Source organism: Choloepus didactylus, chromosome 10, assembly GCF_015220235.1.
Source record: "Choloepus didactylus isolate mChoDid1 chromosome 10, mChoDid1.pri, whole genome shotgun sequence".
Lineage (NCBI taxonomy): Eukaryota > Metazoa > Chordata > Mammalia > Pilosa > Megalonychidae > Choloepus > Choloepus didactylus.
Window position 1 is genome coordinate 101602726 of NC_051316.1, and position 121896 is coordinate 101724621.

Here is a 121896-nt window from a genome sequence, read left to right on the forward strand (position 1 = left end):
AAGGTTCATCCACATTGTCGCATGTATCAGAACTTCATTCCTTTTTACAGCTGAATAATATTGCATTATATATATATACCACATTTCATTTATCCATTCATTGGGTGAGCAACATTTAAGTTGCTCCCACTTTTTGGCAATTATAAATATACCACTATGAACATCAGTGTGCAAATACATGTTTGAGTCCCTGCTTTCAATTCTTTTGGGTATATACCAAATAGTGGGATTGCCAAGTCATGTGGTAGTTCTATACTTAGCATTCTGAGGAACCACCAAACTGTCTTCCACAGTGGCTGCACCATTTTATATTGCCACCAGCAATGAATGAGTTTTCCACATCCTCTCCAACATTTTTTATTTTCCGTTTTGTTTTTTTTTTAATAGCAGCCATTCTAATGGGTATGAAACAAACATCCATTTTTTTAGCTTCTTTTTCAGGTTCCAGTTGGAGTATCCAGTGCTGTTCACTAACTGGCATACTATTTGACACTGTTACACATGGTAGCTGAAAAACATTCTGCAATATTACTCTTAAATTTGTGTGTGCATATGTCTAGATGTGATATGTAAAGCAAGCTATTGATAGTTTTACATGGACAGATGGATATAGAATTCTAGCATTGTGATTGGTTTTATTTTTTTATTAATTTTTTAAAAATTAAATTAAAACTTTCATCTTTGTATTAAAATTTTTATATTCATTAACTATAATTAGTATTTTACCTTTTAATTTTGATAGATGATTTTGTTTGTTTTAGAGGAAAAATAGGTAAGGTCTACAATGATTCAAGAAAGGTCCATTTGGCATTATTGCCAATAAGTCAAAAAATTTGAGAAATTTCAGTATAGCCTTCTGCTGAAATTAAGGTAAGAAAAAGAAAATTTATGGAAAAAAGCATAATAATTTATTAATTTAGCAATTTTTTACTCCTTTCATCCAAATATCACTGACACAGTCATTTGCAATAACTATTAAATTTGGTTGTCCAATATTTCACAGACTTTCAGTCAGCTAACCCATGGCTTTACATATATTTTTCAATTTGGTTGTAAAGATCTATATATATCAAGACAGAAGAAGAGATTCTGTTTAGTAGTTTGATTTATAATTTTTAAACATTTATATATTTAATATGTAAATATTTAGGTGTGTGGATCTCCATTTGTATTTGTCCGGGAACATATAAAATTGTTCCAAAAGGTTATTCAAGTCCGCAAGAAATACAACAAAAAATAAGTAAATGAACAAAAAAAAAAAAAAAACTTTTTAACTTCAGGGAAAACAAAGAATAAGAAAAGAAATATGATCATTACACACTACAATGTTCAGCTGTGAATAACATTTGCAAAGGTATAATATAAATAATGAATGCTTATTTAATCAAAAATTATAAATATGTTAAGAGGATAGGGAAAGGAAGCAGAAATTATGGGAGTGTGAGAGATAAATCCTCATTTATCGTAATGGGAGGTCACTAGATAGGGTCTAAAATTGACGAAATAAAAGATAACAGTATCCATATATTGTTTAGTGTATGAATATACATACACCCAGAAGAAAGAGATGAAGGAATTTAAGGTAGCTTTCTCTTGGGAGAGGGAGAGTACTGAAGTGGGAGGGATGAGGCAAGGAACTGTTATTTTTTATATAAGGTTTTAGAACCATTTGACTTTTAAAATCATATATATATATATATATATATATATATATATACACACACACTTAAATAAAACAAAATTTAAGTTTTAAAAATTAAAATGGAAGGGATCCACTGAAACATATCTGTCAACAAAGAGCTGGCTAGAAGCCCAGAGGTCTAATGTTAAATCTAGGACTCAGAACTGGTTACCAGTGCTGGCAAATTGAGCCCTCAGCAATAGCAGTGGTGAGCCTGGAAGCAGGCAAGTCCATGTTGTTGAAGTTCATGTAATACCTTCATCACTCACACCATGGCCACTTGTTTTACAAGACCTTTAAGCAATTAAGCAATCACTGGGCTGGCTGAGGAGCCAAGAGAACTGGCATCTGCAGAGAGAGTGATCTTGAACATCTTATTATCTCTGCAGTATTATCTTATTATCTCATTATCTCTGCAGTACAGAATTTCTGGTGAGCATTTCATGAAAGCAAGAGGGATTACAGGAAAGGAGTCAGGGAGAGCGATTGCATTGCTGTTTTGAATTAGTTAAGTTGGATTTTAAATTGGGTCCAGGTGGAGGTCAGGTACAACACAATGGGAAACCAAGGCCATAATGCATGAGGAAAGATAGTTTGTTACTCACAGGTCCCAGACAGGGTTGCCATGAGGGCTGGATGGGAAGCATGATCAGCTTGGGTGGCTCAACCAGTGAGTGGGGAGCACACAAGCAGAGCAAGAAGGACCCATGGGCTTCTGCCTTTATTATGATGCAGAGGTAGAAGTCAGTAGATTTTTCATGGGAGGCAAGGATGTAAAGCAAATGTGAAAAGATGAAGGAACTGAAAGTTCAAAGGTGGTGAGAATGGTTAGCTTATTATTTGGGACCAGCTGTAGGTTTGGGGTGAGGTGTGTGGGTGGTAACCGCAGATGTGAATCTGGGCTCTGGGGGAGTTTATTCCAGGGCTGGAAAGCTGCTTATTAAGTAAGCCAAAGGTCAGTGTTGAGGTAAATGGAAAAGCCAAAGTAAGATGGATGCAGAGGCAGCAAATAAAAATGTTTGATAGTTTGAATAGTTATTTTATCTATTTTGTTTGAATTTTTAACAATAAGAAATATACATATACTACTTGTGCAATTAAAAATAAGTTTTAATAAAATAATATAACCATGGTAGAACTTCCTCTGAGATTTGGTTATGACATTGACCCTGCTATTTGAGGACCATGCCCATTACTTGTTCATTTCTGTCATAGGGCTCTGCCAACCCCCACTGAGATTAGGATTCTTGTTTCAAATGTAGCCCTTCCAATCAGTATTCTCAAACTAGAAAGGGCAGCCAGTAAAGCACTTTTTAAAGATTCTGATACTTCCTTCACTAATCCACTCCTTGGGGCAAAAGTAAACTGACAGTCTTCTGGGCCATACTGGAGGACATATGAGGGGTACATGCAAAGATTGTATGATAGCTCTAATCTAACATTCCTATAAACTGTAACTTTTTATTCCTGCCTCTATATTAGTCCAAATTCTTTCTTTCAATGTCATTTGACATTAGCCAGTTCAGTACACTGTTAGAATCACATACTGACTGCCAAATCACTGGCAAGTACAATCATCAATAAATTCAGTCTAATCTAAAATTATATTTCCATCTTCTTGATTGAACAGCCTTAAATCCACTCCTACAAATATTCCCCAAATTTTTATGATATTTTATCATATTTTATTATATAAATCAGCAAATTCATATAATTCTTGTTACGTAACACTTACTCTTAAGTACTTTGATTCTACACTTTGCCTTCCCAGACATGTTGAGTTTAAATTCTGATAACCAGACAAACAATAATGAGAGAAGAGGCATAAAACTAGTTTTCTCTCTTAACAAGTCATGGTTTCCTCAAGCAAGGACTGCGCAACAAGAAGTACCAGAAGTTCTCAAACCAGAGGTGATTTCCTCCCTCATCCAATTTGGCACATGTGAAGACATTCGGGAAAATCTAGAGACACATTTCGTTGTCAAAATGATTGGGGGCAGGGGGCAGGAGCCTATCGGCATCTAGTAGAGGCCAGGGATGCTGCTAAACGTATTACAATGCACAGGCATCCTCTCCACCCCCAACCAACAAAAACTTATCCAATCCAAAATGTTAACAGAACCACAGTTGAGGACCCTATTTTAGGTGAATCTGGGAGTTTACAGTTCTCCAAGCCCTCTGATTTTTCCCATACAGCCTTATTCCATTTGTGAAGACTCCCATTCTTCCCTAATGTAGTTCAACCTAACATTCATATATAATACCTGGAAAAGTTCATGAATTCAAGTATTGGTATAATTCACCAAAACCACTGGATCAGTCCCTGGATTTGGTTTTCAGTTACCTCAGCTCTATGACTACAAGTTATGAGATTTTATGCAGCATTATGAGGCTTTGAGCTTCATTCCATTGCTTAAGGCAATAATTTTGTGATTTCAGTGTGCATCTGCTTGCTTTAAAGACACCCATTATGGCTTAATCACTTCTCTTTCTCTTTAAATTGGTCTATGGCAGGAGCCATAAGGTCCTCCAGAGCATTCTCTCCGTGAGTACATAGTCCCATACAAGTAAGCATATGAGATAACTTGATTAGCTATTTTATCATTTCATAGTAGGGACTGCCACTTTCTCATCACGGAGTATGAAAGTTTCTCTGCCCTTTGCCTGATCTCTGCATAGTAACCACTTCCATGAGGATTTGTTGCCTGCAGTACCCTCTCCGGAACCACTAGACTGTAAACTTCATTAGAAGAGGGACTGCATCTGTTTTGTTAATCACTCTATTTGAAGATTATAGTACTTATCTCATATTTTTCTTCATCTGTTTTTCTTCCTTGACTGATTCTCTCAAGGGCAGAAACATAACAAAAATACCTAGTAACCTAGTAACAAAGGTACAAGAAAGATATGTCTTTCAAACAGCTCACACAATAAAACTAACATCGTACTACCACTTTTAAAGAAGACACTGAGAAAAATGGAAAGCCTCTAAAGAACTTATGGCTCCTCATCTGTGTAAGAAAATAAAACTGAAAAAGCTGGAAAAGTTTAGGTTGCTGAGTACAAACTGAATTGATCTCCCAAGAGATAGCCAAACTCCCTTCACCACTACAAAAAAAAAAAAAAAAGTAAAAGGGATTGGCCATTTCTCATTAGAGCAAATAATTCAACGAGATTACCTTTCTCCTAGTTATAGACCAGGAGAAGAATGTAGGTAATGTTGGTAGAAAGAGTGCTTTGGTGGCTTGGATGGATTGCTACATGTGGTAATTAAGGTAATCAGCATCAAGTACTATAAAGTAAAAGAGAAGCAGAGAAATGAAAGGAAGCCAAGGTTAAACTGCACTAATTTTAAAACTGCCTAGGCCCCCCTCAAGATTTAGAAAACATTATGTTTTGCTTTTGTTTCTGCATTCAACCCTTGCTCTATTACCGTGGTTCACAATGGAATGTAGTCAGAATTGGCAAAAGGCAAAACAAACTCTGTTTGTAGAAATTTATGGACTATTTGTGAAAAATTGATTTCAATTTTCAAACAACTGCCTCACAAATAAATTTCTGAGGTTAAACCTGTTTACAAATTAAGGATTACATAAACAAGTCTGAGAGTAGGCTTCTTATCAATATGAAATCCTCTTAAAACCACACTGCTCTGCTCATTTTCCTCGTAGTCACAAGACTTTGGACAGCCAATGCTCTTACTGGTACTGTGAGGCAACAATTAACTTTCTGCCCCTTTGTAAGGTCTGTGAACCTTAGAAAATTCATGTGATGCTTTCATCACCTGAACAAATTGCCTGGCACAGAGCTAATAATGATCCAATCCTTGTACAACCAGCACAAAACCAATTCACTAGCTTCATTCAAGGGAAAAATAATCACCAACACAACCAAGACACTTTTATTAATTATTGTATTGTTACTCTATAAAATGTGGGATCTTTTTCATTATATAAAAAATGATAGCTCCACTATATTGAATTGCAATCGCTTTGTTGATAACTAAGCATAATTTAATTTTATTACCTTTTGAGGGAAACTTTTATAAAATCAACATTGCATTTTACATAAAACACACATTATAACATAGACTTCTTTCCATGACTTAGTGCAGGGGATAGTTTGCCTCCTTATTTGCCTTTCAGTCTATGTATACTGTTAAAAGAAAAACTTTTCATGCAATTTAGGATCTCACAGCTTTACTGAACAATTCATCAATCAGGCAACATTCCATTCAAAAAGTAGAAGGGCGCTCCACCCAAGGGGTGACAAGGGGGAGCTTATATAGGGTGACCACAGAAATAAGTGAGGAAATGTTCTGATCAGCTGACATAAAGTTTCCATTTTACATAGTAGGGGTCTTACAGAGTGGGGCGCAGATACGCATTGGTTACTATGGCATGCGCATTCTGATAAGCTATCTCTCCTGGACCAAAGGTGTTTTATTACCAGGTGTTGCTCATCTGTAGTTCTGTAGGGTACGACATCATTCCATTTTCTCAGAAGCTCCTGCAGGCCTACTGTTTTTGTCTTCTGGAAAATCCTTTCTCAGAAAGGGGTCCCTCCTGGCAATGCCCAATGCAGATGGCCATTTTATTTTATTTAACAATATTTTTTAGTTAATAAATAATAATAACAGAACTAAACACAGCAATAGCTCTCAACTTCTTTTCTTCCATTAGGGAAACAGTTTCCATTTCTCCAGCAAGAAACAAATGTTTAGAGGGAATATGGAGTAACAAGAAAGTCACTTTGTTTTTATATCTCAAAAAAACTAAAAGTGAAGGGGAAAAGGAATCATTTCTTTAAACCCTTACATTCAGTACAGATTAAAAGAACACTTATATTTAGAACATTTTAACTTTTCAGTGGAGGTTGATTCTATCAGGAATACACTTTTAATTTACCTTAGTTCAATCTTACTGTTGACCATAAAAAAAGTCATATAGTACTGAAGGGCATAAAAGAACATTTGAAGAAATGGAGAGATATATCGTATTTGTGGATTAAAAAACTAGCCCCTCAACCATCTGTACAATGCCAAATTCTGAGAGGTGAGCTTCCTTAAGACTGATGAACTATCCAGGGATCTCATGGTTCCCTCAACTAGCCAACTTCTATCTTTGGAACTTCTCTTTCAAACTGAGCCAACAGCCATCATCTCTCTAATCTTCAAACTGTATACATCACTTTATTCCATGAGTTTCCTTTGCTTAAAAAGAACACTTTCTTCACCATTTTCTGCTCTTAGTAGCACTTTTTCTCCAGATCACACCAGCCCAAGGGTAAAATAAGATCACAGTAAGTGTCAGAAATTAGTCTCTGACTCAGATTCTGCCTGTACCAACACTTCGAAAAACTCATTTCCCTACCGAATAGCTCTGGGTGCCCCAAGGGCCATCTCATGTGTGCTCTGCGGAATAATCCTCTTGGTTACCCTCTTGGTCGGCACCATTTTGCTCCTCTGTTGTTGATTTCCCCTGGGATTGCTAATGAACAAAACAGCAGCTATGCTACCATTCCCACTGATGGAACCATATCTATCGGGACCCACCAAAGTACACCAGGACTGACGGGAACTGCCAATGTCTGTGCCATGGGTCCTGTCCTTTGACACTTCCAAAGCCTTGCCACCAATGCTGCAGACACTTTCTGTTCTCAATGACATAGCCATTACAATATTTACACCATTTTCATTGCAGCCACCTGATTTATTATTCTGAATTTCAAGGCTAGGCTCTAGAACAAAATTCATAAATTTCTGCTATACTCAGATCATCTGCTGCTACAATGCTGCCAATTTTTGGTCCTTAAACCAAACACGAGATTCTAAAACTCTTCCCTAATTGAAAGAATTCAGCATTTATTCTGCCTTTTTAGAAAAAACTTACTTCATCTTCAGTTGATAAAGGAAAGCCCTTCTTCTTTGTAGAAGAATGCTAGATAAAAAATGTAAAAGGAATGATAGAATCAGAAAATCACTGTCTGGCAACCCCACCACCACCACAATGAAATAATTTATTCAGTCAAGGATCATCAATCATCAGATGTCAAAACAATTAGCAAATAAAGCACATACAGCAAAATATATTTATTAAATCTAACTGGTGGGTAAGCTCCTTCAACACTCAGTATGATTAAAATTTTCTCAACAAAAAGTTGGGAGAGGAAGTCTCCCTTAATTTAAGATGAGGTCTTTCCCAGGAGAATCCATGTTCCCTTACATAAATGAAACCCTGATGTCTGACCCACCTGTAATCTAGGCATGCCCAGATATACTTGACTTCTAAGGTGAACACAGCTTAAGCTTGACCTGAGAACCTGCTACACTTGAGTCATAATTTCTCTCCAGATGCCCCCACCTTTATGATCCATTCAGCTCTGCTTCCTCCCACCTGTCTTAAGAGTGATCCTTGAAAATAAATAAGCTTACAATTGCATATTCATAACAAGGTGCAAACCAGAATCACCTGCAGAGCGTTTTCAACATACACATGCCCAGAGCCTGGCCTTCAGATATTTTCATTAACTAGGTATTAGGTGAAACCTGGGTACATGATTCTTAAAATCTCCAGCTAGTTCTGATAACCCCTTTTTGAAAAGAGGAATGTTTCTATGAAATTATTTTTAGGCTTTTTTCAGAAGACTCTATATCCATAAGAAGAAGGGGAAACTTCAGAAATCAAAAAGATAAATATCAAATTTGGAAACTAAAAAAGTTCAGATTATTGGCATAGTCATCATTAATGCTGCTCACTGATGCCTAATTCTCTTCTTTCCCAAACCCAGAAAACTGCACTTCTTCCTGCCCAGTTGAAGTTAGATTTGGCTTTGTGACTTGCTTCAGTCAATGAAATATCAGAGGCTGCGGCATGTATCACTTCCAGGCAGAAGCCTTTAAGAGCCAGTGCACAAGCCACCGTATCTTTTTTCCTGTCTTGGTAATCGTGGAAGCATGTGTCAAGATGGAGCCTCCATCTGCCTAGGGTGGCTATGATAAATAAACTCTCCCTCTAAAGCCACATAGGACATGGAATGTGAAGTTTTGTGATAAGCTTATTGAGAGTGGAGTTGCCCAGTAATGCAGCATAACCTATTCTATTTTGACTGATAAATCAGTAAGTCTGTTTTTTCACAGTAAATGCAGTTTAAAGACAATTAGTTCTAGCTTCATCAATGACTGAAAATTAAGAGTGTTGAAAGGAGGGAAAGGAGGAGTACTTGGGGTAAGAGAGACCTAAGTTTAAATCCATGGTGTCACTTACTTGTTGTAATAATAAAAATAATACCCAATGGCTATATAATACATAATATTCAACTTTTAGTATCCCCTGACATTTATGAAATACTTACTATGTACCAGGCACTGTTTTGAGCACTTTTAGTGGATTTCATTTACTCCTCCATTTTACAGATGAGAAAAATAAAGTTTAAGAAGTGAAATAACTTGCCCAAAGTCATAGAAGTGGGAAATGGTGAAACAAGGATTCTAATACAAGCTCTTAACCACTACTGTATACTCCCTCTCTGTGTGATTTTGAGCAAATTACTTGACTTCTTTGAACTTCAATTTTCTCAACTTAGAATGTGGATGACAGCTACTATTCAGGGTTTTAGAAGGATTAAACTAATTATTTATGTAAAGTATTTAATATGATTACTGGCATATAATAGGCATTTAAGACATGGTAGCTATTATACTATAGTAACTAATATGACACTCATTTGCCTCTTCTATAAAAGATTAGTCAGTATGAAAAAAGGTAACATGAATGAATACTTGTCATAACCTATGGAAATTCAGTACTGTAAAAAGATAGGTAAAACAAAATACAATAATCAAATCCTGCATTACTATACTTGCATTACTTAATGGTCAATATTGAAATGATGCTTTTGTAAGCCCAGCAGTGTTTGGAGTTGCCCAATAAAGCAAGTCAGCCCCTTCATCATCCCTAGTTAAGGCGGCCAGGGGGAGTCATCTGAGAGGAGTCAAAGTTGGGGTGGGGTAGAGGGGTGGCAATCAGTAACCCACCCTCTAACTAACCCTCTTTCTTGAACCTTTCTCTATAGGCCCCAGCATAGTTGCCAGCCCCTGTGCACCCAAGGCCCAAGCCAACTCCCTGCTTGCCCAACAGACAGAAGATGGTCTTAACTCCCAGCTTTAGTTTCTCAGCAGAGTACAAAGCCTGGAAAGCAAGTGACAACATCCTCAGCACACATTCCAACTCAGGCACCAGGATGTTGAGTGCCCCTGAAATGGTTCCAACTGCTGCCTTCCCGAGATTGCACCCCGATGAGCCCTACCAGACCAAGGCTAGGAGCAAACCAAGTTCAGGGAGCCAGACCAGGGATCCTCTGACCATGATGCTCACCAGAACAGCAAGACCAAGACTGTATAAAAACATACAGTGTACAAACAAATAACACTCATAAAACACCCAATGATATAATAATTGCATCCAATAGCTGCACTAATTCCAAAACTATTATGCTCGAAGGCCCAAGAAAAAAGATTTCAAGGATTCTAAGAATATATTTTCTGCTCAGTTCATCATAAACAATATACTTGGAGTGGTTTGTTTCAACAACTATGTTACATATTAATTGATAAAAAACATAAGACAACACTACATTATTTTGACTATTTGTTTGGGTCTTTCATTTGTTTGTTTAACTTTCTCATTTCTTTTGCTTCCTTATAGTACATATGGTTAAGGAAACTTTTTTGTTTGGTAGAACCATCAGTGTTAAATTATAGATCTGTTGCGGGCTTTTTTAATCAAAATCATGTAAAAAGGTTGTCCGAGATAAATTCATTTAAGAACAAAACAGGTTGAGTTCCGGGATTGCTTTAGACAGCATGATCTTTTGATAAGTCCAATTTGTTCCTTCTACTTCTCATGATAAATTTTTTTTTAATTATTGAGAGATAATCACATACCATGCAGTCATACAAAACAAATCGTACATTTGATTGTTCACAGTACCATTACATAGTTGTGCATTTATCCCCAAAATCAATCCCTGACACCTTCATTACCACACACAAAAAAATAACAAGAATAATAATTAAAGTGGAAAAGGGCAATTAAAGTAAAAAAGAACACTGGGTACCTTTGTTTGTTTGTTTGTTTTTCTCCTTCCCCATTTTTCTACTCATCCATCTGTAAACTAGACAAAGGGGAGTGTGGTCCATATGGCTTTCCCAATCATATTGTCACCTCTAATAAGCTACATTTTTATACAATCGTCTTCAAGATTCACGGGTTCTGGGTTGTAGTTTGATAGTTTCAAGTATCCACCGCCAGCTACCTCAATTCATTAGAACCTAAACAGGGTTGTCTATATTGTGCTTAAGAGTGCCCACCAGAGTGGCTCCTTTTGGAATCTCTCTGTCACTGAAGCTTATTTCATTTCATTTCACTTCCCCCTTTTGGTCAAGAAGATGTTCTCCATCCTACAATGCCGGGTCTACATTCCTCCCCAGGAGTCATATTGCATGTTGCCAGGGAGATTCACTCCCCTGGGTGTCAGATCCAATGTAGAGGGGAGGGCAGTGATTTCACCTGCCAAGTTGGCTTAGCTAGACAGAGAAGGCCACATCTGAGCAACAAAGAGTCATTCAGGAGGAGGTTCTTAGGCACAATTATAGGGAGGCCTAGCCTCTCCTTTGCAGCAACAGTCTTCCCAAGGGCAAGTCCTGTGGTAGAAGGTCAACCCATCAAACCTCCAGTCCCCTATGTCTGTGAGCACATTAGCAACCATCGAGGTGGGGCAGCCCAATACCCCTGCATTCTCCACCAGCTCCTCAAGGGGGCTCTGCATATTATTTTTCCTTGTTTTTTTTTTCCTTTTAATTAACTCTTTTCTTAAATCAACTGTATAAAAAATAAAAAATTAATAAAAAATAAATTTTTAAAAAACATGCAATAAAAGAACATTTCAAATAGACCATGACAAGGGAGTAAGAAAAAGACAACTCACCTAAGATGACTACGTTACTTCCAACATGTTCCTACTCTACCCCAAGAAAGTAACCTAATATAGCAACATTTCTGTGAACTTGTTCCTACTATACCCATCAGAAATTAACAGACCATAGCCATTCCTGGGCATTTTCAGAACGTTAAATTTACCCACAATAGCTTATCTGTTCTATTGGATTATCGTTTCCCCTTCCTTAATTGCTCTCTATCACTAGGTCCCCTACATTCTACATTATAAACCATTTGTTTTACATTTTTCAACGTTCACATTAGTGGTAGCATATAATATCTCTCTTTTCATGCCTGGCTTCTTTACTCAGCATTGTCTTCAAGGTTCATATATTTCGTGACATCATTCCTTCTTACTGCTGCGTAGTATTCCATCGTGTGTATATACCACATTTTATTTACCCACTCATCTTTTGAAGGACATTTGGGTTGTTTCCATCTCTTGGCAATTGTGAATAAAGCTGCTATGGACATTGGTGTGCAGATATCTGCTCGTGTCACTGCTTTCAGATCTTCCAGGTATATACCGAGAAGTACAATTGCTGGATCAAAGGGTAAATCTATATCTAGTTTTCTAAGGAACTGCCAGACTGACTTCCAGAGTGGCTGAACCATTATACAGTCCCACCAACAATGAATAAGAGTTCCAATTTCTCCACATCCTCTCCAGCATTTGTAGTTTCCTCTTTGTTTAATGGCATCCATTCTAATTGGTGTGAGATGGTATCGCATTGTGATCTTAATTTGCACCTCTCTAATAGCTAGTGAAGCTGAATGTTTTTTCATGTGTTTCTTGGCCATTTGTATTTCCTCTTCAGGGAACTGTCTTTTCATATCTTTTGCCCATTTTATAACTGGGCTGTCTGTACTATCATCATTGAGTTGTAGGATTTCTTTATATATGCAAGATATCAGTCTTTTGTCAGATACATGGTTTCCAAAAATTTTTTCCCATTGAATTGGCTGCCTCTTTACCTTTTTACAAATTCCTTTGAGTTACAGAAAGTTCTAAGCTTGAGGAGTTCCCATTTATCTATTTTTTCTTTTGTTGCTTGTGCTTTGGGTATGAAGTCTAGGAAGTGGCCACCTAATACAAGGTCTTGAAGATGTTTCCGTGCATTATCTTCTAGGAGTTTTATGGTACTGTCTTTTAAATTGAGATCTTTGATCCACTTTGAGTTAATTTTTGTGTAGGGTGTGAGATAGGGGTCCTCTTTCATTCTTTTGGATATGGATATTCAACTCCCCCAGCCCCATTTGTTGAAAAGAATGTTATGACCCAGTTTAGTGACTTTGGAGGCCTTATCAAAGATCAGTCAACCATAGATCTGAGGGTCTATCTCTGAATTTTCAATTTGATTCCATTGATCAATATGTCTATCTTTGTGCCAGTACCATGCTGTTTTGACAACTGTGGCTTTATAATAAGCTTTAAAGTCAGGGAGTGTAAGTCCTCCCACTTCATTTTTCTTTTTTAGAGTGTCTTTAGCAATTCAAGGCATCTTCCCTTTCCAAATGAATTTGATAACTAGTTTTTCCAAGTCTGCAAAGTAGGTTGTTGGCATTTGGATTGGGATTGCATTGAATCTGTAGATGAGTTTGGGTAGAACTGACATCTTAATGACATTTAGCCTCCCTATCCATGAACATGGAATATTTTTCCATCTTTTAAGGTCCCCTTCTATTTCTTTTAGTAGAGTTGTGTAGTTCCTTTGTATAGGTCTTTTACATCTTTGGATAAGTTTATTCCTAGGTACTTGATTTTTTTAGTTGCTATTGAAAATGGTATCTTTTTTTTTGAGTGTCTCTTCAGTTTGTTCATTTCTAGCATATAGAAACATTACTGACTTATGTGCTTTAATCTTGTATCCCTCTACTTTGCTAAATTTATTAGCTCTAGTAGCTGTATTGTCGATTTCTCAGGGTTTTCTAGATATAAGATCATATCATCTGCAAACAATGACAATTTTACTTCTTCCTTTCCAATTTCTATGCCTTTTATTTCTTTGTCTTGCTGGATTGCCCTGGCTAGCACTTCCAGCACAATGTTGAATAACAGTGGTGATAGAGGGCATCCTTGTCTTGTTCCTGATCTTAGAGGGAAGGCTTTCAGTCTCTCACCATCAAGTACTATGCTGGCTGTGGGTTTTTCATATATGCTCTTTATCATATTGAGGAAGTTTCCTTCAATTCCTACCTTTTGAAGTGTTTTTAACAAAAAGGGATGTTGGCTTTTGTCGAATCTTTTTTCAGCATTTATTGAGGTGATCATTTGATTTTTCTCTTTTGGTTTGTTAATGTGTTGTAATAGATTGATTGATTTTCTTATGTTGAACCATCCTTGCATGCCTGGAATGAACCCACATGGTCATGGTGTATGATTTTTTTAATGTGTCTTTGGATTTGATTTGCAAGTATTTTGTTGAGAATTTTTGTGTCTATACTCATTAGGGAGATTGGCCTGCAGTTTTCCTTTTTTGTAGCATCTTTGCCTGGTTTTGGTATAAGATTGATGTTGACTTCATAAAATGAGTTAGTTAGTGTTCCATTTTTTTCAATGTTTTGAAAGACTTTAAGTAAGATTGGTGTCAGTTCTTTTTAGAAGTTTGGTAGAATTCCCCTGTGAAGCCATCTGGCCCTGGGCATTTATTTGTGGGAAGCTTTTTGATGACTGATTGGATCTCTTTGCTTGTGATTGGTTGGTTGAGGTCTTCTGTTTTTCTCTGGTCAGTCTAGGTTGTTCATGTGTTTCCAGGAAATTGTCCATTTCCTCTACATTATCCAGTTTGTTGGCATACAGTTGTTCATAGTATCCTCTTATAATTTTTTAAATTTCTTCGGTATCCATAGTAATGTCACCTTTCTCTTTCATTATTTTGTTTATATGGGTCTTCTCTCTTTTTGATTTTGTCAGTCTAGGTAGGGGCTTGTCAATCTTGTTGATCTTCTCAAAGAACCAACTTTTGGTGTATTTATCCTCTCTATTGTTTTTTTGTTCTCTATGTCATTTATTTCTGCTTTAATCTTTGTTACTTCTTTTCTTCTACTTGGTTTAGGATTGGTTTGATGCTCATTTTCCAGCTTCTTCAGTTGATCCATTAATTCTTTGATTTTGGCTGTTTCTTCCTTTTTAATGTATGCATTTAGTGCTATAAATTTCCCCCAGTACTGCTTTTGCTGCATCCGATAGGTTTTGGTATGTTGTGTTCTTATTTTCATTCATCTCTATATATTTAGCAATTTCTCTTGCTATTTCTTCTTTAACTCACTGATTGTTTAGAAGCGTGTTGTTTAACCTCCAGGTATTTGTGAATTTTCTAAGTCTCTGATGGTTATTGACTTCTAATTGTATTCCATTGCGGTCAGAGAATGTGCTTTGAATAATTTCAATTTTTTAAAATTTATTGAGGCTTGTTTTATGTCCCAGCATATGATCTATTCTGGAGAAAGTTCCATGAGCACTAGAGAAGAACGTGTATCCTGGTGATTTGGGATGTAATGTTCTATATATGTCTGTTAAATCCAATTCATTTATCAGATTGTTTGGGTTTTCAATTTCCTTTTTGGTCTTCTGTCTGGTTGATCTATCTATAGGAGAGAGTGGTGTGTTGAAGTCTCCCACAACTATTGTGGAAACATCAATTGCTTCCTTTAGTTTTGCCAGTGTTTGTTTCATGTATTTTGTGGCACCCTGATTGAGTGCATAAACATTTATGATTGTTATTTCTTCTTGTTGAATTGCCCCTTTTATTAGTATGTAGTGACCTTGTTTGTCTTTCATAACATCCTTGCATTTAAAGTCTATTTTATCTCAGATTAATATTGCTACACCTGCTTTCTTTTGGCTTTAGCTTATATGAAATATTTTTTTCCATCCTTTCACTTTCAATTTCTTTGTGTCCCTGTGTCTAAGAGGAGTCTCTTGTATGCAACATATTGATGGTTCTTTTTTTTTTTTTTTTGATCCATTCTGCAAATCTATATCTTTTAATTGGGGAGTTTAATCCATTTACATTCAATGTTATAACCGTGAAGGCATTTCTTGAATCAGCCAACTTATCCTTTGGTTTATGTTTGTCATATATATTTTTCCCTCTCTCTATTAATATCCTTTATTGTACCCATACTGAATCTCTTTAGTACTGAGCCTTTCTCCATGTCTCTCTCTCCTTTCTTTGTTTCTCTGTTGGTAGGGCTCCCTTCAGTATCTCCAGTAAGGCAGGTCTCTTGTTAGCAAATTCCCTCAGCATTTGTTTGTGAAAAATTTAAGCTCTCCCTCAAATTTGAAGGAGAGCTTTGCTGGATAAAGAATTCTTGGTTGGCAATTTTTCTTGCTCAGAATTTTAAATATTTCATGCCACTGCCTTCTTGCCTCTATGGTGGCTGCTGAGTAGTCACTACTTAGTCTTATGCTGTTTCCTTTGTATGTGGTGAATTGCTTTTCTCTTGCTGCTTTAAGAACTTGTTCCTTCTCTTCTGTATTTGACAGTGTGATCAGAATATGTCTTGGAGTGGGTTTATTTGGATTTATTTTATTTGGAGTTTGCTGGTCATTTATGATTTGTGTAATTATGGTGTTTAGAAGATTTGGGAAGTTTTCCCCAACAATTTTGTTGAATACTGTTCCTAGACCTTTACCCTTCTCTTTCCCTTCTTGAACACTAATCAGTCTTATATTTGGATGTTTTATATTATCTACCATATCCCTGAGGTCCATTTTGGTTTTTTCAATTTTTTTCCCCATTCTTTCTTTTATTCTTTCATTTTCTGTTCTGTCATCTTCCAGGTCAGTGATTCATTGTTCAACTTCCTCTAGTCTTGTACTATGAGTATTTAGAATCTTTTTAATTTGGTCAACAGTTTCTTTAATTTCCATAAGGTCATCTTTTTTTTTTTATCTACTCTTGCAATTTCTTTATGCTCTTCTAGGGTCTTCTTGATGTCCTTTATATCCTGTGCCATGCTCTTCTTCATGTCCTTTATATCCTGTGCCATGGTCTTGTTGTTCATCTTTAGTTCTTTGATTAATTGCTCCAAGTACTGTGTCTCCTCTGATCTTTTGATTTGGGTGCTTGGGCTTGGGTTATCCATATCGTCTGGTTTTTTTCATACACTTTAAAATTTTCTGTTGCTTTTGGCCTCTTGGCCTTTGCTTAACTTGATATGGTTCTTTTAGGATTTGTAGACCAATTAAAATCCTTATCTCTAATTTTTCAGATCTACAGCTTCATGGAGTACACTTTCTCTAACTAACTAGCAGGTGGCGTCCATGAGCAACCTATTCCCCTCAAGCCAGTTCTCCCCCACTTTGTCTTTGTGGTGAGTGGGGGGGTGAGTTTTGTGGGGTCCAATTGGTGTACCAAGCTTGCATGTGTAGTTGGCATTGCCCGCCCTGTGTATGGGGCGTGTGTCTGGGCAATCAGGGAAGGGGGCAGTTTCAATCAAATCTCCCTGGTGTTTCTGCAGATTTAAAGCTGCTGCAATAGTCTAATCCTTCAGTTCAGTCCTGCCACAGTTTGTCTCTGCTGCTGACCCATAAGTCATTGGTATTGGCATATGGCCCCTGAGACCTATGAGTGGGTCCCTTTTCCAGGCTGTGCAACCCCAGGTCCTCTGTTGAGGGATGACTGTGCTTTGTCACAGGTGAGCGCCGTCCCCCCAGGGAGGTTCTGGGCTGCAGAGCTGTGTAGGGAGGCTCCCAGTCTGCTGAAAGGATGGCTGAATGAGGCATGTTAATTCACACTGCTCCACTTTCCCAACTCTGGGACAACCAGCTGAGGGTGCAGGGAAGGCTAATGTCCATGCCTGATTTTGTGGAATGTGCGTGTGTTATTGGAAGCACTTCCCATTACACTGGGTTGTCTGGGGCAGCTCTGGGCTCTGGGGCTGGTGACGGGCAGGAGTGTTCCCTGTCCACCAGGATGATGGCTGTGAGAGGACGCCCCCCTTTTCTTGGGAAGTTGTGGTGTTTAGTGAATTTTCTCAGCCACTGGACTTGTTGCCTTGTGTCTCAGAGCTCTCTTAGTTCTGTTCTTGTCTTTACTTGCTCAAATTGCAAGTCTTTGAGGCTCTCTGTATTGGGCTCTTAGAGTAATTGTTTTAGAAAAAGAGAAAAAGATTAAAAAAAAAAAAAAGGAAAGGCCCTCCTTGCAGTTCTAATGGGTTATTGACATGCTAAGAGACAAGGCAATTAGGGCCATTAAGGAAGGGTCCAGGGGGCAGAGAAACCAATTTTTCTTCTGGATTTGCATATGAGCCTGACTCTGCCTGAGCTCTGCCCTTCCCCTTTCTATGTTCACCAGAACTCCAAAAAGCCTCTGCTTTTATTTTTGGGTTTTTTTTTTGCTGCTTTTTCTATCCCTATTTCCTCTCCGCTGGGTTGGCTGCTCCTGGATTCTCCGGTGTCTGGTCTCAGTCTATCTATGATTGGAGTTTGGATCAGTAGAATGAGTTTCTGATAAGGGCCACACCTGCAGTTCTCCCTCCTCATTCCCAGCGCTGATGGCCCCTCCTCCCAGGGCACTGAGCCTGGCAGGGAAGGGCGCAGGTCCCCTGGCTGTGAAAACTTACAGATTTCACTGAACTCAGCAGTTCCACATGTTCATGAGTATTGTGTGAAGTATGCCCAAAGTCAAATTGCTCTGCAGTGTCTGGTCCACGCAGTTCCTGCCTTTCTACCTACTGCCCTGGAGGAATAACTAAAATGTACACCTCATCACTCTGTCATATTGCCCCGCCTTCTCAATAAAATTTTTCAGTGGCTCCATAATTATCTTCTAGGTCTGGCATATAGCCTTTCTGGCAAAGTCATCTCTCACCAGTCTCACTCCCTGCATCTTACTATTTACATTGCCCTAAAATATCCTGTCATCCTATGGCTTTATTAGGGCTTTTCCATCTTCTAAAGCATCCTTACCCTTGTTTTCTAACTCATGTTTATCCTACTAAACTCAGCCTCCCCCAGAAGCTTTTCCTGCTGTCCCCAGGCAGTTATGCTGCCCCTTCAACTCGTACAATGGAAAAAACAAATGTATTCTTTAAAACTGCAAAGAGAAAAATCCAAACATTTAAACAGTTATTTTTGATTTTCAATTTTATTCAATATGTACAACAAAATAAACTATAAAATGCTGATCTGGTTATGGATTATATCCTTTATAAATTCAATATCTAAGTCTTTGACACAACATATCAATCATGATATAAACACTGAAAAATAAGGTGTCATTTTGACATAGATAAAGTATATATCAGAGTTTAAGGCAAACTTGAGTATCCATTTAAGTGTATGCTTAGATGTGTTGATATTTAAGGAATGCATTATGACAAGTTTATGTCTTTTGGTTTCTTTTCATTTATTACGAACAACTAAATGCTTAAGCTTTGGAGTCATAAAGTCTTGAAGCAAACAATATCTCCACCACTTCTAATCTGTGAGATCTTGGGCAAGATATTTAACCCTGTCTCAGTTTCCTCATGGAATAATAAACATTCACTGGTGGTGATGGTAAATAATGATAATTATATTATTGTAAGGAATAAATCAGCCATTTACAGTGCTTATGCAGCACATCATAGTGATAACCCAATAAGTTTTACTTATTACTTGAATTATTAAAGATAGTGTCATTATATAGGCCTCTCTTTCCTTCCACTTACAGTGAATAATAACCTAACTGTAAAATAGAATATCGCTTCCATCTCCAACATATTTCTCCTTTATTAGTTTTTATAACTTTGACAAAAGTAGTAGAATATGGTGGACACTAGATGGAGCAACATTCCAAGAGGAGTATTGTTGGAGCAACAGTCAAAGAAGGGTCCTTCCTAGCCAAGGACTTTCTTTTTAGCACTGATTAACATTGAACCCTGTCTAAAAGTTATCATAAGTACAGGTTACTTGAACACATTTTACAGGCAAACATAAATGGTTTTGAAAATCTCATGGATGTGGATATGAGAAAACATGTAAGGCATGTTTTGGATTTGGATACACCAGTCATGTGTGAAAAGGAATACTAGAATGTAATTTCCATGAGGGCAGAAATTTTTGTTATTTTGTTCATTGCAGTATCCCAAGCATGTGGAACAACGCCTGGCACACAGTACGTGTTTAAGAAGTATTTGCTGAATGAACTAATAAACAAAGCAGAATTAATAAGATCCTTCCTATAGATGACCTTATTAAATACACTAATGTTTCCATAATGCTTTTTATTTTCATAGACTTGAGAACCTGGACTCCCAGTGCTCTTACCAGGTGCTGTAGAGCAATTGGTCTGCTGACATAGCCCAAATGTATAATATTCTCTGGTAAAACTCTTGTGATGATTCAAATCTGGAATAATTTTCTGAAGAAGAGCTAAGAAAACAAAAATGTTACTGTAGTGCAGCAATGTGAATTAATAATCTACATAGAGAAACAGATTAAACTTGCTAGCCCCACCCTGGGGAAAATGCTGATACTGCTGTTTCCTCAAGGTATCTGGTTAGTTGATTTCACTAAAGGCACTGAGAACAGCCTGAATTGGCAATTTAAAGGAAAAATAAATAAGGACTGCCCTGTTGTTCTTATTAACGCATTTCTTGTGTGGATACAGAAAAAGACTAATTTAATTTCCTTCTGATTTATTCAATTATGGACTCATAGTGCATGTCTGGCTTCAAACTGATCTTCATGTCATAATAGCATCACTATCACCATCAATAATACTTAATTTGGTACTCAAATAACAGCAAAATACAACATAAAAGAAATATGGAATATATACTCTGATTTTAACTACATACAAATATCCATTAAAAAACAACCAGAAGAAAATTCATCAAAATAATAATAGTAGTTCCATTGAGGGCAATAAGATTATAAATAATTCTCTCACTTCAAATTATTTGTAATTTTATTTTCATTTTTAAAGTACAAAGTTCTCAAAAACCATAATTTCTGATCAATACCGAGAGAAAAAAATTAGTATTAGAAATTCCCTCCAAAGGGAGAGACATGCTAGTACTTATTTAAAAGTACATTTACTAAATCTATTTATAAAGAATATATATATATATATATATATATATATATATATATATATATATATATATATATGAAAGCCAGAATACATGAGTTTCATGGGCAAGTGAAATTCAGCATTTTTAAATCAGATTCTGGAAACTCTCACCCATTCTGAAAGTAATTTAAAAATCAAGTCAAAACATGTTCTCAGTTTTGGGCCTGGAATTAGCTTGCAAACTGATGCAATCTGAAACCAGAGCCAACAAGCATGTTTACCAAAGTCTTTGTCCCAAAGGAAAAGGGTTTCTTTTCTAACTCTCCAGAAGTGATGCTGTTCGATTGCCTTGAGACTTGAGCAAAGGCATTGAATTCATTTTGAAATGTCATTTTCCTTTCCAGCAAAAATGAAATCTAAATACTTTTTCACCGTATGCAATTTGTAATCAAGCCCTCTCTACTAAAATGGTCTAATTAGCTTCTTGTGCATTTGCACTTCTTTCCTGGGAACCACAGCATAAACAGGAAGTTCATGCCTCTGGGGCTTACGCGTTGAGGAATGGAAAAAATGAAGCTGTGGACTTTCTCAAGGATGATTTAGAGGCGAGGAATCACTAAATTACTGTATGCTCCCCCTTTATCTTCTCCAGAAAGCCAATAAGCAGAGTCAGCTCAAGCTGAACTCCATCCCCCCAGAAATATAAACAGTTCTTTACCTATATGTGACCAGAAGTCAACTTGAGAGCTTTTGCATCAGGCTTTTATCATACACTGATGACACACACTTGTCAGTCACTTTCTTAACAGATGTTATGATTGGTGTGCTCCAGTCTATGTTCCTGACACAGGCACGAGGTTCCAGAAGTAAAATAGAGAGAAGTATACCATTTGATATTACCTAAGCACCACAAGAGTTGGGTAATATACAAGCAAATTTTGAGCATGTTAAAAAAAAAAAAGTGCTCCTCAGGAAAGGGTCTCTTTGGTAACGGAATAGTTCTGTTTGCGGTGCAAACAGAATATCATAGAACTATGTATACACATCACACCACTGCCAATTTCCTGGTTTTGACACCCTACAATAGTTAAGATGTAACCACTGGGGAAACTGCGGGGAAGATTACAGGGGACCTCTTCCTACTATCTTTGCAACTTCCTGTCAAGATGTACTTATTTTAAAATAAAAGCTTTAAAGAAAATGCTCCTTCTGGTGCACATGGCTATACTTTGAACAATTTGCATTAGGACAAGTCTTGTAGAATAAAACGCAGGATAGTTTTCAAATATAAGATTTTCAGCTACAACCCAACAGGAAGCTTGAGGGTGGGAAAACCCTTGCATATGCTTTTCCCTCTGCCTGGGATTCCCTTTCTGATCTTCTCCCGCACCTCGTGCTCCCCTTCCCAAGGCTTGCTCCTTCTCATCTTTCACGTCACAACTCAAATGCCACCTTCTTACTGAGGCCTTCCCTTGTCCCCTAGTCTGTACCCTTCATAGAGTTCCTCACCATGGATAATTATTTTTGTTTGATAACTTGTTTTTTGCCTGCCTCCACGCTACATTATAAACTCCATGAGGTCAGGCACCTGTGTAACCTAGCTCGCTGTCTCCCCAAAAGTGAGAACAATGTCTAATAGATGGCAGGTGCTCAAAAGGAATTTTGAGTAAATGAACCTTGCTTGAATTCCAACTTCTTGGCGGTGGTCCTGTCAGTCCTCCCCTCACATCTATTAGTCCTTTCAGCTCAGTGCTGGCCTCAGGACCGTCAGCTTTCTCCCCTCAACTAGGAACCCATCCCGCCCAGAGAGGGCGCCATCTTCTTTTCTCTAATTCGTCTGCCTGGAAGAGGCACTTTGCTCTATGCCTCTCTTTATCCACAAGGATGCCTTTACCTCAGATCATCCCTTCCGCCCCCTCCACAATATCTTCAGTCCCAGGCCCCCACCCTTCTCTTCTTTTGCCATCCCTCAGCCGAGAGCCCCACCTTGGGGTGCTCCCTCCCCTCACGCCACGCCCTTCAATCGCGGAGAACGCGGGAAGCAACAGCAGAGAGGCGCTGCGGGAAGGGCCGGCAGGCCGAGGATAGGGGCGTGTCATCCTCAGTTCTGGACGTCGATTGGTCGGTCTCCGGGGAGGGGGCGGGACTGCAGAACAGGGAGGGGCTGCAGTCTTGGTCTCGGGTCCCGCGGCTTCTTAGACAGTTCCTGCAGCTCCTGCAGCTCCTGCAGCTCCAGCTTAGGCGACGGCGACGGCGAGAAGCGCGATTCCAACAGGACAGTATGGCTGAGAAGCGGCAGGGAGCAGACGCCCAAGCCCGGCGGCTCCCCGACACCTTCAAAGGTGAGCCCTCCCGGAGAGCCTGGGGGTGGTCCGGGCCCTCACAGGGATGAGGGTGAGGACTCCCGCTGCTCTGTAACCTGGAGAACGAGCCCCACCCTGGAGCCTGAGCTGCGAGGTCTGAGAAACCCGGGTTCAGGCCGCGTCTCCGCGGCTTCTCGGCCGTGCAACCGCTTCTCAAAGCCCGGGTTTTCTCAGTCATAAAATGAGAATAATGAATCCTGTTCCGCACTCTGGTTGTTAGAATGCGCAACGCACTGCCCAGTGTCCGGCACATGGTGGATGCTCCAGCGGCCAGAGGCGTTTACAGTTCTCTTAACCATAGCAGAGGCTCGGGTTATCCAGCGGTTGCCATATGCCAGGCACTGTGCCAGAGCTTTATGTTCATAACTTCTGTCATCCACACGAATGAGGAAATGCATAAGTAATTTGCAGCCAGTGAGAGGTAGAGCCGGGACTCAAAACTGCAACTCGCACCCCGCAGACTGGACCCCTGCTTCTCCACCCCTCACCCAATTCCTCTTTCTTTCCCGCCTTGTCCCCTTGGAGGACATCTCCACCCAGCCTTCGTCCACCCCCACCCCATCCCACCCCAGCTTGGGTATCCTGACCAAGTTCATATTATGAGGCAGGGGTTGACCCGTGAGGTTTTGCACATGGTAGGCATATTTGCGAGAGTAAGGAAGAAAGGAATTACCTCTTTGGCACTTTTCCCGTCTCCCTTTACAGTTCCACTTTCTTCCCCATTCTGCCCTCCCCCCTCCATTTTACTCCCTTTGACCTAGAGACCTCTCCTTCTGGGCTTTTGTCCCTTATAAGGAAGGACTCTTGGTTTCCCCACCCTCACCCCCACCCTAGGGCTTTCCCAGACTTGAAGGCAGGAACTGTGAGTGGCTCAATCTTGTACCCCTGTGAAGGAACTAGTATCCCTAAGAGGTCTATCACCCTGAGCCGTTGTTGGCTAACCCCTTGGGGGAGATGGAGTCCAGCAGAGAGAGGTGGTAGCCCTCTCAGGAGTACTAGTTCCCTCCCAGGGGCTCTTGGTGAGCCAATAACCTTCAGTCCCCAAGAGAATAATTTTGAATGCTGAAATTTCGTATAGGAAGGCATAGTGAAAGAGATTTAGGGGGCTGGGTGGGCTTTTCCAGCACCCCACAAAGAACACTACATTGAAGCCATCTATTCTGATTACTTGTAAGGCTAGACCTGTCCACCATTGAATATGAGCCCCATGGATCCTTGTCATTGGTGTCTTCCCAAAGGGCATCAAAAGATTTATAGGAATGTTTATCCCTCACTTTTTGCTACTGGGCAACTTGGAGAGTTATCTTCCCAAATTAGGAGTATAACAGTGGGGAGTTGAGAACAACAGCAAAAAAAATTTGAGCACTACATAGGCCAGGTTCTGGGCTAAATATTTTATATACATTATTTTATTGAATCCTCACAGCAGATGATGTGGTAAATACTGTTCTTATCCCCACTTTATAATTGAAGAAAATGATACTCAAAGAGTTGGGTCAAGTCACACAAGTAATGGAGCCATATTTTAAATATAGATATGATGACTCCAAAAGTTATTCAGTACCACCTCTTTGATAGTTAGTTGGCTTTTCCTAGGTGGGAAGGAAGCTGGTTGGGATTCTTTCCTTGAACCCTGACCTCCTGGTGGCAGGCTAAAATTTTATGAGGACAATGTTAGAGGTTTGGTAAGCTGCAGTAGGAAAATTTTTTTGAAAGAGTTCTTTGGAGATAAGCATAATCTTTGTACTTAATGTTTAAATTTTTCATGGCCACAGATCAGTTTTCACTTCTAAATTCTTTTTCTTGATTCTGTACTTAGCATTTTTTAGAAAAAAAATTTGAAACTATGCACACTCTTCCCAGAAAAATATACATACAAACAAAATTTTGCTTGGTCTATGTCACCGTTTCTTTATGTAAACTGTGGTGATCTGACACTGGTAGGAAGGCTATCATTAGAATTATTGGGTAGTGCTTATCATGTACCAAAGTGCTTATCATGGGTAGTGCTTATCATGTACCAAAGACAGCCTAAGTGTTTTACAAACATTATCTAATTGTAGTCCTCCAACAGCTCCAAAAGGAAATTTCATTATCCACCCATTTAACAGTTCAGGAAACTGAAGCTCAGAGTGGTGTAGTCACACATAGTGCATAAGATTCAGAACCAGGTTTCACATCTGAGCTATTTGATTTTCCAAAGCATTTTCCCTTTCCAGGAGCTACCTCCAAAATGCATACAGAAAATAGAACCTTGTCTAACAACAGTACTTCACAGAAGGTAAAAGACAGTAAACAAAGTAAGCCCAGAGGATCTCAGTTTAAATCAAGACCTTTTCAATAGGCCCCTCCAGAGTGCTGCTTCTGATGGAAGCATTGGAATATAAAAACCAAGACTCTGTCCCTTTATGTCTTTGATGAGAATTAGTCCTAGGAAGGTAAATATTACCTAGGGCAAGACTAATTTTTTCTTAAAGCCAGTGCACTGACTTTGTATTGAAATAATGCAGGTGGATTGCAAAGAAATGTATCATTATAATTAAAAGTCATGTCAACAGAATAAATCCCTTTGGGAGAATTTCTGAAAATAAGCAGAATCATGGGACTGATTTGTTTATTTCAGTTGTTACAGCTGATCAGATTAGGGAAAATTTTGTAACTTCTTCAATAATTAATCTGAGTCAAACCAGCAGTGGTCATAAATTAACTCAAACCTGAAGGCCAGACCTACAAGAGTTGGCAGAATTTTTTTTTTCTTTATGATTAAATAAGTTCCTAGTACCTCCTGATATCATAAATTTTACCTTGCAAAAGAGTAAAAGTGGCTGATTGCCTAGTCAGCTTTGAAGGAAAAAAAATTATAAAAATGTTGGTAAAGTGATAGAGATGGAATTCAAAGTCAGTTTTTTAAGGAGGCATGGAAAAACATTTTCCTGAAAACTGTTGTAATCGCAAAAATATGAACACCTCTCCATGTGTCTCCCTAACATCCAGTACATACATAAATCATAATATATATTACATAGTATAATTATCTATTGACGTGTCTGTTACACCCACCTTTATTAGACCCATGAGACCTTTTGAAAGCAGAAATTGTTTCCTTCCTTGCTGTAATAGCTCAGAATCATGTACCAAGTAGATTTTGTAAAAATGTTTGTTGAAAGAAAGAGGAAGCGGGAAAGGGAGATAAAGATCCCATGGAGTAAATCGCATTGTTAAATGTTTGGCTTATGTTGGTGGAACAGTTTTTCTATTTGCAGCTTATTTTATTAGCTTTGTTGTAACTCTGCATGTTGATTTCAGGGTGTGATCATCATGTTTCTCATTAATTGTTCTTATGACGGACAGACTGTTCGTGTTTAAATTATCAGTAAAGGGATTATAATGGTTAAGATAGTATGTTGTACCTAATAACAAAGATTTTTCCCTTTATTTTTTAAAGCTTGGAAGGAGAGAAGTTAGACATCACAGTCAGTAAGTGGAAGTCAATGTCACTTATCTATTACATAGTGAAACGAGAATGGAATTTAAAGTTAAAAGATTTGGGTTCCAATCTCAGCACCATCACCACCTGGGTGACTGTTTTAGTTTCCTAGCCTGCTCAAGCAAATATCATGAAATGGATCAGGTTAAACACTGGAAATTAAGTTGTTCATGGTTTGAGGCTTGGGAAAAGTCCAAATCAAGGTGTCATCAAGACAATCCTTTGTGAAAACTGGCGTTGTGGGGCTGGCTGCAGTGATTCTTGGTCCTTAGCTGGTTACATGACAAGGCACACGTGGGCATCACCCAGTCTCTCCATTTTCTTCCAGTTCCCATTGATGTTCATCCTTTTGCCTCCTGTGGATTTCTCTCTCTGTGTCACAATTTCATTACTCCAGTAGGATTAAGAGCCATCCTGATTGGGCTGGGCCACACCTTAACTGAATTAATTTCATCAAAAGGTCCTCCTTTCAATGGGTTCATATCCACAGGAATGGATTAAATTTAAGATGTTTTTTTTGGAGTACATACAGCATCAACCACAGTGACCTTGAACAAGTCTCTCAGCCTTCAGAGTCAGTTCCTCATCTCCCAGGGTTTTATGAGTATTGATGAGAAAATTTATGTTAATGTTCTTTTGAAACTTTAAATTGTAAATTAAGTTGTAATTTATTGGGAAGAAGGAAGAATAAAAAAACCTAACAATGACTAGGGCCTTTAAGCCAAAAGGCAATATTTGGGGTACTATTCAGAAAGTCTAGTAATTATATAGTACATTCAAATATAGGGGCAAACGTTGTACGAAAAATGTTTCAAGAAGGTTTAGAATTCTGACTTACTGCCTCAAACATGTCTTGTTTCTTCTCCAGAGATAGAGTCCCTAAGCAGATTGTTAGTCTTAATATTTTCTCCATGGTGCATGTAGGTCCCAGAAGGCAATTCACTGAATAAAAAGTTTATTCCTATATAATGTATCAATAATGATCTCAAAGTTGTAATAATAACAATGATTACCATTAATTGAACAACTCCTAAGTGCCAAGAACTTTATGTATTTTATCTCATTTAATCTTCATAACAATCCTGTAAGTACTATCCTTTCCTCCTATTTTACAGATGAGAAAGTTTAGTTGTAGAATTGGAATCCAACACCAAAACCCAAGCTCTTAGCCACCACATAGCTATTTGGCCTCAGTTGAAGAATTGAAACCCTTATAATCTAGCTTCCCTATGCTACCATTGCCCATTTTTAAAATGAAAGTGATGTTACCCTCCAAAGACATTTATAAGAAGAGCTTAATTTATAGATGTGTTTAAAATTCCAAGTGAAAGAACTGGGGGAAAAAAACCTGAAAAAGTAGGAGAGCTCTGTTGTAAAATATTTTAGGCCTAATCTAATTTTAATTAACCTAATGCCCATTATAAAATTGTTTTTCCCTCTGTCCAATTTTTCTGAACATGGAGTTTTTATCTTTCCAGACCCTTAGCATAGACCATGTTCAGTCCGTCCTCTGCCTTCCTGAATTCTCTAACTTCATAGTTGGAAAGGATCTGATTAAAAAAGAAGAAAAAACATTTGAGGAAAGCCATATGACATCTGCTTTGGGGGCAGAAGATGACTCTGAAATGTATTCTTGGATCATATCTGCTGGCATGTAGTTTCACTTTTGGCAGGATCATCCAACTCATTCAACAACTACTTACTTAACAAATGTTTATTGAGTACTTGTTATGTGCTAGGTGTATGCCAGATAAACTCATTTATTCCTCACATTACCCCTCCAAGATAGGTGGTGTTGTTAGCCCTATTTTTAGAAGGGTAAACACAGAGGCACAGAGAGGTTTAAGGTACTTGTCCAAGATCACACAGCTAGTAAGTGGCAACTCTGAACCCATTATGCTATACTGCTTTAACGAAACCAACCTGGTCACTGCCTCACAAAATTTACAGTTTCATGATGAAGGCAGACACTGAATAAGATAATTAAATATTTAAGTGATAAACGTTTAAAGAGGACAGAGTGGTTATAGGATCTTAGGAAAGCGGGGCCTACTTAAGACTGAGGGGTACAAAAATTACCAATGATACCCCCACCCTTTTTTTTTCTCCTTTATGGATAGAAATATTTGAATAGTGACAAATGAAAGAGAGTTACAGAAATATTTGAATAGTGACAAAGGAAAGAGAGTTACAGAAAATCCTCAAAAGTCTTGGGAAATCAAGTATTTGTGCTTATTTAGTTTCCTTATTCTTTTTGAGCTACATAAAGGACTTCTTTTATTTCAACTTTTATTGAAAAATTTTCTTAAAATGATTAGTCAATTTTCTTTCCTTAATATCTAGTGGCAAACACATTTTAAGTTTTGGGATTCAAATCACAGAATGTCTTATCGATACCGGTTCTTTTGGTCTAGTAATTCACAGCTATAGTTGGTTTATAACAGGAAGGAAAATTTACAATCTCCAGTCATTGCTCTTAACTTGATACCATCTGGCCTGTAGCCACTCTAGCCCAAAGAATTTCTTCCCTAGAGGTTTAAGGATAAGAGCATTCGTAGAACAAGAACAATAACCCATGCCTAATTAAAATAATCATTTGAAAGGGGGATTATAATAGGTGCTTGTTGGCTTTGAAAGCTTCTGCCTGAATGAACTGCAAGTTGTGATCTCCAATTAAACACCATCATTTTTTCAACATATGTTTATTGAGATTGCTTTTCTCTCTCTCATTTCTAGGTCTTTAATCTTCTCTCTTTGTAGAATGCTCTTTCGTTTGTGCTTCTCTCTCCTCTTTGTGCCTTTTCCCCCTGTATTTCTTTTATTTTTCTTTTCAATTCTGTTGAATTATAGTAATTCTGTTGTAGTAAAATTTTGATGAATTGAAAATGTATTTATAGTCGCATATTTTGTCTGCTCTTTTCCCAGTTTTTACCTTGAATTTTTATTTATTAGGTTTTATAAGACCTTGTTTCAAGCAAGCAAAGGAAAAAGGAATTGGGAAGCTGGGAAATGTATCCCTATCTTATTAGCTGGAAGAAAGATCAAATGTATTATTTAATTCTTGAAGGTCCTTCTCCTCAGATAGATAGATGCGTGATATATGACAGGAACAGGAATTATGCAGCCTGTGGGCCCCATGGACCAAATCTGAGCCACTGCCTGGTTTTGTATGGCCCACAAGCTAAAAATAGTTTTTACATTTTAAAAATGATTAAAAAGGAAGAAGAAGAAGATTTCTTGACACACGAAAATTATATGAAATTCGGATTTCAATGTCCACAAAGTTTTATTGGAACATAAGCCATGCTCATTTGTGCCTGCATTGTCTATGGCTGCTTTCATGCTACAGTGAGAGTTGAGTAGTTGCAACAGACTGTGGCCTACGAAGCCTAAAATGTTTACTTTCTGGTTCTTTACAGAAAAAGTTTGCCAAACCCTGACATAGAATCTCTCATTGTAAAATAGTAGTAAACAATAAGAACATATATCCTGAATTTATTTGATTTTAGGAAGAAAATGACCTGCTGTTACCCCTTAAAACGTGTTGTTAGAACCAGATAGCATTAGGTTTTTGAGTCTAAACTTTCAGCCATCCTCTTTATCCATCCAAACAACATTGGTCTTGGCAGTTTGCAACAAGATGAAGTGTTTCATCTGCATTCTGTGAAAGGGAAGGAAAAGATTGTCCCACTATGACCTTAGGTATTTCTTTTTGGGTGCAGTAATGCATATGACTCTGAATCAGATTTTCATATATTGCACAAGACATGTTCTAGCCTTTCCCTGAAGAGGGACTCCAGAATCTTTCGAATAATTACGTCTTGATGATGAATGGAATTTATTATTCCATGTGATTTCCAGTAATGCCAAGTTCGATAGACCTTAAAGTAAATCAGCTGATAAGGGATTAGTAACAACATATAGACAGTGCTCTGAACTTTATGCCAGTGTTATCTTAGTAAGAAAATTTTACTGCTTTTCTGGATGTTGACTCAACTAAAATTAACTTTTACTGCTTTTCTGGATGTTGACTCAACAACAAAAAATGCCCAACTTGTTTTTTTGTTTCATGATTTTGTTTTGTTTTGTTTTTTCCCCATATCTTTTGCTTTATTACTTTGGGTCTCCAGAAGGGATGTTTTATAATGTATATAAGGAGCTAGTATGTGGCTGACATAGAAGGCATTCAATAAATGATCACTATTAATAATATAATGAAAGATACCCCCCCAACCGAGGTAAATTTAAGAATTATGTAATTTCATCTTTCCAGCAAAGTTTTAGTTTATTTAATAAATATGGATGTGTGGAGACTTTGCTAAAAATATATTCAATGCAGCAAAGCTTATAATTGAGAAAATTGAACACAACCTAAATGTACATTATATGGGACAATGGCATGTTATACAACCATTAATAATGATGCAGAAGAATATTTATTGACATGAAAAGATGTTCACAATGTAGGGGAAAAAGCAGATCTAGTCATTATATATACATGATTATTTCATTTTTTGGGGGGAAAAAAGGATAGAGAAGGTCTAAGGGACATATAGCAAGGCAAAAAAATAATCACCATCCAGAGATAATTGAAGTACAGCCAATTTTTTTTCTCTTTGTTGGGCTTTATTTTCTGCTTTTTATAGTGACAATATTTTGCTTTTAAAACAAGATAAAAGCAACACAAATATTTTTTTTAAAATATGTTAGTTTCCTGGAGGTAAACCCAATTTAGATTATAAAAATCTACAGGCTTATATCCATTTTCAGAACCTGACTTTGGTTAATTAAAAATGTGTGCAATTTTCAGGAAAAAGTTTGGTATGACAAGAAAAAAATGTTCTAAACCATGACAAAGTAGTATTTACAACTATGTATCATGGGATCCCTAATCTTCAGGAGTTTTCCCAACCATCAAAATATCAACCAGTTGTTTCTCGGAATACCAATTGTCTGTTATTTGTCACTACCTCATAAAGCTGGTACAAAGTAGTAATTGGGAAAATTGAAGGAAATGAATTTCATGAAATGTGTGGGGGTGAGGCAGGAGTGGGAAGGAGGACTGGGAATTTCTTTTCCTTTTTTGCCAGTAGGTGACTAAGAGTTCATTGACAAGCTTGGTGGAGCCTAAGCCTTACCCCTCTAAGGAATGTGATTTAGTCAATTTATTGAGCTTCCCAGGTAGGGAAGAATTGCAAGGCTTTAGGATAAGATAGTTTCATTTTAAAGGTATTAGAAGAATATGAAAAGTTGTGCCATTTCCCCAGTGTGCCATTTCCCTCTGATTATTCCTAGCCAAGCATTTGATTTATGGAAACCCAATCCCTGTATTCAGCATATCCACTTAATTTCTTGTTCCTCTTGATTTGTAATCCTATATACTCATCTGGGGTTTTCCAAAAGACGATGTGACATTGGGAACTGAGCACAAAAAGACTGGGCTGGGGGACTGAGACAGATACTTGAACACCATCATTCATTGCAGCATTATTCATAACAGACAGAAGGTAGAAGCAACCCGAGTGCTAACCAGCAGATAAATGGATAAATAAAATGTCATATATCCATTACAAAGGAATACTACTATTCAGCCATAAAAAGGAATGAAGTTCTGATACATGCTACACCATGGATGAACCTTGAAAACATTATGCTAAGCGAAATAAGCCAGACACTAAAGGACAAATATTATATGATTCCTTTTGTATGAAATATCTAGTATAAGCAAATTAATAGAAACAAAAAGTAGATTAGAAGTTACCAGTGCCTGGGGGGAGAGGGAATTGGGAGTTACTGCTTAATGAGTAAAGAGTTTGTTTTGGGTGATAAAGTTTATTAATGGAAGATAGTGATGGTAGGACAACATTGTAAAAGTAATTAATACCTCTGAATTATATAGTTAAAAATGGTTAAAGTGGCAAATTTTATGTTATATATAGTCACAATTTAAAAATAATCTTTAAAAATGGGGCTGGACTCTCTCACTTGTCCTCATGTAGATCCTCTCATAAGTGAGGTCTTTGAAGGTCTTTAAATGTTCAGGCTTAGTCTGGCTGGAAGGAGGCATGAAAAGATGGACAAATTAAGTAGTTTAAACAACTTTTTTCAAAAAGGGTAAATGCTACAAATTTTCTCCTTTTTTATCGTGAAGATTTGAACACTTGATATTACTGTATTGAGTAAAATAGGAGGATTACAGAAAACTATAATCTAATATTGAGAACTATCTCAATCCTGCAAGACCAGTCTGTCTGTATTTTATGGATGAGGAAACTAAGGTTCCAAGAGGTAAGATCAGACAACTAAGAAGTTACAGAAATGAAAGTCAAACCCAGATATTCCCTAATCGCAAGGAAATTACAGGCTAATAAGGGAGATAAATGAACAAAAAATTAAAATATTAGACAGTGAATAAGGAGCATCCCTGCCTTCAGAGTCTAGTATGTTCAGAACGCAGAGCAGTATACTTTGCCTGGAATATGGGAGGCTGGGCAGTATTTTAGAAAGCACCAAATGCTATCAGGTAAGTATCTGTGGCCAGTCTATGTCTTGTTTGGAATCCACTTCACTCTGGAAACCTAGACTTAAGTCTGGCAGAACACCTTTGAGACTGTCTTTTGCTATAAATAAGTACAACTGGAATTAAGAGGGCTTCCTCTGTTAGAATATCATATTTCATTCTCAGAACTACCATGGTTTCCTAGTTTTAGATACTATCTTGAGAAAATAATCTGCACACCAAAACACTTTTAATGAGTATTTTTAAATTCGGAGGCAAAGGGTCAAAGAGCAAAATGATTTAGGACATGGGTTTTGGAGTAAGATAACCTATATCTGAATCCCCACTTCTCCACTGTGTGGCTTTGCTCATTTGTAAAGTGGAATTAAAAAATACCTCACAGGCTGTTGTGAAGAGTAAATGAGATACATGTCTAAAATACTTAACACAGTGACTAAGGTCCCAAAAATGGCTGCCGTTGTTATTATTGGTTATGATAGTGGCAAGACCTGATCTGATAGAGCCTTCTCCACGAGCAGCCCTGTGGCCCTCCTTTGAATATTCTTTCAGTAAATTGATCTGTGCCCAAAAAGCTATTTAGAAACCTCCAGGATTAACTTAGATAACTTTTATTTAAGTATGCATGTGGACATTTACCTCCCATTATGACACAAGGATGAGAAATTTACAAAGTCAAATATAACCAAAGTGTGTTTCTAGTTTTTCGTCCTGGGTTTTAGACCACTGAACCTGGACACCAACACATGTCTCTTTTCTCCCATGCTCCCTGCCTGAACGCTTTTCTTATTTCTTCACCTCCTATACATTCAAAGTCCTTTCTCACTGTCTTCTTTCCCCTTACTTCTGAGCAGTGACGCGTGCCTGGTGTACCTTGTCCCCTCTTGCCAAACTCCCTGCTTTTATGAAAACAGCTCCTGAAAATATTAACAGTCCTCCATAGTTGATAAGAAAAGTGTTAGTGTCCCTTGGCCTACTCAGTCCTTTTGTCCTCCAGATAAAGGAAAAAGAAACTAAAAAAGGAAGACACTGGATATAGGAAATAGGAAATGTAACACAGGAAATGAAGCGAATTCCCCAGGATGATAGTGAAAGGCAATCACAGACTGATAGCTGTGTGCACCAGATGAGAAAACAAGTCCATACAGGAGGAAGTTAAAAGGTTCTGAGAGACTCTTTTTTAGCAAGATGAAATTGATAGAACACTTGACCTTTTTAAGAGTACGTTTAGACAATTGATGAAGAATGCAAGGTTGAATCAGTGAAGTGCATTGAAAACTAAGCAAAGAGAAAAGACATTTATTCCAGAAAACCAAATAAAAAGTTGCAAAGGAAAAGAAAATTAATTATGTTTCACTACCTGGCTTAGCTTTGAATAGCATTTATTCATGATAACATAAAACTTAATATTGATCTAACCAAAATTATGAGCTAATAATATTGGAAGGATAGGTATATGCATGCAGTAGGGTAGGAGGAAGAAAGAGAACTAAATATTCTCCATAGTGGAAAGTAAATAGATAATGCTCAAAACTGAAAAATCATGAAATAACAAAACAAGCACATTATTTAGAAAAATGGAGGTAAATACCAAAATACTCAGCCAAAAGAGCAGTTGCTTTTGAGGAGAAGGAAATTGGAAGAGGTGAGTAGAGCTTATTTTTTGTAATGAATCTTGTAGAACTATTTGACTCTTCAAACTTTCAGGAAGGATAACTGCAAAAATCAAAACTAAAACAAAAAAGCTCAAATGTTGCAGCTACAGAGGCTAAAAGAGGTAAAAGAGCAACAGCTAGAAGGCAGAAAAACAGGTCACAAAATTTTATATATAGTTCAGTTCCCCTTTTGATTTTTAAAAAGCATGTTCTGTGTATTTACAAGGGAAAAATTTGGAAGAGTATTCCAAAATACTTACCTCTGGATTAAGAGTAATTGTCCCTCTTTTTTATACTTTTATGAATTTTTTGTTGTGGGGCATGTTATCACCTTTGTATTAGACAAAAGCTATTTCAGATTACAGAAAAGGGAAACAATTGGAAATGTAGGAGGAAAACTGTGTACTAAAATGTTCATTATAGCATCGTTCATAACAGTAAAAATATCAGAAAAAACATAATCAGGAAACATATGATAAATAATGGTTCATAGACCCAGTGAAATATCTCTTAGGCATCATTTTTTTAAAAAATAAAAAACCTTTAAAAGATTTTATACTCATATATCATATGGTTTTTACGTTTACTCATGCTGTACTTTTAGCTTAGAAAGTCCTTTTCCTTCCTTTCCCTTCCTTTTCTTTGATGTTTACTTTAATCACATCCTTCAAGAAGCCCCTCTGAAAGCCTTTTTGGACCAAAAGGGGGAAGAGAAATGAAACAAATAGAGTTTCAGTGGCAAAGAGATTTCAGATAGAGTCGAGAGGTCATTCTGAAGGTTATTCTTACGCATTATATAGAGATCCCTTTTTAGTTTTTAGTGTATTGTAATAGCTAGAAGGAAATACCGGAAACCGTTGAACTGTAATCCAGTAGCCTTGATTCTTGAAGATGATTATATAACTATATAACTTGTACTGTGTGACTGTGTAATCGTGAAAACTTTGCAACTGACACTCCCTTTATCCAATGTATAGAGACATAAGTAAGAAAACAAAGGCAAAAAATAAATAAATAATGCGGGGGTATAAAGGGGTGTGGAATGTTTTGGGTGTTCTGTTTTATTTTTATTCTTTTTTTTTTTGCATAATGAAAATGTTCAAAATTGATTGTGGTGATGAACGCACAACTATATGATAATGCTGTGAACCACTGATTGTACACTTTGGATAATTATCTGGTATATGAATATATCTCAATAAAATTGCATTAAAAATAAATAAATAAGTAAATAAATAGAGACCCCTCTGACAACTACTAACGTCACCTGCCCACCCCGGTCCACTTTCAACTCCATCCTAGCAATGTGAGTTACCCCATTCTGTGTTCTCAAAATATTCTGAGCAGATACTCTGTCTGCACTTACTGTACACTTAGAATTATAACTATCTGTTTTTTCTACCTTTCCCACTAAACTTTAACCTTCTTGAGAGCTAGCATTGGATCTTATCCATTTTTATCACTTCAGTGCAAAGCACAGGGCATTATAAGTATTCAGTGCTCAGTAAATGTTTGTTGGATAAAGTAATGAGTAACATAGAAAAATGCTTGTGTTACCATGTTAAGTAGATTAGGGAAAGTAATACCTGCACTTCCGGGTTATCATTAAGATTAATTGGAAAAATCCATATAAAGCAGCTAATTAACATAATGCCTAGCACAAAGGTGTTCATGGAAAGGATGAAGATGTTGATAATGGTAATGGCAATGATAAAAGCTATACATATGTTTTTTTCAACAGATAGCTCCAGTACAGGCCTTGGACCTTGTGGATGGATTTTGGTGGCTGTCTCATTTTTATTCACAGTTATAACTTTCCCCTTATCGATATGGATGTGCATAAAGGTAAAGAACATTTCATTCACATCTACCTACATAATCCTTCCCCATGGGTTAAAGTCAGGAGCACTATCTGAAATACTCTGGGATAAGGAATTTTTGTGAGATGGCCCTATAACGACAAGTTTTCTGGAGTCAGAATATCGAGGTTTGATTGCTGGCTCCATTGTTTATTTATGACCTTTGCTTTGTTTTCTCACCTGTAAAATCAAAGGAAATAACAGTACCTACTTCATAGGATTGGGAAGAGTAAATGAATTAATATGTCTAAACGTATTTATCACAATCCTTGGTACATAGTCAGAGCTCCACAGTGCTGATTATTTTTTTTTAATAAAGTTTTGACACTTTGATAAATGGCCATCATTTACATATTGCTAAAAAAGATAAAATATGCTTCAAGCATTTTCAGATAAATTTATTATAATTGAAGGAATCAAGAGAGAAACTATGAGGACTTCATTTTTTATCTGAATTAACAAGGCATGAGTAATTGAATATAAATTTTAATAGCTGAGGAGTGAGGTTATGAATTTTCAGTATACTTTTCTACACAAATTTTATACAATGAAATATCTATGCTTTTATAATCAGTAAAGATAAATAGTAAATAAATATCATACTTGTAGATGGGGTAATTAGACATGGATGTGTTATTTATAGGTATCTGGATTATTGGGGAAAAACAACATGAGGCATATAACCTATTAAGAGCAGGAATATTTTACATTTAAGAAGTTATGTCTTGGGAAATAATGGGGAGGTAAGGGGAATGGGATGTTTGGATGTTTGGGGTTTTCTTTTTCTTTTTTGTTTTTTTTTTTTTTTGGAGTAATGAAAATGTTCTAAAATTGATTGGGTGATGAATGCACAACTAAGAATGATCCTGTGAGCCATTGATCATATACTTTGGGTGGATTGTATGGTGTGTGAATATATTTCAATAAAATTACATTAAAAAACAAGTTATGCATGTAAATATTTGTATTCATATTAAACTATTTTTTTTTAATTCTAGATCATAAAAGAATATGAAAGAGCCATCATCTTTAGACTGGGTCGTATTTTACAAGGAGGAGCCAAAGGACCTGGTCAGTACTAGGATTCTGGATTGTTTGCTGGAGACTAGAATTCTTCCTCTTGTTGATGTGATTTCCCTCATGAGGGTCTCTTCCCCGTTGACTTGGGAAGGAGTGCGTACATACATGTAGCAGAGGTTGTATAACAATAGCAGGGGTGCTTCCCTCCCTGTCCCTCCCCGCCCTTTCCTTCCCTCCTCACCCTTCCCCTTCCTTTCCCTTCTGAGCTGATAAGATTATCTGAGGCCAAGAACAGCTATAGCAATGGAAGTTTGAGTAGGAAAATCACTGCCAAAGAAAGGCTTTCAGTCATTCATTTGACAAAATTTGATTAAGCTCCTACTGTGTTCCACACAGTAGGATTCATCTGAGATACAATCCCTATCCTCAAGGATCTATCTAGTGATGAGAGACCAATGACAAAACAGACAGTTACAGTCCCATGTGAAACTATTATTAACAAGTAATCACAGAAAGCTGTGGGAGCACCAAGAATAATCTGAACTTAGTAGGATGTGACAAGGCTTTCTGGAGGTGACATCTTGGCTGAGTCTTGAGGCATGAAAAGGTGTTAACCAGAAAGCCCGGCAAAAAGAGCAACATGTAAAAAGCAATGTAGAAGAGGTTTAAGGAACTACAAGTTGTTCAGTCCAACTACAGTGCAAGGTATGAGGAGAGGGGAAGTGGCCTGAAGAAGTAAGTTGGGGCAGATCATCTAGGACCTTGTATGACTTGTTCAGGGGTTTGAATTTTAGGGACGATTGTTCTGCCTACAGCTTAGAAGATGGATTGTAGGAGAAACTAAAAGAAATAGAAAGATGGCTTAGAAAGGGATTACATGGATTCAAGTAAAAAATTAAGGGTGACAGTTACAGTGAAGAGATAGTAAGGAAATGAAATCCCCAGGCCTTGGTGGGGACAGTTAGATGTGGGAAGTGAGCAGGAGGAGTCAAGAATAATATTCTTGGCTTCTGGCTCATGGCCATTCACTGAGATGAATTGGTGACTTTCAGTTGATTTGGTTGATCCGATTAGAACTGAATGGCAAAGTGAACTGAGTAGGTGCTGGTGTCTATCTGTAATCTTCAAATCTTATTATATGTTGCAGGTTTGTTTTTTATTCTGCCCTGCACTGACAACTTCATCAAAGTGGACATGAGAACTATTTCATTTGACATTCCTCCACAGGAGGTAGGATTGTCTTCTGCTATGAATAACTGAGATATCATATGTGAAAGTGTTTTACAGTGAAAGGCAGCATAGAATAGTGGGTAGAGCACAGGCTCTAGAGCCTGACTGCCTTCACCATTTTCTAGCTGTGTGACATTAAGCAAGTTCTCTAACTTTTCTATGCCTCAGTTTCCTCTTATATAAAATAGAGGTTTTACTAATAGGACCTGCTTTAATAGGGTTGTTGTAAGGATTAAATGAGATGTTATATGTAAAGTGCTTAGAACAGTGCCTGATAAATAGTAAGTGCTAGATATTACTACTATTATTGTTATAAAACATTAAGTGTAATGTTAGCATCATCACTCTTGTCATCATCATCGTTTTTCCTACCACATTTCTCCTGTATGGATTTCTGATAGAAAATCCTGTTTGGCACAGTATTCTTTCTTCTTTAAGGTTCTTGATTTTATTCTGGATAAATTGGTTAGAATACAAAGAATGAAAACTGCTTTCCTGGTATTTTAGATAAAGCATATCCTACTAATGTTTTATATTAGTAATTATTTTGTGCTTTTTCAAACTACTTCACAAATATTATCACAGTTGAAACTCGTAGCAGAATCCCTAGAAAGTAATATGGGTCAGTGAGACAGAGGAATTCCTCCAGACTACAGTGGCAGAACCAGGACTAAAACGCAGCTCTTCAGGATATCTGTCCATTGCCTTTTCCACAGCTTCATGCTAAATTCTAAATTAACCACATCATAGCTCTTGAAGAAGCATTCCCTATCCCAGTTCCCACATTTTAGGAGGCGTAAAAACTATTGCAGACAGAAAACCTAAAAACACGATGAAGGGAGGGACAGAAGAACACTGTCAGTGTTTCCTGGCCAAAGGCCAGGTTCCTCAGCAGAGTGGTAGAGCCTGACCCTGTTGCTTTCTCTTGCCACAAAATGCAGAAACCAGCTCAGGAACTTCTTTGCTGGTACTGGTACTGATCCAAGTGATTGGTGAGGTCAGACTTTATATTCCATACATACTTAGTGAAGCCAGAAATTATTATTTTCCACAGTAGAACAAGACTGAGAGCATTGCTATATTCTGTGCATGTTTTCCCAACTTTCAGGGAAGATTGACTCTTAGAAGGATCCCTTTTGGGTTAGCTGGGAATTCTTCTAGCACTTTCCTTTATAAACAATGCAAGCATCTGGTAGAGTTGCTTTTAGCTTCGGCTTTCCAGCTGCTCTCTCCTCTCCTGGCAAGCTGCTGAATGCCGAGCAGTTTGGAATTTGGCAAGCAGTCATTTTTCCTCTCCCTCGTGAACCTACTGTGAAGGGAGATAAACACTTCTGCCTACGATAAACAGTAGGCAGAGAGGCTGCAGCTTTAGAAAGTTCTGGCTGTGACAAAGTCACAGTGTCAGGCATTTGTTGGAGACTGATACACATTTTCCCATCACATCGTGGGAAATAATTAATTTTCACACAAGACGGTCATGTACTATACATTTATTTACAAATTCCCCACTTCTCTTCCAAGTTAGAAGTATTTTTAGATTATTTTTTTTTAAAAAAAGGATTGCCACTTTGATGCCTGGAAGGGCTGAACAGCTATGTACTAGGGTTGTTATTATTGCCTTCCATTTGTTCTACTCTTCCATTTAGCTCTTTATATTTTCAGAAGGGTTTTATTCACAAAACATTTTCTTATTTGATCTTCACAAAAATTTGGGTAAAATTTGGCAAGTGATAGCCCCATCTCACACATGAAGAATCTTGAGCCCAAACTGTAAAATTCAGAGAGGTACAGGCAGAGCCGAAACTATAGTTTGGTCTCCTGACTCTTATTCCAGTGCTCTTCGTCAACCAGTATATTCCTAGGATCACATTGCAATTCAATTCATCTCTCGTTTCTTGACCATCTGCTATGTATCAAGCACTTTGCCAGTCCTAAAGATACAAAGAAAAAGAGACAGTGTCACTGTACTGAAGAAATTCATAGTCTGGTAGAGAAGTGGATATGTAAATAATTAACATCACTGCAATAAGGCACAGTGGATGTGCAAAGGGAAGAGTGCTTAACTCTGCCAACTATTTCAGGTAAGTTTCACAGTAAAAGACACTTGAGCTGTGTCTTGAATGATTAGTAAGAATGTGTCAGTCTGATGTTGGGAGTAGTAGGGAGAGGAGGGGACATCCAGGCCAAGGGGATACTGATGTAAAAGCCTGGGGTCATGAAGTCCAGTGCATGGAGGGACCTACATGTGGTCTGGTATACACTGCATGCATGAGGGAGTGGGGAAAAATGAGGCCAGAAGGTAGTGCAGGGCCAGATGTCAAACAACTTGTATACCAAACTAAGGACTTCTCCTGAAGGCAGTAGGAACCTATCAAGGCATGCCCCCCCCCACCTCCACCGCACGCCTGGGACAGCAAGTCCCTTAGGCCATCACAAGATTGGGCCACACATAATGCTCACAGTATGTGCACATGGGTTACTCTGCTACCTCTGGAATTGGGATCCGGGATCTGCACTGGGAGCACGGGCTGGCTTCATGCCTAGCCAGTGAGAGGTGGAGAAGGGGCCAGCCACTTTTTTTTTTCCCTCTCTCTCTCTCTTTTTTTTAATGAAGTTTTATTGAGATATATTCACACACCATACAGACTATCGAAGCATTTAACCAAAGATTACTTACTTAGAAATGATATATTGAAAGATCACTATGGGCTAAGAGATCTCAAATAGAGTCGAGAGGCTATCCTGGAGGTCACTCTTATGCAAGCTCCAGCTAGGTAGTCCAAATGCCTACAATATGCCAAGCCCTAACTAACAGTAGTCCTGAAAATACTAAAGAATACCTAGGTCTCTATCTGAGACTCTATAAAAGTTTCACTCACTGAGATTACTTTTCAGAAACTGAAATCCCCCAGAGTGTTCCTATGACAGATAAGTCCCCAAACCCCGAGACAACAGCCTCTCCAGGAACATCAACCAGATGCATCCCCCTTCCCCATAATGTCAACACTCCTTTTTCAATATGAACAAGTTAGGGTGGTCACTGTTCAGATATCCCTGAAGATTGAGTCTGTGATCAAGCAAGATAGAGGGGTAGCAACTGATAATACAGGATTTAACAAAGGATTTCGAATACTGAATCTTTATATAAATAATTTTTTTGCTCTATAGCTACTTGTTAAATTATACTTTGAAAGTTGTCACCTTTCTGTATATATATTTCACAATAAGGAAATAATTGAAAGTGTGGAACTGTAACCTATAACATTCTTTGAAATGTCCTATATAACTACTTGATAAATTGCACTTTGAAAGTTATTACCTTTCGGTATATATGTTATACTTCACAATAAGGAAATAACTGAAATGGTGGAACTGTAACCCTTAACTTTCTTTGAAATTTGCTCTCCATCTACTTGTTAAATCATGCTTTTAATGTTACCACTTTTCTGTATATATATTTCAGTAAAAAATGTAAAAAAAAAAGATCACTGTGGCATAGATACAGAAGATGTGTTGAAAACAGTGAAATGGTGTCTTTTTTATTGTCTAAATTAGCTTATTACTGCTAACAAATTCAGTGTTTTGCTCAGTAAAGTTAACACTATAGTATTATTCAAGATGAAGAAATAATAATAATAAACTCTTATTCAGCACTTATCATAAGCTCTTGAATATATTAACTCATTAATTCTGTAACAATCTTCTGAGCTAGACGCCATTATTAATCTCCATTTTACAAATGATGAAACTGAATCCCAGAGAGGTTGAGTAAATAACTCTTTACTTCAAAACAAAGCAATGTCATGCTAAGCATTTTTTTTATGCCATAAATACTTTTTTACCTGACCTTGCCCTATAAAAACATTCCCCATGGACTTTTTCTTCCAGTAATACTGTGCTACTTGTAGTTTATCACACTTAGGCTCTCCCATGTCTCTGTGCCTTTACTCTGTACTTTGTTCTCTGCCTAGAATACTCTTCTGCTCTACCCTCAAAATTTTTATTCTTTCCTTCAAGGCTCAGTTCAGGTATCACCCCTGCAATCCCCAAGTGTCCACACCCTGTCACTTAAACCTCCCTTGACTCCCAAGCTCCTTAAAAGCAGGAACCAAATGTTTTCATAACTTTGTCCCTGGTACCTAGTACAAAGTGGCCTTAATTAATATTTATTGAATGATTGAGTGAACTGATGAGTAAATGAATATATTTTATTAAAATTTTAAAGATATAATTAACTTTCTGATGTTTATTAAAGAAAATCAACTAGTGTTTTAGAATGCTCTATGAAATAACATTCCTTACAGTTACATTAAAGAAACAGTTGATAGATGCTTCCTTCATCTTGTAGATCCTCACCAAGGATTCAGTGACAATTAGTGTGGATGGTGTAGTCTATTATCGTGTGCAGAATGCAACCCTGGCTGTGGCAAATATCACCAATGCTGACTCAGCAACTCGTCTTTTGGCTCAGACTACTCTGAGGAATGTTCTGGGCACCAAGAACCTTTCGCAGATCCTCTCTGACAGAGAAGAAATTGCACACAACATGCAGGTAAGGAGTGCACCAATGCCATTGCACACCAGAAATTGAAAAATGAAGCAAAGGGTCAATGGTTGTTTGAGAACCTCTTATTAATTCAAATTGAGAAATCTCTGGCCTTTTTTTTCTTTATAAAGAAAGATTTTCACAAAGTTGATGGAAGAGGATATTTTCACTCTTAATAGCTCATGGATTAATAACATTCGGACTCATGCATTGATTTTTTTATTCCCTCCTGTGTGTATTTTTTCCCCAGAATTAGTATTGACCTTTTTCTTTAGCCTAATAGGCTGTTAGTGCAGGTATTGTTAAAACTTTTTTATGTATGTGAATCCTATGAATTCCCTTGTGACTCATGTTTTCCAGTATTGCCTGAGAAACAGATGTTGAGTTAAATTTGCTTGTTCAAAAAAAAAAAAGTACAATAAATATAAACTATATTATTTGTCCTTATTTAATACCCACAACCACCTTATGAAATAGATAGTTTTGTTTCATTCTTGTCATTCTAAAAGGAGGAAGTTGAAGCAGAAAGAAGTTGAATAGTTGTGACAGAGACCACAACTAAACAATTACCATCTGGCCCTTTTAGAAAAAGTTTGCCAACTCCTGCATTAACTTGTTAGTATCAGAATAAGGATCAGCTCCCCAGTCTCCCAGACCCTACTTCAGCCTTCCTTCTGCCAAGGATAATTAATATCTCAGCAACTCCCCCAATACCTCATCTGCTCCAAATCCCAATGAATATAGCCACTGTAGGCATTGGAGCTGGGGCTAAGCAATTTTAGCTTACCTTCTCTCTTCCGAACAGTGTACTCTGGATGATGCTACTGATGACTGGGGAATAAAGGTGGAGCGTGTGGAAATTAAGGACGTGAAACTACCTGTACAGCTCCAGAGAGCTATGGCTGCAGAAGCAGAAGCATCCCGGGAGGCCCGAGCTAAGGCAATCATTTTTTGTTTTTTTAGTTTTTCTTACTGAGTTTTCTTTTTAATTACAAAAAGTAAAACATGCTCATTGTAAAAAATTGAAATAATTTGGAAGTATTTAGTAAAGGTGAAAGTAAAGATGAAGGCTCATCACCTCAAATCCTATCCTCCAGAGGCCACCACTCTTAACGGTTTGGTGTGTATACATCCAGACTATCATTTTTAGCTTATCTGGCTTTTATTTGACTAGACTGTTTTACAAAAGTAGGGTGCTACCATACATAATGTTCTGCACCTTGCTTTTTGTAAAACAGTATCTTGTGGCCATTATCAGTACATATAGAGACACTTTATTCATCTATATTAATATTAATAACCTATTAATGGCAAACTAACAGTTCCAACTTAAGAGCAAATGGGTAATCTCATCAGTTTGCTACCATTCATTTTTTTATCTGCTCTTTCATCTCTTTTTTCTCTGGTTCTTTTTCCTTCTTACTGTTCCCTTTTCCTCTTATTTTCTTTCTGCTTTCCTCTTTTTACTTCTCTTTCTTTGACATCTGCTTTTTCTCCCTGCTTTCTTTTCATCATCTTCCCTGCCTATGCCTTAACCCTATGAGTGATATGATTCTTAGGGTAGGTGCTGAGAGACTCTATTGAGATGACGATGCTTAAGGACACAAGGGTATCTCACCAAACCCAAGGACAGAAAGTACAGTCAGACCTCACCAGAATTGGAACCAGGAAGCTCAAGGGAGCTAGTCATTTCACTTCCTGGACCACAGCTCACTGTGGATAGCTCATGGTGGAAAATGTCTGACTCCCAGGCTTACATGTCTTCCCAGTTGAACACTGAAGGAAACAGACTGGCCCAATCCCAAATTCACAGAGGGGAGATTCTCTTTGGTCCAGCTTTGGTCAAAGAGCAAACCTTATAATAGTAAGCAGCCCCATGCCTATTGTTTTAGTTTCCTTGGCTGCTCAAGCAAATACTGTGCATTGGGTTGGCTTAAACAATGGGAATTTATTAGCTCACAGTTTTGAGGGTAAAAGAAAATCCAAATCAAGAGATCATCAAGGTGATGCTTTCTCCCGGAAGATTGGTGTTCTGGGGCTGGTTGCTGGCAATCCTTGGTCTTAGCTTCTTAGATGGCAAGGCACATGGTAGCGTTTCCTGGTCTCTCCCTTCTCTTCCAGTTCTGTTGATCTTTAGCTTCTGGCTGCTCCCTCTGTGGCTTTGTCTCCCTCTGTCTGAATTTCATTTTCTTATAAAGGACTCCAGTAATAGGATTAAGACCCATCCTGACTGAGGTGGGCCACACCTTAACTGAAGTAACTGCATCAAAAGGTCCTACTTAACAATGGTTCACACCTACAGGAATGGTTTAAGAACATGTTTTGGGGTACATATAGCTTCAAACCACCACACCTATGAATGGATGGAGGAAGAGGGGAAGTATTCCTAGCAGGTAGTTACTGTGGACTTCGCAGATCTACCAAAATACAAAGAAGCAAACCAATTTGTTGTTGCTGCTGCTGTTGTTGTTATTGTTAGAAAATAGCAGTAACTGGTCATAATTGGCTAACCACAGAATGGTAGGTTATGTTAGGATGTCCTTTAAGGCAGAGGTTGATCACAATAATTTCTTTGGACTAAATAGAATAGTAACTCATTTGACATGCTGCCAGAATTTTTAGGTTTTCCTAATGCGATAATTGATGTTTGTGATGATGACCTGGTAATACTGCAGAACCTTCAAGTGCCTTCTTTCAAAACCATCACATTTAGAAGGCTAATTTACATTTATAATGCTGTTACTAAGTATTCCCTGCTATGATTTAATTATTTTGAAAATTAGGGATTTTTTACCTAGAATATGTAATTCATGAAAAGCCCCATTTCCAAACCAGACTAAGTGCTTAAACTATGGAGAATATCATAGCCAGAAGGGTCCTTAGAGATTATCTTCCCAAGGTACCAAATACCTGGCCCAGATGCTGCCACTCCACTCTCTTATTCCCAAGCTAATAATTAACCACAGATCTGTTTTCTACTGAGCCTAGACTTGATTTGAGAACCCTTCTACAGCAATCTAGGCAGCAACCATCAACTGCTTGGAATTGGCCCTAAAAATAAAACTTGTTGGCCATCCCACTATTCAGATGAAAAATTGAAGCCCTTAAAAGCCCTTCAAGATCACAGAGTTGATCAGTGGCAGTGGAGATTAGAACTCCCCTCAGTTCCTCACTGCTTCCTCTGGGATTTCCTGGGATGGGCTGAGCCTCTTCCATGAGCATTCTCACCAGTTTGGAAAGAGAGTACCTATTTTCTCTATATAGCATTAAGAAATGATAAAAGCAGACTGTTAGAATTCTGGATTGTCATGTAGAATTAGTCTAGAAGCAGTCTTACTGACCTGGCCTGTGACTTTCTGTCTTTAAGGTTAGAGTTGACATATAAACTCACAAGAAGCCTAGCCCTTCTGTAAAATACAGTAATCCTGCAACAACTGTAAGCTTTATATTCAAGGTCTCAAAGAAAATAGGGCAGTCACTGTGTTTACAGCAGATAAATTGCAAAGAAAAAGAAAGGTAAGGCTGTAAAGTCTATAGATTAAGAGACTTCAGAGAAAACTCCTCAAGTTCATTAGCCATTGGGAAAATGCAAATTCATATCACAAGCAGTTGCCATGCCAAACATCCATCAGAATGGCTAAAATTTAAACAAACAATAAAAACAAACAGAAAATAACTAGACCTGGGTAAGGGGAGAACTGGAACTCATATTCTGCTGATGGAAGGATAAATTGGTGCAACCACTTTGGCAAATTATCTGCCCGTATCTATTAAAATGATTCTCAGTGGCTTGAAATGTAATGTCTTTTGGGCTCACATTCATCCTTGTTTCTTTTTCATATCTCTCAGAAAAATGCCTGACATATGCTTTCAGGCCTTTATTTCTAAGCCTAGTATTCTATTACTTGAGAGCGTGGGGTATGAAAATGCAAAAGATCACCTCTTGCTGTCAGGCCACATTGTCTGCCAGAAGGGAGAAGCAGTACCAATTTCACATTCATGAAAATGCCAGTTTTAAAATGCTGGTATGTAAATATAAATGGTGTTTATTGCCATGGCAAAAGCTCCATATACCATAAGTAGCTTGCTCTGCTCTCTAAGATCCTATCAACATATTACACTTGGACTATATTTAGACAAAGCCAGTGGTATTGTTTTCACATCTTTGGCAGCTCATCCAAAGCAGCTTTTCTGTTAACAAAACGTGTGCCCAGCCAGGTGGGTCTGGCTTTCCAGCTGAGAGATCATGTATTGATTGATAGTGGAAGATGAGTTATCTTTGCAATTGGTCCATGTCCAGAAAAAAAGGTACCTAACTGGACATCAGAGAGGACATGGAAAAAAATCAGAGCCTGTTGTTCTTGTGGCAGGTTTTTTAAAATACATTCTCTACTGAGCTTGCCTTGGAGTAGAGTTACATTGTTATCTTTGAGCATCTCTGGCACTTTCCCCTTCTCACAGACCTAGGTAGTCCATAACATTTTGCCTTGAAAAACTAATGTTTTTATCCTCTCACTAAGTGCCATATCTTTATCCCATAGCTCAGTTAATGGCACTACCCACATGACCTAAACCTAGAAACCTGGTTCTCAGCCTCTATTCCCCTCTTCTACTCCAAATTCTGTTGATTCTCCCTCCCGAATAGCTCCCAAATCCATTTCCTTCTCCATGCCCATCACCAGTGAATCACACCAATGGCCCTGAAGCCTTTCCAGACTAACTGCTCTCAATCTCTTCTCTTTGAGTCTATCTTCAGACATTTTCAGAGTGTTTTCTCAGGCTGTCTGAGGAGTTTCTTATCGGTGGCTTCCCATTGCCTACAGAATGGAGAGCAAACGCCCTGTCCTTGACAGCCCTTCAGACCCTGGCCCCTGTTCACCCCCCACCTTCATGGTTTTCTGGAATACACTGGCTTTTTTTATACCTCAGTACCTTTTCATGTGTCCTGCCTGAAATGTTATTCCTCATTTTTGCCCAAATAGCAAACTTTTCTTCCTTTGATAGTGAACTTAAATAACCTCTCCACTTCTCTCCCCACAAAAAATTGTTTGCTTTCCTCTTTATGTTAGCACTGCAGTGTGCACAAATCTTTGACATCATGTTTATCACACCAGAATGAAATTATTTGTTTCCATGTTTGTTTCCGCTACTTGACTAAGCGCTCCTTCAGGTGAGGGATTCCACCCTAGTCCTAGCACCTACATATGACTTGGCACCTAGAAGGCCCCAGAGTTTGCTGTATAAGTTAATGGAATTCCATTGGTCATAAGACCATTGCTTCTAACTCTGATAGTCTCAGGAGTATTATAAACCATTAATATTTCGGGATCCATGTGAGGACAACCTGGTAAAACTGCCCTCTTAATCTTGATGATTACACCTTTTCATTGCTGGGTCCACAAATCAGATCTTGACTTGTCACTTGCCATTCCTATAATAATAGTCTCCATTTATATACTTGACATTTAATATACCTTTTCTGTCTTCCTCACAATGGTCCTGCTAGGTAGTTGTAATCTCATTTTAAGAATAAGAAACTTTGAGGCTCAGAGATATTTAAAAACTTCTCTGAGAACACACAGCTAGTAAATGTTAGATTTGGGATTTGAGCTCAAGGCTTTCTAACTCCAAAGCCCCTGCACTCTCCACCACTCCAGTGATCTTCAACCTTTCTCCCCATTTTAACCTCTAAAATAATTTAGAAAAACTATCCCCCATCCCACATTTTAAATTGACATGTAAAAATTTTCATCTTGAATTTATATACTTACAAAGCATATAATTCCTGGCATGTTGCAAATATTGACATTTAAAATAAAACTATTGACATCATTCTTTTAAATGTATCCAGTGAAACTAAATTTTATTTAATCATCCATTTTAAACCATGTGAATAAGCACTTTTTTAACAGTCAGAAATTTATCATTCTTTTTCTCCTTGAAATTGTATTTCCATGCCACCCTTCCCATAGTCTGTTTTCCCAAGATAATATCATAAATATTATCATAAGTTATTTTGTTTTTTAACCTACTGAAACAAATTTAGCATATAAGTTAATTTTTTTTTTACTTCCTGTAATAAGGTTCTAAGTGTTTCTGAATTTCTTCTAAATAAGAAATGTTTTTACTAGAAATGCTTCTCTTAATGAGATGAATGAGGAATTAACTCATGTATTTTTGGATGGCTATTACTTATTGCTAGAATGAGACAATTCAGCATCCAATTCTATTCATGTTTTTCATTTTTATAGATATAGACTAAGAAACTTTGTTTACATAAATAAGATGGAAATGGAAGTTTTTAGTTAAAATAATGCCATCCAATTCTTAGCACTCTGAATTTATGTGCTAAAATATCATACATCCATCTTTCATCAAAAAGTATTTTTAATGATCTGTTAGCTTTCAGTTTGATAAAATCCTCTTTCTTTTCTTTGAAATCGGAGAATTAAAAATGCACCTGACTTACAAAAGGATTTGTATCTATTCATTAGTGTCATTCACTTTCTCAGCATCTACACAGTAATTTTAATTGTCCCTTTGTTTGGTACCCTGGAAAGTGGGAGAAGGGCAATAGTAAAAGAGGATGTCTTGACCTCATGCAAATCAGTTTTAGGAAAAAGTACATTTGAAAATTAGTACCTGGAGATCGGTTTCTTTAAAATTATTCTGGCATACTCCCTGGAAAGTTTTGTGTACCACCTGGGGTATACAGAGTTTGAGGGACCCCAGTTTAAAGATAAATGCACTATACCATGTTCTTTTCTTCAATTTGACATCTCCCTTCCACTTTTCCATAGGTCATTGCAGCTGAGGGAGAAATGAATGCATCCAGGGCTCTGAAAGAAGCCTCCATAGTCATCACCGAATCCCCTGCGGCCCTGCAGCTCCGGTACCTTCAGACACTGACCACCATTGCTGCTGAGAAAAACTCAACGATTGTCTTCCCTCTGCCCATAGACATGTTGCAAGGCATCATGGGGGCAAAACACTGAGCCACATAGGCCAAGGCAGAGAGATGAGCTCTCCCCTTCCAAGATGCAGTGGGGGACCAAATTAGCCCTTAATCCATAAGGAGAGAGTAGGACAGGGAAACATGAATATTCTCCCCCTTTTCCTTTTCCGTATGCTGAGTTTGGTATTCTTAGAATGTATAGTGATGGTTGTAAATGCAGGTGAAAGAATTGCTACCATGTAAATACTGAGAGAGAGTGATAGATTGGTGATTTATATAAAATAATCTCTTACTCTTTAAACATTTAAAAGTTTTATGGATGTGGTAGGTTCATTGCCTCTTCCTTGGGCTTTCATTGAGTCATTCAGCACCCTATATCAGCAGTCAGGCCAAAGGCAGGAGCATAGCCTATAACTACCCCCCAATACCTCTGGCTGGATAAATCTTTGCAGAAAGTGATCTCCTTAAGGGACAACCAGCTTCTCTGGGCCATATGTGCCTTACTACCAGAGAACCTTAACTGAATGAAATTTTTTTAACATCTTTACTTTCTGAGTTTCAAAATAATCCTAACTTGAGAGTAGGCATTTTCTTGCCTGCACCTGTCAGTGCTAGAGGAAATGGTCAAGACTAATGAAAAAGATTACCCTATCCCTTCAAAGACTTTTAAATCTGCTATTACAGAGGTTCTTTTTTATATAATGTGTGCGTGGCTTTTTAAAAACTTTTTTGAGCCTCCTTTATGAGTAAGTGATTCTTTTTTGTGTTCTGTCTTTCAAACCAGCTAAATACTTGTCCCAAGAGTGCTTTTTCTCACTTTGGCCTATTTTCATATATCAGGTTTTAAATAGCTTTGATTTTTTAATAAAACTTTCTCTAATTTCTATAAACAATTGTTTGTATACCAATTTGAATAGCTTAAGGACTAATATGCTTTTTTATTATTCAGAAAACTATTATTTTTACTGTCTGCATGCTAGTAACTGTTGAACACTGAAATATCTTGGCTATCAATCCCATTCATTAATATAAAGAATTCATAATATGTTGGACATGTAATGTCTAATTAGCTTGGGCAGATGCTATCAAGCTTAAGCTATCTATATAGCTTTTCCAAATCCTCACCTATTTTCCTAGTCATTCTTCTTTTATCATTTATATAGATGCTGAAAGAGGAAGTCGTCAATCTCTTTGGATTAGTTTCTTAATCTATATTAGGAAACACCTTCCATTTTGCAAATGCCTGTGAATCTGAGCAACCTGGCATTCTTCCTGCTGGTCTGAAAGGCTATTTGGTGACATTTGAAATACTTCCTTGTTGAGGCTCTAAGTTCACCTAGAGAAGTCTAAGAATAATGGCTTCCTTACTCAGAGCCATCCTTCACATTTGTCTTTAGCTGTATCACTCTCTGTCAATCCCAGCCTATAAGTGTCCTCTCTCCTATACCCCACTCCCAAGCTTATTTTAGAAAGTGTTGAACCACCACTCTCCATGTATCCAGATTCCTAGCTGAGTTTATTAGAGGCATATGGACGGAGCATTTTGACATAGAACTCAAGTTGTATTTATGTTTTGAATTCTAAAATGATGGATTTTCTGTTTTGTGGGGTACTTCACATTTGACCACTGAGGATCAGGAAACAACCTCATATCCTGGTTGAAAATCTCTTCTCAGACTTACATCAACAATGCTTTTGGTTCCTTGAGTTAACTAATCAACTTTGCTTTTTTGTCTTGTGAATTCATAGCCCAATAGGTGGGAAGGAATTGCTTGGGAGGGAGGAAGTACTGAAGGAGCTCTAGATAAGTGTTAGTGCAAGAGTTTTTTCCAGGTAACTTCCCTTTCCAATGATAAATATAATAAAGTGTGCACTTTTACTTATTTTCTTGGGGTGTGAGTCTGTTCCTGCCTGCATTTTGTGTGTGTGGGTTTCACTTTTTGGAAGTAGCACATCATATCCTCCAGGCCTGGGCTGCCTGCCTTGGCTCCTTCATGTGGCCAGAGGAAGGGGAGAGGTTGGAATAGCCTGACAACATCTTCCACATCCAAGCTCTCTCCAGTGCACCTTACTATGCATTTTTTCCTGGGGAGTTTGAGATCCGTGCATGCCCCTGAAGCCTTGGCTGGCTTCTCTGCCCTTTGCCTTCCTCCAAACAGGACAGTAACCCACCTTTTGCTGTCACTCAGCAAATCACACAGCCATACCCTCTGTCCTGTGCTCAAGCACTTGTACATGCATTCCATCATTTTATCCTTAAAACAGCCTGATGAGATAGATACTTTTAGTAGCCCTATTTTACAAATGAGGACACCAAGGCTCAAAGGTTAAAACTTGCCCAATGTCACGATTGGTAAGGAGCAGAACTGGGATTCAAACCCAGATCTGTCCTATGCCAAAGACTCCCAAGGTGTCTAAATGTATCTTTGTGTGTACACTACCTGCCCCACCTGCCCCAGTTCATACACCACCATGATCTCATTTTACATACAGGCCACAACTTTTCAACCCTATCAAAGTTTATTTGACTAGTGAAACTGTATTCATGCTCAAGTGGGTGTTAAAACAAACTAGTTTTGAGCCATCAGATCTAAGCCAAAGTTTAGTACAAATGAGGGAAAAATTGAGTGTTTATAACCACAAAATGTTATAACATATTGGCCTAGGTGGGAGGAAACCAGTGTTGCATGGATTGTTGAGCTTATATAACCCTTTAAAATATATTGTCTCTTGTGAGCCTCACAACACCAGGTGTTGCCAGTCCAAGGTCACTCAGTTAGTAAATAGTGAACTCAATACTCTTCCCACTCACCAGTGGTTTTCAAACTTTTTAGCAGCAGACCAACATGTTTTTTCAAAGGAAACTGTACACTGGTAAAAGATTTAAAATGTCTTTTTTTTTTCTTTTATGACTGCCTCTTTAATTTCATAGGACAAATGTCTATGATGAAATCTTTCCCAGGAAATTACAGCTGCAAGTTTAAAGACAAAACTCCTTATGCATACAGAAAGTTGATTGCCTTATGCAACAACTCCACAAAAATGCACATTTTACAAAAGGACTTACTGGTACATTAATATCCTGATATTTTGAACCTTGGTTTTAGTAGAAAACAAAATGTGTTACAAAATACTCATATCAAAAAGAATTTTTTATACAAAATTACCTTATATGAGAGTATGAAATAATTATCGTTGCATTAAAATGTGTTTTACAAGTATAAATTCTTAAGTTCAATTGTATAACATTTACTTTAATATAAAATTAATCAATAAGAACAATGAAGCTATTTTGTAAAAATCATATTAATCAGTCATTTGTATCTTTTTGTGTCATCTTAAATCAGGTTCCTTTTTTGTAGTCTTAAATCAGGCTTTGCATTCAATTAATTTCTCCATTTTGTTTCTAACTGGTTTTTATTAACACTTGAAAAGTGGAATTATTTGTAAAATCACTGAAGTATCTCAGAATTCTACAGATCACAGTTTGAAAATCACTGGTCATAAGTGATTTTTTTACTATACCATCAAACTTGTAATGTGACCTTAAGTAAGTCATCTTCCCTCATCTGTAAAATGAGAAGGCTGTACTCCACCTGTTCGGGTCTTAGATCTTTTGAGAATGTGTTGGAAGCTATAGAGCTTTGTCTTTGAAAATTGCACAGAGGTGTGCACACATAAATTTGTATACAACTTTAGGCAATTCACTGACCCCCCACCAAGCCTAGCCACCAATGACTCAAGAAATATTAGACTAGGTAGTCTCTAAGATCCTTTCTAACTTCGAAGCTATACAGTTACCTGAAGGGTTTTTACTTTGTGGGAACTAAGGGGAAGGCAAAGAGAACCACAATTTATTAAGTGCCAAGTACCAGCAAAGCACTTTACATACCTTCTTTCACTTCCAGAGGGAATCGCAATTAGTTGTGTTGACCATGCCATGGTAAAATCCCTGGTTTCTTGGGGGCTAAATAATGATGGTGTCTTTGATGCTGATATCAGGTCTATAGCAGCTGGGGTTCAAATCAGGTTGGGATTTGCCTGAAGGAGTGACACTTGCTAATAGAAAGAAGCCCCTTTCAATCCACATTGTAGCCAGAAGCTTGGTGAGAAAATAAATTAAACCACTGGAAAAACAGGTTTTAGATGGCTCTAGAAACTTGGAGGCTGGGAATCTTCCCTAAAAGATTCTGGAAAGAGTCATCTGGAAATTAAGCTCTCCGAAAATTATTAAATGCCACAAGACTGAAATACTATTACTGTTAATAATTATTATTTTCAGTATATGGCCCCAAAAGTCTCCAGCAAAATGGCTGCCTCTCCAGCATCCATTTGCCCCCTTCCTCCTCCTTAGGAACCATGGCTTTGTCTGGTATCTCCCCCTTAGACTCTCACCTCAGGCGAAGGTGACTGATTCAGGAATGATCAAGTGACTTTGTATGGGTGCTTGAGACCTGAGAGAGGTCTTCTATGGGCTTAGGAGCAGTTCTTCCCTCTTCTGGGAAAACTTCTAGAAACAATACTTTCTTTCCTTTTCCTCTGGGCATTGCCATGCTTGGGTGTGAGAGCCAGAACACCTACAGCTATTTCACTACTGTTAGCCCATTTGGCTTCATTGCCCATCTTTCAAACCAAACTACCTTACAACTACCAGATTGGGGAGGGCAGAGCCAAGGGAATATCAGGAAACCCAAAGTCATTGGGTTTAGTCAACCATAAAGTCCCTCTATTCTCTGCACTATCATTTGTGAAAGCACATAAATGTGCTTATGGTTTAACTTCATTTGCATTGGGTTTCCATTGCTTATAGCCCAAAGTATCCTGTCTGATACACAGTGCTGTGGGTCTTTACCTCCACAGATGGATAATAGCTTCTGCTGTGTACTAGGCTCTTAAAGTAGGGGAAAAAAAAAAAAAAAAAGCAAATCTTTTTTTTAAAACCATTTTTAAGTACCTACCATGAAACAGACATTGTGTTACAGCATTTTACAACACATTATCTCCCTCAAGCCTTATGAAAATTCTAAGTGGGTAGATACCACTCATATTCCCATTTTGCAGCTAAGGAAATTGCTGATAAGTGGTAGAGCTAGAATTTGAACCCAGATCTGACTCCAAAGTCCATCTTTTGACCACTATCTTATGCCCACCTCCTGCTAATTACTATTATTACAGTATTACCATTTTGCAGGTGGGGAAACTGAGGTTGAGAGAATTTTTTAAATTGCTATATCTCTAATGCCTTGCACACTGCCTGCCACAAAGTAAGTGCACAATAAACATCTGTTGAACTGAACTGAACTGCCCAAGATAGGACATGGGGCCCATGCCCAGGCCAGTCTCCTTCCAAGGGATGCCCCTTTGGCACCTGTCCTGGCATTCTACAATGACTTCATTCCAGGGGATGATGAAGTCCAAGGACTCACTAAAATCGTTAGGAAAAGAAAACATGTGGTGGAAGTGATACTGTTCCCGATGTGCTATTTTGCCTTTTTGAGAAAAATATGAAACCAGAGCAGTTCAGTTGCTCCATGCATTTCAGAGCTCTCTCTGAGGCCACAGCCACACCCTTAAATGCCAGTGTAAACCAAAATGAAGAATTCATGGGTCTACCTGCAATTTGACCTCCCGCAGGCTTCTAGGATGTGACTTGCTAAGGCCCTAGAGGCTACAGGTAGCAAATACTGCTTTTGTTCCAGGGCTTTGCATTTGTCGAGTTGATTGCTTTGTCCATGAAAGTAATCCTGTAGGTAAGGCAAGGCAAAGGATCAAGTGGAAACCCCTCAGCCTACCCCTCTCAGCCTTCCCAGACCCATCCCTCAGTGTTGCGGCTTAGCAATCCCCACCTTCTGCTCCAGCTCACTCGGCAGTTTGTTCCTAGAGAACACAATTCCCTTTCCTACTTCCCGGCCTTTGTTTGCTGCCCCCACTGCCTACGATGACGTTTTTCCCCACTGTTCACCTGGAAAATTCCTTCTCCACTACCCTTCATCACTTCCGCGACGAATCAGAATCTCTAGAGGTAGAGCCCCTAAGGAATCTGTACTTTTAAAAAGCTCCCTGGGCAATTCAGGTGATCAGCCAGCTTTGGAAACAACAGAGTAAACACACACAAATCCTTCAAACCACATAAACCCTTATGCTGGTTTCTGTTCTTCTACTCATATTCATGGGAACTTTCACTCCTTAACTTGAATGGGAACACAGAGCTGATGGCACAGAGGGGAAAACATGGCAAGAGAAAACTAGAAGTGGGGAGGGGAGGTGGTGGGATCTATCCCCCAGAAGGTTCTTTATACTGGTTTGGACCCTCTACGGAGAAAAGGTTTAGAAGAAGTTAATGGAAATGTCGAAGAGGGATTTCATGACATCCTGACAGTGGGCAGAGATTCAGGGCCCAGGTTACCTAGTGGGACACAGAAAAAGTCCCTCTTCCACACCCCAAAGGCTGCAAACATTGAGGTCATCCAGGGGAGCTCTTGTAATGGTAGCTGCTGCCACAGCAATTTCTCCCAACAGCTTTGGGGGAACAGGTATGAACTTGTGGGAACCAGAAGAAGAGAGGAAGGTCTAAGCAGATGTTACAGGGTGTGGTGGCTATGAGAATGCACCTTGCAGACCTTCTACTACAGGGAATGCAACCGATTAAGGGCCACAGTCGCTGGCTTTGAAATCTGTCTCACAAGCGCTCCAAGGCTACGCCTCCAGATGACTGACCGTCGTGGGCCAATAAGACACACCTGCTCCTGGGAGACGTGCAACTCCTGTTGGCCAACTTTGAGTTAGGCTCAAGAACTGTGTGGCAGTCTCAGCTGCTTCCGTCCAAACTTCTCTCCCTCTCTCCTTCACTTGTGGTCAGACTTGCATCTTGGTCTGATGATGCTCCCAGCTTTGCCCGGCTCTCTTCCTGTTTCCTTTCACACAGGCATTGCCACCAATAAAATCCTTGCACTTTTCATCTCACCTTGGCATCTGCTTCTCAGAGGCCAGGATAAATACATGGGTTGGACGTAGCTGATCTACCAGTTTTCACAGGCAGACAAGGCACCTTCCATGTATTCTCAAAATTACCAGGGGTGTCCTCTGACAAGCCTATTACGATTAGGGGGTTAGGGCTTAGAGAGCGAGGAAAAACTGGAGCCACACTTGGCTGATACACTTCAAAAGCTTTTATTGAAGTAAATTTCCAAAGCACAGATATTTGAAACAATTTGCAAGGACCCTCACTTTTTGCAGGGCTGTTTTTGGCTACTATTAAAAAAACAAACAAACAAACAAAAAACCACACACACGCACACACACACACATACCAGAGTTGCCCTGCTTGCTGCAGGGTCTCTTCGAGTGACGGACAGTTCTAAAAGGCACTGACCGGTGACACTGGTAGGGCCTGCCCTTCCTCAGGCTCCCAGCTCAGCCAAGACCCTGTCCAAGGGGTCCACAGACCAGTAGTTGTCATCCCAGCCGAGGAACCAGCCCACAAAAGAGGGAGGCTCAAAGCCTTGTTTCACGACAGTGATGGGGGTCCGCCTGTCCCGGTTGGCTGGGTCGGTCTCGATATACCGCTTAGCTGCAGGCACACAGGGAGGAAAAGGAAGCCCCAGGAATTTTTAGAGCCTCCCTCATCAGGAGGAGGTCTGTTCAGGACAGGAGTTACCACACATGGCATTTGGTCCTAATGTTCCTACAGCCACACCTTGCACTGGACACTCCATCCCTTACAGATGATGACACCCAAACCTCCTCCACCGCCCTGCCCAGGAAACAGTACACAGGAAGGGACAGGTTTAAACCTCCCGCTTCCCAAAGCTCTCAGTCTCTCTTTGGATATATCATTTTCTCTTGCTGTCCCCAATTAGAAGATATTAAAGAACTAGCTTTTAGGTTCCCTGCTCCCAAAACAGAGCTATTCTTCTACAAGAAACCAGCTCTCTAGCATCTGAACCCTGAGAACTTGAAGCTGCTTCCCATCTACTCCTTCCTTCCCCCGTTATTCCAAGGGGCTTCCTGAAGGAACTGATCTGTCTTTCGCTGCTGTAGGCAGAGCTTATGAGGGGCTGCCCAGAGAGGAGGAAATCCCCACCTCACTGACGCTAACTCCCAGACCCACACAGGAAGCTGCTCCCACCACACCATCTGCAGCACACCCAAGGCAGACTTGGGTTCTCACCAGAGGTCAAGGCTTCTGTCTTCTCCTCTTCTTGAGAATCCTTCCCAACCCAGACAAAGACCTGGAGGTGAGACATGAAATAAAAGGTGAATGAGACGTGCTGACCAAATTTGCTGCCTGAGGGAGAATGGTGGGGTTCCAGGTGATAGACTGGACAGAGCCCACAACCGACAGAGCCCAGGGGCTGTGAGTGGAGTGATTTGGATCAGAGGTTACAAACAGGTGAGCTATAAGCAGGTTTTGCTTGTCCATCCACTGCTGTGGGTTGGCCTGCAGTGCCTTTTAAAGTAAATTTAGTTATCAACCGATTACACAAAACTCTAGATTTTCAACTTCTCTTAAAAAACAATTGGAGGATCTGGCAGCCCCAGGCCTTCACCTTCACTTGGATGAAGTTGAGCAGTGACTGCCCCCATTTGGATGGGCAGTTCCACTTTGCTTCAGGCCCCACCATTCCTTAATGTCTCCCCATCCCAGCCTGCTTCGCTCATTAATACTGCCAGCCAGGTGCCATCGGGCACTGAGTTTGAGATCCCTCTCTAGAAGTTCACAAGTTATTCCTTTAAAGGTATTTATTTCTTCAAAAAAATGAATGGTCAAATACATGCTCACTCATTTATTTATCCAACAAATATGTATTGAGAGTCTACTATGTGCTAGTCTCTATGTGTCTTGGCCAACATGGGTCTGAAGCCTGGTCTAGAAACAAATGGAAACTATAGGCCAATTCCCTTATGAACATAGATGCAAAAACCCTCAGTAAAATACCAGAAAATTGAAGCCAACAGCATATTAACAGAATTATATACTATGACCAAGTGGGATTTTTCCCAGGAATGCAATGGTGGTTCAACATAAGAAAATCAATCATTGTAATACACATTAACAGAATGAAGAAAAAAACATCACATCATCTCCTCAATTGATGCAGAAAGGGCTTTTTGACAAAATCCAAAATCCTTTCATCATAAAACCACTCCAAATAATAGGAACAGAAGGAAACTTATTCAACATGATAAAGGGCATATATGAAAAACCCACAGCAAACCTTATACTTAAGTGTGAAATGCCGAATGCCTTCCCCCTGGGTTCACAGACAAGACAAAGGATGCCTGCTTTCACCACTGCTATCCAGCACGGTACCAGAAGTCCTTGCCAGAGCGATTAAGCAAGAAAAAGAAATAAAAGGCACCCAAATCAGAAAAGAGGAAGTAAAACTATCTCTATTCACTGATGACATGATCCTTTATATAGAAGATCTCAGAGAATCCACAAGAAAACTAGTAGAACTGATGAACAAATTCAGCAAAGTTGTAGGCTACAAGAAAAACATACAAAATCAGTTGTATTTCCACATACCACTAAAGAATATATCAAAATAGAAATTTTTAAAAATCCCATTCACAATAGCTCAAAAAAGAATAAAATACATAAGAATAACTTGAACTAAGGATGTGAAGGACTTGAACACTAAAAACTACAAAACATTGCCGAAAGAAATAAAAAAACCTAAATAAATGGCAAGACATGGTTTTCAGTGATGGTAGCACAATACTGTGAATGTAATTAATATTCCCAAATAGTATACTTGAGTGTGGTTAAAATGAGTCCTGAAGTGTACACCTAATTTGGTTCAAATGGGAAATATTTTTGCAATAAAAAGTTAAAAAAAAAAACCCAACTCGCCACCACTACCACCATTTTAAGCCTTATCACAAGTTTCATTACATAAGAAATTCTATTAAGCTGGTTTTTATGTATCTATTTTTACGTATATCTAAAATATTATTTTAAAGAGCACTTGTCATCAATAAAATGGTATTGAACATTAATACCAAACTTCATTGCTATTATTTATTTATAAATGTGTTCCCTACTAAACGGGAAGTCCCTCCAAGCCAGGTATTGTGCCCGTTTTGTCCATCATAGGATTCCTAACACTCAGCACTTTGCCTGGAAGATAGTGGTGCTTAGTAAATGTTTGCCCAGCAATGAACAAACAGATGAGCAATAAATTAATTAGCTGGTGGATCAATCAATGACAACAGCTGAATGGCTCAAGGGGCTAACATTTTGGGATTGACTATTCAACTGGGGATCCCAAGAAGCAGACCAGCGGGTAGAGAAGAGTCATATGCTTCCACAGCCATCTTTAACCCTGACAACTCCGGGAGAAGCCAAGTAGATAGGAAGGGGTTATTACTGACTGCCCTCCCCCATGAGAACATAAGCCCTGTGAGGGCAGGGCAATGTCTACTTCGTTCACTACTCTATCCCCAGCACCTGAAACAGTGCCTGGCATAAAGCAGGCAGTCAATTAATATTTGTTGAGTGAATGAAAGGCATTTTCCCCTACTAAGTGCTACACAAAAACCTTTCCTAGAAGATAAGGCAGAGAAAGCCCAGAGCTCTCTAAAACAGAAGGAAAGGCACTTCAAAACCTCCAGGTGTCACTGGGCAGTTTATGCCTGCATGAGACACTGCCAATTTCAACTTTCTTTACCAACAGTTTTAAAGTAAAAGTTCACACTCCCCTAAAGCCTGGGAGAGGATGATGAAGGCCATCAGATTTGCATTTGCAAGGTGCTTTTACCTGCAACTCGTCTTGTTGGATTATGCAAAGTAGGTACCCATTTTGCAGATGAGGAAATGGGAGCTCAGAAAGCGGAAGTGACGTGCAGTAAGTAGCTCAGGCACTTTTCCAGCAACACCCTGCACTGCCTCTTGTAAGCCCTTCTGGTAGCTGATCCCAGAGCTGGAAATCTAGCTCCTCCCATCCCCTCTGTCCTTCACCCACCTGGTCCCAGGTGTCCAGGAGCATAACGTCATCAGTGGCCAGATCTTCCTGCATGAGCTCGCCAGGAACCTCCTCGATCTGGAAAGGAAAAGGGGGTTAATGAAAGAGCATCAGGGAGAAATGTTCCCTCCCTTGGGTAGTATTACCCTCCTTCCCCCCCCACAAAGGTAAAGGCTGGGAGGCTCCTTCCTCCAAGCTGTGTGCTCAGAACTGTTTCCCCAGCCCATTTTGCAACCTGCCCACCGAGGGGAAAACAGAGGTATGACCTCCACAGGGGCTCACCACAAAACGTCCGATCTTGTTGGAGCAAGCAAAGAGACGAGGAGGGTGGGCGTCCATCTTCTTGTCCTTCAGCCGTGGGGACGTGCGGTAGGGAGCCTTTCCACCCAGGGCCTCCCAGAAGCTGTCTGTGAGGGGAAGCCACCGTGGTTGCCTGACTGACAACACGACCTCCCGAGCCCTTCTCATCAGACCCTGGGACAAACTCTGCCCAAGCCCAACCAAATCCCCACCCTCCATCTTAAATTCCCAAGGTGCCAAAGATGGAAAGGGCCTGGGAGAATTTGAAGGTGATGAAACGGAGGCCCAGAGAGGGCAGAATTGGCAGTGGACTACTTCTGGCTCGAGACTGATGACAGCACGGCGGGATGGGGATAATGATTTCTACTCAAGAAATGAGGTGACTGAGGCTCAGAGAGGTTAAGCAACTTGCCCAAGATCACACAGTTGCACATGGTATAACCAGGATGCAAATCTTCTCTGTCTGACTCCAAACTCCACGTTCTTTCTGGCGCTATCCAAGATGGTAGCCACAGGCACATGCGATTATTTTAATTTTAATTAATTAAAATTAAAGACAATTCAAAATTCAGTTCCTCAGATGCATAAGCCACTTTTCAAGTGCTTGATGGCTTCCTGTGGCTAGCGGTTACCAAATTGGACCTGTGGTTCTAGAGCATGTCCATCCTTGCGGAAGGTCCCGTTGGGCCCTAGACCAAGCTACACTTTCCCTCTATTAAGGTTATCAAACAAGAGGGAATGAAACCCAGTAGCTTTGATCTTTGCAGAAGATTGCATAACATGGTGTGACTGTGATTGTGAAAACCTTGTGGCTCACACTCTTTTTATCCAGTGTATGGACAGATGAGTAGAAAAATGGGGACAAAAACTAAATGAAAAGTGGAGTGGGATGGGGGGGATGGAATGCTTTGGGTGTTCCCTTTTACTTTTATTTTTATTCTTATTTTCATTCTTTTCGGAGTAAGGAAAATGTTCAAAAATTTACTGGGGTGATGAATGCACAACTATATTATGGTATTGAGAACAGGTGATTGTGTACCATGGATGACTGTATGGTATGTGAATATATCTCAATAAAATTGAATTAAAAAAAAAAAGAGGGAATGAGCTCAAAGTAACAGCAAAAACGAATGAGGGCTGGCACAAGGAAGACCTTCCTAACCTATGTTTTCGAAACAGAGCAGGCTGGTGGCATTTCTGTGCACAAGTATTCTAATGATTAGTTGACACCACTGCCCTTCCAATGCTGTTACCCCTTCCCACAATCTTTCAAGGCTTCCTGGCAAGTTACTAGCTCTTCCAGCAACCTCTGCCAGTTGCCCCAGCTCACACTGAGTTCCCATTTCTCTAACTCCTGGAGGCCACCACTGAGCACAGCCCTCGTTTTAATCCAACATGTTTCTATTGAACATGCATTGGGTGGCAGGCACTGGGGAGGGGCAAGGATATAGAAGTCCCCAAAGCAAAAAGAAGAGACAACCCAATAGCTTCAGTCCCCAGAGAGCAATGGGCCCCTCCGTCCCCAGCTCCTACCTGGCTCGCTGCCTTCTGCCACCTGCACAGGCTGGGCCCGCAGCACTTTGAGCAACTCCTGAGCCCCCTTCTTCTCTGCCTCACTGGCTCCTGCACCCACCCAAAGGTAGGCAGCCGAAGGAGTTTTCAGGACAAAGACATCATTGGAGTTCAATGCACCCGCCTTAGGGATCACCTGGAAGAGACAGTGCTCAACTAATCAAGAACCAGACAAAAACCCTGGTCTTTTCACAGCCCAGGAGTCCTTGCAGCAGGGCTAACTCTTAGGTAAAACCTTGCAGGAACACACCCCACCAGGTTAGAGCATTAGTTGACAACCATGAGTTCACTAACACACTGCGGCTAGCCAAGAGGATCCTAGAATTCTGGGCTGCATTAACAGAAGTTGAGGGCACAGAACTAAGCGAATGTAGTCTTGATCTCTCCTGGGCTGCTCACACCATTCTAGGTGATTATGTCCAGGTCTGCACCCCTGCCACGAAAGGGCCAGTGGCCAACTGGACTGCAGTCAGGAAGTGTCTGGCTGTGTAGAATGAACTAGCTTGAAGGGAGTGAGCTGCCCATTTTGGAAGGCATGCAAGGGTCACTGGGCATCCTTGAAACAAAGGGAAGTCTATGATATACAATCTTGCTTCCAGGGTGCTTAAGTCCTTCACCCAACTCCAGGGCTCTGTGCCCAGAGATCTGCATATCTATGCTGGGAGGTTTTAGGAGGACCAATCCCTCCCCCTGATCTAGGACCTGGGCATTACCTCAACGGCTCGGGTGGCTCCAGAGCTGCTGGCCCGGACCTGGAAGAGTCGGGTACTGGCAGGGGCCGTCTGCCCACCTTCACGGGAAGTGCCACCCTTGTAGATGATCATGGGCTTCCCGCCGAACAGGCTCATGAGGTGGGCAGGCTCCTTGCCTTGGACCACACGGCTCTGGAAGGGAGGGAGATTGAGTCAGGGAAGTAGGGGGAAGTATCAGTCCTTCCGTGGAGCCCTGGGCTCACCCCCCACCCCAGCCAGCATGGCCCAAGCCCACCCCCCCAAATGAGGCACAGGCACCAGGCAGGGGAACAGGAGCTCCAGGAAGGCTGGCGACAGTGTCGTTGTCTACGTTCCCCCTGGGCACTGCCTCTGCAGCCCTCTCCCTCCCATAAGACCTGCCCTGCTGACACTGAGTCTGGTCCAAGAACCAGGAGAGCCCATGTTTGCAAATATTCCCTTAAATGGAAGCACGGGAATTATTCATGGACATTCCTCCCAGATGGTGACATCAGCCCCTGGTATGAAAGCCAGTGGAGTGGAGTGAATGGAGCTTACTAGATCTGGAGAGACCCCCCCAGATGCAGGCTGTGGTCAAGGGCTTGGTGGAAGGAGGGCAGACAAGGGGAGCTACACTAAGATTTATCCCAACTTCTTATGTCCCATGTGCCCCCCTCACTTCAGATAAGATTGGTGGCTCTGGTTAATTACATTTAGAAGATAATCTCACATGCATGTTGGGTGTATGTGGTCGCTCCCCGCCATGAGCCACCTCTGCTCGAGAAGCACTCAAACCCCAGGACCACCCCAACAGTGAGAACTTGGGCATGTAATTCAACCTTAGGTTCTCCTCTGTAAAACGGGCCCAAGAATGGTACTCCAAGTCTGTTGTTGGGAAAAAATAAGGCATCATCATCTCAATTGGTGCCTGGCCCCCAGAAGGACTCCACTCATACTGAAAGTCAGGGCACCAACCCCAGATCCAATGCTTGAGCCCTGAGCACTCAGGCTCTGAAGACGCAGCTGAGGGTAGGATGGAGGAAGGAGCCTGCCATGGTCTGGGCAGAATTCTTGTCTGCTTCCCCAACATCTCCCCAGTCTAGTTTTGTTGCCCGCTAGGGCCACAGAGCAGCCTTTTAAACCCATAGATTCCTTCATGTCAGATTTATCATTCAGCGATTTCCCATTTTTCTCAGGATCAAGGTCAACATCCATTCCATGGCCTCATCTTACGGCACTTTCCCCTTTGCTGAAATACCCCATCCTCCCTCCCGCCTCAGGGCCTTTGCATATGCTGTTCCTGCAGCCAGGAATGTGCCTTCCTTCACTCTTTGCCTGGCCAACTCCTACTCATGCTTTAGGTCCCAACTAAAGAGTCCCTTTCTCAGGGTGACCTTCTCTACTCCAATTAGATCCTATCTGGGACTTACGTCCTGAGATACATGTCTTCAAAATGCATGGATCAGGGGCTCACTGTGTGTCAGACAGGGATCTCAATACTTTACAGATGTTATTTCTTAACCCTCACAGCAATCCTGTGAGATAGCGGCTGTTATAATCCCCATTTTGAGAAAATGGAGGTACAGAGAAGGCAAGTCACCTGTCCAAGGTTTCCCAAAGGTGAAGATAGAATTCAAACCCCAAAAGATTGGCTGCAGAGTCCATGCTCTTAACTACTCCATCATGCAGCCACTCCTACTATTCTCATAATGTCATTTCATTCAGTGTGTGATTACCCATTAATTTGTATGCATGTTTGTTGAATGTCTAACTCCCACCTACATTGTAAATCCTATCAGTGCAAGGATGGTGGCTGTGGGTTCACTGCTACAATCCCAGTGTCAGGCAAATGGAAGCCCTGAATAAATATGTGTTGCTGGAATGAATGGAGAGATGGTTGGCTGGCTGGCTGATGAATGGATGGATGGACAGACAGATGAATGGACAAGGCCCAGGGTGCAGTCAGAGAGGCAGCAGGCTGGGCTCACCTGGACAGGGGTACCTCCAAGTTCCTCATCCAGCTGGGCGGTCAGGATGGCAGAAGCAGCGACCTCATCCTGGGTTGACTGGGCACCCTGCCTGGAGGAAGAAGTGATACTCAGCATCCAAATTGCAAAGAACCCTGAGCCACTCCCTTGCCTTGGGTCTGAGAAACCCACCAATCTCCACATTACAGGTGGTGAAACCAAGACACAGAGAAGGAAAGGGACTCTCTCAAGAGCAACCAGGGCCAGGAACCAAACCAACATTCCACACTTCCAGCTCACAATCTTTTCTTCTTATGCAGCATAAAGAATGGATTTCCTTCTCCAAAATGTCCTCCATAGGGGACTGGATGGTCATCCCATCCTGGGCAGCCACAAGAGAAGTTGCTCTGAAACTCAAGCCAGGGACATGGAAAGGTGACCAGGACATTTCCCCTGGGTGGATAGCAACAGTGACGTGAGCCCATTTGCAGGAAAAGACATTGTCAGCTTGGACTCATGTGGACACATGCAGAGAGAGGTCTGCACAGACATACACCAAAAGGTCCATGGTGATTGCCCTGAGAGGTGCGATATAGGGGATTTTGGCACTCCACCTCACTTCTTCCTATATTGTCTAAGTTTCCTATAATCAATATAAACATATAAACAAACAAATCTGACAAATCAATCTGCTGATAAACTAATAAAAACAAAGTGTCTTCTTTTGAGTTTTGTACCAAGTGCATGCATCACCTAGTCAAAAAAATAATTTTTACAAACTGCTTTTAAAAGTCTGGGGTTCCCTCCCCCTATTCGGGACATGGCTCCTGGGGTATAAGTCTCCCTGGCAATGTGGGAAATGAGTCCCAGGAATGAGCGTGGCCCTGGCATCATGGGATTAAGAATGATTCTTGACCAAAAGGGGGAAAAGAAATGGAACAAAAGAAATTTTCAGTGGCTAAGAGATTTCAAATAGAGTTGAGGGGTCATTCTGGAGGTTACTCTTAAGCAAGCTTCAGCCAGATATTACAAATTGCCACAGTATGCTAATCCCCAACAACAATTTTCCTGAAAACCCTAAGGAAAACCCTGGGCTCTATCTAAGACTCTATAAAAGTTTTTCTTAGTAAGTTTATTTTTTCAGAAACTTAAGGCCTCCCAGATTGTTCCTATGCCAGATAAGCCCTGAAATCCAGAGTTACCAGTCCCTCCAAGAACATCAACCAGTTTCATTCCTCTACCCCATAAAGTCAACAGCTCTTTCCAGCACAAAGAAGTTAAACCGGTCATTGCCCAGATATCCCTGAAGATTGAGAGAATGATTAAATGAGAAGAAGGAGTTGTAACTGAGAAATTAGGATTTAACAAATGATTATCATGACTAACTCATTATACAGATATTTCTTTTTAGTTTCTAGTGTATTAGAATAGCTAGAAGGAAATACCAGAAATTGTTGAGCTGTAATCCAGTAGCCCTGATCTTTGACAACGATTATGTAACAATACAGAAAAAAAAAAAAAGTCAGTTGTATGGCTCTACTTCTGGATCCACTGATCTATATGTCTATCTCTGACAAGTCTACACGTCTTAGTTAATCTACCTTTATTGTAAGTTTTAAAATTAGGTAGACTGCAATACTAGGAGACAATATGAAAGGGGGCAGTGGATAAGAGGTATAGGATGTTTGGGGTTTTCTTTTTTCTTTTTATGGAGTGATGCAAATGGTCTAAAATTGATCATGGTGATGAATGCACAACTATGTGATGATACTGAAACCACTGATTATATACTTTGGATGGACTGTATAGTGTGTGAATATATCTCAATAAAATTACATTTAAAAAGAAGACAACCTACAAGCAGAAAAAAAAAGTCTAGGGCTGTCAAATTGAAAGACATTCTATGAAATGATCAGTATTCCTCAAAAGTGTTAACATCATAAAAGAAAAGAAAACCTACAAGCAGAAAAAAGTCTAGGGTTGTCAAATTGAAAGACATTCTACAAAATAATCAATATTCCTCAAAAGTGTTAACATCATAAAAGAAAAAGAAAGGTGAGGAATGGTTAAAAACTGGAAAAAAATAAGGAGACATGATGGCTAAAAGCCATGTGGGATCCTAGACTTGATCCTCCACCAGAAAACAGATATTAGCAGGAAAACTGATGAAATCTAAGTAAGGTCTATAAATTAGTAACTAGCATTATATCAGTGTAAATTTTCTTGTTTTGATAATTTGACAATTGTACTATGCTTATGTATGATGATAACACAGGGGAAGCTATTAATTGATATATGGAAACTCTCTATACTATTTTTGCAACTTTCCAGCAAGTCTAATATTATTTCAAAATAAAAGTTTAAAAAAGAAGAAATCCAACAGGCAAAAAAGTTGGAGACTGAGTTTGAAATCTCCAAATGCTGAATAAGAGAAATGCAAATTAAAAGTACACTGGGACCTCATTTTATAAACTAGAAGACTGACAAACACCCAAAAGTCTGGCAACACTCTACTGCTGAGGCTGTAGGGGAAAAGATACTCTCATACATTGCTGGCAGAAATACAAAATACTGCATTCTCTATCAAGGGAAATTAGGCACTATCTATCAGAAATGACAGTTACATTTACTCTTTGACACAGCAGTCTCACTTCTGGGAACTTACTCTACAGATAGATCTGTACACAAACTAAATGACGTTTGTTTAAGGTTACTAATCACAGGAATGCTTCCAAAAGCAAAAGACGGGAATTAACCCAAGTATGCAACAACAGAGAATTTGTTAAATAAACTGTAGCATAGCCACACAATGGAATATCGTGCAGTTGTAAAACAAGAATGAGGCGAAAGCTCTCTATGGACTGACATAGACTGATCTCCAGGAAGTATTAAGTGAAAAAAGCCAGAAACAGGACAACGTACATAGCATGCTCATTTATGTACATAGAATGCCATTTGTATATGAAAGGGAGGGAAGTAGGAATATAGTCCAATTCGTTTATATTTGCATGAAGAATTACTGGAAGAATATACAAGAAATTATGGAAAGTGGTTATCCTTAGAGGGATGGGAGTTGGGGAATGGGGTGAAAAGGGACAGAGGTGGGAACAATATTTTTCAATGAATACCTTTTTATTATGTTTTTAATTTTTGAACCACATGAATGTACTATCTGTTTTAAAAGAATTAAAAATAAAATTTTTAAATTAAACATATCTGGGGGGTTAGACACCAAAATGTGCACAGTACTTAGCTCAGCATGGGATTGTGGGAGGGATTTGTCTGCCTGTTTGTGTCCCCCTGTTCACATTTCCTACAGTGGACACGTAGTACCTTTATAAGAGGAAGTTTAAAAGTTGCTTTAAGAAACAAGCAGTGTTGCCCTGTGGATGAGGCCTTTTCAGAGGAGTGTGGTGTCTCACCTGAGGCCCAACCCTCAGACTTCCCTCAGGCCTGCTCGCCCCCACCGCCCCGTACCACGCTCAAGGCCCAGTTAGTGTCCTCCACACCTACCCACACCTGATGGCCCCAGGCCCTCACCAGTTGTAGATGATCTGTCCCTGGCGGCCACCATGGCGGTAGTTGTACAGAATGATGTAGCTGTCTCCGCCATAGAACTGCCCATATGTGGCAGGGTCCACAGGCACTTTGTTGGCACCTTCAATTCTCCAGATCTGCCAGAGCAAAGCTGGTGTCAGACACCCGTGCAGCACCCCCAGCCCCCAGCTCAGGCCAGCAGAGAAACTGCCGCACGATGGATCACGACAGACAACAGGTCAAGCTTCTTATACACGCCATCACTCGGGCTCAGGCTGAAGTTAAATAATTTGCCCAAATCACAGAAGCACTAAGTGACAGGGCTGGGATTAAACCCATGTCTCCAGATCCTTCTACCACCCCTCTGCCCCGCCCGACACATCCCTCTCTACGGGAATAACACCAGGGCTGGCTGGTACATGCATAACGTGCTCAGAACATGCTCTTAATGAGTACACAGTGGGGGCTACAGGCCCGGAGTCTGAGTTAGCCAGACCTGGATACACAGCATGCTCCATACCCTCAAAGTCTGTGTGACCTAGGACATTTTGCTTAACCTTGCCAAGCCTCAGTCTCCTCATCCAAAAACCTTAAAGGGTTGTTGGGAGACTCAAATAAGATCATTCATGAAAGTGTTTAGCACAGCACCTGGCACAGAGCAGTACTAAACAGTATCGCTGCTGTTATTATTAACCTGACCGCCCTCTGTATCATTATGAACTTGCATGGTTATCACAGGTCACTTCCAGAGGCACCAGGTAACCTTGGAATGACCCCAGCTGGTGGGTCCTATTGCAGAGCTCCGGTGACACCAATTTTTCCAGGTGGGCATGAGGCCCCACAGCGCCACCTGATGGTGCTGTGGAGACAAGAGTCCTAAACTCTCCAGGACCTTGAAAATGGTTGAGGAGGATGGGTGATGCGATTAAACCCCGTCATCAGGAACAAAGGGAGGCTCAAGGAAGTTAAGTAACTTGCAGAAGCTCATGCAGCCTCGCCACCAGGGGCCTTTCCATGCTGCCCCACCCTGAACACTTTAATTGCACCCCTCCCACCAAAGTAATTAATTATCAAAACCAATAATTCATTAAAATGAACATGGTTGCTATTTCTACCATAAGGAATGGAATCAGTATTTGTCTGCAGTGGATTCTACCTCATAAATATCTCTGAACCCTGCTCCCCACTTTTCCCTCACCACCTTGACCATCTTAGTCTCAATATCACATGCCTTTTCTCCCTTCAACTATTGCAATGACCTCCTCCTGGGGTCTCTTATCTGTATTTCCCTGTGTCTGACCCATTTGCACAGCAAGTCTTTAAAGCGCAGAATTGAGCCTGTCACATTTCTGTTTTAAATGAAAAAGAGAAAACCCTCACCAGCACCCACTGGTTACAGCAGCCACTGGTTACCCGCCCCCAGATACAGCATTCAAGGCCTTTCCCTGAGGATGCAGTCAGCACCAGCTTCATGAAATAGCTCCCCCCTCCCCAAACATCCTCAGAAAAACTTGTCATGTTCTGAGGCCCCTCTCAAGGGTCCCTGTCTCTGTGACGGCTGCTCTAACCACCCTGCCCCCAGGGCTGGATTCATCACTGCTGTCCCTGTGTTCCCCAAATTCCTGATGCTCGCCTCCAATCTTCCATGGATTGCACGGGGTCCAAACAATCTACTACAGCTGAGGTCATCTCCCCTTCCAAACCAGACCCTCCTTGGGACAGGGCGGGATCTGAGGCATTAGGCACATAGTAGGTGCTCAGGACATGCTGGTTGTAAAAATTAAGTAAAATAAAAGTCTCATCTACCAAAACTGTGATCAAAATCTCACAGAAACACATCCTCAAGGAAGCAGGAGGCTGGGCATGGGCCAGAGGTACCTGCCAATGGAGTGAGGGAGGGGCCTGGAGGACACCAGCCCCAGCCAACAACTGGTACCTGTTTCTGGCCTGTGCCATCGTCATCCATGCCGTGCTGGGCGGCCATGGCGGTGGAGGTGTGCAGGGTGGCAGCGTCGAAGGGCACCCGCTCCACGTTAGCAATGTGGCTGGAGAGATAGGCAAGGCCAGGGCCGTCCGTCTGGTCTGGGTCCCGCCAGTTCTTGAAAAACTGCTTGAATAGCGGGGTTTCACCGCCCTGGGGGAGGACTGAGACCTGGGGAGGAGAGGGGGAAGAGCAGGATGTGGCAGGGCCTCAGGGGTCCTCAGGGGAGACTCAGGTACCCAGGCCACACTGGGGCTGGGACACCCAGCCCAGCCCAGCCCCACCGAAACTAGACTCGTCCCTCACTGTCCTCCCGGGCCTCCAACACTCACCTGGGTCTGCTTGGGGTAGCCCATCTTGGAGATGAAATCGGAGGCTGTTTTGAGGGCAGCCTTCCTCTCCTCCGTGTTAGCCTGCTTGCCTGTGTGCACCAGAGAGAAGGCAATGGAAGGTCAGGAACCTGGAATTAAACCTACATCCCAATATCCAATGGTCCAGGGACTTCTGCTCTCTCAGACCCTAGACTTCCACACTAGGGAAAGGACAGCAAAGCCTTCTGTCCTACCCTTCCTGGACTAGATAACCAAGGTCAGAGACCCCTACAGTTCCTGGGGTGCAGCCGGGGGGGGGGGGGGGGTCCTGGTCGATAGCAGCAACCACAACAAGCTGTTAGCTGCATCCGTTTATGAACATGTGTTTTGTGCTCAGATGATAAACAGTAGATCATTTAATCCACAGAACAACCTTGTGTCATAAAGAACATTATTATATTGCCCCCATTTTAAAATAAGGAAACTACAGTCTTAGAGAGGGTAAGGGACTTGACCAAGACCACTCAGCAAGTAGAAAAGCTGTGACGGAAACTGCCCCATCAAGTCCCATGTCTATGCACTGCATACTAAGGCCTCCCTCCTTCCCCCTGGGCCCCTCTGCCCACAGTTAGGGGGGCACCTTCCCACTGCAGTCAGAAGTTCATGCCAACCCTGAGAGCCTCCCAGTGCCAGGTGGGCTCCCAGTCAGCTGGCACAGGGCCCGTGGGGCCCAGGTAACAGTAACAGCTTTGTGCTCACTCACTCTCTCCTTCTCTGCTCACCCACCACCTCCCTCCCTTCTGTCCCCTTCACCAGGACTGGTTGTAGAGCACCAGGGGAGGAAGGCCTCTCAGAAATATCTGGGCCAGCATTTTCCAAGGGCACCCACAACCAGTCCCTCAAGACATGCCACTGAGTTCCATGGGGCTCTAGCACAGTGTTTCCCAAACAGCAACCAGCCCTACAAACACTAGCAAATTAAAAGCTCTGAAAAGTCCTGCAACAAACCTGTTAACAATATTTAACCCAATGTCGCCCATGAACTTATTGACCACACATCATTTTTTTTTTTTTTTACATATACCATTTTTTAAAATCTCAGAGAACTGGTTTTTGTTACAGCACACTTCACTTGAGAAACAGCAGTTTTAACCCACATAGAGAATCTGAAGCCCAGAGAAGATAAGTAAATTGCCCAAGATCACACAGTGAGTCTGTTGCAAGGCCAGACTCCTGATTTCCATTCAGGACTCTTCCAACTGTACCAGGGAAGCTCGGACACACACTCCACCCTCCCTTGTGCGCTGAGTCCTCAAAAGGCTGCCGGAGTTCCCACCCAAGGTCCTGAAGGCTGGTTGGGAACCCCTTCTCCTGTACTCAGTACCTTTCCAGACAAAGATTTTCCCATCAGTGCCATGGTCCAGAATGAAGCAGTCCTCTGACCTCAGGGCCCCCTGGGCAAACGGGTTCTCATCAGCCACGAGGGAGACTGACATGGTGCCCCCGTCGTTGGAGACCTGAAGGGACGAAGGACCAAGAGCTCAGCCTGTGAGTGTCTGCAGCCAGAAAGGGGCCACCCTCAGCCTGCAGCGTCCATCCACAAGACTTCTCTCATCTCGGCCTGCCCAGTGGGCATCCCCAAGCCAAAGACACCATGGAGGAACACCTGGACTTTTGCCCCCAAGCTCTGCAGCACTTTTAGGCTTTTTCTCTTCTGCTAGGTCAGAACCATATACATCTGCTGACCTACACCCGGGTGTCTGTGTAGCATGTGGAGGTTGGAAACGGCATATTGAAAGGGAAAGGGAGATTAAATGCAAGATCACAAGGGACACAGAAGAATTGCATGGTTTACTGAAAAGACATTCAACCTCAACAGTAAAAAAGAAAATAAAAATAACATTAAAAAGTGCGACTGCAACGAAAAATTGGGGACATCTGAATGAGGTCTGTAGTTTAGTTAACAGTATTGAACCAATGTTAATTTCTCAGTTTTGCGAAATGTTAAGATGCCAAGGAGAAGCTGGGAGAAGGGTGTATGGGAACTCTCTGTACTATCTTTGTAACTTGTCTGTAAACCGAAAGTCATTCCAAAATAAAAAGTTTATTAAAAAACCCGGTGGGAAAAATGAACCCTAGTGTAAGCTATGGACTACAGTGACTAGAATAATTATAATAATATTCTTTCAACAATTGTAACAAAGGTACCCCCACCAATGCAAAGTGCTAATAACAGGGTTGTGGGGGTATATGGGGACTCTCTTTTATTTTCTGCATAATCTTCTGTAAACCTACAACCTCTCAAATAAAGCAAATAAATAAATAAATGTGGGGAAAAAAAGAGTATCATACTTGCCAAAATTCAAAAGACTGGCAATACCAGTGTTGACAAGGCTTTGGATAAGCAGGTATTTTCATACACCTGTTTGGCAACAGGTATCAGAACTATCAGAGCACTTACTAAATGCCAGGCACTGTTCTAAGCAATTTACATTGCTTATATAATTTACGTTATTACATAACTCATTTAATCCCTGCAATGACCCTATGTGAGTTCTATCAACCCCCCATAAGAAAACCAAGGCACAGGGAGGTTGAGCAGTTTGCACTGCTGGAAAGTACCAGAGCTGGGATTCTAACCCAGGCAAGCTGACTCTAGAACCAGTATTTTCAATCACTGGCTCATTATTCAGCTTGTGACCCAGCAATTTCATGTCCAGGAACTTGCCCTAATGCCACACTTATTAGCACATGTGCTAATAGACTGTTTGCAATCAGAAAGGGGAAAACAATTCCTCAACTAAACATCTGCTTAAATTCTACACGTTCATAAAGTAGAATACTATATGGCTGTTAAAAAGGATCATGTAGATCTCTATGATGGAACGATATTCCTGACCACGTTGAGTGGGAAAAAGAAGCCCACAGACAGCAGCATGGATGGTGCTGGATCTATTTATATAAAACAGAGATGGGAACGTGCATACCTTACACAGAAAGATGCCTGGCCATACTTTCATCAAAATGGTAACCATGTAACCATGGTAACCCACGAGAAAGAGAAGGGAGGGAAGGAAAGGCTGTTTTTCAATGTATAGTTAGTATTGTTATTTTTGTACTTAAAACACATTTAATTTTATACCGATTATCTTAAACTAAAGAAATTTTGACTTTTATTTTCTTTTTATATGACTGAGTACTGCTCACTACTGTTTTTTACAATAAACATATATTACCTTATAATCAGAAAAAAATCAATAATGTGGTTTTTGTCTGGAGGCGATGAGAATCTGCACCCCATTCTGTTATTGCTGGGGAACAATACAAGAGTAATGGGCTAGTCTGGGCTTTCTCTAGAGCTCAGCCAAGAGAATCCCTAGCTTGAGATAAGCCTCAAATCCCTGCATTCATTTAAAAAATCATAGGGAATAAATTCTAAAGTCATTAACTGTAACCTGCCCCCAAACATACACCCATTCTTGTAGAATTTCCCCAAGTATTTCCCAAAGCCATTTTCCTATCAGTTATCTTTTGGGACTCCCAGAAATCCTGCCAAGTTGACCCTACTGCCCTTCTCCCCACTTTACAGACTAGAAAGCTGAGACCCAGAGAGGGGACATATGAACATTACATAGGTGTTTCTGGAGTTGGCTGCGTTTCCTGATTCTCGTGCAGGAAGGCAAAGGAAGGAAGTGAATGTCTACTGCAGACGTGCTCCAAAGGGCATGCTTTGCTTAAGGGCCCACAGCAGTGGAGCTTACTCCCCAGCCTGACCCCGTGCCTCACAGAGCATCAGAGGCTCACCTTATAGAGCTTGGCCAGCTTGCGGTTGGCCGCGTCCTCCTTGAGTGTGTCCTCAGTCCCTGCGGGCAGAGCCGGCTTGGGACCCAGCACCTGCAGGAGACAGAGTGATGGAGAGAGGGGTGGCAGGAGCTCCTGGCAGTCTTCTCCCTCAGGCAGGGCCTATGCTCCCGAAAGAGCTCCTCAGGCTGGCAGGGTACCCAAGGGCATCCAGGGTGGCCCTCCACACAGAGAAGTCTCCCCTCCAGGGACACCTGCATCTGCTCACAGACCCCTACTATGCACAGGTCCTCCACACCTGCCTGTCAGGAGACCTTCCCATTCTCTCTCCCCATCTCAGTAGCTCCGAGAGGACACACCTATTCCTCTGTCCCCAGGAAAGCCCTTCAGAAATTTTCTCTATTTGTCATTTCCTCCTAGCCTTCTAATAATGATACCTACAGCTACTGAATATATTTCACATACCCTTAAATGATCCCATTTAATTCTCACACCTATTTTATAGGAGGGGAACCAAAGCCCAGAGAGATAAAGTAACTAGCACCCAAGATCACACAGCTATTAGGTGGTTAAGCCAGAATTTGAACCCAGATCCCAGTAACTTCAGAGCCTATTTTCACCCCTTCACTTTGGGCTGCCTTCAGCCTCAACAGCCCCAGCTATGCCCCCTACCAAGCCATGATTGGTGTCCTAAAAACAGGAACTGGGAGCCACAAACAAGGAAGGGCCAAGTAGCATGGAACAGAGCTCATGCTCTCCTCCCTTTCCTACTACACTTAGCCTCTACTGATGTGTCCTCAAAGATCAGTGGCTGGTAGTCTCATCATGAACTTGACTATATGGGCCACAAACTACAAGGAATTGTCAAAAGAGGAAAGAGGCGATTAGGTCCCAGTTGTCTCTTTCTGTCCTGCCTCTAGCACCAGCTTACCCTCAGAGATGCTGGGAGATCCTCCTCAGCTCCTTCCAAGGACCTGGCCTCCCAGCTGAAGGGTATGGCTCACAATCCCAGCATGCACCAGGACCAGGGACTCCAGCCCCACCTCTCAGGGGAGTCTGGGATTGCCCAGGAAGCTGCTCTTCCCCACTTCCTAAAGAATTCCCACTTAATGGAAAAACACGCTGCCTTAAAGTAGAAGGAGAGACTTATTTTTTCTTCAAAACTGCGTACTGAAGGGAAGAAAGCCCTGAGCATCCTGTCCCCCTGCCCAGCCCCACCCTGCACCCCTGGTATGTGGCCGTAGGTACCTGGAGCATTGCCTCGGGCTCAGCGCCCTCCTCAGACACGTGCACTTGAGCCCGGCCACTCCGTTCATTGTCCCGGATGCCCTTGGACACCTGTGTGGCCTTCAGTCTCTCATATCGGTTGCTCTTGGAGCCACACCACTGGTAGATGTCCTATAAGACACAGACTCCACATGAGGCAACTTGGCAAGGAAGGAAGGAAGGCTGTGAGGATGGGGTGTGCATGAGCGCACCTTGTTCTGTGTTTGCCCAGGTGAGGGCTGGCACAGGGTGCACACATGCATGTCCAAGTACAATGGGTGTGATCCATGTACACCAGGGTATATGAGTGCATGTTTTTCGCAGGTACAAATATATGTAGAATGTGTATTAAAATGTTTGTCTGCTGGTGGGAGTGCACATTGGTACAACCACTTTGGAAAACTGTTTGGTCATAGCTGCTAAACCTCAATATGCTTCAATATGCTATACCCAATGACCCAGCAATTCCACTTCCAGAAATATACTCAACAGAAACACATTCATATGGCCATGAAAGACCATTGAAAGCAGTACTACTTATAATAGCCCCCAACTAGAAACTATGTCATGTGCCCATCAACAACTGAAAGGACAAATAAATTGTCCTCACACCTGAAGCTTATGCAGCAATGAGAATGAACAATCTACAACTAAATACAACAATATGAATGAATCTCACAAATGTAATATTGAGCAAAAGCCAGACATAAAAGACTATGGTTGCATAAGAGTATATAAGGTTCAGAAACAGGCAGAACGAATTCATGCTGTTAAGAAGCTTCAGGATAGTGGCTACCCTTGAGGATGAAGGGACTAGAAAAGAGTAGACGTGGCATTCTGGTGTGCTGGAGATGTTCTGTTTCTTGATCCAAGTGCTGGTTACATAGGTGTGTTCATTTCGTGAAGTCCATCAAGCTGAAACTTAAGATTACACTTAGGATTCATGCACTTTTCTGCATGCCTATTATACTTTAAAAAAAAAAAAGTGAATGCTTAGGTTTGCATGGACATTTTACTATGTGTATATATGCACAGGAGGCTTGGGAATTTCTGGCCATCTGTAGCAGGTATGAGTTCACATGGGTTTGTTAGATGAACATCTGCAAAGCAACACACATCTGTAGATGAGCCTGGGTAAGTGCATCCCACACACATTTTCATATACAAGTGCACACATATGACTACATGTTATACATACAAATGCGTGGGCCCCAGAACACATCTGAGTCTACAAGTATTATAGTGCATATGCCCATGCATTGTGGAAAAGAGCCTCTAGTTTGTGCATATGCCTATCACATATTTACAGTTGTGTGAGTTTATGTAAAAAGGTACACAAGATGTGCATATGCTGTGTATTTGAGGTCTATGCCCAAGTGTATGATGGGCTTGAGTTGACATGTGTGAGAGTCTATGCATACTGGACTTGCCTGTACATGAGTCTTTGCAGGTGTGTCTGACTCATATGCAGAGCACATGTGTACACGGGGGTCTGCTACTCTGTGGCTTGCCCTGCCCAGGTCTTTGTGTGCGTGCATGTGGATGTAGCTACCTCCCCAGAGTCAGTGTCTTCTGGGAAAGGACTCACATTGCCCAGGTCTAGGATGAAGCAATCGCCATTGTTGAAGCTCTCCCAGGACACAGGCACTTCGGTGGCGCGGACCACACGCCGCCCTTTGACCTGGAACAGTCTCTGCACCACCACTTCATTGGGTACCACATGTTTGAATCCCGATGCCACGCCTCCTTTCTGCAGGGTCGAAGAGACAGCGTCAGTCCAAGGGACAGGGTTCAGGAAAGCAGGTACAGGGGGAATGAATAGGATATGTTGAAGGGAATCCTGCCCTGTGGACCAGTGGACTTCCAGCAGTGCAGTGATTCTCAGTTAACATAGGACCTTCACACCCATTATCTTCTTTAAGTAACCTGGAATATTCTTAGCCCCATTTCAGAGAAGGAAACTAAGGTTCAGGAAGGGAATAAAATTTGCCCAGGGTCACACAGCTAGGGAGTAGCAGAGCTATAGATCTCCCACCCCCTGCACCTCACTGCCAAGCCTTTGACTTTCACACTCCACTTACAAAGAGTCCCCGGCCAGTTTCCTGGGTCAAAGGGCTGCAAACAGTCCTTTCCCAAAACCAGCATTTTCCAAGAGATATTCTGTGAAATCCTAGACCCTTCAAGATATTCTCCAAGGAAAGGGTTCCATGATCAAATAAAATATAGGGAATGCCTCTTCACCTGGCTGATACACAATGCACATGAGCATAATAAAGGAAGTCCTATGGCAAATAAACCTGGTTGCCTTTTGTTTTACACAACATTTCTCTACCTTACTGAATCAAGAACCGCTTCTCCCCATCACACCCAGCCTGAAGCTCAAGCGTTCTGCAGAACCCACTTTGAGAAGGGCTAATCTCTAAATCTTTTTCATCCATCAAGACTCTAGTCCTCCTTTAGGAAATCTCCTTGGACTGCGCCAGTCCTTAACATCCCTGTCTCTCCTCCTGCAGCACCACAGCAAATCCCACCTGGCTGTGCCCTCAGAGGCAGTTGTAGGTAAGGGACAGTGCTCTGATCTTGAGCTCATAAGTCCTTACCCTGCCACTATAAGGCTGGGTGGCTTTGAGTAAATCTCTTCCCTTCTCTGAGCCTCAGGCCTCCCATTTGGAAAATGGAAACATAGCCCTCTGCTCTGCCACCCTCTGCAATCACCCAGAGAAGAGGCCTTCAGGAGGGATTCCCTGCAGCAGTCAAAACCACCCTTGGCTCAGCAGAAAGCCAAGTCAGGTCAGTTTACTTCCTGGAGTCAGTAAGCAGCCTCTAGCCCCAGGTGTGCACCAATCTCAAGACCCCAGGGTTGTCAAATCAGAGCTCAGAAGGTCCTTATGGAGCATCTCATTTTACCCATAGAAAATCTGAAGCCCAGAAAAGTGAAGTGATTTACTCAGGGGCACTCAGCAAGCGTATGGTAAAGCTAAGGCTTGAAACTGAAACTTTGCCCCCTGCTCCTAATCCAGTGCTCATCTCCTTGCTCCATGTATCATGGGGATAGAGGCAGAATGGTTTCCTCTAAGGCCAGAAAGGCAGCCACCCAATCCAAGCCTCTCTCTGCCCACCTCACTTTACAGAGGGAAACTAAGTAAGACTCTAGCCACACATTTGAGGGCAAGGAGGAAAAGGGAGAGGGCTTAAATTATGTGCCAAGGACTGTGCTGGGTGTTTTGCATGTATCACCTATGATCTTACAGATGACAAAAGCAAAGCCCAGAAGTGCAGTGACTTGCCCAAGAATTTACAGCTGGTAAATGGCAAAGCTGAGATTCAAACCCAGGTACGTCTGAATCTATAAGGCCCTTGTTCTTCCCCTGACATCAGAATCTCTTAAAGCAATCACCTCAGGTGACTAGGGTCATCCTGGACAGGAAACAGGCACAAGTCACTGTTCAGAGCAAAGCAGAAAGCATATTTTTTCCTATTGCTAGTAGTTGGAGCACCCCCTGGCAGCTGCTCATGGTAGCAGTATGAGACCTTTGAAGAAAGTCCCCTTCAACTCAGCAGCCCAGTCAAAATGTTCAAAGAGCAAGGATAGGATCATGGTTTTCACTCTCAGCTTTGCTGCCCACAACTGAGTGACAAGACAATGACTTTTCCCTTGGTCAGGGGAGGAGTGAGGCCGGGTCTGGGTTGAGGGACAGGTCGGAGGGCAGGCAGCCCAGGGGCTGGATGGCACTGCTACCTGGGATCTAAGACAGAGCAGAATGCAAAAGACAGAAGTCGGGGTGGCGGAGGGGAGGTACAGAGAGATGGAAGGAAAGAATTAAAATGCCAGATTCTGGGAGCAGTATAACCAAGCCACTCTGCTGTCAAGCAGGTGGGGAAGAAAATGCAACAACCTGTATTAAGGTAGTATGAATTCAGTGGCTGACACTTACCGAGCTGTGCCAAGGGCTGGGTCACCTGGCTTACATACGTACAGGCCTCACATCAAGCCCACAAGGTAGGAACTCACTTCACAGGCAAGGAAATTGAGGTCCAAAGAAATTAAGAAGCATGCCCAGGGTCACAGCTAGCTGGTAGCAGTGCTGGGTTTTACTGCCAGGTTCACCATTACAGGTCCCCACCCATACACTTTGCCCAGTCTGCCAGTCCAGGATCCGGGGATATCCCCGACCTGGGAACTTCATTCATCTAGAGGTGAAAAGACAGTGGGTTTGCAAACCTTTTCCAAAAGGTCCTGGAAGGATACACTGACTGTTTCTACTGATCCCTCAGAGACAAGGAAATAGGAAGGTAGGGGGAAAGAAAGACCATTAACTTTTTTTATATACAACTCAAAAACATTTTACTTGTTCAAGCATGCATTTTATTTTTATTAAAAAGTAGAAAAAAATTTAAAAGGAAATGAAATTATGTACAAATCTCATTTATAAAATATTCTATGAATTTATAAAAGAAAAGTATTCTTGATTTCTAATGATTGTGACCATAAGTTTCCTGATTGATTAACTACTCTAATATTATTGATTTAGGAAATTTGACTTTGGAAGGTTAGTTAACAGAAAATAAAATCAAGCTTTTGGAAAACATTAGGGGATCTACAAAGGCAGGGGGCAGGAAGTTTTTGAAATTTTTACTATAACCTTTAGGATTGATTGATTGTTACTCTCTGGTATAATCATTAAGTAAGCAGAGACTGGCATCAAATTAGTTGAACAAAATTCAACAGGATAAATTGTTTAAAATGCCACTTTCCAAATTAAAGTGATGATACACATGCACATATGTTGAAAGAGAAAAAAAAATTGTAAACTATATTGTAGGAAGTAGTTACTGCTATCTCCAAGGATGGAATTATGGGGGAACTTTTACTTTCTAAAATCTCTCTTTCCATAATGTTTAACATTTTTACAATAAGCTTGTTTCATTCTCATAATCAAAAGTAGAAAAAAAAGCAATAAAGATTTATATGAAAAAGAATGTCAAACTGTTTATTAAAAAAAAAAAAAGACATATTGAGAAGGCAGTTTCCTCCACCCTCTAAACTCAGGGATTTGTATCTGAGAAATGGGAGGGCGGGAGGAAAAGGGTCAAGTGAATGTGTGGTTTTTCTATCTGGTTCCTCAGTCCAGGGCCCCCTAGACTCTGTCCAGCCCAGATTTCATTTGAACAAAGGGTTTCGAATAACGCCAGCCCCAGGGGGCCTCCAGGATTCATCTGAGAGTTGAGGGGAAGGAGGAGGGAGAAGTGGAGAACAGAACTGTGTTTCAAGGGATTCTGAATCATCCCACAGTTACATTTGGGGATCTAGGGGTTCCAGAACAAGCCAGGCCAGACTCCACAGTCCCTCCTTGCCCCTCCCCACACTCAGGAGGAAACAATTGGCTCAGTGCAGGAGGCTTTCACAGAAACAAGTCTTGCATAAACAGCCCTGCTCCTTGGGGATCTATAATTGATGATGGCCCCAGGCCAAGAACCTTGGGCTGGGCTTGCCAAGTGCGGGGGCAGCTGGAGGACTCGGACTCACAGAAGGTGGAAAACAGGACCCGTCTCAGACCTCACATTTCCACCAGGAGCCAGTCAGTGCTTTTCAGAACTGAATCCCCAAGTCTAAGCCAGGGGCTGGTACGCACCCGCTAGGGGACTCCTCAGAGTACAGTCCAGGAACACCCTGAAAACACCTGGGGCAGTGAAGGGTTGCTAACATGCAGATTCCTAGGCACCACCAGAGCTAAGATTAAAGTCCAGGGCCTCCTGAGATGTCTGCTCTGAACCCAGGCACTTCACATACTGGCTTCAGAGTCCGCAGACTAGCTGTGTGACCTGGGGCAAGTTGTTTAACTTCTCTGTGCCTCAGTTGTCTAATTTTTAGATGGTGCGACTACTACTAACTACCTCATAGGATGAAATGCGTTAAAGGAGCAAAGTGCTCAGAAAAGTCCCTGACTCACAGTGACCAACAGTTAAGTGTTTGTTAAACGATAAGCATCATTTACTAATTGTGTGACCTTAGGCAAATTAGTTCACCCCTCCAAGTCTCCAGCTTCCTCATCCATGAAATGGGAATATTACCATCCACCTAAAGCTGTGGTGACGAGTAAATGGCATCATGTAGTAACACCCTGATATACTGTAGCAATTCTTATTATCCATATTTAGCCCTAAAAATCCAGGGAAACTGACCTGTTCTGCAACTTTCTTTTGCACATGATGAAATTGTCCTTTCTGTGTATATGAGAATTTTCATACCTGTGACCACTTTAGATTGTCAGGCTATCCCTTAAGAAACAGGTGACTGAGGCAAGACAAATAGGCAAACTCCTCCTCAATGGTCTAGTCCCTGAATCCCTCGCAGAGCTAACCACTGCCTGTGCTTCCACCTTTTCCCCCAACTGGGCCCAGTGGATTGTGACTCTTTGTCCCCCCGACTCCTCAGGGACAAGGGCCCACCTTCTTTGTTGGGACATCCCAGTGTCTAGCCATCTGGTCTTGAATACTGGTCCTACCATTTACTGGCTATCTGAAGTTTCTGAGCCGCCAGGTTCCCGATCTGTACAATAAAGCTCTAATTACTTTCTCTCCCGGGACTGTTGTGGGGCTTACATGGGATCGTGTACATACCTGGTACAGTGCCTGCTGCGTGTCAGCAATAAGAGGCGGGCACTGTGGTTACAGAGGCTTGATGAGTGGTTGTTGAATGAATGACTAATGGGGAATATGTGCATGCATATCCCAGAAGGACTTGCCTAAAGCCTCACAGCAGTTACTAGGGGTTATTGGGACCTGAACCCCAACATATCTGACTCCTGGTCAAATGCTCTTTCCACTTCTTGCTTCAAAAGTTGCAAAAAGACCTGGTTTTCTCCAGTCCAGGGGCCTGGCTCCCAACCTTTTCATCTCTCCTTTTTCAAGGGAGAGCTGGACAGTTCAGCAAAAGGAGCTCCGGGCATGTGTGGACTGGTGTACAGGGGCTGGGCAGGTTCCAGGGACTCTGGCCAGGCTGGGCTGAGGCCCCGTTCCCAGGCCACACCCTGTCATTTGCTATCTCAGTTTCACTGGCACTTTCCCATTATCTCAAGTCCCGTGCCTTACTCCCCATTGACACAGGGAACCCTGAGACCCAGAGAGAGACAATGACTTCCCTACAGTCACACAGTACATCTGAGGCACAGATAGGGCTTAAACCCTCTCCTAGACCCTCCTAGAGGGCTTAAACCCTCTCCTATGACAGGCACATTGGCGTAGTGAGAAGAATGTTAAGCCAGGAGATCTGGGTTCTGGCCCCAGTTCTGACACCAACTCGCTGCATGATCCTAAGTCAGTTCTTAACCTCTCTGAGCCTCAATTTCCCCCCAGTAAAGTGAGAGATTTGGACTCCAACGTGGAGGCCATCTTATTACAAACGCTTGTGATCTTCTCCCACCTTGACGAGAAAGAACCCCAGCCTTGCAAAACAGCAGCATTCCTCTAGCCCCTCCAAGGAGCCAAGGCATTTCCCAGATACCCTTCACCAAATCCTCTCCCCAGCCCTGTAAGACAGGCACAACTGGCTTGCCAGAGGTCACACAGTGTGTCAGGAACTCAGCCTTTCCGGGCTCCCAGCCTGCTTGGCTTTGCTCAGCCCCACCTCACTGGGCACCCAGGGGAAAGAGCTCTGTGTTAACCCCAGACTCTTAAGAACTCAAGTTCAAGGGGATTCTAATAAACAGAAGACACATGTGGCCAAGGGTGTCCTTTCAAAGATCCAACACCGGACCGTCTGTTCGCAGGGCCCAAAGAACTAAGGATTATGGAAGCAGAACTGGACTCAAGGCCCCCGGGCCTGCAAGAAAGGCTGGGTTTTCACTCACAGCCCTGGGGCTAGGAACCCAACTCTATGAAGTTATGGGAATTTTCTTCTCCCCATTTTAAGATAAGGAACCAGAGGTTCAGAGAGGAAGTGTAATTTGTCCAAGGTCACACAGCTAACAGGGCCAGGATCCAAACCCAGGACAGGCCAACTCCAGAGCCTGCAGTCTGACCCATCTGCACACACGATCTCACAAAGCCCAAAGACAAGCAGACATGAGTGAGCCCTACCATCGGTGCATCTGCCCCTGCAACATGCAAGGCGGGACCCAACCCACCTTGTACTTGAGGCCAGACTTGAAGTAACCGAGGAAGGTGGCCGACTCGAAGCCCTGGACCTCGCGGTGCTGCACGGCCCGGCCGTTCAGGTAGTCATCCAGCTGCACAGTGAAGATGGCGGCTGCCCCACTCTCATCCTGACTGCACTCATTGCCTAGGAGATGTCAGAGCAGTATGAGCCTGGCTTCCCATAAGTGATCCCAGCCCCCAGGGAGGAGGGTGGGAGTCCAGAACCCTAGCACTGTGCTGGCCTGGCTGGGGAGGCTGGGCAAGCCCCTGTCTTCTGTGAGCCTCAGTCAATACATATACATGGTAGGGAAGGTCTCAAAGTGTCTTTCCAGCTCTGAGGCTTTCCCTACGCTCAACTCTCTTACCAGACTGTCCATGCTCTAGGGCATGAAGTTAGAACTGGATGCATCAACTCATTTCACAGATTAGCAAACTGAAGCTCTATGTGGGGGCAGACCTTGCAGAGTCACCCAGCAGAGCAGCAGCAAGGACTCCAGGCTCCAAATTCTGCAGGACTCTGGGCCAGGGAAGCTGTAGAAGGTCCCAGGGTCTTGGAATCACCAACAGTTCTGAGTGCCAGAGTAGCTCATTTAACCCTTACAACACTCCTACTACGTAGGTGCAGTGCTATCATCATGCCCACTTAAGAGACATTGATCGAGTGGCTTACCAAAGGGCAGACAGTGGTAAGGGACAGAGCTGGGCTTTTGAGCTCAGGCAGGCTGGCTCTAGAGGCTGTGTGTGCAACCCCAGGGTCTGGCACATACTTGGTGTTCAGTAATCAGTTAGCTTCCTGGGGTACTTCCCAGGGACCATACCTCAAGGTCTGTGCTTTACAGGGTAGGGGGGATGGGGCAGGAGCTAGCAACAGGGGCAGGCCTCACCCAGCCAGTAGTGGAGGTCATACTGCAGATTCCCATTCCTCAGCTGCACCGTCTTCAGGATGACATAGGCATCGCCTGTGAAGAAGTCTCCATAAAGGTTGGGTGGCACAGGCACCAGGTCGAACTTCTCCACTCGCCAGATCTGCAAGCCAGGCTCCTTGCCTGCCTTAAGGAACTCGGGGTGTTCTACCACCATGCTGCTAGGCTGGAGAAGAGACAGGGCAGAGCCTGAGCAGGAGGCAGGAGCCTCGGCCAGGACAGATAGCGCTCGGCAGACCCCGGGGCACGAGGGAGGGTGGTTTCCAGCACGAAGAGCTTCTCACTTGAGCCTCTGTCTCTCCCCATTCCAGAGGCAAGTCAAACCTTTCTAAATCCACCTGTCTCAATGAGTTAGCAAGCAGGGCAGGGTGTGTGCTCCACACCCTGTGCTTTGCCCAGCAACTGTCTTGCCTACTCAGCTCCTGGTCTTTTTCCCTGTGATGGGGGGACAGAGGACTCCCCCTTTCCCCCTTCCCTTCTTATTGCCAGTTGGATGTGCGAACTGAGGGACAGATAGATGAAGTGACTCTGCCAGGGACCCCCAGTTCGGAGATGGCATAGCAGAAATTGCCCCAGGCTCCAAGAGCATGGGCTCTGGGACCATGGGGAGACCCGTCTGATGGCAACTGTAAATCGGGAGCCCCCAGGGGTTCTGTCTGCTCCTCTCCAGTATCATCAGTGGCTCTTAAAACTGGAGGGGGCCCTAGCAGAGCTCACAATCCAATCCCACCCCGGCAGGTGGGGAAATTGAGGTCCAATGAGCGTTGAGGACTGGCCCAAGGTCACACAACCTGTTTGCTTTTGCTTTGGATGGGGGAGGACTTCCCATGTCCCATCCATCCCCCCATCACATCCCCAAGATAGGCCTAGATAGCTGAGCCCAAGTGGCCTCCTGTGCTGTCTGCCTCCTCCCTCCTGCCCCCCAACACCCCACCCCCCAATTCCATTTCTTGGAAAAGGCGGAGAGGACGCAGCGGGGTCTGCAGGAGCCTGTTGGAGAGGAGGTTGTAAAGGGTCAGGGGGAAAAGGCTGTCAGACATGCACTGGGCAAGGGTGGGGGGTGGGGCACAGGAAGGTTATGCTGCAGCGGATGCCGTCAGTCAGCAGGCACAGGTCACCTCAGACCAGAGAGAGCTGGTGGGCGTTACAATCGGTTGAGAGAAGCCAGAGAAACCAGACCAGACCAGGAAAAGGAGGACTCCCAAAAGAAAACAGGACAGAAGAGGAGAAACCAGACAGGGAAGACGAGAAATCAGAGAGGGGGCAGAATAAATAATAGAATGATAATAGGCAGACAGAGGTGATGCAGTAGAGGAAGAGAAAGGGAATACTGGAGACGGAGAAGGGGAATACTGGAGACGGAGAGAGAAATCCGATGAGAAGGAGGCCTCTGAGGTGGAAGAAAAAATCAGAGGAGAGAAGGAGGAAAATCAGAAAAAAAGGAGAAATGATGCAGGCGGGAGGAGAAATTAGACAAGGACGCCAAGAAATCAGGCAGCAAAAGACAAAAGAAATCAGAATGGACGAGGGAAACGAAATCCGGCCAAAATGAGTTAGCCTCCGGGCGGGAAACAGCCAGGGTCCCCGACGCTCCCACCCCCGTCCGCAGCGGAAGCAGCAGGAGATACTTACAAAGCAACAAAACAGTTTTTCCATTCTAGACCTGAATTACTCCCCTTTTCCTAGCGCTGTATCTGCAAGAACTTACAACAGAGAGTTACTCCGGGAGCCCCCGAGCCCCCCGGGCACTCACCCGCGCCTCGGGCACCCGCCCCTGGGGCGCCCGCGCTCGGGCCGCCCCCCGCGACGCGGTGGCCCCGCGGGCTGGCGGCGACAGTGCGCACAGCGCCAGGACCAGCGCGCAGAACAGCGCCGGCGCGGAGCAGTGCGGGGCCATCGCGGCGGTGGCGGCAGAGCACCGAGTCGGCAGCCGCGGCCTCGGGGTCACCAGCCTTAAGTAGCCGCCCGCCCATCCTCCGCAAGCCGGGGACCGCCCCGCAGGGAGGTGCGGGGCAGGGCTAGGCTCCCTGGAGCCCGGGAGGGGCGGGGATCCGAATCTGACCCGTATCTCAGAGACATCGGGGTTCCCACCCGGACAGAGCCAGCTGGGCGCCACCGCCCTGCACATGGGCCGACACGGGGTCTGGCATACAGTGGGTGCTAACTCAATGCTCGCTGAACCCGCGCGCGCAAGAAGGCAAGGGAACCCAGCAACCTCCCTCCCCTCTCCACGAAAGAAAATGGCATGAACTAACATGTATGGAAAGCTTTCCACCGACGCATCATAATCCCCTTAACAGAGGGGTCACTATGGGCAGCCCCATTTTACAGCGGAGGAAAGGCATCAAGGAGGCTGAGGAATTTGCAGCAACTGGTAAATAGTACAGCCAGGATTTGAACCCAGGCACCGTGTCTGGGCAGCATGCACTGCCACCAGCTAGGATGAAACGAGTGAAAAAAGCAAGACTCAGAGACCGGGAGCTGAAATTTCTGCTCCTGGGATTGCTGATTCTTTCTACCTTACTGAAAACCACCTTTCTTTCCTTCTTTTTAAAAAAAGTTTTATTTTTATCAAAACTTAAAGTCACAAATTTGTACAAAGTTGTCCCTCTCAATCCCATTTACCTCTCAACAGAGGCAACCACTTCTACCTCCTTTAGCTGATGATTCAGTATTTACATCTCTAAATAAGCTAGGTGATTCAGTATTTACCTTTACATCTCTAAATAATAAGCACTCACCTAGACAGCTTCCCACCTCCACCAAGCCCCCACCCCTCCCTCTCCCCACTCTGCCACCCAACATCCGACAGCTGAATTCTCTCTGCATCTTAGATTCTCCCCCCTCCCCCAGCAGCCTGGGGAACTGGGGAGTCAGAGACCTGGGTATGATCCTCACCTCCACCTCTCTTTAGCTGCGTGTGCCTAAAGTATTTCCTCTTCCTATGCCTCAGTCTCCTCATCTACAAAATGGGTATAGACATTGCTAAGGATTAAATGAGTCTGTGTGTGTCAAAATGGCCTGGCCTGCACCTAGATACATGGGAATTCCTCTCCCATTCCCCACAAGCTTCTAACTCATCCCAACGACTTGGCGAGTCTAGCTTCTATCTAATCAGGCTGAAATTTGTTCCCCATCCCCCACAACATCCTCTCACTTAAGGGGAAATGTGGGTCAGATAAAGGGCTAAAGAGTTACAGACAGAGAAGACAATTCAGACTACAGGGATTACAAGAAGGCTTCATGGAGAAAAGGACTTTTGACCTGGACACTGAAGAACAGGAAGGATTCTAACATGGAGATTGAGACGATAAGGCATTCCAGGGAGGGACCAGCATGGGCAGAGAGCACATAAATGCAGGCCACAGTCAGTGAATAACAAGTGGTCCAGTCTGAAACAGGGGGAGCAAGAGAAGATGCGGCTGGAAGGGGGGCAGGGGTCACAGGTCCCTTACTGCCAAACTGAAGCATCTGAACTTTAGCCTGGTGACGGTGGGGGAGCCACAGAGGGATGCCGGAATTCTCCAGGCTCAGCATCCTGGTATGTCCAGCCTGGACCTGCAGAGGCTGCAGTGGGCCAGCTCTGGCCTAAATTCAGAGAGCTCCTCTCTACCCCCAGCCATTTGGAGGATTATAAAAATCCCACAGCTCTCATATGCTCTTGGTGGAAGCATAAACTGCATAACAATTTGACTCTGCCCATCCAAATGTAAAACACACAATGCAATAACAGTTCGACTTCCTACAGAATGACTTACTGACAAAACGATATATAAACAAGGATGCTCACTGAAGCATTGTTTGAAGAAAACTGGAAAGGACCCAAGTGTCCTGGTTAAATACATTGCAGGGCTGCCATACAATGGACCACTATGCCACTGTGAAGAAAGAATGAGCTAGATCTGATTGTGCCTGGCACATAGTAGGCACTCAACAAACAAGATCTGTAAGTGCAAAACATAAATTGTACAATAATGTGTATGGCATGACCCACTCCTCTTTTTTATAAAAGTCAAGGAGGGTCAACACCAAACTGTTAAGGCAGTTTGCTTGAAAGTGATGAAGGGGGAGAATTTCACCCTTTAAACATTGCTGTGTTGCCTGGGGTGGGGGTAAGCAGTGAGGGGAATTTGGGGGATGATGAAAATGTTTTACCACTGGATTATGGTGATAACTGCACAACTGATTAAATTTACTAAAAATCATACAACTATATGCTTACAATGGGCAAAATTTTATGGAATATAAATTATACCTCAATTTTTTACACCTGTTAAAAAATTGCTGCAGTAAGTATGTATCCAATGTGGGCTTTTTGAAATAAAAATACACTAATATGGAAACAATAGATTTGAAAAATATACTTAAAGTGACGCCTGCTCATGAGACCATCTTAAAAATCCAAGCAAGTCAGAAGAAATTTCCTTGTCATCCCAATCCACAGAGTGAAACTGAGTCAGCAGCTGGCCCAGTTGAGCAGCCCCTTCTTGGGCAGCGTGGTCCCAACCTGCCAGTCGCTGATTAACGGAGGACTGCTATGGCTTGGCCTTGGCCCCAGGGTCACTGACCCCCACCCAGGGTCACCAACCCCCAGGTTAATGATCACAAAGGCCCCTGCAGCTTGGCCTGCACAGAGCTCTGGAGCCCGGGCCCTTAGCACCGCAGACCAAGTGAACAGGTCCTGGGCCCTGCCCTCTGGGAGCCCACAAGCTGGAAACCCTTGCTTACAGGGAAGCAGTATTTGGAAGCTTTGGTGGGGGAAACATGGTCTTACTTTGCTTCCTGCCTGGAAGAGGGGGGTGAGAGGATCAGGGTACAAGAGAAAGGCCCCTAGGTGGAAAGGAAGGGACCCTAGTACAAGGCCTGACTCTGCCACCCACTGCCTATGTGGCTTTGGGTGAGTCACCATCCTTCTCTGGGCCTCCGTGTCTCCACATACAACAGACTGTGTGGGCCCACAGAATGCTGCGACTCTGTAGGTGTCATTCCTAGCCCCAATTCTCTGGATATTAGCTGTGCAACCATAGCCAGTAACTACATGTCTCTGAGCCTCAGGGTTCTCATCTGTAAAAGGGGGTGCGAGACCAAGTCACCTCAACAGGTCCTTCCAAACCAGACAGTCCAGGGCCCCAGACCTGCTGAAAGAGGCACAGGTCGCAACAAGCCACCTCACCTCTGGGCCTAGCCATCTCTGGGAGAAAGAGGGAAGAAAGGAGAGGGGGATCCAATACTGAGGTCAGTGCCTCTCATATTCTCCTCACAGCATCCAGGCATTCAAGTTCCCATTTGACAGACAGGAAAACTGAGGCTCAGGATCACTCAGCTGGAAAGAGGCATTGCTGAGATTCAAGCACAAGTCTGACTGGTTCCAAAGCCCAGGGTCTGACTGGGAAGATCATGAGGGAATAGGAGGGAGCAGGTACTCCTGGCACCATCCAGCCTGGGCAGAGAGCAGCAGTGCCATTTCCAGGTAAAGGGTTGCAACTGCTAAACCAGTCAAGCCCAAGCAAAGCCTGGTGGCCAGAAGCCTCTTGGGAGCCATCCCTACCACATCTCCCAGGCCACAGAGCAGGAGGCTGCACCAGGAAAGCCCTCTAGCCCTCTGCACACCCCACGGAGTACCTGATATATACGGATGTCCTAGGAAGATCCCCAGGCTTTGGCCCCTGAGTAGAGGATGACCAGACTCCGACACTCTGCATCACTCCTGGGCACTCGGGTCTGCAGTGGTTTCTTTGACTTGGAAAGCAGCCCAGCTCTGCCACCAGCTCTCTATGTGAGCATCTCCTAGTCCCTGTCCATCTCTGGACCTCAGAGAGCCCCTTGATCTCTGATCTTCGGTGTGCCCATGCCCTGCCCAGCACTGTGCACACAGCAGGCAGCTAATCAGTGTCCACTGCAGGATGGAGCTGTGTAACTCACAACCTCCGGCAGGCCCCTCCCTCCTTGTCATTGGACCCAGGACCCCCACCTTCAGCTCCAGGTCCTGTGCTCCCTCTGCGACCCCCGGCTGTTTCCTGTCTCTCTGGGCCTCCCAGGGAAGCTACCAGAAACCAGAGGAGGCGGCCTCACCTTTCTGCCCCTGGCCACAGTGTACAAAAGGCCTTGGCTGGGCCTGGAAGACACCACCCTGTTCTTTCCTCTTCACTCCAAACACTGTTGTTCTTGATTTCCCAGGCAGTCGGCCACTCATGGGAAGCCCTCTCTCAGAGCTTGTTTGTTTTCTGGCTCCCAGCTGTTCACTGGGCCCTCCTGGGAGCACCCACCCCTCTGGCCCAGGATTTTGCTAATTGGAACAATGGTCAGTAAACAGAGAAGCCAGTTACGAAACCCAGTGAAACTGGACGGGGCCTCGGCAAGGTCTGGGGAGTCCTGTGGACTTGAAAGAAATGTGTATTTTAGAATCTGGCAGACTCAGCTCCTGTGATCAGGGCCGCAGTTTCCTCATCTGTGAAGTGGAGAGAAGAATGGTACCCAGCTCATGGAGAAGTGAGGAGACCCAAGGCCTGTTGTAGTAGGAATGCCCTCAAAGTGAACACCCTTCTTCCAAAACAAAATCTGGTTTCTCTGGAGCAGATGCCTTCATTCAGCATGTATGTGCCAAGTGACAGCAGTGCAGTGGTACAGGAGAAAGATTCATTGGGAGATTCTTGCAGGTCAGGGCTGTGTGACCTAGAGCAAGTTACTCTCCCTCTCTGAGCCTCAGGTTACATAATGGTAAATAAGGATTGTGGCACCTAGTTGCAGGATGGTTGGGAGAACAGGAACTAATATGTGTGGCAGCAATGTTCATTTGTCCAGCCCTTCTTTTATAGACGATGACACTAAGAACAAGAGGGTGACTTCTCAGGGTCACATAGCAAATTCCTGGCAGAGCAGGCCTAGACTCCAGGTGTCTCAGCAGCCAGGCCAGAGCTGAGGCCTGGGTTTCCATGGTATAACATCCTGTAAGGGCCGGATGCGGTTCTGCTTTGGCCAAGTTCATCCTGGGTGTGGACAGTTGTTGAGAGAGGTGACCAGTAGGGCTTGGCTGAAGTCACCTCCAAGAGGCCAACTATCCCAGGGACCAAAGCTACTGGCCCGTTCCCAGCTTCCGGAGTCAACTCTGCCTCGTGCTGAGAGCCAAGGCAGGACGTTTGGAGTAGGCCCGGCCCCAACACTTCCTGACCCCATGCCCTGGAAACAGCCAGATTTGGCCATGGGTGCAGATCTCAGCCCTCCCAGCCAGCACCTACTTTGGCAATTTGTCATCCCTTCCCTGAGTGAGGAGCTGGCTCTGGGAGGCTGGGCAGGTCAGTAGCTGGGGCTGCAAATATCTGTGTCCTAACCCCTTCCACAACCCACAACCCAGCCCTGAGGGGAGTCTGGGCATAGGCACAGGTTGGTAGCAGGAAGAGAGGCCTAGGTGCAGATGCTGCAACTGCAGAATCAGGATGAGACTTGGGGAGACAATGTTTCCATTGGTAAATGTCCCAGGGAACAGGGAGCACAGTCTATGATCCCCCAGTCAGAGCCAGAATGAGCAGGAGAAGCCATAAGGGGCAGCTTCTTATTGCACAGAGGAAGGACTTTCCAAGAGGGAACAAAACAAAATGAGCAGCCTCTGTGCGTGATCATCAAAGAGCTCTCCAACCTACTACTTACTAGCTGTGTGGCTCAACTCCCTGAGCCTCGATTTCCTTATCTGTAAAATGAGGGCAGATCCTAGGGCCATGCCTTGAATAAAACAGATGTTCAATAAGCGCTGGTTTCTTTCTTTCCCTTCCTAAATGATAATGAGCTGCCCCAGTGACGCAGGCAAGAGGACTCAGGCAACAAGCCCTCAGATTCTAGGATCCTGAAAGAAATAGTAAAAGACGAAAGACATTTGTGCAGCTGGCCAAGCTCCCCTCCTGCCTGTCTGGGGATCAAGTTGCATCCTGCCTAAGGTGGCAGAAACTTCCTAGGCCAATTATCACTATGCTGGGAACAACGATGACAGGAAATCAGAAGACAGCCACATGCCCTTCCTGCTGCCAGCTCCAAATTAAGCCCATCTCTGTCCCCAAGCCTCTCACAGTAGCTATAGCCAAGACTTCCTCTGTGCTGAGCAGGAAGCAGGAGCCCATGAGTCTGGGTGTCAATTTGAATCCTGCGGGCAAAACTTCCCGAGAAAGACAAAAAGGGGCAAGTGCAGGGAAGAGGCAAAAGGCAGTGGAATCCAGGAGGGTATATCGAGTCTCTGGGGACCCAGTTACCAAGAATGACCAACAGGGTGAGGGTGCGCGACCTTCGTCCAAGGGAAGACAAAGCAATGTTGGCATGAGTTTGCACAGAGCCCACATCTCTACCACCAAGGGACCTGGGCAAGTGGCTCCTTCCACAACACTTCATTTTCCTTCTCTGTAAAATGGTTCCTACCCCATGTGGGTTGGCTGAAAGAATTAAAGGAGGTCCTGGCACCCATGCTAGGCATACAGCAGGTGCTCAATAAATATAACTTCCAAAGACGAGCCTCCGGCATTTCTCCAGCCCCTGTACACACACAGCTCATAGGCCCCCGTACCCACCTTTGACTCCTACCTGAGTCTTTGCATCCAAAGCAGAAGGCTGGAGGTTTCCAACCGAGGCCCAGAGATGGGGGGAGGCTGGGCCAGGGATGGGAAAACACTGCAGGAAAGGACCTCAAGCCAACACTTAAAGAGCCAGCCTTGCTACTCACCCCTTTCTATGAGTCTCTCCTATGAAACCCCCTCCCCTGTCCTCTAAACTCAGCATATTCTTCCTCCACTCAAAAGAACAAAGTGTCTGAGTCACTGTCTGATCCCAGCCCTGCCACTCACCACCTGGGTGACCCTGGGCAAGTTCCTCAGCCCCTCTGAGCCTCAGTCTCCCCGGGTGGAGAATGGCCAACCTCTATCGCACAGGCTCGCCAGCACCCGATACTAGTAAAAATCTGTTGTAGAAAAACTCCAAATAGTACAGGATGATTAGATTCTTTGCAATTTCTATCAAAACTATCAAACTATCAAAGATTCAATGATAGTTTTATTGTTTTAATAATAGTTTTATTGTTATTAATCATTTTAATACTAATAGGGTTTTTGAAAAGTACTTTCCCCCTTTTAACATAAACAGAAGAATAGTACTGGAATGCTTTTTTTTTCCCTTTCCCAATTTGGAGGATAATCACAGCCAGACAGAAGAATTAAACAAGTTCCAGCATATAAAGCACAGTGCCTAGCACACAGTAGGGCTCCAGAACAAGTGCTGCCTTCTCCCCCCAGCTGTGTGCCGAGTCTCATCTCCACCCAGGCACCTGCCCAATCACCAGCAGTGACCTCTAGGTGCTGTCTCTCTGGATGCTTCAGGAGTCCTCTGGGACACCCTTGTAGGCAGGGCCCCATCAGAGTCAGTGCATAAGGGTTGAGCCCAGAGCTCAGACCTTCAGCCCCCACAACTCCCCAGCTTACATCCACCTCCCACACCCATCTCCCAGCCACTGCCGTGATCCAGCAACCCCATCTTCTCCCTGGAAAACTGCACCAACTTCCTCACTGCCTCACTCTCCCCACTCCCAGCCCATTACCCATAGAAACCGTGTCATTCCTTGCTCAAGGCCCTTCCACCGCCCCCTGGTGCAGACAGAAAGAAGCCAGGACTCCTGGGCTTGGTATTTAAGACCCTCTGTGATCTGGTGTCCATGGACCCTTGCAGTATCATCTCCCACTGACACTCCCCCCCCCCAACAGCATCCTCTGCTCCATCCAACCTTGATTCTATGCAGTCAATTTCCTGCCTCCACCTGAGACAAAGATGGAAAGATCCCTGGGCCAGGAACGAGACCTGGGGTCTAGCCACAGCTCTTCCTCTGACTTTCTGTGTGACCCTGAACAAGCTCTTTGCCTCTGAGCACTGGTCTCCTCACCAGGGTAGCAGGGCTCTTGTGCAGTTGAGAGAAGATAAGTGAGTGCCAGGGGCCAGGAGGGCTCAAGAAATGTTAGACTGCAGCCCACTGCCTCCTCCCTGGGAACTCCGCCCCACCTCCAACAGCAGCTGTTAGCAATCTGCTCCCTCAGCCTCAACAACAGTGGGGCTTGCATTCTCCCTCAGCCCAGGAATGCAGCCTGCAACCAGGGAGGGGAGCAGAGGGAGCAAGGCTTAGAGGAAAATTACCCCTCTCTGGCCCCAGCCAGCAAGCACACACAGCTGCCTCTGAGGGAGGGAGCCTGGGAGCCAGTGACCCAGCCCCAAGCTTCAACCCCTGTCTGAGCCAGCGGGTTGGGTGGGGGTTACTCTGGGCTCCACCACTCCCCTGGGACACTCCCACTCTTTGGCACCCAAAGAAACAAGGAAGAGAAGAGTGAAAAACAAACAGGCCTTTGTGGAGGAGAAAATTGGCTCCTGCCACCGCCTACTGGGGCCGGAGGCACTGACCTGGATGGGGATTCCCAGATGAAAAGGGGTCTGTCTCACTGTGGCCCAGAAGCCTGCCCAGATGCCATATCTCAAGTCCACAGCCCGGACTTGAGTCCCTGCATCATCTACCTGTGCCGTGCCAGTGTCACAAGCACCATGCTCTCTATGCCACGTAGCAGGCCCTGTGCTCTTCACACCTTTTCCTGTGTGTGTACCTTGTGGCATGTGCCATACTATGTAAGGACCATGTTCCATGGATGTGTCCCATGTCACTTATACCTTGGCTCATGCTCCAAGCACCATATCATGTTGTTGCATGAAGTTCTCTGTACCTCTCGTATCCCATGTCCACTGTACCAGGTCCTGTCCCTTGGTGGTAGGTGCCATAAACCGTGTTCTGGGTCCTGAACTCCATGACCTGTGTCCCTTGCTCCATGACCCACATCCTGGGGGGGGCAGTGCATTATGCTGGTTAAGGAGGACAGGCTCTGGGACAGACTCCCAGTCCTACTACAGTTATCACTTACGTGACCCTGGGAAAGTTACTTTCCTTCTCAGTGCCTAAGTTTCTCCAAGTATAAAATGGAAATGAAATGAACATGCATTTCAATAGGGATGACTTAGGGGGTTAAAAGAGATAGATGCATTTGGGGTTCTTAGCTCAGTGCCTAGCACAGAGTGAGTGGTCAAAAAATGTCTGCCTGTACTATTATGACTGTGCCTGGGTATCTGTATTATGTCCTGTGTGCTGTGACAGGCTCCCAAGGCCCTGGTTCCTACTGTGCATCAAATGTTCTGTGCACATTAGGACAACAACACATAAAGAAGGTACGATCATCACCCCTCCTACAGAGAAATCCAAGGTTCAGCGAGGGGCTGTGGTCTGCACAAGGTCACATAGCCAGAAAGGGCGAAGCTAGGAGTTGAACCTGGTCTAGGCACCCAAACAGACAGAAAGTAGAGGATTGGGGGGTGGGAGGGGGTAGGGTTTGACTGCAAACAGGCACAAGGAATCTTTTTGGAGCGATGGAGGTGTTCTAGAACTGGATTGTGGTGATGGTTGCCCAAGTCTGTAAATTTACTAAAGAGCATTGAGTTGTACACTTAAAATGGGTGCATTTTATGGTAAGTAAATTATTATACCTCAATAAAGGTGTTTTAAAATACACACACACAACCATGCATTCCTTGGGCACCATTCTGCCAAAGCATAGAGCAAGAGAACTGAGCTCTCTGTCAATGGAGATGTTCCAGCAGAGGCTGAGAAGCCACTTTGAGGCTCAGCTGGGAGTATCCTTGGACCACATGATCCCCAAACACCTGTGCAGAACAGGTGTGCATCAGAATCACCTGGCAGGCTTCAGGAAACTATAGATTCCCAGGCCCCACCCCCAGATTCTGAGTCTCTATGTCTGGGGTGGGGCCTGGGAACCTGTGATTCTTAGGCTGTCAGGCCTGGGAACCACTCAAGAGTCCAACATCCTCCTTTCACACTTGTAGAAACTGAGGCCAGACAGGAAAAGGGACTTCTCAGACCCACAGTCAGACAGCAGGAGAGCAAGAGCTGGAACTGGGACCCTTCCTCTCCTCCCTCCTCTCTTCCCTCCCTTCCTCCTTCCCAACTCCTCCCCCTGGCCTCAGCCTCCTGGTGACTCAAGGACTCTGAGTCATCAGTAGCACCAGAGAGAAAAGCTTCTTAGGAAAAACAATCCCCGAACAAAGCTTCCCTAGATCTGGAGAACAGAAAAGGCCCAGGGGAGCCCCACCCAGCCTGCAGAGAGGCCGAGAGAGGGAGGGAAGGGAGAACATTGGGGAGAGTCTCAGGCCAGGAGTCACAAGGCCTGGTCTCTTTTCTTGGCCACTGATTTATGCAGGACCCATGATAAGGAGCGTCCCTGCTCTGAGCCTCAGTTTCCCCACCTGTAAATAACTACTAGTACTGCACAACAAAAAGTATTTGTCTTGTCTCCCCAAAACCCGTGGCTGGCGTCATTTCCATTTTATAGATGGTAAAACAGAAACTCAGAAAGGCTTAACCCAAGGTTACACAGTTGTGAAAGTACAGCACAGGGTTTGAATGCAGGGCTGCTGACTCTGGAACCTTGCTATCACTGCCAGGCACCTTATTTCTAAAAGAACCTCTTAGGTGTGGCATGAAGATCATATTCTCATCAAGAAAGATGAATGGCTACAGTAGGTGCTGAATGACAAATGCTTTTCCCCCTTTCTCTCTCCCTCTGTGCTGGGCCCTGCTCGGGACTTTCTGGCTCACTCAAGAGACTGTGGATGGTGGGAGCACACAGCAGGGAGCACCAGCAGCCCCACAGAGCCTCAAAGGAGAAGCAGTTGAGCAGCGCCTTGAAGGATGAGTGGGTTTGTCTGTTGGAAGAGTGGGGAACCGGCATACCACTGGGGCAAAGGCTCGGAGGTGTGGCCCAGGCAGGGAAACGTAAGCAGTTTGGGAGACATGGGGCAGGGGGTGAGATGCAGACATCTGGGTGGGGAAGGAGCCTGATTGCTACCATGTCCTGGCCTCATCTGGGGTGGCAGAGGATTTTTTAAGCAGGAGAGAAAAAGGGTCAGAAACTGGTTTCATCTCTGCAGGGGCCTACAGGTGGCAGAGCTGGGAGGCAGGAGTGTGACTGTCCCTCAGGCCTGCCTGGCACTCCTCCTCTGAGCAGGGCGGCAGCCCAAGCAAGCCGCGGGGCCCATCCCAATCCCTTGTTACTCACCCACGGGTCGGAATCCCCCACAACGGCCTCTTCCTCAGCCATTGCTGTGCTGGGCAGGGGGAAGGCAGGCCTCTCCTGACCCACACCACCCTAATCACATCAGCCTATAAATAGGACACTGTGGCTGAGTCTGAAATAGCCGTGCCAGGCCCAACTCCACAGGCATCAGGGTACAAACAGTCCCAGAAACGGTGCTTCTCCTTGATAAAATTAACAACCAAAACTTACTCAGGAAGCCACTGTTCATGCTCTACTGCACTTTCTTATGCCAGAGGCAGTGGGCTGAGGGGAGAACCCCACTCACCTAGTGCTGATTGCTGGGGGTCTGCCTTGCCCCTGCTGTTCTGCTTCCCACCCTTTGGGGACCCTGGACAAGCCACTACCCCTCTCTGGGCCTCAGTTTACCCAAACTAAGGAAGTTGGATGTGATGTCCTTGGGGCCCTTCTAACCAAGACACACTGGCATTGTGGGGAGGAGGGGGTCCATTTCATTGCTGCCACTCCCCCAGTCGACTTGGTGACTTTTAAATTATCTTCATTTAAAAAATTAGAATTGCAATAGACATTTGAGCCAGGGAAAGAAGAGCAGGCCCAAGACCTGCCACTGAATGGCTGGGCAACCTTGGATAAGTCACTGTCCCTCTCTGGGCCCCAGATTCCTCGGCCATAAAATGAAGGTGCTGCAACTGCCAAGAGATCAAAATAATCCCAGTGTCCTTCAACAGAAGAGTGGATAAACAAAATGTGTTATATACATACGATGGAACATTATGCAGCAGTAAGAAGGAACAAGGTCCTGAAACACGTGGCAACATGCATGAACCTTGACGATATAATGCTGAATGAAATAAGTCAGACACAAAAGGAGAAATACCGTATGTTACCACTTCTATGAATACCCTGAACAATGCAAAATCAATGTCTTATAATGTAGCATATTGGGGACCCAGTAATAGACAGAAGCTAGTGAGGAGGAATGATAATCTAATATGTTCAGATATGTTAATGAGACTGAATTCAAAGGTATAGGAATGGATAGGGGTTACAATTGTTTGTTAATGGGATTATAAGTATCAGAGCTGTATTGAAGGCAAATAGGATTGAAAGGGGTTGTTTAAAGGCATGTTTCCCACAGATCAGCACCACAAATATAGATAGGTGCTTACATGATATACTTCTAAGGTATGACACTAGTACAGAGAGTTGACAACAGAAGGGTATATAGGAAAAATCTACCTATTCCATACTAGGGACTATAATTAATAGGAATACACACAAATACTAGGGACAAATAATTAAGGGCTGACAAGAGCTACAAGATGTTTGGGGACACAAGAATTGTTTAAAATGGAGAGTGATGAGAATTGTACAACTACGTGATGATAATGTGCAATATGGATGGATTATCGTGGATATAACATATGCTATGTGAATTTAGGAACCCCTACTTTATAAGTCAAGCCCTCAATCTTGAGGCTTGCTTGGGTGAAACTTATAGTTGTAAAGGGGAGGCTAAGCCCACCTATAATTATGCCTAGGAGTCACCTCCAGAGAACCTCTTTTGTTGCTCAAATGTGGACTTTCTCTCTTTAAGTCTAACTCTGCCAATAAATTCACCACCTTCTCCCTGACGTGGGACAGGACCCCCAGGATGAATGAGTCTTCCTGGCAACGTGGGACATGGATTCCAGGAATGAGTCTGACCCTGGCATTGGGGATTAAGAATGCCTTTTTGACCAAAAGGGGGGAAAGAAGGGCAACAAAATAAGTTTCAGTGGCTAAGAGAATTCAAATAGAGTCAAGAGGCTATCCTGGAGGTTACTCTTATGTAAGAGCCACCTAGATATGCCAATGACCACAGTGTCATAAGCCCAAGTCAACAGTAGTCCAAAAACCTTAAACAATGCCCAGATCCCTATCTGAGACTCCATAAATGCTTCACTCACTAAATTTATTCTTCAGAAATGTAAATCCTTCAGAGAACTCCCATGCCAGCTAAGTTCCCAAACCCAGAGGCAATAGCCTCTTCAAGAACATCAAGCAGATGTGTCCCCTTTTCCCATAAAGTTGACACCCCTTTTCAACATGAACAGGTTAGGATGGTCACTGCCTAGACATCCCTAAAGATCGGGAAAGTGATTAAACTAGAGGAAGGGGTAGCAACAGACAAAATGGAATTTAACAAAGGATTATGAATACTGAATCTCTATATAATTTTCTTTTTCTTAGCTGCTAGGGTATTAGAATAGCTAGAGGGAAAGAACTGAAATGGTGGAACTGTAACCCATAGCATCCTTTGAAATTCGTTCTATAGCTACTTGTTAAATCATAATTTGAAAACTATCATCTTTTTGTTTATGTGTTATATTTCACAATAAGGAAATAACTGAAACTATGGTACTATTGTTCTACAGCTACTTGTTAAATTGTAATTTGAAAACTATCACCTTTTTGTATATATGTTATATTTCACAATAAGGAAATTATTGAAACTAAGGGACTATAACTCATAACAACTTTGAAAATTTCCTATATAACTGCTTGTTAAATAATATTTTGAAAGATATTATCTTTTTGTATATATGTTACATTTCTCAATAAGGAAACAACTGAAACTGGGGAGACTTCAAAATTTGCTCTCTAACTATTTGTTAAATTGCCCTTGGAAAGTTATCACTTCTATGTATAAATGTTATATTTTACAATAAAAAAATATGATTTAAAAAAAATGAAGGTGCTGGCAATGATAATGCCCAAGGTCTAGATTTTGTTTTGTTTTTTAATTTCTTTTTTCTTTTAGTGTTTATGAGAAACCAGACAGCTGGCCATGATATGCCAGTCTTGTCCTGAGTGCTGGAGTTAAAGAGACAAATGAGAACCTCAGTCTTCTGTGCCCAGCCTGGTGCTAGATACTAGTGGAAGAAATGGAAAGACATTTCCAAATCCTTCAGTGGCCCACCCAGAAGGCTCCTTTGGGACTATTGGGGATACTTTGTTTCTGGTTCAGAGCACAGACTCAGGCAGCAGAGAAGAACTCTGAGGGTCAGATTACAATATGGACTGGAGTCATTACCAACCAACAGGGAAATTAATAGATAATGGGCACCACTGACCAAACAAGCAGTCACCATGCACCAGGCATATGCTAAGGACTTTACTTGCCCATCACCATTTAATCTACAACAACCCTATTATCACTCCCAATGCATAGAAGAGGAAACCAAGGCTGAGAGGTTAAGGTGTCAAGGGACACACAGCAAGTCAGAGTGATGCTTCAGGCTCAGACCTCTTGGCTTCTGGAGCCCAGGGTTTTGCCACTAATCCCATCTATGAAGTCACTCCTCAGCTCAAGACCTGTCTATGGCTCCGTTACACTCACAGGATCAAAATTCGCCATTCACGGCCTCACCTCACCCAATTCACCCCTCCTCTACAGCTTCCCACCTCATCCCTCGCACTCTTGCTTTAGCCTCAGTACTCTCCAAACGCAGCGGTTCTTCCACGCTGCCAAGGCTTTGCAGGGGACTGCTCGCTCCCCCTTCTCGGCCAAGTGCCTGCCTTGCAGTGATCCCAGCCAGGAAAGTCCTCCCAGACACCCCAAGCCCTGGCACCTAAAACCATGCACTCTAAGCATTCACTTCCATGGCACTCTCCTAGATTAGGGTGGGAGCTCCAAGGGTGGGACGGTGTCTGATTCACCTACAACCTCCAGTGTTCAGCAGGAATGGGCCAGGTAAATGAAAACATGCCTATAGCTGAGAGAGGTCTTCCCCCTGGAGATTGCTGGGAAAGGCACATTTCCCAGGGCCACCCAAAGCCAAGCCTTGTAGCTGAGGCCCGAGGTCAGGATGCCACAGTGTGGAAAAACAAAAATTACACTGTAGAGCTTATCAGGATGGTTCCTGGTGTTCAACTCTTTCAGCAGTTCTTTCTGATCATGAAATCTGGGCAGGTCTTTCCTCTGCTTCAAAACTTCCAATGTTATAGCTAGCAGTAAATACCTGAAACTATTAAACTACAACCCAGAACACATGAATCTTGAAAATGATTGTATAAAAATGTAACTTATGAGGGGTGACAATGTGACTGGGAAAACCATATGGACCACACTCCCCTTTGTCAAGTGTATGGATGAATGAGTAGAAAAATGGGGACAAAAAAAAAAGGGCACCCAGTGTTCTTTTTTATTTTAATTGTTCTTTTTCACTTTAATTTTTATTCTTATTATTTGTGTGTGTGTGGTAATGAAAATGTTCAAAAATTAATTTGGGTGATGAACGCACAACTTCATAATGGTACTGTGAACAACTGAATGTATGCTTTGTATGACTGCATGGTATGTGAATATATCTCAATAAAAATGAATTAAAAAAAAAAAAAAACTTCCAATGTTTTGGTCTAGGATAAAATCCAAACTCGAAATGAGGTCCCCCAGGGCTCCAGCCTCTTCTCACGCCACAGCCCCCTCCCTTCTTTCAGTTCCTCAACGGCTCCACTCCCCACTCCATCCTGCCTCAGAGCCTTTGCCCACGCAGTGCCCCCTGCCTGGGGGCTCCCCCTTCCCTGCTCACCTAGCTGCCTTCCACTCCCTCTCCACAGATCTTGCCCTGATCTGTCCAGACAAGATCCCATCATTCAGACCCACCCCATAAGCTCTCTCCCTAGATTGTTTCCTTCATAGCTGAGGAAAGAATTAATTAGTTATGAACATAATAATTTAGTGTGCACTTCCTTTGCAAGACTATAAGACCCATAAGGAGAAGTGTCTGCCTTGTACTTTGCTGATTCTCCAACACCCAGCTCAGGGCCTAAATATCTGTCAAATGAATACATGAATGAATGAGTGAATGAATGAATGAATGAAACTACTTATGTAGCTCAAGATAAGTGGTCAGAATCCTGGCATACATCTGAGGCAGAAAAATCGGGCCGAGAGAAAGGGTCTAAGAAGGAATAGCCCAAGAGGTAGGAGATAAACTGGACAGTGTAGCCTCCCAGAAGCAAAAAGGAGCAAGTGCTTCTAGAAGGAGAAGGCATCCAGTGCTCCAGAGAGGTGGTGCATGGAGACCTGGGGAAACACCACTGGATTCGACAACTAGGAGCTCACTGGGGCCTCCTTGGTTGAACCCAACTTCAGGGGAGGTGGGCGTGAGGCAGGGCATGTGGCAAGGGGTAGAAGGGTATCGGGGGGACAAAGTCAAGTTCAGAGTGGACAGGTACTCAGCTGGCCTGAGCAAGCCTGACCCTGCAGGGTCTGCAGAGGGGAAGAAAGCTGAAGAGAAGGTTCCCATGGCATTGTTACCAAAAGCACTAACAGAGGCTCTTCTGGTGACAGGTAACTCTGAGGCATTTCGGCTTTTGCAGTTGTCAGGGCTCAGTCTCAAAAGCAGGAGCATCAGAACCAAGATACACCCTCAATCCCTCCCACCTGGGCAGTATCAGGGCTGCCCCTTTGTCAACAGAACCTTTGGGCTGCAGCTAAAGTGGGACAGGTGCCCCTCTCTGCGCTCAGCCAGACTAATAGGAATCCCAGGCTTTGTGGACAAAACTTTCTGGAGGCCATCAAAAGGCCCTTTCATCTTAGCTTTGGGAAAGAGGAACAGTTCCAACTGTGGTTGGCTCATGTCACCACCTGAAAGCCAGCTGATCCCTGAAGGATGAGTAAATTGTGTGACTTGTGTCTTCTTTTGGCAACCATGGGTGATGCCCTGAGCTTGAGGGGTGTTTTCCCGGCTCTTTTCACAATTGCTAATTAGGCAGTGGAAGCTAGATCAGTTCCCCTCATAGTAGTCCTTCCTGTTTCACAGCTCGCAAAGTCCTTTGGCATCAGGGAGCTCATTCAGTCCTCATGACAACCTCGTGAGGTAGTTGGGATAGATACTAATGCACTCGTTTTACAGCTGGGGAAATGAGGCCTGAGCTGGACCAGATCTCCTGGCTGCCAGCCCAGGACTCTGCACCCCACCCCCTGCCTCCCAGCCACCTTCAGTGGGTCACCTGTGAATCTGAGAGTCAGGTGGGCCCCACCCTGCCAGCCATCCCCAGGTGAGTATGACTCATCCACCTGCCAGGGCTAACAATTCTCAGGTATTCCTCCTACAGTCAATAAGCAGCCACACCCCAGCTTTTCTCCAAACCCTCTGGGGAAAATTCCTGCACCACCCCCTCACAGGAAATCTACCCTTCTACAGAAGAGCTAACAGGATCCTGGAAAAGGAAAGCAATTTGCTTGTCACATAGGGAGCGAACAGCCAAGCCAGGTGGGAGCCCAGGCGCCCTGGCACTCAGCCCAGTTCTTGCCTCTTCCCCACAGGATCACCCTGGTGTGGCCTCCCTCACAAGGGTGGGTGAGGAGCAGATGAGGCAATGGATAGAAACATGCTCTGAGTCTTATTAGGGAAACCTCGGGGACACAGCTACCTGTGGCTGTTTCCACAGGCCTCTCCAGACTCCCCTGGGCAGCCATGGCTGGGTTTAAGAGGACAGGATGTCTGCATTGCTCTACCTACCTCACAGGGCTGTGCAGGGGGAAGAGAGCTGCTCCCAGGGGAGGTGCTTTGACCAAGGCCGGAGCACTGTACAAAGAGGAGCTGTCAGCACCACCTGTAAACAAAGATCCCAAGAATCTCAGTGTCAGGGTGGTTAAAGTTCATCTGGTCAAATCCCATGTGATGCTTCAACTCTTTCCCTTCACCACCAAGGATCACACAGCCCCTACTTGCACACCTCCAGCAACGGGGCACTCACTTCCTGCCAAGGCTGCAAGACCTGCTGTTGGACAGCTTGGCTGGTTAAGAATCACCCTTAGGATGTGCTAAAATCTCTCTCCCTCTGCCTTGTACCTGTTGGTCCCAGCTCTGCCCTCTGGGGTCACAAAGAACGTATCTGTTCTTTGTTCCTCCCAATGGCTCCTTGGAGACTTAAGACAGTAATCCTGGATGCCTCAAGTTTTCTCTTCTGTAAGTAATGCAATCCTTTCCTAAAGCAATTCCTGAGACCAGAGTGTCCAGTTCTCTCATCCCACTCCCAGATCTGCTCCAGGTAAACTCTATCCCTACTGACAGCACAAGACCCAGAATAAGACATTCAGACAAGCTTTACCCAGGGCAGGGCAAGGAGTCTCACCTCCACCATTCTAGATCTTATACCTCTATTAACTCAGCCTAAACGCCCATCAGTGTTTAAGGCAGACCCATTGCCTGGCTGAATTTAGCTGACAGTCAGCTATAGAGCTGTGGTCCAGGTCTTTGAAGATAGACAAACTGACTCCTTCACTTAATTAGCTGTATAACTTGAGAGAGTTACTTCACCCCTCTGAATCTCAGTCTTCTCTGTAAAGGGGATAATGTTAGAACCTAACCTTGTGAGGATTAAATGAGATAACACATGACAAGAGTTTTACACAGTGAACATGTTTCCTCTGATTATTACTCTATCAATAATTAAATCCCCAAGTCACCTATAGATTGTATCTTTCCCATCTAGTAGATGCGCAGTTTGGGGACCCAGGCTGTTTACATGTCATATTCTCTCCTCTATGCCTAAGCATTGTTATATGGTAGCACTGAGCAAGACTATATTATAATTGAATGGTGACATGTCTTTCTTTCCCACCAGACTGTAAGCTCCTTGGAGGCAAGAAGGCTGTCTGCATCCCCTGTGAAGCTTCAGCCCTGGCCCAGGAACTGACAAAGAGCGGGATCAGTGGGTGGATATTAGATGAGTGAAAGAAGGGCCACCCAACACCGGCCCCAGAGTGGACTGTGCAGCTCAGACCTCCAGCTCCTGGCCTTTCAGGGACAACCTGGATCTTCACCCTTCTTCACCACCCACGGTCCCAGGCAGCTACACTTAGGAGAGCAACTGAGCAAGCCAGCTCTTGCCTACACTGGAAAATTTCTCTGCCCAAACCAGCTTCTCCAAGCCAAGGGAAGGATCCAACATCCCCAATGCAGTGGGGCCCTGCAGGCTCCTGGGATTCAAGCACAAAGGAGCCCTGTTCTCAGAAGGGCAGCAAATGGTCCAGAAATTCCTAATGGATTTCTGCACTGTGAGTGACAGGGGTGCATGGCAGGGGAACTGGGTTCAGGGTACCCATAAGAGGCTTATGTGGGCCCCAGGACCCTGGTGTTAATGCCGTCTCTGTGGGCCTTCCCCAAAGAGTTCCACAGAAACTTCCTGGTTCCCTGGGATAAGTCAAAGCAGAGCTGGATGTTGTTGTTTCTGCAAATGACTAGTTACCTCCCACTTTCTGTTTTCTCTGTATGAGGCAAGCCTTTCAAATCCAACCCTCATCTCTCCTATACACCTCCAAATCACACTCTCATCTTCACTTGCTGAGCTGCATTTGTTCCCAAATGCAACCTGCTCCTCTCCCAGTGCTCCTCATCTCGGGAAACAGCACCACCATCTACCATCCACACACTGGGCCAGACTAAAACCAAGGCATCACCTTCTTCAATACCCCCTGCTCCTTCTCTCTTGCCACCAACGAATCACCACATCCTGCAAGTTTACCCTCCTACCTCCAAAATTCATCCCCTTCTCCCACCCCAACCGCCTCCATCCTGGTCCATGGCACCATCGCCTTTCACCTGGGTGACTGCCATGGCTTTCTAACTGCTCCTCCTGCTTCCTTACTCACTGCCCTCCAATTCAATCTCCTCACAGCAACACTGGACCACGTCACTCCTTTGCTCAGTGTCCACCATGGCTCCCATATTGCCCCCAGATAAAGTCCAGCATCCTTCATGGTCTGGCCCCTGTCCGTCCCTTGAGCCTCAGCTCACATCAGTTTCTGTCTCCCACCCACATCCTTCCAAGCTCCAGCCAGACTGAACTGTTCTCTGTTCCTTGAGTCTTCCATGTAATTTTTGCACAGACTGTTTCCTCTGTCCTGGAACTCGTCCATCCTTGTTCTTCTTTTCCCTTTCCATTCATGCATTAAGTCCAAGCTTTCTTCCAAGAAATCTCTTCTACTGTCTCCCCCATCCTCCCTTGAGACTAAGTGTCCCTCCTCTGAGCTGCCACAGCCTCCTAGTCTTTCTTGTCACACTGTATTGTAATAGCTTGTTTCCAAGTTTGCCTCCCCCATTAGACCCAGGATCTGCTTCGCTGTGTCCCACAGCCTAGCATAGGGCCAGGGCCACCACAGTTCAAGATTCCCCTAGAAAGGAACTAGTGACTCACAGGCATGCACACGTGCGTGCACACATTCACACAGAGACAGGTGCTGCCATCTATGGGCAAAAAAGTATTACACTCTTCCCTAGGACACTAGGAGTTTTCAAACTCTGCAGAGTTTAGAATTAATAGCCTTGGCTAACTCCAAGTCTACCTGTTTTTCATTTTGGATGTTAAAGCTGCAGCAGTTTAAAAACAAGTTCTGCAAACCACTGACTGTAGTCCATCGCCCACACACTCCAGATGGAGCCATAAAGAGAGGCGTTTCATACCAGTACTCATGATGACAGCCCCGGCTCTTACTCAGCTCTCTGTGATTGCTGAATTATATCTTAGGGCATAGGGAGGTGGCATTTTCTAAGCCAGGGCTGTCCGCCAGCAGAAGAGCTGGCCTTCAGGTAGAGAGCGCACTGTTTCTGAAAGTGTCAGCCACCACTAACCCCACCTGTCACCTGCCTAGGTGGCTAACAAGGAGCTTTCTGCCCTGGGGATGGTGTGGAGGGAGGCTAGAACAGACAGAGGTGTTTTCTCTTCTAAAAGACTGCCCCAGATCACTGGAAGGGCCTTCAGACTTGATGGGAGAAACAGGAACCTGATATCTGTAGGATCATACAATAGGGTTCAAATGGCCACCCTCCATAATAACAACAGCTATCATTTTCTGAGCATCAACTATGTGTTCAACTCTTCATGTACGTTGTGACTTATCCTCACAGCTCTGCCAGGCAGATATCATTTGTCTCCATTTTACAAAGAAATGACATTCTCAGAAAGGTGAAATAATGTACTCAAGATCACACAGTTGAGAAGTCCAGGCAGTTCCCACCAAGTCAGACTGCCTTGGTCTCACCAAACTTCAAGTTTTAAGGTGAGGCCTTTTGCTCACTAGAGAAAAAACATAAAGCTTTGGTTACTCTAGATCAGGGGATGGCAAAGGCCAGACAGTAAATATTTTATGTTTTGCAGGCCACGGATTCTTCTTTGTTTTTGTTTTATTTTGTTTTTAGCAGCTCTTTAACTATGTAACACTATTCTTAGCTTAGAATATACAAAAATAGTCACTGCGGCCTTTCCCAGGCTATAGTCTGCCACCTATACATAAACAGAGAATGTTTATAATCTTTTTTAAAAAGTTATGGTAACATATATACAACATAGCATTTTCCATTCTAACCACTTCAAACTGTGTAATTCAGTGGTGTTAACTGCACTCATGATGTTGTGCTACCATCACCACCATCTGTTACCAAAACTTTTCTATTACCCGAAACAAAAAACTCTGTACCCATTAAGCATTAAGTCCCTATTCCTCATCCCCACCCCATACCCAATGTTTGTAATCTTAAGCATAAAATATTTGAGTGGAAATGTTTGCCAAAGTCATATATTAGGTCCTTCAGCTGTATTTCTCCCCCTTCTAATGGCTTCCTACAGAGAAATTCAATCCCAAAGAAGGGCCCTACCTCACTCTGTGATAAGGCAGCAAAATATTTCAAGGGCTGTTCAGATTCTAGAAACTCATAACTGTAGGCTAAACAGACAGTTCAACCCAGATTCAGGAAGAGAAGAAGGAGGCAAATATGATGGGTTACAAAGAACCTCGACATTAAAAGATCTGGGAATTACTATGTACTAGCTCTCTGACCCATAATAAGGGATACTCTCTGAGCTAGTTTCTCCATCTGGAAAAATAAGAAATCAACTTAGAATCTTACAGTGCAAAGTGTGGTTTGTGGACCAGCAGCTTCAGTATCATCCAGGAGCTTGTCAGAAAGTCTCAGGTCCCACCCCATACCTACTGAACCTGAATGGGCATTTTAACAAAATCCCCAGGTGATTCGTGTACAAAGTTTAAATTTGGGATGATCTAGAATACCTTTTATGTCCAACTGCAATATTGCTGAACAAAAAACCTTTCATACAAGGAAAGAAAGGGTCGAAAGACATCTCTATGTCATAGTGTTAAGTCTCTAACCTAACATCTACACCAGTGACCTCAAAAAACACTCCACCTCAGGATGCACAGTCAACAGATCAAGACCTACCAGTGACTCTTGAAATCAAACCTTAGACTTTGCAGAAAAGTAAAGCTGGGAGGATCAAAGAAGGTGAGGAAACAGGTGGGGAAAACAGGTCAGAGGGAGAAATGACTTACCCAAGACCACAATGCCAAGACAAAACTAGAGTTTTGATCATATACCTTAACCTTTCCAGGCCTTAGGTTTAATAACTGAAATAATTTTGGTTGAGATGAGTAATTCTGAAATCTCACAAGTGGTTGGGTAGCAATCAGAGGACTTGTTCTCTCTGCGTGAGTATCCCTAGCCATAAAGTGAGGGGAATGGCACCAGGGAATTACCAAGATCCAACTGAAAAAGTCCGAGTTTGGAAACAATATTTCTGGGTGAGGAGGCAGGTAGGAGAGGTGTCCTCTGCTGAGGGTCACTGTAGACACACAAAGTCCCTGGTGTTGGGAACACAAAGTTAAGCCCTTGGATACAAAACATAGAGGCAAAGCAGTGAGCTGGCAGAAGCACCGGCCATGGACCAGCCCCTTGCAACCCCTTCGCAGGTCATCCCGGGTTGGAGGGGATGCTTAGAATGAAGCCCATCTTTTACAGATGAGGAAACTGAGGCCTTGAAAGAGGCCAGCACTTCTTATCAAAGCAAAGTTTACTACACAGGAATCTTTCCCTTTAGCTAACAATAATGCAGGAGTATCTTGCAGTAAGAAAACCCAACACATGAAAATGCAGATGTGTGCAAATAATTAGGCTCCTTACAAATAGTGCATTCTCTTTTCCAAAAGAATTCATTATAAAAAAGATTAACCATGGGCTTTGATGTCAAGACCCCTGGTGCAGGACTTCTCACACTTGAACTTGCACATGGATCCAGAGAGGAGTTTTTGAAAATGCAGATTCTGATTCAGTGGGTCCAGGGTGGGTAGGGTTGCCCAATAAAATACAAAGTGCTCAGTTAAATTTGAATTCCAGATAAATAATGAATAATTTTTAATACAAATATATCCCAAATATGTCCCAAAGCCTGGGACATATACTAAAATTTATTCACTGCTTATCTGAAAGTCAAATCTAACTGGGTGTCCTGTATTTTTATTTGCTAAATCTGGCAACCCTAAGGGTGGAGCCTGAGATTCCACATTTCTAAAAAACTCCCAGACGAAGTCCTACTACACTTAAAATGCCATTTAAAACTAAGAAAACAGAGTTTTATGCAACTTTATAAGACAACTAAAAAAACTAGGAGGCAGCCCTTCCTTTAGCCCCCCATCTATATTTCAAGAAGGAATTTAGAGAGAAGGCAGTCATTTCCAAGAAAAACAGAGACCACTGGTGGCTCGGAATCCTAGGCTAGCCCACAAAGAAGCCTGATTTACCTCCTGAATGACAGTCCAACTAGACTTTCACTTCCTGTTGTCTCTGATTTGAAGCTCAGGGAGACAAGGACACAATGCTAGTCCCTCTCTGAGCCCACAAAATGAGAATGATCTGTCCCAAACTGTTTACTTCCCAAGGCAGTTTTGAGTCAGATGTGATGATGATAAAAACTCCTGGCACCTGAGTGATAACCACACACCAAACACTGTATTGGGCATTTTACAGAATCCTCTGATGTTAACTGAAGTCCTACGAAGTCCCCACTTTACAGATGAGGAAACAGAAGCTCAGACAGGTAAATTTGCTCCAGGTTTCACGGTGATAGCACAGCAGAAACTGGAATGAGAACTGGTTTTGGGGTTTTTTGTTTGTTTGTTTTGTTTAGCTTTTTCTTCTGAAATAATTTCAAACTTACAGGACTGTTGCAAAAATAATGCAAACCAATACAGAAAACTCCAATATATCCCTTTCCCAGATACCCAAACTTACCAACTTTTTAACATTTTGCCACATTTGCCATATTGTTCTTTCTGTGCATCTATCTATGCATCCATCTATCATCCAGCTATCTGTCCATCTTCTAAACATTTAAGAATAGATTGCATACATCATGCTCCTTGAATACTTAATACTTCCATGTGTATGAGAACCGGGTTCTCTCTGACTGTTTGGCCTGTGATCTGAATGGCTATGCTTTACCGCTGCTGAACTGTGCAAACGCATTTGTTGAATGAATGAAAAGTTCAATGTTTCAGAAAAAGGGTCCCTGAGACCTCTAATAGCACAGCTGGCCTTTTGATAACCAGCTTCAGATGCTCCCTCAAGAATGCTGCCACTCTCATTTATGGTTGGTGGGAATCTTACAATACTGCTAAAACCTTTCTGGGCATTAATTTGGCAAAATGTAGCAAAACCAAAAAATGTGCCATTTTTGATCCAGTAACCCCATTTCTAGGGCTCTACTCTAGGAGATGCACAAGAATGTTTATCGCAGCATTGTTTATAAACAGCCTAAATGTCTAACAATAGAGGATTGGGTGAGTAAAATATAGTATATGCACACCATAGATAGAATAGAATGTGATGAAAAATCAAGCTGCATATATCACTTTCATAATGAAAAAGTAAAACATTTTTTATAAATAAAACACATTAATTTACTCCTTTAATCCCCCTGCCTATTGCAGTGAAGATCTTAAATAGAAATAATCATTTATCTATTTAAGCATAGTAGTATCTTTAAAACTCTTAAAAATTAAAATTTAAAAAGTCTTTAACAGCATGAGAAACTATTTGTTTTAATGTTGAGAAAAAAAAAGAGAGTCAGAACAGAAAATTATAAGCGTAGTTTGACCCCAACTATGTGGGATAAAAAATTTCCTGAAAATATCAGGAAGGAAATACACATAAATGTTAGTAGTGATTATGTCTGGTTGGTAGAATTGTGGGCAGTTCTTATTTTTTTGTACATTTTTGAATTTATAAATTTTCTATCATAAACATTTATTGTAATTAGAAAAAGAAAAAGGTCCTTGGAGCAGGGTGGAGCATGTATTCCACCCATACCACCAAGCCACTCCCCCAAATTTAACCAGTATTTACTGAGTACCCACCAAGAGCCCAGCCCAGCCACAGCTGCTATAGAAAAGAAATTAAGGGCCAAGCCCTACCCTGAAGGCTCACATATTTAGGTTATAAGTAGATATGTATTTCCTGCTTGGCAAATATGCCTGATCCAGATGATATCCTTGTTGAGGTTAGAAAGTAAGAAGATGGTTTGCTCAACCAGCTCAGCAGACTGACTCCACTCCACTGGTGAGGCCCCTTCATCCAAGTTCCCTCTGAGGCTCCGAAGACTCAAACCCGTTCTGGACCCCCCTGAGAAGAGTAGGTTTGGGGGATACTTTATATCCCTTAATCTAAACATTGAAACAGGAGGTGAGGCAGAGCAAAGTCAGTCCAGGAAGGAGAGGAGGGCCTGGGAAGGAACCTGACTGGCTGTGTGACCCCTGGTGACCCAAGGGCAGGAGAGCACAAGTTTCGGGCCTCAGTCTCCTCTTCTGTAAAATGGTATGCATAATGACAACTTCTCAGGGCCACTGAGAGACTCAAAAAAAACAGAAAGTCATTTCATCTCTCTAGGTTGAGCCTCAGTTTCACCTATAAACCTGAGTCAATATCTCCTCCTTCACAGGGCTGTTAGAAGACAATGAACGCAGAAGGTGAACACACAGTAAACATGCTACATATAGTGGCCACTGTTATTACTGCTTGTAAAACAGGGACTGGGATACATAAATGAATCCTAGGCCTCAATTTCCTTATCTGCAAAACGGGGCAACCAATTCAGTGCACCAAGACCAAAGGCACCAAACGGTAGCTGAATCTCCAGCTAGACCTGGAGCAAGTTTCTTAAATATGTATGACTGCTGTGGGTTCACTCTGTGCCCACAGACAAGCAGGTCCCTCTCTCTGTTCATGTGCTGAGCACAAAGCCCTCCGACCTGGAGGGCTGGGAAAGCCTGACATTATTCTGTCCACCCCATGGGATGGAGTGGACACTGAGGCCCAAAGAAAGGCACACATTAGCCCAAGTCACCTAGCAATTTGTTAGTGGCAAAAACCAGGACTCAATGCCAGGTCTTCTGCTGCACAGCCATGCCCACCCCACCCACTGCTTTTCTCTGCCTGCCCTTAGATTGCTGATGTGGTCCCAGGCAGGGCAGCGGCGAGCAGGCATATGGCCGGTCAGGGAGGGCAGGAGGAAAAGAGAAAGCTGGTGAGCAGCAGAAACCTAGCCTGCTTGTGGTCTCCAACCTCACAAACCACATCAGACTGAAACACGACACACGCTCGGTCATTTGAAAGGGAGGAGATATTTTTACTTAACATCCCTTGCTGCCTAAACACTGGTCTCTTTCTTTCCCTCCCCCTAAAAATGTATAACCCCTGGGACCCAGTTTCCTCTGCTCCTGCTGCCATGGTCCTGGAGAATAACCACGGGGGTCAGTGTGGATGCCCAGTTTACCCAGTCTCTCCCCAGAAAGCTTTCCAGAGCTTTCAAGTGGCAAAACAGGAAGTGGGCTGTGGGGGAGGGCTGGTCCTGACTGGGCCCCCAACTCACCAAGTGATCTTCAGCAAGTCTTGTGACCTCTTGGAACCTCATTTCCCAGAATGGAGGGGAGACTGACCTGCATTCTGGACCACTGTTTAATGGTATAGACAGGTGTGAGTTCAGAAATTGTCCTGGGAGGCTCCTGCAGCCCTCTCTGCAGGACTGAGCTCCCCAACCTGTGCGGACTGACTCACACCCTGCGTAAAAACCATAGCAAAACTCCCCAACCGGTTCTCACGATATCAACTAGACGGAGCCTTCGGGAGAACATTCATTGCAGTGACCAAGAGCTGTGGCTCTGCAGCCAGACCTCAGGAATCTTGGCACCAACATCCAATAGCTATATAGCCACGGGAAAGTTATTTAACCTCCCTAATCCTCAATTTCCTCATCTGCAAAAGGGGGATAATAGTACCCACCTTAGAAGAATGGCTGTGAGGAGTCACCAAAGTAATTAATGTCCCAGTGCTTGGTATAATGAAAGGTAGCTTTTTCATTACTCTCACACAGACCAACATCCCTCCCCACCCCCACTTTGCAAATGAGGAAACTGAGGCCCAGAGAGATGGAACTTGGCCAAGTCACCCAAAAGAGCAAGGATTGAGCTCCACTCCCAAGTCAGACCTTATACCTACTCTCAGTCCTGTGGTCTTTAAAAAGCAAACATACAAACTCAAGAGACTGCAGCCAGAGGCTGTAAAAGTTTTCTTGAAGAAAACCAGAGACCAAGGCATCAGCAAAGTACTACAGACCATGCAGAAACTATCTCTATGATCCAGCAACTTCTCATACAAGACTCAAATCACCCACATGGAGTAGGGAGAAGTGAACTGCTGACACTGGAGGGCAAAGAAGTGTGAAGGCATCCAAGCAACAACTCTTGCTTATAACAGTTTGATGAAAGCACACACCGATACACACACACACCACTATTAACAGTAGTTTCCTCTGGGGAAAGTAGAGTTTGGAGGAATGAAGGCATGTCTATTGAATTCTCTGTGCTTGAATCTTTAAAATGTTTTAATTTTAAAAATAATAAAAAATAACATTGAAAAACTCAAAATAACTTAGCAGCCTTATCCAGTAGCTTTTATGAAATTGTCTGCTTTTAGATGAAATTTACAGTAAGTTCTAAGACCTTCATCTGAGCTTCCCAAAGCTGCCATTGTGCTCCATCCCGGAGGCCACTGCACTTCAGACCTGAACCCTTTTTCACTTGAACCATTGCAACAGCCTCCTTGGGGTCTCCCTACCTCCAGTTTTGTCCCTTGCAATGCATCCCCTACACCAGCCACCAGATTAAGTGATAGCTTTTAACACTCCTCTGACCAAAAACCTTTCTCAGCAATTCATTGTCTTCAGGATAAAATTCAAACACCTTTAGTTTACAATCTAGTTCCATCTATTTTTAGTCTCAACTCCCACCAGTACCTTTCCAGCCTCTGCTCTAGCCACACGAATTGCTCAGAAAACCTCAGTGCCTTTGCACAGGCTGTTCTCACTTCTTAGAATGTCTTTTCCCCCAGCCCCCCTTTCTTTGTGGTAAACTATTACTCATCTCCAAGGTCTGGCTTGCCCAGACAGAAATAGTCATCCCTCTAAGGGCTGCAGGAGCTCTCTGTATTAAATGATTATGTTGACCACTATAGATAGAAAGCCTCTTAAGGGCAGGGAGCTCCAGGGCCCCTCACAGGACAGGACACAGAACACAAGCCCAGAAGAGTACTGAATCAAGGAAGAAGGGAAGGAAAGAAATGCCATGAGAGGCACACCCTTGCAGCCCTCCCTCCCCACAGCAGCCCACTTTACCAGCCTCATGTTAGTCCATAATAAAAACAACCATGGAAAATTCTGTTGTAAAGTTCCTTTCCCTGATTCACATGGAAACCTTCTTTGCTGCTGTGTAACTCCCCCAGGGTGCCAATCCAAGCTCCCCCAACTGTTTACAATTTCCTGGCATTTATAAATAGCGAGGCCCCAAAAAGGAAAATAAGAGTTTCAAGGGAGCTGGTTGCCAACTTCCCCCTCCCAACCTTCCCCCACTGTTCCAAGCCTCTTCCCCCTAAACATCTCCCAGAAAGACCAACCAGCACTCCCAAGTCAGAACCCCCACAGCGTGCGTGCGTGCGTGCGTGCGTGCGTGCGTGCGTGTGTGTGTGTGTGTGTGTGTGTGTGTGTGTGCTTGGTCCCTTAGTGAGAATGCCCAAGAAAGAGACTATGGCCCCACCAGCTAGAAGGAGGCTGTGAAGGCAGCTTGGACTGGGTCTTCGTCTTGCGCCTTCTTCACTGTGTGCCTCTGAGCTAGTCACAAACACCAGGGGCCCTTGTGGCCCTCGAGTTTTCTCAGCTGTGGTATGGGGCTGGGCTGAGACTCCAGCAAGCTTTGATCACTGTAACGTGTGGTAAGGACGAAAAGCCCAGGTGCCAAGGTCTGAAATGTGGTCCTGGGAAAACAGGACGCACCAGATTTAGTCTCTGAAAGATCCCCAGAGGCCAAACCAAAGCCAGGAGGCCACCGAGGGAGGCCCCGCCTGCCATGCAGTGGGCTCTCCCCTCTGCCCCCAGGACAGCCTTTGGCTTTTTAGTGTTCTGGATGTCTTGGAGAAGAGGGACCCTCTCTGCTCTGAGGAAGCTGCGAGATAAAGGGGGGATGTCTGGGCAGTTGCGGGGCTACTCAGAAGCCAAGGGCTCCCCCCTCCTCACCCCCAGTGCTTCCGAGGACTCAGGCTCACGCCCTGCCAACGCCCCGGGGCAGCCAGTCTGCTCTGCCAAGGGGGAAGTTGCTGTAATCCGGTTTTCGGGTGTTTGGATCCTAGAAGAGATGGGGGCCCAGGGAGAAGAGGGTTCCAATCAGGTCTTCAACTCTGAAAGAAGATTCTGGGTGAGTCAGGGAAGGGAACAAGCACCGCAGGGCTTGGGAGGAGACAGCCTCAACAGGTAGCAGACGCAAGGAAGAACAAGGAAGAACTTTCTAACAGTCCAGGGCCCAGAAAGAGGAAGGAGGTGGAGGTCTTATCGCCCAGAGAAAGCAGGCAAAGGTACTGCCCAGGAGTCAGAGATCCAGGCAGCGGCCACCTGCATGGCCCGGTCAGGTTCTCCGGGTGCGGGGGTGACCCCGGGCCCGGTTCCCCCCACACGCGGGGGGCGGGAACGAGGTCACTCAGAAGCTTGCGGTCCAGCGGGGCCTAGGGGTGAAAGCCGGGCCCCCTCCTCTCATTCCCCAGCCCCCACAAACCAACACTCCTTGGGCCCCTAGAAGCCGGACAAGGAGGGGGAAAAGCCTTTCTCCAGGGATGCCCCGCAGCCGGCCGAGCTCCAGGCGCGGGCGAGCTCGGAAAGGGAGGGAAAGGAGAGGAGGACTCGGATCGGTCCCGGGAGCCCCGGCTGCCTGGGCCGTAGCCGCCCCCCTCCTCTACCTGCTGCTGCGGCGCTGGCGACGGCGGCTACTGAGTCCAGCTGTGCTCAGCTGGTTCCGGCGACTGGGCGGGGGTGCCGAGGCCCGAGCGCCGGCGTGGGCCGGACGCGAACCGGAGCCGCCCTCGGGGCGGGGCAGCCAGGCCCGCGCGGGCGGGGAGGCGGGGAGGGGAGTGGGCGGGAGGAGCGCGAGTCCCTTCCGTAGGCAGCGGGGAAGTTGGCGACTGCGGCTCCAGTCTAGCGAGCCTTCACCAGGTGCGCTCGGGCACTCAACAAAACCCCTCATTACTCGCCGGCAAGGAAGGCATAAAGCTCCCGGTTTGACACCGGAGGAAGCTGAGGCCGGGAGCGGGAAGGGGAAATCAAAGGCGCCTAGGGTGGGGGCGGAGATCCAGGGAACCCGTAGGCTGGGCTCGGGCCAAAGAGCTCAGATGGAGTGGGCAGCGTACCATGCTCCACTAGGGCTAGCGGAGGCAGATTTCAGTCTGGATGAGGGCAAACTTCGGCAGCCAGAGCCCTCAGAGGATGCAATGGGCTACCCAGAAAGGTGGTGAGCTCCTGGGCAAAGAAGGTGTGCAAGCAGCTGCTAGAACCTCTGAAGGTCATAAAGATTCCCAACCTCATTCAGTTCAATGAAGGAAACTTTAGAACATCAGGAAATGCCAAAGTGTATCTTTCTCCTTAAATTAGGGAGGTAGTAAATCTAGACAGTAAGCAGGGACTTCGGGGTCAGAGTAACTGGATTGGAACCTCTGATACTCAGTAATCCTGTAATTTTGGGCAAGTGACTTAGCATGTCTCAATCTCAGTTTCTTAATCTGTAAAATAGGTGTAATAATTGCCTCCTCATGGAGTAGTTGGGAAGATCAGTGAATCTGGGAAGATTCAGTGTGCCACTTTCAGCACAGTGGCAGGCACTGTGAACATCCAGCAATCAACGGATGTTCTTATTGGTGTGATGGCAGATAGTACTGTAGTTGATTGAGAAAATCCACATTGGTCAAATGGTGGGTGTGAGGTCACTTTTAAACAAAATTAATACTTTATTGATCTCAACAGCATTTGAAAAATAGCCGTTTATAATGGAGCGGGGCATAGGACAGCCTCCCAACAGTCCTCATACAAATGTGAGTTCACAGGCATCTTGCAATTGCTCCCAACTCCAAGTTGGGAGAATCCACGCTGCCAACCTGGCACTGGACCAGATGACCGAGATGCCCATTCCCAGCCTGCCTAAGTGCTCAGCAGCAGCGCCAAGTTCAGTCAGGGCAAGGCTTCCTCTAACACGAGGTGAGATGCACCGGAGTCCTAGGCCTTGCTGAATGCCGGTAAGCCAGAGCAGGAAAATATTGGTGAGGTTTAAGTAGCAGAGAAGCCAAGAGCATGGCACTCACTTCCTGGTTTTTCCTGTATTTTTTTTTACCATTGAATAGCAGCCAAGGAAGCCACAGAGCCTGGGGAATCCCAGCCTGTCTCTCCCTCCTGCCACCCTCTCTTCATAACAACCCCAGTAATCATAGGAACCATTGCTTGAACAAGGATGGGCCTTACCATGTGCATTTTTCAGATGAGGAGGCTAGGCATAGAGAGGTTTAAGTAACCCTCCTGAGGTCACACAAGTGACACCACAGGAACTGGATGCCCGTGCATGATGCAGAAATGCAGAGCTCTGCTGCAGTCTGATTCCCTGTGCTCAAGTCCTCGGCCCAGGTCTTTACGTAATGTGCTACATCATAAACTGCCATCCTTCCTGCCTTGGGAAGCCACCCAGTTCCACTTTGAGAATGGAAGCAGAATGCTGACCCACCGGGGAATCTCACAGCCTCTCTTGCCCACTCCCTGCTTTTTCCAGAAGCTGCCTCTGACCCACTCTGGGTCAGGTAGGGAGAGAGGCAGAGATACAGGCCATTTGGTTCTGAGCTCTTTGATTACAATCTCTGGCACACATACCTTAGAATTATCTAACATATCCTTTCCAACCTCAGCAACTTCTCTCAGGCAAAGAGAGGTGAGCCTCTGAATTTTTGTCTCCATATCACTGGAAAGTATCACATCAGGGTGGAGGGAATGTTAGAGAAACCTTCATTTTAGAGATGGAAAAACTGAGGCCAAGACCCCCCTGAGGAATCGGGGGAAAATGTGGAAGAGCTGGATTTCCTCACCTGGACTGATGCTGATGTTGTCACAGACATTGAGGACTGGCAGTTTGATGTGCTGAGCCCTCTATCGTGGGACTTGCCCTTATGAAGCTCGTTACTGCAAAGGAGAGGCCAGACTTGCGTATAATTGTGCCTAAGAGTCTCCCCCTGAGTACCTCTTTGTTGCTCAGATGTGGCCCTCCCTCTCTCTCTAACTGAGCCACCTCGGCAGGTGAACTCACTGCCCTCCCTGCTATGTGGGACTTGACTCCCAAGGCTGTAAATCTCCCAGGCAATGCAGGATATGACTCCCTGAGATGAATCTGGACCCAACATTGTGGGATTAAGAATATCTTCTTGACCAAAAGGGGGATGCAAAATGAAACGAAATAAAGTTTCAGTGGCTGAGAGATTTCAAATGGAGTTGAGAGGTCACTCTGGTGGACATTCTTATGCACTATATAGATAACACCTCTTAAGTTTTAATATATTGGAATAGCTAGAAGTAAATACCTGAAACGATCAAACTCCAACCCAGTAGCCTGGACTTTTGAAGATGATCGTGTAACAGTGTAGCTTACAAGGGGTGACAGTGTGACTGTGAAAACTTTGTGGATTGTGCTCCCTTTATCTAGTGTATGGATGGATGAGTAGAAAAATGGGGACAAAAACTGAATGAAAAATAGGGTGGGATGAGGGGGATGATTTGGCTGTTCTTTTTTACTTTTATTTTTTATTCTTATTCTGATTCTTTCTGATGTAAGGAAAATGTTCAAAAATAGATTGGGGGGATGAATGCATGACTATATGATGGTACTGTGAACAGTTGATTGTACCACATGGATGACTGTATGGTATGTGAATATATCTCAATACAACTGAATATAATTAAAAAAAAAAATTGAGTCCAAGAAAGCAGAGGGGCTTGCGAATGTAGCCCTAATATTGCTCTATTTGGTGACTGGAGAGGCACACAGGAACAGGTGATTATCAGAAGTAATTTAAAATAATGACAATGATGATGATAATTGTATCAGTTTCCTTGGGCTGCCATAAATTACCATAAACTGGGTGGCTTAAAACAACAGAAATTTATTCTCTCACAGTTCAGAAGGCCAGAAGTCTGAAATCAAGGTGTCAGCAAGGCTGGTTCCTTCTGGAGTCTCTGGAGGAGACACCATCCCATGCCTTTCTCCTAGTTTCTGGTTGGCTGCAGGCAGTCCTTGGCGTTCATTGGCCTGTAGATGCAGCACCCCAATCTCTCTTCCATCTTCACATCACCTTCTTCTTTCTGTGTCTGTATGTCCTTTCCTGGCCCTATAAGGACAGTCTCATTGAATTTAGGGCCCCTGGTAATGCAGTATGACCTCACCTCAATCCTTATTAATTACATATGCACAGACCCATTTCCAAATAAGGTCACTTGATGAGGTTCTGGGTGGACATGAATTTGGGGGGTGGGGGGTGCCATTCAACCAGTTACAGTGATGATACCCAGTACTCACATGTCAGAGCCACGCAATTCATAGCGCTTTATATACAAGCAGCCACTGCTGGTCAGGATAGATCTTTTGACCTGCCCTTTCAGTTGAGGTCATGTCTGCCTTGTGCAGATGCCTAGAAGTTCCCCCTCTGTCTTGGTGTTCTGCCCCAATTCCTTTCTAGACCCCTTTTTTTGTATTCCTCTCCACTTAGGGTCCCAGCATCAGTAAGGCCTGTTTGCCCTGG

At 43.2% G+C, this 121896-nt stretch overlaps 2 protein-coding genes across 4 annotated transcripts; one reads left to right on the forward strand and one right to left on the reverse strand.

Annotated features, from left to right (window-relative positions):
- The first annotated feature begins 22868 nt into the window (after positions 1 to 22868).
- Positions 22869 to 52200, forward strand: STOM (stomatin). Its single transcript, XM_037797883.1, has 7 exons — positions 22869 to 23026; positions 36448 to 36551; positions 37564 to 37636; positions 38733 to 38815; positions 43164 to 43367; positions 44167 to 44301; positions 50162 to 52200. Exons 1-7 carry the CDS (start codon positions 22966 to 22968, stop codon positions 50354 to 50356), a joined length of 855 nt encoding a protein of 284 aa, XP_037653811.1. The 5' UTR covers positions 22869 to 22965; the 3' UTR covers positions 50357 to 52200.
- A 5270-nt stretch (positions 52201 to 57470) lies between these two features.
- On the reverse strand, positions 57471 to 118155 carry GSN (gelsolin). Of its 3 annotated transcripts, XM_037851113.1 has the most exons (19): positions 118033 to 118155; positions 105427 to 105520; positions 87420 to 87490; positions 85749 to 85953; positions 84855 to 85009; positions 78317 to 78478; positions 76711 to 76860; positions 75466 to 75555; positions 73046 to 73178; positions 71683 to 71771; positions 71306 to 71521; positions 69373 to 69506; positions 65854 to 65944; positions 63869 to 64039; positions 63117 to 63291; positions 61566 to 61690; positions 61284 to 61361; positions 58487 to 58547; positions 57471 to 57886 (listed from the first exon to the last, which is right to left on the reverse strand). In XM_037851113.1, exons 3-19 carry the CDS (start codon positions 87441 to 87443, stop codon positions 57717 to 57719), a joined length of 2229 nt encoding a protein of 742 aa, XP_037707041.1. In that variant the 5' UTR covers positions 87444 to 87490; positions 105427 to 105520; positions 118033 to 118155; the 3' UTR covers positions 57471 to 57716. The 3 variants fall into 3 exon arrangements, with proteins under 3 accessions (XP_037707041.1, XP_037707042.1, XP_037707040.1); XM_037851114.1 differs by lacking the exon at positions 87420 to 87490 and having other exon boundaries at positions 118033 to 118154; XM_037851112.1 differs by lacking the exons at positions 87420 to 87490; positions 105427 to 105520; positions 118033 to 118155 and adding an exon at positions 87541 to 87699.
- Between the last annotated feature and the right edge of the window lie 3741 nt (positions 118156 to 121896).

What these genes read in the sequence shown, in the direction of transcription:
- GSN (XM_037851112.1), bottom strand. Translation starts at nt 87,684, where the DNA reads ATGGCCCCGCACTGCTCCGCGCCGGCGCTGTTCTGCGCGCTGGTCCTG. An exon ending in GAAAATCTTTGTCTGGAAAG is followed by an intron (nt 71,772 to 73,045) that starts GTACTGAGTACA and finishes TGGTGCACACAG; the next exon opens with GCAAGCAGGCTAACACGGAG. An exon ending in GAGCCACCCGAGCCGTTGAG is followed by an intron (nt 63,292 to 63,868) that starts GTAATGCCCAGG and finishes TGTCTCTTCCAG; the next exon opens with GTGATCCCTAAGGCGGGTGC.
- STOM (XM_037797883.1), top strand. Translation starts at nt 22,966, where the DNA reads ATGGCTGAGAAGCGGCAGGGAGCAGACGCCCAAGCCCGGCGGCTCCCC. An exon ending in AGGAGGAGCCAAAGGACCTG is followed by an intron (nt 37,637 to 38,732) that starts GTCAGTACTAGG and finishes TATATGTTGCAG; the next exon opens with GTTTGTTTTTTATTCTGCCC. An exon ending in TTGACATTCCTCCACAGGAG is followed by an intron (nt 38,816 to 43,163) that starts GTAGGATTGTCT and finishes TTCATCTTGTAG; the next exon opens with ATCCTCACCAAGGATTCAGT.